At 41.1% G+C, this 113858-nt stretch overlaps 1 protein-coding gene across 2 annotated transcripts; it reads left to right on the top strand.

Moving 5' to 3' along the window:
• The first annotated feature begins 27807 nt into the window (after positions 1 to 27807).
• Positions 27808 to 105874, top strand: IKBKB (inhibitor of nuclear factor kappa B kinase subunit beta). Of its 2 annotated transcripts, XM_027865446.1 has the most exons (23): positions 27808 to 27977; positions 28212 to 28377; positions 28663 to 28783; positions 38680 to 38774; positions 39891 to 40008; positions 47378 to 47447; positions 59334 to 59422; positions 62389 to 62478; positions 65780 to 65904; positions 66927 to 67034; positions 71747 to 71876; positions 73439 to 73633; positions 74988 to 75102; positions 77533 to 77656; positions 78614 to 78765; positions 78902 to 78963; positions 81303 to 81412; positions 83202 to 83251; positions 83364 to 83463; positions 84551 to 84698; positions 90440 to 90567; positions 95830 to 95920; positions 104734 to 105874. In XM_027865446.1, the coding sequence occupies exons 3-23, from the start codon at positions 28679 to 28681 to the stop codon at positions 104800 to 104802; spliced, it is 2274 nt and encodes a 757-aa protein (XP_027721247.1). In that variant the 5' UTR covers positions 27808 to 27977; positions 28212 to 28377; positions 28663 to 28678; the 3' UTR covers positions 104803 to 105874. The 2 variants fall into 2 exon arrangements, with proteins under 2 accessions (XP_027721247.1, XP_027721248.1); XM_027865447.1 differs by lacking the exon at positions 28212 to 28377.
• Positions 105875 to 113858: the final 7984 nt, after the last annotated feature.

The following is a 113858-nucleotide window of genomic DNA, read 5'->3' as shown; positions in this document are numbered from 1 at the left end:
AGATAGATAGATAGATAGATAGATAGATAGATAGATAGATAGATAGATAGATAGATAGACAGGTAGATAGATAGACAGACAGGTAGATAGACAGATAGATGATAAATTGAAGATAATCTCAAAGGAAAGGCACTAATTTTAAGGAACAAGACTGAGGAAGGGTCTCTTCTAAAGGTATAATTTTTTTCTTCTTCAGAAACAATGGGAGCTAAGTGACTTGCTTACACAGCTAGTAAGTGTATGAGGTCAGAATTGAACTAAGGTCCTTTTGACTCCAAGGCCAATGTTTTATCCACTGTGCCACCTAGCTGCTCCTATATATTAATAGCCCCTATAATATATAGCTGCCCCTATATATTAAAAAAGTATAATTTTAACAAGACTTGAAAGAAGGCAGGGAAGATAAGGAGGAAAAGAATTCCAGGCACGAGAGACAACCAGTAAAAATACATAGTCAGGACATGGAATGTCTCGTGTAAGGAACAGCAAGGAAGTCAGCGTCACTGGATCGTGGAGGATGTGGAGGAGAGAAAAGTGTAAGAAGACTGGAAAGACAGGAAGCGACTAAGTTATGAAGGGCTTTAAAAGACAAACAGAAGATTTTTATTTGATCCTAGAGGTAATGGAGAGCCGCTGCATTTTATTGAATGAGAGCGTGACATGGCCAGATTTGCAGTTTGGTGGAAACCAGAAGTCCCACATAAACAGAGGGACTACATGCGTAATGGATTCAAAACGCATTTTAATTTACATATTCCTCTAAAATTACGCCATACAACATTGACCTACTTGTCGGCATCTTGTAGGCAGCTAGGTGGTGCAGTGGATAGAATACTAGCCCTCAAGTCAAGAAGACTTGAATGCAAATCCTGTCTCAGGCACTGCCTGGCTGTGTGACCCTGGGCAAATTACTTATATTATGTTTGCCTCGGTTTTCTCATCTGTAAAATGGGGGCTTTCCTGATAGGACCTACTTCCCAGGGTTGTTGTGAGGATAAAGTGAGATAATATTTGTAAAGTGCTTCGCACACTTTAAAGCATTATATATGCTAGCTATTATTATTCTGACTTCATCAATATGTAGAGTTAGACCTACTCCAGGATAGACTTAGAGGAAAGCTAATACTAATGGTTATTTTACCTCTCACCCATCAAACCCCCAAGGTATCTAAAAAAGGCCCACACTAGCAGATCTCTCCCTGTGACACATTTGTCCTAAGCTTGAGAAGGGTCTGGAAAAGAATGGGGAAAGAAAGAAGGAAACAAGAATTTATTAAGTGTCTACTATGTGCCAGGCACTCTACTAAGCCCACAGGAAGGAGAAAGTAAAATCCCTTGGGGTAAGAGGAAAGGTCTTATGAAGAGGGGAGGAGGATAGCATTATCTGGGAGTAGGTAAGGGCTGAGTCACCTCTGAGCAGGAGTTCAGGCAGAAGGCTGGTTCACACATCATTTGAGGAAAAGAATGTTTCTGCTGAAAGGGTTGGGAGGCAGGCAAGGCCTGGTGGAGTGCAAAGGGAGTGTCTGCAATGTTTTTCTGCCTTGTTTCATTCAGTACTGGCAGAGGTCCACCTGGAAATGGTGATGGTGGGGACAGTTCCAGCTACTCTTGGGTCTTGAGGTCATTAATTTAGGGGAATTCTAGAGATTCCAACCTGAGGATTCACTCTTCCCTCATCTCCTTTCTGTGCCTGGTTTACTGAATTGCTTAGTTACAGAGAATATTGATTCTTAAATTCTAACCTTTGGAAGCATGAATAATTCACACAAGCAGTGCACTCCATCTCTAAAAGGTCCCTAGGGGACAAAAGGAAACCTGCCACCATAGTGCTCTCAGCGTTCAGTCATGAGAGGCTCAAGTCTTGCTAGCCACATGACGGATGATTTCCCCGATTTCTGTCTAGTGTTTTCTCCATGGTTACTAATTTAGCAATCTTTCTTTGAGAGAACTGCTGTCTTTCTTCTCTCTAAACAAAGCTGGGATTTTAAGAGAATAATAATAATAATAATTATAATGATAGTGATACTGATAATGATGATAGGCAATGTGCCATAGTGGAAAGACAGCTGGCCTCAAGACCAGGAACACCTGGGTTTAAATCCCACCTCCTACATTTCCTAGCTATGTGACCCTGGGGAAGTCCCTTAACTTTACAGTACTCTAGGCAACTCTAAAGGTATAAATTACAGAGAAGGTGCTGACATGCATTAGTAGGATGATCAAAGATCTGGTCCATATTGTTGTTCAGTCATTTCAGTCTTGTCCAACCCTTTGTTTGGGATTTTCTTGGCAAAGATACTAAAGTTGTTTGCCATTTCCTTCTCCAGCTCATTTTACAGATTAGGAAACTGAGGTCAACAGGGTTAAGTGACTTACCCGGGTCACACAGCTAGTGTCTGAGGCCAAATTTAAACTCAGGTCTTCCTGACTCCAGGTTTCAGCGCTCCATCCACTGTATCACCTAGCTGCCTCAGCCATTTCCTTACATGATAATAAAAATAGTTAATAATTAATAATAACTAACATTTTCATAGAACCTTAAGGTCATCAAAGCACTTTATCTCCCCATTTGAATGGGTGAAAATGAAAAAGTATTTATTAAGCTCTTACTATGTTCTAGGCACTATTTTAAGTACTAAGAATACAAATACAGCACGAACAAGCAGATCAGTCCCTTACTTTAAAAGCTTATTTTTCACGAAGGGAAGACCACACATATAAGGGAGAAATACAAGAGGAGAGGAGAAAAAGAAGGAGAGTGACTGAAGGTGTGCTTTCAGTCATATGGTTTGGAGCTGTCTAGGAAGGGGTCTCCTTGTCTGCTGTCCTGGTTCTAGGCAAGAAGGTCAGCTAATCTTGGTGGGGAAGAGACTAACTCTTGTCTGTGCCATTAGCTCATTAACACATCCACATCATCTCAAAATTATCAGCACCATTTGGTGTTCTGTTGGTCTTACTGTGGATGTCTGGAACTTGTCTAAGGTTTACACATCATAAAACCAAAAGAATCTGGCAGCAAAACCCAGATGGCTTCCCCTGATTAAGCACATAGTCTCAGGATGTGATGTTTGGTTAATATATGAAACAATTTGCAAATTATGCTCCTTTGATATATGGGACATCTATGGAACAGTGACTTCTGGGTTCCCTTTTGCAATCCTACTTCCTCCTATTGTTACTTTATACTGGAAACCTATAAACTTAATATACTGACTAGAAGGTAAAGAGTGGTCACGAAAACTCGAACAAGATACAATTTTGATACACCATTCCACTAAACAACTTTAGCTTATTTGTTTTCACTCCACAGAAAATGCAAAAGATAGAAAGGATTCATAGGAGCCTAGAAAAAGATGATGATAACACAAAAATCACCCATAGTAGTTGACCTTAGAAAGAATTAAATTGGAGGGTGCCATCATATCAATCTTTTTATATTTAGGAGGATCCCTAGTTTCTCCCACAGGGTCCTACAGAGTGTCCCCAAAACCAATACTCTCTCCTTCAGGTTAGACTCCTCTCCAGAAGGCAAACACACTGTGGTGCTGCCAGATAGACAAGAGCTTTCTAATCAAGATATGCACTGTCCAAATAATGTAATACTGTAATAGCAGGAGAGGGGTGGTGGTGGTAGTAGCAAAGCAAGGTCTAGATCCCATGCTTTCCCAAGTCCCAGGTTCTTTCTTGGCTCTTACATGAACAGAGGCCATGTGGGTGACTTTTTTTCCCTCTATGAGCCATGAATGTTCAGGAACTCTCCTTGTCTTTCTAAAAGCCAGGATCCCAAACTCTCAAAATTGCAATTTCTCATGAGATAACCCTCTTCTTTGTCTAAAAGGATAGATTCTGGCATCACATTGATGTGGAATTCAAAATCTCTCCTCCTCCTTCTCACAGGAGGTTATAGTTCAGGAATACTGTCTGTGAATCTCCTCTTTGGACAGAATGAACAAACACATCTGTTTCTGCTACGCACTTCTGCTGGAATTCTATCATTGCCCTAGCTGCTGTCATCTCTTGGGCTGGGCTGGGAAAGTCCACTCTCAGGAATTCTCCTTTCAGGTCTTGTGGACCAGCAAGCTCATGTCTGTGTTTGCCATGTGCTTCCTCCCTAAGACACCATTAACTGCTTTTATAAAAAGGGCTATGAGCAATCTATTTCTCTCTTCTTTTGGCTCTTGCAAAAGGATTACTCCCCTCCTCAGAGCCCCTGCCATCTAATCATCTTGTTGGAAGTCATTGTCCCTAGAGACCTATCAGGAGTGGTCCCTGGTCCTTATAACAAGGTGCCAATAGGTATGCCCATACCCTATGGAGGAAGTAGCATGCTTGTGTATGTTCATACTCTGTAGGGACAGAGATACACTCATCAAATTGACCAGGGGAAAACCCTTGATCAACCCCATTTAAAACACTAAGTACTGTGAGGGAAAAAAGTATGCTATGATATCTAGTATAATTCTTTGCAAATAGTAAGTGCCAAATAAATGCTTGCTGAATGATTGAATTTCACCCCTTCCTCTATGGTATTTCACCTTTGTAAGATTATATAAATTGTAGGATCAGAAGACAATAGAGTTTAGAGCTAAAAAGGACCTAAGAGTATATGATCACCTTCTTTACAGCCAAGTGACACAGTGGATAGAGCTCTGGACATGAGGTCAGGAAAGACCTGTGTTCAAATCAGTTCTCAGACACTTATGAGCTGTGTGACCCTGAACCCCTGTTTGCCTCAGCTTCCTCGATCATAAAATTAATAGTAGTTTAATAGTAGTAGTATAATAACAATAGGGATAATAGTAGTACCTACCTCCCACGGTGGTTGTGAGGATCAAATGAAATAACATTTGTAAAGCACCTATTGTTATGCCTGGCATATAGTAGGTGTTTAATAAATGATTGAAGAAAAATAAAAACTTGCCTGAGGTCACACAGATAGTATTAAGCAAAGCCAGCACACAAACTCTAGTCCCCTAACTCCAAATCCAGTGCTCTTTCTACAACTCCAATTGTCAAATACATATGCAGTTTTTCATTGTTTATTATCAAGTATCCTGACTGTTAAGTATTGCATGTAAGACTATATTTTTGACTACAAGTATTGTCAAGGGTCAAAGAAACGGCCAGAGAGTGTTGCTGTCATGATGACTTACTACCCAGAAGGTACAATAGAGAAAAGAATGTCCTTGAAGCTGCAGTAACAAACCTATCGGTGAGGGAAGCAAAGTTGGTTCCACTCAGACCTCAGGAAATATTTGGTTTACCCCTTTTAAACATTTTTGTTGTTGTTTAGTCATATCTGACTCTTCACGATCCCGTTCTGGGATTTTCTTGCCGAAGAGACAGGAGTGGTTTGCCATTTCCTTTTCCAACTCATTTTACAGATGAGGAAACTGAGGCAAATAGGGTTAAGTGACTTGCCCAGGGTCACCCAGCTAGTAAGTATCTGAGCCCAGATTTGAACTCAGATCTTCCTGACTCTAGGCCCAGTGATCTAACCACTGTGCCACATATTTTTGCACTATGGTCATTTATGTAAGTGGTCTATCCCCTCTTATACTGAAATGCCAGGAGGTTAGGACTTTTGTCTTGCCTAAACTTTGTATTTCCACCATCATCTAACAGTATTCTCTTTTCTTTTCTTTTTTTCTTTCTTTTTTCTTTCTTTCTTTTTTTTTTTTTTTTTTTGGTGAGGCAGTTGGGGTTAAGTGATTTGCCCATGGTCACACAGCTAGTAAGTGTCAAGTGTCTGGTCTGAGACCAGATTTGAACTCAGGTCCTCCTGACTCCAGGGCAAGTGGTCTATCCACTGTGCCACCTAGCTGCCCTAACCATACTCTCAACACAGTAAATGAGTATTTTTTTTTTAAGTTGAAGGGCCTCCATGAAAGACAGCCACTGTCTTTCATTAGAACTCAAAATCCAATACAGGAGTCAAGGAACCCACAATCTAATGGAGGAAGAAAAAAAAAAACAAAATACACAAAATAAATATAAATATATTTTACATATACAAATATATACAAAATATGCTATATACAAAATAAATAGGATAATTAACAGAGGAAAAGCCCGAGAATTAAGATGGATTGGGAAAGCCTTCCTGTAGAAGGTGGGATTTTAATTGGGATTTAATGGAAACAAAGGAAACCAGTAGACAGGAGATGGGGAGGGAGAGCTTTCCAGGCATGGGGGACAGCCAGAGAGAATGCCCAGAGCGGAGAGATGGAGCATCTTGCTAGTGGAATAGCCAGGAGGCCAGTGTCGCTGCATTTAAGACCACCCAGAAGGGAAGTAAGGTGTAAGAAGACTGGAAAGGTAGGACAGGGCTAGGTTACAAAGGGCTTTAAACACCAAACAGAGAACTTTGTATCTGATCTTGGAGGCAACAGGGAGTCACAGGAATTTACTGAGTAGGGGAGTGGTGACGTGGTCAGACCTGTGCTTTAGGAAAATTACTTTTGTGGCTGAATGGAGGATGGATTAAAGTGAGGAGAGACTTGAGGCAGGCAGACCCACCAACAGGCTGTTGCTACAGTGCAGACCTGAGGTGATGAAAGCCTGCACCAGAATGGTAGCATTGTCAGAGGAGAGAAGTGGGAGTAGAGGAGATATGTTACAAAGGCAAAATGGACAGGACTTGGCAACAGTTTGGATATTGGGGATGAGACATAGTAAGGAATCCAGGATGACTCCTAGGTTGTGAGTCTCCAGGACTGGGACGATATTGAGACCCTTTATAATGATAGGGAAGGTAGGAAGAGAGTAGAGTTTAAGGGGAAAGATATAAAACAATGTATTTCTTGACTATCCCTTATATACATAGGTGCTTTATTGTTCATATAATTTTAATCAGAATATAATTTGTATCATAATAGGGAAATATGTATGCATGTATATTTTGTACTATGGTTTTGTTTTTCAAAATGCCTCAATGATTTCTGGTTCGTTAGTGATCTTGAATTCCCAAAGCTAATTGATTCCATCTGTCCTCATTGTTCTAGAGCATAGTACATGTTTAACAAATGCTTGTTGGTTATCTGATTTTCTGTAAAAACTATGACCCACTGATGACGCTTATCTGAAAAATTCCTCCTCCTTCTCTGGGCATGTGAGCAAATAAGATATCTCTTCACTGACCCGTAACCAAAGACTGTTAAAATAAAGAATTAATATAGTAATCCTTTTTAAAGCTAAATCTTAAATTTGAACCTCAAACCCATAAATCTAAGGTATTATAGCCACATAGTGGCTAGAAAGAGTAGTGGGACCTGGAGACAGGAATATCTAAGTTCAAATTTGGCCCCAGGCACTTACTTAGCTGTGTGACCTTGGGCAAGTCACTTAATCTCTGCTTACCTCAGTTTCCTCACCTGTAAAATGAATATAATAATAACACTTATTTCCCAGGGGTGTTGTGTGGATAAGATAGTATTTGTAAAGCACTTTGCAATCCTTAAAACGCTATTTAAATGTTAGCTATTATTATCTTAGAATGCTGATAAGAACCTCATAGCCCTTGTGATGACTTTCTGCGTGTAAGGAAAAACCAAGGCCCCATCTTTGGAATGTTTAAGTGTTTGTGGACCTGCTCCTAAGCAGCAAATGGGTTGATGAGAGATGAGGAGATTTGGAACAGCCACTGAAGAGAGTGGACAAAACTGATTGGTGATCTCTGATCAACATCAAGTGAAGCATAAATCAGTGAGATGATAAGTGACCAAATGTATTTGCTACTATCATGGAGAGCGCTAGGTGGCGCAGTGGACAGAACACTGGGCCTGGAGTCAGGAAGACCTGAGTTCAAATTTAGCTTAAGACAATCACTAGCTGGGTGACCCTGGGCAAGTCACTTAACCTTATTTGCCTCATTTTCCTCATTTGTAAAATGAGCTGGAGAAGGAAATGGCAAACCACTCCAGTATCTTGGCCAAGAAAACCCCAAAAGGAGTCATGAAGAGTCAGACGTGACATAAAAATGACTGAGCAATAACAACAAATCATGGAGGATTTCCAGGGTGGAGTTCAAATGGAAGAGATTCTCTATTTGTTCCTATTTGTAGATTACATTGTGCTGATTGCATCCAGCCTAAGAGCATTGGCAAATCTCCTACATGATTCCTATAATCAGTAAAAAGAGCCTAACCATTCCTGAAAAAATAAAATCAAATGAATGAAATTCTGTCTATATATACATTTGGGGGTTTTTTTAGGTTTTATTAATGTTTTGTTTTTACATTACAAACATTTATAGATTCCTACTTTGTGAGAGATCTGTGAAATGAACAAAGTAAAACAGTTCAATAAAACTAATGACACAGTGACCTCATCTGAAAGCAATGCAACATTTCACATGTGTTGTGCCCATACCAACTCTATATTTAAGGAAAAAAAGCAGAAATCTATTTCTCTTCCTCCTACCTCCCACCCAATTGAAAAAAAGGAAGACAAATTTCTTGTAACAGATATTCACAGTCAAAGAACACAAATTTCCTCAATATCTCTGTGTGTGCTTGTATATATGTATGTATGTTTCATTCTGCACCCTAAATCTACTGCTTCTCTATAATGGATAGCATTCATATAATGGATAGCAATGGATAGCATCATCAGTCCTCTGGAATCATGGATGGCCAGCGTATTGATTATAGCTATTACAGCTTTCAAAGTTTTTTTTTTTTTTACAGTATTGTTGTTATTATATAAATTGTTCTCTGGTTCTGCTCTTATCATTCTTCATCGGTTCATAAAAATCCTCAAAATTGTTCATTTTTGTAATATTGATATCATATATAAATACTCTGTATCAATTTATATGAATCTTCCCATGTCTTTATAAAATCATCAATTTCCTTATTTCTTACAGCATAATAGTACTGTATAAGTACCGAATAAGTTGTGGTATATGTATTTGATGGAGTCATATACAATTTGGATGTAGTACAGAGTTGGTTCATAAATTCATGTATCTTGGATGGACTTTGCTGATGGACCATGAACTGGACAAATTGAACAGGACAAAAAGAACAAGCACAATGATTTCAATGCCCCCATACTTCTTCTTGAAACAAAAGCCCATCTTTTTAATATTAACATCTTCTGATAATTCTAAATAGTTGCAAATATTAGAATATCATAATTTCCAAAATATTTAAATTATAGGTCACACAAAGAGCAATAGGACATCTATGGTAAGTATCAAAAGACTACATCGTATTACCCAGGAAAAATTGCAGAACAGAAGTAGTATAAAAGAAGATGTTGATGCAATGTACAATCAGAAAAAGATATGGGATAGTCAAGTAGCAAAATCAAGGAATGGATGGCCCAGTTCCATTAATCCTCTTGGGATGCCAAGAGTTCTAGAGGAAGGGCCCTAGAATACTGGGCAGATCCCCAGTGGAAGATTCATGGAAGAACATGGAGAGGAGTCAGATAGGATGAAAAGGCATAGGTAGGTTGTGACTTATACTGTTGGAGGGAGCAGAATTCACACAGATGGGATCACAGATACATCAAAGTATCAAAGTTAAATGGTGCTTCCAGTTAGTTTTGCTATTAAAATACCACACCAATTAAAAGACTGTATTTCCAGAGCGCAACTTGACATCTTTCCAAACAAGAAAGTGTGTATTATTAGTATTATTTGTTGTTGCGTCATTTCGGTCATGTCCAACTTTTCATGACCCTATTTGGGGTTTTCTTGGCAAAGATACTGGAGTAGTTTGCCATTTCCTTCTCCAGTTCATTTTACAGGTGAAGAACTGAGGCAAACAGTATTAAGTGGTCCCACAGCTAGTAAGTGTCTGAGACCAGATTTGAACTCAATTCTTTCTGACCCCTGAACTGGCACTCTATCCACTGTGCCATCTAGCTGTCCCATTGATGCCTTTCTATACAAGAATATGTGTATTAGACAGAGATATCCATGATTACCAAATATTGAGGCCTCCATGAGGTTTCTGGTCATAATTAAAACCAATAATATCTTAGTAAAATGGGTCCTTGGAACACAACTTCCTAAGCAACCTTTCCCCTAAACTGTTGACTATCTCCAGGGATGTAATTTCAGTTTTCTTGACTAATGGTGATAGCTGAATATTTTGTACAATGATGGTGCATCACCATTGAATTACTGGTTATTTTTGCTAGGCAACCGCTGGATGAAAATCAAATACTAATGAAATAAGAAGAAAGACATTCCTCAAGTCATCATTGACTTTCACCAGAAAGCCTGTCATCACTGCTTCTCTCATGTCTCTGGTTACTATAGACACCAGTATATAGTGTCTGACCAGATTCCACTTTGAACAGGTATACCTTTCCCTACCAAACTTGACACAGAAAAACCTGGACTTATACAACAGATAAAGGAAGGAGTAATTGTTCCTCTTACAAAAGAACTCAGTGAAGGCTTCCTTTAGAAAGCAATATTTCCCCCCATCTCATCTGCCAGGAATAATTCAAACCATCATTTGAGCAAAATGAGAATTGAATTTTACAGAATGTTCTATGGTTTGCAAAGTTCTTTAGCTACATCATTCCTCTCCCAACTCTATTCCAACTCCCTAAACTCCACCAAAATGCTTCAAGTTGTCTTCTCACATCGGAACACCCTCACTGCTCTTACCTCCTTCTCATATTGATGAGTTTTTCCTAGAGCCTCCAGTTTGAAGAAAGGCCCAGGCTAGCCATCCTTTGTTCATTTTCCTGGTCTACTTCTGGCTCTCTAGTCTTCATCACCCTTCCATACTTCAACTTGGATATCTCTCTTCTTTCCCCTATGCTTTTATGTGTTATCTTCCCCCTTTAGAATGTAAACTCCTGGGGCAGCTAGGCGGCTCAGTGGATAGAGCACCAGACCCTGGGCAAGTCACTTAACCCCAATTGCCTCACCAAAAGAAAAAAAAAAGAGAGTGTAAACTCCTGGAGGGCAGGGATTGTCTTTTTGCTTATATTTCTAGCATTTAATAAATGCACATTAACTTATCTTATTTTAATCTATTAACAACCCTGTAAGGTGAGTATTATTATCCCCATTTAAGAGTTGAGATAACAGAGAATAAGAGAGGCTAAATAACTCCTCATGGCCCCTTTCATAGTAATTGTCAAAGGCCAGATGTGACCCCAGTTCTTCCTAACTCCAAATATAACAATCTGTCCATTGCACTGCACTGCCTCATTGAAATACTGAGTTGTAGACTCCAAAGGGTGTCATTATTAAGAGTAGTACAGTATATTTAAATCCAATTCATGAGGGAGTCAAGATACTGATGTCACTGGTCCTCTTTGAAAATGAAGAATGAGGGGCAGCTAGGTAGTGCAGTGGAGATAGGGCCCTGGCCCTGAAGTCAGGAGAACCTGAGTTCAAATATGGCCTTAGACCAAACACTTGACACTGACTAGCTGTGGGACCCTGGGCAAGTCACTTAACCTCAATTGCCTAAAAAAAAGGAAAAAAAAAAGAAAATGAATAATGAACAACAGTATGGTATTAATTGAAAGAGCATTGGTTCTGGAGTCAGAGGATAGAGGTTCACTCCCTCGACACTACCTGTGTGATCTTCAGCAAATCACTTACCTCCCAGGTCCTCAGTTTCCTCATCTGTAAAATGGAAGTGGTGGAGGATTAGATGGCTCCGAAATCTTCTCCAACTTTAGATCCATCATCCTGTGAAGCAACTAAATAATCCTTTATAGCTCTTAATGGATCATAAAAAGCAGCAAAGACTTATTTTTTTATTTGTTTCCCTTCTTCATTATGAATTTAACAATCAACAGACACAAGCATGCAAAAACAAGGAAGATTATTTATAAAACCATGTACTTTTGTTGCATGTAATTTATTTTTTAAGTGTCTATTAAATTTAACACTAACAGAATTGCCTTGTTTATGTTCTTTCTTGAACTTTTATCTGTTTATTTTTAATTGTTTTATTGATGTTCCTTTTTTTACATCTCTATCAGTACCCACTAATTCTTCTCTAATCCCCAAAAGAAGTTCTCCATTGTGAGAAAAAAGTATAATAATTAATCAAAACAATTCATTACATCAGCTGTGTCTGAAAATAGATATCTCATCCTGTACTTCTAGATCCTGTACATCTCTCTATAAGAAGTAGGTTGAATGCTTCATCATCAGTTATGAAGTCTTTAAAAGTTGTTTTTCTTTACATTGTTGTGGTTATCACATAAATTATTTCCCTAATTCTACTCATTTTACTTGGTATCAGTTTATACAAGTCTTCCCAGGTTTTTCTGAATTTGTTACACTTGTCTCTTCTTATGACACTAATACCTCATTATTCTGCCACCCAAGACCCAGAGGATACCCATTTCTCAAGGGAGTAACTGCTCTGGATTCACTCTGGACTCACAGTGAAGTGAAGAAAATTATGTTCAGTCCTAGGACAGCCTGATCTCAAGAGGGAAATTGGACTTTTTTCTTAATCTCTGAGTCATTATGCCCCACCCTGGGTTAGAACTCTAGGGGAATCTCTCAAGTAAATTGAGGTTTGGCTTATATCTAGGACTTTAACAAGTTCCTTTCCAGAAGTTACTCAATGTACAAAGTAGTAGATGTCAGGTATAGGAAAGCTATTTATTTCATCAACCACAAAATAAATGTTTAAAGAACAAAAGACACGTAAATGCATATTAACAAATATTTAGAACTGGAAACAGCAAGTTAATCAACTAGCATTTATTAAACGCTTACTATATGCTAAGCACTGGGGATACAAAGAAAGACACAAAACAGTCCATACTCTCAAGGAGGAGCAGCTAAGTAGAACGGTAGATAGAGTGCTGGGCCTGGAGTCAGGAATGACTCCTCTTTGTGAGTTCAATCCAGCCTCAGACCTAGCTGTGCGACCTTGAGCAAGTCACTTCACCCTGTTTGCCTCAGTTTCCTCATCTGTAAAGTGAGCTGGAGAAGGAAATGGCAAACCACTTTATTATCTTTGCCAAGAACACCCCAGCTGAGACTTGAAGAAAGCCAAGAAAGCTAGGAGTCAGAGATGAGGAGGGAGATGGTTCCAGGTATAAAGGAGAGCTATCAAAAATGCTCAGAATTAGGAAATGGAGTGTCTTGCTTGAGGACTAGCACAGATCACTGCATTGTCACTGATCATGTGTCACTGCATTGCAGAGCATGTTAAAGAGAGTAAGGTATAAGACTAGAAAGGTAGGGAGGTACTAGATTATGAAGAGTTTTGAAAGTCAAACAAATATATATATATATATTTGTATGTGTACATGTATGTACATACATATACATATATGTATACATATACATACATATATATATATTTTACTGAATAGAAAAAATAGGGACAGTTAGGTGGATAGAGCACCAGCCCTGAAGTCAGGAAGACTTGAGTTCAAATATGGTCTCATTCCAGACGCTTGACACATACTAGCTGTGTGACCCTGGGGAAGTCACTTAACCCCAATTACCTCATTTAAAAAAAAAGAAAAAATAATAACAAAATTCATTTGGAAAAACAAAAAGTCAAGAAAAAAATGTAAAGGAAGGAGATTTAGCAGTACCAGATCTTAAATTTTATTTTAAGGCAGCAATTATCAAAACTATCTGGTACTTACTAAGAAATAGAAAGGCAGATCAATGGAATAGAGTAGACATACAATTTACAGTAGCACGCAAACATAATAACCTTATATTTAACAAGTGTAAAGACTTAAGACTTTGGGATAAGAATTCATTATTTGGTAAAAATTGTTGGGAAAACTGGAAAACAGTATGACAGAAACTGGGCATAGAATAATATCATATAACATTTACCAAGATAAGGTCAAAATAGATATAATGACCCAGATGTAAGAAAGATTTTATAAGAAAATTAGAAGAACACAGAACATATTACTTATCAAACTTATGGATAGGAGAATGATTTATGCATAAACAAGAGATAGAGAGCAAAGTTAGGTGTAAAATGGATAATTTCAATTACATTAAATTAAAAAGTTTTTGTACAAATAAAAGAAATGTAACAAAGATCAGAAGGAAAGCAGAAAATTGGGGGGAAATTTTATAGACAGTTTATCAGATAAAGGTCTCATAGCTAAAATATATACAGAACTTTGTCAGATCTATAAGAATATGAGTCATTCCCCAACTGATAAATGGTCAAAAGATATGGACAGGCAGTTTTCTGATGAAGAAGTCAAAACAGTTTATAGCCATACGAAAGAAATGTTCTAAATCATTACTGATTAGAGAAATGCAAATTAAAACAAACTTGAGATATCATTTTACATCTACCAGATTGGCTAAAATGATAGAAGGGGAAAGTGACAAATATTGGAAGGGATGTGGAAAAATTGGGACACTAATTCATTGTTGGTGGAATTGTGAACTGATCCAATCATTTTGGAGAGCAATCTGGAATTATGCCCAAAGAGTTATTAAATTACCTATACCCTTTGACCCAGTAATATCACTACTAGGTCTATTTCCAAAGATAATTAGGGGAAAAGGAAGAGAACCTATATGTTCTAAAATGTTTATAGCAGGTCTCTTTGTGGCAGCAAAAAACTGAAAATCGCAGGGATGCCCATCAGTGGGGGAATGGTTGAACAAGGTGAGGTATATGATTGTGATGGAATATTATTGTACAATAAGAAATGATGAATTCAGTGATTTTCTTTTCTTTTTGCTTTCTTTACTTGGAGTTAAGTGACTTGCCCAGGGCTAGGAAGTATCAAGTGATTGAGTCCAAATTTGAACTCAGGTCTCCTGACTCCAGGGCCATACTTTATCCACTGCACCACCTAGCTGCCCCTCATATTTTGTTTTTTGGGGGGTTTTCTGCAGTTTTTTGAAAAGCAATCGGGTTTAAGCTGAGTGAGTTTAGAAAAATATGGAATGACTTGCAGGAAATAATGAAGAGTAAAATGAGCAGAACCAAGAAAACGTTGTATACAGTAACAGCAATATCCTTTGAAGAACAACTTTGAATGAATAAGTTATCTTAACTATTATAAATACCCAAATTAACTAGAAAGGACATATGAAGAAAGATGCTATCTGCATCCAGAGAAAGAACTAATAAATAGAAGTATGTATAGAATAAGTTTACATATATATACCTATTTGTCTCTAATGGTAGCCCTCCCTAGGGCAGGAGCAGGGGGAAGGGAAGAAAAAAAGAAATTTACATGATTATTTTATTGTGTATTTGAAAGAAATAGCAAGTTGTGTATAGTAGATTTGCAGTTTCATGTGCAATCACTTTTTTATTGTACTATGTTACGGAAACGCTTATTTGATTACATAAATTAAAAATAAAATTTAATAACGATTCTCAAAAAAAGTCAAACAGAATTTTATATTTGATCTTGGTATTCCTGTTATGGTCTTCTAGGAGAACTCTTAGGAGATTTGTGTGACTGCATTGCATTCTATAAATCCAAATATCCCTCTCAGATGTTTTATTGGGTCACCTATGCCAAGGATGGGCAGCTAGGTGGGGCAGTAGACAGTGTTAGGCCTGGAGTCAAGAAGACTCCTCTTTGTGAGTTCAAATCCAGCCTCAGATACTTACTAGCTATGTGACCCTGGACAAGTTATTTAACCCTGTTGCCTCGGTTTCCTTATCTGTAAAATGAGCTGAAGAAGAAAATGGCAAACCACTCTATTTTCTTTGCCAAGAAAACCCCAAATGGGTTCATGAATAGTCAGATACAACTAAAATGACAACAAAAATGCTTAGGAAAAGAAACAATGCAGAAGAGACATCTAGATTCAACCTCAGGCCCATCCAAACCAATATATTATGTACTACTTCCCCGTGTGGGTAGCCATCCTAGGTGCTAGTGAGTCTGGAGAAGGGAGAGAAATCCCCTCTACCCTTGTGAGGAAGTCCAGGACAAAGCTGTTGGATTCCCAAACTACAGAGAGGAAGAGAAATTGAGAGTGCAAGTTGTTTCTCCTTTTGAACGCTTATGATCAGTTGCTAATCTCCCCTGACACAGGCGTCAGCAGTGCAGGCAACAATCTACAAGCTTCTGATGGTGTGTGTCCTTCACCAAGGGGCCTGAGCATGGGCCCAGTTGCCAGGGCTGTGGCAAAAGCCCAACTCCACAGGCAGTGCCCCAGTCCTGGGGACGAGGGGAGTTGCCCTACTGCCACCATTATACATATATCACAATTTGTTCAGCTGTACCTCAGAGGACAGACACCCCTTTTGTCTCCAATACTTTGCTATGGTCACCAACTTCTTACGGAAAGCAGTGCATTGTAGTAGACAGTGTATATACAGTATAATCAGGAGACCTAGGTCCTAGTGCCAGTTCCCAAGTCCTTTCCTGTCTCTGGGACTTAGCTTCTTCTCTTGCTAAATGAGCAGTTGCATTGGCGTGACCCAAACAATAGCTAACATTTTGAGCTCTTTAAAGTTTACACAGCAGTTGACATACGGAACTGGGACATGAAATGAATCCTCACCATTGGGGAAGGTTGCTCTTTCCTCTCTAAGTAACAGAAGACGGCACTGGAAGCAATAGTTAACACTCCCACTTTGTTCAAGAAGTCCCCTGCTACCCTAGAGGAAGAAGAGAGGCTGAAAGCTAAATGAAGAGAGAATTCAAGTGCCTTTCTGCATTCTTTTCCCCATAACCTAGAGGGATATTGACCAAATCAGGGATATACGGCCCAGGGACTTCGAGAAGGAGCATAGTTGGGAGAAGATGGTAAACAGAACAGATTTACCCTCGACCAGCAAGCAATGGGAAAGAAGAGGCTTGGTTGAGTAGGAAGACTTCCCACAACTATCCTTTTTATGTATAGAGTGGGGCTGTGGACTCCACAGGTAAAAGAAAAGAGATTTTCAAATAGCCTGGAGACATTATGCTCTACCTCAAAACCCATATAAAAGACCTGTAACATGGCCGGCTGAGGCACTAATGTAATTGTCCTACTGGCCCCATTACTTAAGAGAGCTAGATCTTGAGAGCAAGCTATGGCAGAGAATCAGGAATCCTTTATGGAAGGATAAGCTACAATGAGTCTTGGGACAGAAGCCAACTCTGATTTGATCTTCCTTACTGGAACACCACCTAATGACAATATTATGAATCATTGAAACTATACAGGTCTCTGGAAGGAAGTGTAGCTCCATAGCGTGAGGATCAGAGGAAGGAAAATGAGAGGGAAGAGTCAAAGAAGCCTGAAACTCACTATGGGCTTGAATGTGAGTTCTTTCTGTATATATTACTTGGTAATTATTTCAAAAAATCCATGATTTCATTGTGGTGGGTACTTCAGCCAAAGGTACAAATCACAGCCCATCTATCCATTCTCAATTTCCTGCGACCTGACTTATGTCAAGTCAAGTCAAGTCAAGAAGCAAGCTATTGCAATAATCTGAGCATGAGTTGATGAGGGCTTGCACCAGGGTGACAGTGTCAGAGAGAAAGAGGTACATGCAAGAAATGTTATAAAGGTCAAATTGGCAGATCTTGGGAACAAATTAGATACAGGAATCATGAAGTATTAAAGAGGCAAAGATGACAAGTAAGCCTAGGTGACTGGAAGGATGGCGGTACCCTCAACATTAATAGAGAACTTAGGAAGATGGAAAAGTTTTGAGGGGAAAAATGAGTTTAGTTTTAGACAAATTGAGTTTAAGATGTCCACAGGACATCTATGTGGAGATGTCTGAGAGGCAACTGGAGATGTGAAACTGGAGGTCAGCAGAAAAGTCAGCTAGAAAAGTACATCTGAGAATCATCTTCAAAGAGAGGATAATTTAATCCTGATGAGATCACCAAGTGAAATTATATATAAGGAGAGGCCCAGGACAGAGTCCTGTGAAATCCATAGTTAGTAGGTGTGAGCTGGATTAAGATCCAGCAAAGAACACTGAGAAGCAGCAGTCAAATAAGTAGGAGAGTTGGGATGGAGCAGTGTCCCAAAAACCCAGAGAGGAGAGAGTATCAATGAAGAGGGTGATACAGAAGTGTCAAACTCAAATGAAAAAGGATCCCTGCAGGCTGCATACTGACTTCAAAAATCACAAGTTAATATTATCTATGTTGCATTGTATTTTTCTTTATTTTGCTCAATATTCCCCAATTACATTTTAATCTAATTGGGTCTCATTCTAGAGTTTTGTTGTTGACTTGTGCTTCTTGGGCTGTGCGTTTGATACCTCTGGCTACAGTGTCAAAGACCACAGAGAGGTCTAGAGGGAGGCTGATTGAGAAAAGGCCATTAGAATTGGACAAGTAAGAGATCATTGGTAACTGGAGAGAGCTAGATTATAAAGAGTTAAGAAAAGAGTGAGAGGAAAAGGAATCGAATATTGTAGACAGCCATCTCAGAAAGTTTAGCCACAAAAGGGCAGAAAGAAATGGGATGATAGAAGGAATGAATGGACCAAGTGAGGGGTTTTTGAGGATCTAGGAGACATAGAAATATGTGTAGGGGTTAGGGAAGTAGTCAGTAGATAGGGAGGGATTGAAGATAAGTAAAAAGAGTGGGGATGATAGAAAGGCAAATTTGCTGGAGAAGAAGAGATAGAATCAGATCACCTGTGCATGTAGAGGCGCTTGCCTTGGCAAGGAGAGGGTCACCTCATCATGGGAGAGGCATTTGGGAGATACAAGTTGAGGAAGAGGGGAGAAGCAGGAGCCCTTGGCCAAAGGCCTCATTTTTTTCAGTGAAATATGAGCCAAAGTTCTCAACTGAGAGGGTGGGGGGAGGGGATCATTTAGCCTCTCATCATCTAAGGCAGCTTGAAATTCCTAATTTGTACTGTTGGAGTAAGTTTCCATGCCAAGAGTTCCCTATGTTAATGAAATAAAAGATTAGGTCAGGAAAAAAAAAAGTTGTGTGTGTATGTGTGTGTAAAATCTTATTAAACTGTGAAGACCATGAGGGCAGCCCTGTCTTAGCTACCCTCTTTATATTCCCTAGCCTCACACAATGGTCTAAATATTTTTTTCAGTTCTTCTAAGAGCTAAAATTTCTTCAGTGAGAGAGATTAACAGAATATGGCAATCCCTCTATAACTTCATAAATAGATGATAAAAAAATTCAATACTATTTTCTCCAGCCTTCTGATGAGCTCAGAATTTAGCTCAGTTGGTCCTCAGCCAATGGGGGCATGCAGCCATCACTTTGTGTATGTTTGAAGGCTTTCCGTCTTGAGCTCTGCTAGTATAGCCTTTGAGATTCCAGGGTTACATCACGATGAAACATTCAGGAAAGACTTTCAAGGAAAGTCTAAATACAGTAAGTACTTTTAAAAATGTTCGCTGAATTAAATTGAAAGAGCCATTTCTGGGTTACCTGAAGGGATGAGTAAAGGTGTACCTTTTCTCTTCCTTCTTATAGGTTGCTTCCGGTTAATTGTTTCCCACCAACACTGCTAAAAAAAGAAAATCCATTTCAACAGTATGGCAGAAACTAGGCGTAGACCAACATCTTATACTGTATAGCAAAATAAGGTCAAAATGGGTACGTAATTTAGACATAAAGGGTGAAACTATAAGCAAATTAGGAGAGCAAGGAATAGTTTACCTGTCAGATCTATGGAGAAGAGAAGAATTTATGACCAAACAAGAGATAGAGAATATTATGAAAGGCAAAATGGACAATTTTGACTATATTAAGTTAAAAAGTTTTTGCACAAAGCCAATACAACCAAGATTAGAGGGGAAGCAAAAAGCTGGGAAACAATTTTTTTTACAGCCAGTGTCTCTTATAAAGGCCTCATTTCTAAAATATAGAGAGAAAGTAGTCAAATCTATAAGAATACAAGTCATTCCCCAATTGATAAATGGTTAAAGGACATGAATAGGCAGTTTTCAGATAAAAAAATTAAAGCTATCTATAGTCATATGAAAAAATACTCTAAATCACTATTGATTAGAGAAATGAAAATTAAAATAACTCTGAGGTACCACAATCACACCTATCAGATTGCCTAACATGACAAAACAGAAAAATTATAAATGTTGGAGAACATGTGGGAAAATTGGAACACTAATGCATTGTTGGTGGAGTTGTGAACTGATCCGATCATTCTGGAGAACAATTTGGAACTATGCCCAAAGGGCTATAAAACTGTGCATACCCTTTGATCCAGCAATACCACTACTAGGTCTGTATCCCAAAGAGATCATATAAAAGGGAAAAGGGATCCACACGTACAAAAATATTTATAGCAGCTCTTTTTCTGGTGGTAAAGAATTGGAAATTAAGGGAATGCTCATCAATTGGGGAATGGCTAAACAAGTTGTGGTACATGAATGTAATGGAATACTATTGTTTCATAAGAAATAGTGAGCAGGTGGACCTCAGAAAAACCTGAAAAGATTTGCATGAATTGATGCTGAGTGAGCAGAACCAGGAGAACATTGTACACAGCCACATTGTGAGATGACCAACTTTGATAGACTTAGCTCTTCTCAGCAATGCAATGATCCAAAAACAACTCCAAAAGACTCATGATGGAAAATGGTATCCACATCCAGAGAAAAAACTATGGAGTCTGAATGCAGATCAAAGCATGCTATTTTCTCTTTCTGTTGTTTTTGTTTTTTCTTTCTCATCGTTTTTTCCTTTTGTTCTGATTCTTCTTTTACAACATAACTAATGTGGAAATATGTTTAATATGATCATACATGTATAGCCTATATCAGATTGCATGCTGACTTGGGGAGGGGGGAGGTGGGGGGGGGAAATTTAGAACTCAAAATCTTATAAAAGCGAATGATGAAAATTAAAAATAAATTTTTTTTAAAAAGAAAGTCCATTTCTTTATTCCTTCTAACCAAACAAGTTTACCTTTTCAACTTTTCTGGCTAGAGAAGATCAAATACTGAAAAGAATTTTAATTTTCACGAAGGAGCAGGTTCTGACTTGCATGTTCTCAAATCTTTGCATTCTGAAGTCCTGCACGAAGGTGGGCTGGCTGGAGCGCTTCACAAGAACATACAAAAGAATTGCTAAGAACTTGGCAGAGGACCTGAATTATACCTGGTACTCAAGGGCTATTAGATTCCTTGGGTGAGGGGGGGTGGCATTCTCCCTGAGCTGGATACTCTCAACTTTGTTTATTTTCTTGCCTTGAAACTGGCTCTTGTTACTATGACTCAGCTCTTGTGCAGCTCCAAAGACAACCTGGCTGCCTTCCCTCCCCTTTCCCCTTCTAATAAAGCTGAGGGGGAGTCCCGAAACCCTGAAGCAGAATGTTCTGGAAAGGTGATATAACAGACTCCCCCCACCCCCACAACCCCCCCACACACACACACACTGATACAAAGGGAAAATAGAATGCACTGCACTCGGGTTGGTGATAGGATGGGAATCTTTCACCAGCCCACGTGAACTGGACTTCTAAAGGAAAAAAAAAACCACCAAGAAAGTTTCCACCACTTAGTGCCTGTTCATCAATGTGGGTATTCCCCGCAATGAGGCAGCTCCCGCCTTATTCATAATGTCTCTATCCAAATTCTGTTCAGGAAGCTAGGTGGCACAGTGGATAGAGTGCAGGGCCTGGAGTCAGAAAGACTCAAATCTAGCCTCCAACACTGTCACTGTGACCCTGGGCAAGTCACTTAACCCTATTTGCCTCAGTTTCCTAATCTGTAAAATGAGTTGGAGAAGTAAATAGCAAACCACTCCAGTATCTTTGCCAAGAAAACCCCAAATAAAGTCACAAAGAGTCGAACACAGCCAAAACAACTAAGTGACAACTCCTAACATCTTCTCTCTTTTGTCAATTAGTCTAATTGTGTTCTGGGTTTCCTAGGAATCATTGAATTTTAGAAGGGATGTTGGAGATGTTCAAAATGACCCTCAGAGACTCATGTCTCTCCAGCAGGATTGTAAACTCCTCTGAGGAATGGAATTCTTTTTACATTCCTTTTGTATCTGCCCTGACTCCTCAAAGGCATTGTGACACAGTGAGTAGAGTTTTAGATTTGCAATCAGGAAACCAGTGAGTTCAGGTCCATAGCTCTTTCTCAGTTCTTATTATTCCTGAACTTTCTGTAGTATTAGACACTACTAACCATCCTTTCCTCCTGGATACTCTCTCCTCTCTGCATTTTCCCAGCACTGCTCTCTCAGGATATACCTGCCTGTCTGACAGTCTCCTTTGCTGGATAACCCAGGCCCAACCCTCTAACTGTGGGTTTAAACTTAGGCTCTGTGCTGGGCACCATCTCTCACTATACCCCTTCTCACTTGATGATCTCATCAGCTTGGTGATCTTATCATCTCTATGAAGATGATTCCCAGATCTATGTATCTCTCAGAAACTCCAGTTCTGCATCACCAACCGTTCATAGGATATTTCCAACCAAATACCCAGTAGGCATTTACCTGAGAGTCACAGGACAAACTTTAGAGAAGGCACAGAGGAGCGGTACTCGTTTGTGCTTCAGATTAAGAAAAGCGATTGCTTACTTAAACCCGCAGGCTCCAACTCATCCATTATTCCCAATAAAGAAACAATCCTCCATGATAGCATCACAAACACTACAAGTCTTAAATAGAACTCATTATCTTTTGTTGTGGTTGCTTTCCTGAAACCCATACTTCTTCCTTATTTCTTTATTTCTGGCAGGGATACCACCCTCCTTTCGTCAACCAGGGTCAGAATATTGAAGTCATTCAACTCTTCACTCTCCTGCAATCTCCATAGCAAGGGTGTCCTGTAGCCAGCTCTAACCGGCTCCAGAGATAATTAACTGTTAAATTTTCAGTGTGAACATTTGTTGTTGTTCAGTTGTTTCATATGTCCCATTCTTCCTGATCCCATTTGAGGTTTTCTTGGCAGAGCCACTGGAGTGGTTTGCCATTTCCTTTTTCAGCTCATTTTACAGATGAGGAAACTGAAGCAAAGAGGGTTAAGTGACTTGCCCGGGGTCACACAGATAGTAAGCATCTGAGCATCTACACATTAGAAACTGGCAAATATTACATATCAGGACTTGATTTATGGTTTTGTTGATTGTCTAGACTTGAGAAAGTAAAGGAGAAAATGGTAATAACGAAGATCAGCCTTAAAAGTGGGTCCCAGATTTAGAGAACTGATTGTTAAAATTAGTTACCAGCAAGCCCCTGGTCCAAACCTTATCACTTGTCAATTCTTGTTGATTCCACCTCCAAAACATCTCTCCAACCAGTCCCTTTGTCCATTCGAATATAACACATCTAGTCTAGATCCTCATAATTTTTCTACTGAATTATCTCAATGGTTAATTTTTCTCCCTGACTCCAGTTTCTCACCACTATAAGCCATCCTCCATAAAGAGGCCAAAACAACCATCCTAAAACACAGGTCAGACCACATCACTTCCCCATTTGAGAAGGAATTGCTTCTCCAACAAAATACAAATTCCTTTATTTGATATTCATAGCCCTTCACACCCTGGTTTCAGTTTACCTTTCCAGGTTTATTACATGTTATTTCCTCTCACGTACTCTTAGGTTCCAGTCAAATCGGCTGCTTCCTGTCCCCCAGCATGACATCCCATTTCCCATCTCTTCGGTCTTTTTACAGGCTGTCCCCCTCACCGCCATGCCTGGAATTTACTCTCCAAACCTCTAGTAAATAGAGATAATGTTAGAATCTCTAGCTTCTGAGAAAACCAACTCATGTTCCACCTCCTTCCTATAGGAAGACCTCCCTCCCCAAACCAACACATTTGATAGCTTTCTCTCCTGGTTCCAAATAGCTGGTATTTATTTATCTGTGTATTGCCTCAGACACATACTGGCTGTGGAACTGTGAACAGGTGCCCTAGGCACCTCTTTAAAACTGGAAATCGCAGAGAAGGGGCTAACCTTTATTGTAGAAGGAGTTTCCTTGTCCACCAGTTCTCTGTACCAATGAAATCATACATCTAGTCCCTATCTCTATGGGATTAAATATATCCCTCCCAGGGGAGTGTGAGCTCTTTGAATGAGAGGGAGGTAAAGCATTTATTAATAATAGCTAACATTTATATAGCACCTAAGATTTGCAAATTTCTTTACATACAAATTAGGCTGACAGGTGGTACAATAGCTAACACCTGAATTCAAATCTTACCTCAGACACTTACTAGCTGTGTGACCCAGATACTTCGTGTTTCTCTAAATTTCCTCATCTGTAAAATGAGTATAAGAATAGCACTTACCTTCTGGGGTTGTTGTGAGGATAAAATGGGATAATATTTGTAAAGTGCTTTGTAAACCTTAAAATTCTAGATAAAGGCTAGGTATTATTTAATTCTCACAACAACCTTGTGAGGTGGGTGCTTTCATTATCTCCATTTTTACAGATGAGAAAACTGAGTCTAAACAGTTAAGTAACTTGCCCAGTTACACAGTCCATCAGTGTCTGAAGTTGGATTTAAAACTAAGGTCTTCTGAACCCCAAGTCCTTAACTCTAGCCAGCACACCACCTAGCCTCCCTGGGAGTAGGAGGGGGGAGGTGCTGGAGGAACACTGGGAAGGAGGAGTGGGAAAAGTGTTTATCAAACACCCATTATTACTGTGCCAAGCACTTCACAAATATCATCTCATTTTATCTTCACAATAATCCTCAGAGGTAGGTGCTAATATGACCTCCATTTTACAGCTGAGGAAATTCAGGTAGGCAGAAGTTAAGTGACTTGCCCAGGGTCACACAGCTTATAAGTTGTTGTTTTTCAGTTGTATCTGACTCTTTATGATCCTATTTGGGGTCTTCTTGGCAAAGATACCGGAGTGGTTTGCCATTTCCTTCTCCAGCTCATTTTACAGATGAGGAAACTGAGGTAAACAGGGTTACATGACTTGCCCAGGGTCACACAGCTAGTAAGTGTCTGAGGCCAAATCTAAACTCAGGTCTTCCTGACCTCAGGCCTAGAACTCATCTACTGATCCACTGTACCACCCCAGTGCTTAGATTAAAAAAAAACAAAAGTAGAGATAGTCCCTGTCCTCAAGAAGCTTACATTCTAATGGGGACTAATAGGGAAAGACAACACTCTTGGGGCAGTGGTGGCCAGGAAGGAGCACTTTGGTCAGTATCATTATGGAGATGGTGGGTAGGGCCTTAGAGGACTAGATTCACATGCGCTTTCTAAGAGGTAAGGCTAAGTTGATTTGGTCATGGTTCCAGAACTGAAGAAGGGTAGAGGGGAGAAAGAAGGAAAATCCAGGGTACTCAAAGAGGAAAGTCTGTTGGGTAAGAAGATGGTCAGAGAATAGGGAATGGTGTTATGGGAGAAATATCTCCTCTCTGAGTTCATGTGGTGGGTGGCCAAATCTATATTTACCACAAGGCAGAAATTATAGAGGTAAAAACCTAGGTTTTATTATTATGCTCAAGCACAGTCAGGCCTCAGAGAAAACCTAAACAATCATTAGGATTCTGACAAGGCTTCTTATAGGCAAAATTATGTCAGAGGAACAGAGAAATAATTCATTTATAGATTGTAATCTTGTACATTCCTCTTAGGCCATAGAAGTTAAAGAGAAGATAGAGCTCATGCTTCCTTCAATGTCATAAAAGTTAAACAAACTTAGTTAAGCATTCATAATTTCATATATCTCCAGGGAAACAAACCTCATCAAACTCTATAAGTAAATTAAAGTCAGGTTACAGGTTAAACTACATTTAGAGGATTCACAAATAGGCTGATTAAAGAGGAGGATTTACACTTCCAAGGATGCAGAGAGAGTTGAGAACCTTTCTCTGCCTTCCTTTTTTAAGGAATATTTAAGGCTCTAAGCGCTAGGTGGCTAACTAGGTGTCTCAGTGGCTAGATCACCCGGCTTGGAGTCAAGATGTGAGTTCAGAACTATGGAGTTGGAATGCAGATTGAAGCATACTATTTGCTCTTTTTTTTCTTCTGTTTTGTTTTGTTTCTGCTTTCTTGTGGTCCTTCCTATTGGTTCTAATTCTTCTTTACAACATGACTAATGTGAAAATAGGTTTAATAGGAATGTATATGTAGAGCCTATGTCAGATTACATGCTGCCTTAGAGAGGGAGGTGGGGAGGGATGGGGAGAAAATTTAAAACTCAAAAGTTTATGGAAATGAATGTTGAAAACTAAAAATAAATCAATTAATTAAAAAAAGATGTGAGTTCAAATCTGGCCTCAGTTACTTACTAGCTGTGTGACCCTGGGCAAGTTACTAAATCCCTATTTTCCTCAGTTTCTTATCTATAAAATGGGCACACACTGGAGAAAGAAATGGCAAACCACTCCAATATCTTTGCCAAGAAAACTCCATTTGCAAGTCAGACATGACTGAAGAAGAAGGTTTTAATTAAATTTTTATATCCCATGGGGCAGGTTTTGGTGAGGTGAATTTAATATTAAGACAGACTTTCAGCTAACCAAAATTTGCAGGAGGAATGGTCCTGAGTTCAAAATAACAAAAGGAAACAAGAAATCCTCATAACAGAGTGCAACTTGTCTGGAGTCTGCCTAAAATAGTAGACCATTCACCAACATGGATGTTGGGGAAACTGAGGGCAGGAACTGTTTCTCATTTTGTCTTTTTATCTCTAGAACCTATCCAAGCACAATGCTTTGTATATTAAGAGCTTGCTAAATATTTATTAAATGGATGGATGGATGGATGGATGGATGGATGGATGAGTGGATGAGTGGATGGATGGATGAATGAGTGGCTGGGTGGATAGATGGATGGATGAATGAGTGGATAGGTGGATGGGTGGATGAGTAGAGGAAGGAATGGAGGGAGGGATGGATGAAATTATCTAGGCCAATGCTCTCATTGAATGGGTGAGAAAACTGAGGCTCAAGTAAGTTGTCTACGGTCATATCAGTAGTTCCAAATCCTGAAAAATGTTAGACATGAGGCTTTTCCACTATATAGCAAGCTGCTTCGCTCTTTATCAAGGATAAATTTCTTTTTGAATTTCCTCATACCCCTTGGACTCCAGACACTGGCTTTTAATGCAACATTACAAGGTTTTTGTAAGAGCAAGAATGAACTTTCTGTAAACACCTCTTAGATCCACTGCATCATTTTTTAAAAGAGATCGCTGAGCCTCAGAGAGGGAAACTGACTTGCTCAGGCCATCCAGCTAATGCAGGAGGGCGAAAGAGCCAACTCAATCCAACCTCACTCCTCTGACTCTTTTGAATCTATGTTTTCTTTCTTTCTTTTGGCACGGTGTCAGTTTCCTTTGGAATGGGTTTAGCTGTGATTTATCCTTCCAGATAAAGGGCAGGGAGCCTGCGGAAGGGAGGAATGACTGACTTCCAAGGGGGATGATGCTGTGGTAACAGCAAATTTTTGTAAATCACCAGCCAATCCATCCTAAGCAGGGACCCAAGGAAATTCCACCTCATGCAGTGTCAGAGGAAACAGAAAGAGCACTCCCAGCTGTGGGAAGGCTGAGGAAATCCCCATCGTTGCCTCAGCTCCCAGAACCTGCTCCTGGTCAGTTTCATTTGTCTGACAAAGGGCCTGGGACTTTGTTGCATTCATTCCTTGCTTGGAGGTGCTGGGATTTGGCACCAGAGTGTACTTAGAAAAGACTGTCCTCCCCCTACATCCCCCCAACACACATCCTGGGATTGTGTTTTTTGTTTTGTTTTGTTTTTTTAATTTTTAGAACAACGTACATCTTCTCGAGAAATCCTGGGAGCTAGGGTCCACCTTGGGAAGAGCCAGGTGGGTTGGAGGGATGCATAGGATGTCCAGTCTAGAACCTGAGAAGCCAGGAGCTGAAGGCCTGCTCGGTCCCTGTGGCCCCTTTAAGAGCCTGCCCGTCCCCCGCCATGTGGCCTGCTGACATCAGAGCAGGAAGTGTTTGAGGAAGTCTACAGCTGGCAGGCAGGCTGTCTAATCCAGGTCCCCGAACCCTGATGTGGGCAGGGGGGCACCCACCGACCTAGGTCCCTCCAGGTGGTCCCCACCTCCCTCCAGGGATCCCTGTTCCCTGCCCTGGCAAGTGCCGCCTCCCCCTCCCCCAACCACCCGGCAGGTGAGTTTCACCACTCCTTCAACCCCCACCCTCCTCACCCCTGGGGACCCTGAGCTGGAACAGGTGGCTTAAGGTGGAACCAGTCGTGACCTCCTTCTAGTCCCTCTCCTTGGTCACTTCTCCTGACTTCCAGGGAGATAATCAATCCTGTTCGCCCCTGCCTGGAGGCTTGGGAACAAATTTCTACTGAGTTTGGAAAGTTTGCTTTTCCCACCTACTCTGTTTTGTTTCTAGTTGGCGAGTATTAAAATTCGGGAGTTCTGTAAAGCCCAAAGAGAGAAAATCCAGCTGGTGTGGGTTCCCCCACCGATCCATTTGAAGTGGGTGGTTTGGTGTGGCGGGGAAGGATTCATTCATAGGCTTCCCATACCATATAAAGGCATACGTGATTTTCCAGGAGGTAAGAACTGACTTTAAAAATTTTTGTCCAGGGAAAGTAGGGGGAGGGAGCCTTTAAATGGCACCATAGGTGAATTTCTTTGGTGGCTGAGGGATCTCTTCGAGTGACCGAGGTAGGAGAGGTGTTGAAGAATTTGTTAGAGAAGACTTCCTTTTTTAAAAAGAAAACAAAAACCTGCTTGTCCTTTCTCACTCACACCCAAAGGCAGGAATCCTCTGTCCCGTTCCATCTCTCCAAGGGGTCTTCTTTTTCTTCCTCTGACCCTCCGCCTGTGAATTCCCACAGCAATAACGTCTTCAGAATGAGCTGGCCACCTTCTCTTCAGATGCAGACTTGTGGGCCCTGGGAAATGAAAGAACGGCTTGGAACTGGGGGATTTGGAAACGTCATCCGGTGGCACAATGAGGTAGGTAGCACCGCTCTCTAGCGTGGGAAGAAACAGTCATGGGGTGAGGGGGGTTAGTGCAAATCACACTTCAATTGGCAAGTGGCTCTGGGGAGCTCTAGGTGCTCCTATCCCACCGTGTTCCAGCTTGTCCTGGTGGTAGGGTGGTCTCATTTGGAAAAAAGAGGAAAAGAGGCAGAAAGAGCATGGATCAGAGTAGCTTCCTCAGGTCTGCGAATTTCCCCTAGCTTGCGTGTCAGAGAAACTTTGGACATGTCACCTACCTAATCAATCAACTGTCATTTATTAAACCCTTACTGTGTGCAGGGGAAACAAAAAAAAGTGAAAATCCCTGACTTCAAGGAGCTTATAGTCCAACATCCAGTGACTGGATTTCATCATAAAGAACAAACTCATGTCCTGACAAAATCCTACCAAAAAACAATTTCCTTAAGGTTGTGGCTCACCTTCCAGCCAGAAAGGTCAGCAAGTTCTTCACCATAATCCAGGAGTCTGGCTGAAATGAATGGTCACAACTGTTGGTTGTTTGCCTCTGAGGCTCTTGACTGGACTGTCATGCCCCAGGGTTATGCAACTCCAAAAGTGAAAGTATCCCAGGCTTTCTTGATTCCCGGTGGACAGGACTCCTTCTGGATATTTGCAGGTTAGAGCTTTGGAGTCAGGTTGCTTAGGAGAAAGGCTGTCATTTCTGGCAGAGGGTCAGGCATCCTAGCCAGTCCTGTACCCGAAAGGGCCCACTGGAAAAAAAAAAAGGCTAATCTCAACTCCCTCAGATCTAAAGTGGATGATCACCCACCTGAGGTTAACTTCCCTCTCCCCACTATGGTCTTGCATTAAATACAAACCCCCCCCTTAGAGTCACCAAATCATTCCTGTATTATAACATTACATTCAATAAACATTTATTAAGTGTCTGTTACAGGAAAGTCTCTGTCCTGAAGGCTGTGGATATAAAAACTAGACAGTCCCTGCCTTCAGGGAGCTCACATTCAATTTTAGGGATACACATGGACAAGCATAAGTAAATACAAAATAACCCGACGTGTTGAAAATGAGTGATAGTCTTATAAAGGGTAAATAAATAAAACGTATAGAATCTAGACTCCTTGACTGTCACAGGGACCTACAGCTCCCATTTCTGCAGTACCTTCCAGCAGACAAAGCCCTTTCATCACCACAACCCTGTGAAGTAGAAATTATAAGCATTTGGTTTTTTTTACCAAAGCTTTGATTTCATTGGTTTGTGAAACTCTTGATAAGGAAACATCCTATACCTATACAGATTTGCACATTAGAGAGTTGCCTGGGACAGGGATGAAGTGATTTGCCCAGGGTCCCATGACCCATTTGTGTAAAAGGTGGAACTTGAACCTAGATCTTTTGACTTGGAAGCCTACTCTTTGTCCATTGTGCCATGCTAACTCTCAGGTATTGTATGTGTTATTATGCCCATTATACAAATGAAGGGGGTTTAAATTTCTTGCCCAAGATCAAATGGTTACATGGGTTTTTGTTGTTGTTCAGTCATTCAATTGTGTCTGACTCTTCGTGACCCTGTGGACCATAGCACGCCAGCGCTGGCCATGGGGTTTTCTTGACAAGAATGCTGGGATGGTTTGTCATTTACTTCTCTAGTGGATTAAGGCAAATAGAGATTAAGTGACTTGTATAGGGTCACACATCTAGTAAGTCTCTGAGGCCAGATTTGAACTCAGGCCTTCTTGACTCCAGGCCCAGAGCTTTATCCACTGATCCATCTAGCTGCCTCTTTATATGGTAGCACTAGGAGCCGAATATTGTTACACAGAGTTCAGGGATCATTCTCTTTCACCACCCTTTGTAATAGGTCCCTTCTCAGCCTAGTCAAGGGCAGTTACTCTTGCTTTAAAAAAAAGGAAAGAAAGGAAGAAAAGAGGGAAAAGGAGAGGAGGGAGAGAGACAGAGATTGAGAGACAGGAGAGGAGGGAGAGAAAGAGAGAGAAAAAGAGAAAGAGAGAGGGAGGGAGAGAGAGAAGGAGAGAGGGAGAGAGATTGAGAGAGAGAGAGGAGATAATTTCCCTTTAAGTATTCCAGCTATCTGTCATATCTAGTTTGAAATGGTGTCCACCTGCTCGCTAAACACCATTGCTTCATAGCCACAAAGGCTGTTTTGGTTTTGACCTAACCATGGGCATATGGGCAAAGTCTGTGGGGTAGAGAAGTGTGTGTGTGTATGTGTATTTATATTTGGAATCTGACCTGCACATTACTATTAATTAAGTTATTTCTCTGAAATACCATTCGCCCACCACACACACCCCAGTTGACTCTGCTTTCTGGGTGTGCCCTGTTACCCTCAGCCACTTGTGTGGGTGCCGCAGCAACAAGAGAATTGAGTTTTTTTGACTAAAGGCCAGAGCTTAGGATGTGACTTCCAATGAGGGCATCTTCATTGGAAGGACTCATCCCTGAGTCACCATGAGGAAGCTTCCTTTTGGAAGAAGTTCTATCCTCTCTTTCCTAAAGATAAAGCTTTTCTCTAAAGGACAGTCATAAGGACAGGTCTAAGTCCACCTGGAAAGGAACCTGAAAAGATCTAGGCCAGCCTCCTTATTTTACAGATAGGGAAACTGAGGCCCAGAGAGACGTGTCAGAGCCAAAGTAACACAGCTAGGGAATAGCAGAACCAGGATCTAAACTCTAGGCCTCTGACTTCAAATCCTGTACTCTTTCCACTGCATTACACTTCCTGAGACATTAGAGCACTATTGAAGTCATTGTGAGGTGAGGTGAGAGGGACCAGTACTTTGTGGTCCTGGAGCAAAGCACTAGTGTAGGTGCTTCTAACTGAATCACCGGTGGTTTTGAAATAGGGGTTTAAAAGTTGTTGTTGGCTAAGCCTAAACTTGACTTAGTCCAGGAGGTTCAAGTTTTTTGGCCTTTATTTAAAATTCAGTAGGTGCTCATGAACCATAAAATCCAATTAAAACTACTTTAATCATTAAAATTTTAAAATGCATGATTCAAGAGTTAAAAAGGATATAAAGCACAATTCCCTTTCTATAGTCAGGAACTGAAGGAAGCACCCTGTAGTTCAAGCTCCAGAAAATTATTCTGGTCACTTACCTGCCCCCAGGTTAATCCTACTATATATAATTCAAACCACTAGGCCTACAATGCCAAGGAACAAAGGGGACTGAATGTGGCCACGATAGCTGCAGTAACCCCAGGAACAAGCATAAGGTCCCACTACATTCCGCTCCTTGGAGACTGGTTCCTAACAATTTTCTGGGAGACCTTTCATCATTAAAGCAATCTCAAAAACAGCTCTAAAAACTGGAGAATGAGAATAAAACAAATAAAAATACAAAACAATATAAGCAATCGTTTTTTTTTCAATTGGGAAAATGCTGTCGGTGGCAGTTCCTAAAAATCTTATGAGTTAAAGTAATAGTGATGGCCAGGAGTAGCACCAGGAACTTAAGATCCACTAAATGGATGATAAGAAGCCCAGCTTTGTCACTCCATTACTGATCTAGACCACCTGAATTAAAACAACTAAGAGGGGAAGGTAGGTGACACAGTAGATAGAGTTCCGAGCCTAGAGTCAGGAAAATCTAGCCTCAAGACACTTACTAGCTGGGTAACCTTGGGCAAGTCACTTGACCCTGTTTGTCTCAGTTTCCTCATTTGTAAAATGAGCTATAGAAGGAAATGGCAAACTACTTCACTATCTTTGCCAAGAAAACCCTGAAAAAGGATGTCAGAGTGGGTCATGACTGAAAACTGTACAACAACAAGAGGACACAGACCTTTTACATTCAGACTCCCCCAGGGCCTAAGATGAAATTGAGACTTGCCCATTCAGTGTTTCCAGGCTCCCAACCAAAACTTTGCCTCCTTGTGAGCCTCATCAGGGAATAATACCAAATTTTTGCCCCTTAGGAACATTTACCAAAGACTTATCATCTTCCATGGGGGTTGGATAAAAACACCCTTTCATCCAGGGATTTAAAATGACTACTAAACAAGTCAAAAGACTCCCTTTCCTCCAAGTTAGCAATTCTCAAAGCGTTGTTCTGACACCCTTTTAGGGGGTCAAAACTATTTTTGTAATAATAACAAGGTATTTTAATTTCTAAAATGGCAAATATTAATTGATAGAATCTATGTAATCGCAACCACTTTGGGATCCTTTCCACATTTACAATAACTTTATTAGCTAGGTAGCATGGTTGGATAGAGCTGTGGACCTGGAGTCAAGAAGACCTGAATTTAAATCTGGCCTCAGACACTTACTAACTGTGTGACTTTAGACAAGTCACTTAATTTCTGCCTGCCTCAGTTTCCTCAACTATAAAATGAGGATAGTAATAGTACCTATCTCATAGAGTTGTGAAAATCAAATGAGATAATAGTGCCTGGCACATAGTAGGTGCTTAATAAATTTTTGTTCACTTCTCCCTTCTCCTCCAGTATTTGTGACTTTGCATAGCCCTCCCTCACTTAAATCCAATTCACTTGCATGTCATGGCATCACCTCTATGATGTTATGCTCCCAGTTCTTTCAACTTCTATACCTTTTAAAATAGGGGAGAATTAAGTTTCTTTACTTTAAAAGTAGGCTTATTCCTTAGAGTTATTTTTTTTTAACATAACACTATCATTTCTTTTCTTAGTCTCCCATCCTTTCCCTCTCTGCATCTAATCTGTCATCAGGGTCTTTGAATTCTATTTCCACACTATTTCTCATATCCATCTCCTTAATCACTCCTACTCTCAGCAGCCTCATTCAGGCCCTCATGACTTCTCTTGGGATATTTTAATAGTGTTCTAATGTGTGGTCACACTGTGTGTTTCCTCTCACCTCCCACTGATTCTGGATTAATTGTTCTAATGTGCGGGGTGCTGTAATTATGAATAATCAGTACTGGCTCTTTTGACAGAAAGGGTCAATTCCTGAAGCCCCCTACCTTGATAGAGCTCCTCTTTGAGAACATCTAACTTAGGCCAGCATGGTGGTGGATGCCTGTAAACCTTGCCGCTGTAGAGGCTGAGGCTGGTGGATTGCTTGAGGAAAAAAATGGAGTTCTGAGCTGCCGTGGGCTAAGCTGATTGGGTGTCTTTACTAAGTCTAGTAAATATGGAGTGGAAAGGAGAGGCCAAAAATGACAAATAGGGCATTGAAACTCCAAATAAATGGGGAGATAGTAAGAGAATGACTTGCTGCCCTTTGTGAGTCAGGCCACCAGAGCCAAGTGATGGTCAGGAGCAGCACCAGAAGCTTCAGGTCCACCAAATGGGTGGTAAGATGTCCAGCTCTGTCGCCCCATCACAGGTCTAGATCATCTGAATTAAAATCTCTGAGAGGACACAGGCGTCTTGCATGCTTCCCATGGTGAGATTCGACAGAGGTCATTAGTGAGCTAGTATCAGTGATCTTTGAAACATCATGGAGAATGGGAGAGGTCCTGGAAGACCTTATAGATAAAGCAGGGGTTCTTAACCTCTTTTTTGTGTCATGGCCCCCTGGCAGTCTGAAGAAGCCATGGACCTCTTCTTAGAATGTTTTTAAATAATTGGAGGAAATGCTAAAATTTTCAGTTAGAGGTTAATAAAATTAAAAATGTATATTTTCCTATCCAAGGTCATGGATTACCTGAAATCTATCCTTGGACACTTTGGAGATCTGTGGACATCTGTGGACCCCAGATTAAGAATCTCTGATATAAAGACACATGTTGTCATACTTATTTTCAAAATAGGGAAGAAGGTGGAGTCTGCAGACCACAGGCCAGTAAACTTGACTTTAATTCCTGGCAAAATTTTGGAACCAGTTATTAAAAGAATGGTTAAGGAACATCTGCAAAAGGACTCAGTAATTACAGACTGCCAAGAGTCGATCATGCCTTTGGGTTATGAGACCGGCAGGTCCAGGGAAAGCTTTACAAAAAAAATTTTTGTAAAGCATTCGACAAAATCTCTCGTGTTTTTCTGTCATGTTTCTGGTCCGTCTTGAGGACTAGATGGAGAGATATGGACTGAACAAGAGTATTGTTAGGTGGTTTCAGAAGTGTTTTGAATGGCCAGACCCAAAGACGAGTCATTACTGGTTTGAAGTCAACTTAGAAGGAGCTCTTTAATGGGACCCTAGGATTTGTGCTTGGCCTTGTGTTGTTTAACATTTTTATTAATGACCTGGAAAAATAATAATAATAACTCACATTTACATAAATTTTATACTTTATAAGACCTACTTATAATTAATAGGTGCTTTAAATGTGTTGAATTGAAAAGGGTTTTTCTTACAACAACCCTGTGAGATAGGTATTCCAAGTACTTTAATCTCCATTTTACAGATGAGGAAACAAGTACAGAGATATTTGATTTGCCCAAGGTCACAGAGCTAGCAAATGTCATAGCCAAGAAAAAAACGAAATCTCTCCTGATTCCACTCCAGAACTCTTTTCTCCATACTATACTGGTTCTCTAAAGTCACAGAGGGCATACTTCTCCAGCTTAAACCTGAGAGGCATAGCTAATACCATTGTGTGGTTTTGGGTTATAATATAAATATACTTATATAATATTCATTTGTTTATACTATATTCATATAACATATACTATATCAATATTATATGATAATATAAAAATATGAAATATATAAACTAATATGTGATATGAATGTAATATAAAATATTTCCTAAATATAGCATTTAATAAATATTTTATAAATATATATTTCATGTAAAATAATATAAATGAACATACATATAAAATAAATATATAATGTATTATATTATATACATATAAAGTATAATATGTGATATATAATAATATAAACAATCTCAGCCGGTAGAAAGAATATTGTGTTCAGTTTTCTGGACCATATTTGAGAAAGTTGATAAGCTGGAGAGTATCCTGAGGTGGACAATCAGGGTGGTAAAGGGTGATGATGATGATGATGATGATGATGATGATGATGATGATGATAATAATGATAAATGATAGCAATAACAATTCATGTGATATTTATTACAATATTAATATAATACATTATTATACCCAATAATTTACTACTACTACTGCTACTACTAGTACTAGTACTATTACTACTACTACTACCACCACCACTACTACTACTGCTACTACTACTACTTAACAGCTAGCATTTATATAATACCTTAAGGTTTGCAGAGCACTTCACATATATAATCTCATTTGACCCTTACAACAATTCTGGGAGGTGGGTACTGTTATTATCCCCATTTTGCAAATGAGGAAACTTAGAGTTTTAAAGTATTGTACTCTGGGTCACACAGCCAATAAGTGTCTGAAGCTGAATTTGAACTCATATTTGCCTGCAAATATCAGTTGAAAGAAATGGGTCTATTTAGCCTGGGGAGAAAATCATACTTAGGAGAGACTGGATAGCTGCCTTCAAGTACCTGAAGGGTTGTCCTATGGAAGGGGATTAGGCTTATTCTTTTTGATTCCAGAAGGTAGGACCAGGAAGAATGGGTAGAAGTTTCAGGGGAACAAGTTTAGGCTTGACATAGGAAAAACTTTCTAATAATTAGAGGTGTTCCAGAGTGTCGTGGGCTGCTTAAGGAGCCCTTTGCTACAGTTCCTCGAGGAAAAGCTGGATGGCCACTTTTCTGATATAACAATAACAGCTGATATTTGTTGTTGTTGTCGTTATTGTGGTTGTTGTTATTGTTTGTGCTTTGTTTTTGAAGAGGACCATGACATCATGGAGGTGATGCCATGACATACAAGTGAATTGGATTTAAGTGAGGGAGGGCTGTGCAAAGTCACCAGCCTCACTTTCTCCTCCACAGCCATCTGGGGCCAGTGGTCAGATACACTGGAGATGGCTCCAGATACAGTGGGAGACCTTGGCCTTTTAAAGCCAAAGTCACTAGCAGTGTGACCCTGGGCAAGTCACTTAACCCCAATTGCCTAAAAAAAAAAAAAAGCTAAAGTCTTTAGCAGGTCTCAGTTTGACTGAGGCAACACTCATTTAGTGATTAACGCTAGGTTAAAAAAAAAAATATGAGGCCAAGAATGGCCTCTTTAACCTAGTCCAGAAAAAAAAAAAAAGAAACTCAGGGCAAGACCCTCAGGGTTTCTGGGCAAAACAGAAACAATTTCTATTTACATTTACTCTGAGTCAATCAGGGTCCAAACAATGACCAAATGGGGAGAAAGAAGGACAAACAGCAACTCTGTGAATAGTAAGAGCTATCTCCTGGGGATGCAACTGGAACTGGACAGTTGGGCAATACTGACGGGGTGCTGCTTGTGCTTGGACTAGCCCTTGGATAGCCGTAGGGCTATCTCTTTCCCCAGCCCAGAGACCCTATCTGTGGCAGTCACTCATGAATGGGCCCCAGTGAGGCAAACCGTCTCTCCCTGTTACAGGAACAAGCTGTCTTTTGTAGAGTTTCCCTTGTACGAACAGGACTATCTTGTATCAGCAGGAACTATTATGTACTGATTCCCACAGTTGCCATATACAACCCAAAGGTCAAGCTATAGATGTCAACTCCCGAAGTTATCTTGTTACGGACATAGCAGACAAAACCACATCCCTTAGAACCCCCACACACACCCCCATACCCTACTCCCTCTGCCCCACCCAGGCCAAGCCAGTAGTGACACCTGGGGCCAAGGTACAGAAACTGTAGGTTACCACCTAATTAGCATACTTGGCACACCTCTCACTGAACTTGTTCTATATAAGCTTTAGCATCACCCCCAGTAAGTTTCAAGTTCCCTCTTATCAACGCTCTTATGGCGTTACAATAAACTTTTTGCTACTTGACTGGAAGACAGCTTGAGTCCATGAATCTTTCCAGTTGACTTGCCCTGTACCTTGATATTTTGGAGTCCCTGCACCCCTAAACCATATCAATATGGCTCTTTCCTTCTTTTTCTCTTTCTTTGTTTCTTTCTTTCTTTCCCTTCTGAAATGTCGTAAGATATCTTGGTCTTTTACAGGCTGCATTTCTTTCTTAAGGATCATGCCTTAAACCCAAATCATTCTGCCTCTCACTGATTGGCCAACAGGAGGATCCAGCTGACATTTATAGAAAGATTTAAACACCTTAGGGTAGAAGGAAGCCGTGTGACTCAATAGATAGAACATTGGACCCAAAGTCAAGAAGACTTGTTCAAATCCAGCCTCAGACACTTGGGAGCTGCATGAACCTCCGCAAGTCACTTAACCTTTGTCTGTATGTTTCCTCAACTGTAAATCGGAATAATAACAGCACCTACCTCCCAAGGTTGTTGTAAGGATAAAATGAGATATTTGTAAAGTGATTTGCAGTTCTTAAGGTGCTATATAAATTCTAGCTATTATTAGTATCACTATTCCCATTTTACAAATAAGGAAATTGAGACACAGATTAAGTGAGTTGTTTATGGTAGCACAGATAATAAATGTCAAAGGCAGGATTTGAACCAGGTCTTTTTAACATTAGCTCTAGCACTTTAGCAACTATGCTATGTTAATGGGGGGCGGGGTGAGATGGTTCAGGTACTGATTGGATTTGACATTGCCTGGGACCACTTCTAGCTCTAAGATTCTGTGAATATAAAACGTGGTTTCTACCCTCAGGAAGTTAACCATGAAGCTGGATTGACAAAAACAAACACACACGTGCCAAAGAATAATTAGATGCTCAACTGTATGATACTGATTGTGACTCAATAGAAATTGGGAAAAAAGTCAAGGAAGACAGGTTGGAGGAGTAGGAGTTGGCCTTCTAGAGGGGCTGAGACTTGACCTGGTCTCTGAAGACTGAACAGGATGTAGCTAAGTATAAGGGGCGAAGGTCATTCCAGGTCAGGGAGTACTCTGCTGTCCATTCAGTACTCTCTTACCCCCTCTGCACAAACTGTTCTTGCAGGAAACGGGAGAGCAGATCGCCATCAAACAGTGTCGACAGGAGCTAAGTCTTCGGAATCGAGAGAGGTGGTGCCTAGAAATACAGATCATGAGAAGGTGAGCTTCTGGGGATCCTGCCCCATCCAAGGGGGTCTCCTGAAGCATAGGGATAATGAGGACACCAAGACTGTAAATGGAAGAAGTAACTGAGATCTAGAGTAAGAATATCCCAAGGTCTGAACCTGTGACTTAATTGGTAGGCAGGTGGGGAGGACGGGGACAGATATACATATATATATATATATGTATTCCATATGTTCCCTTCACTGGAACAGATGAGTGACTCTCTGTATCTTACAGTTTTATGATTTCAAAAGTTATTTGAAGCAAAGTTATTTTGATTGGTTAAATGACTTTGCATGGGCTATATACATATGCCAGAAGCAAGACTAAAACCCAGGTCTTCCTGACTTACAGCTGGCCATCCATCCCCTTTGCCAAAAATACTTTTAAATAGTCATTCTCGATTTAAAATCAGCGTTCTTGTAACTTCCATCTAAGACTTCCTTTACACTGCAAGTTCCTTGACAGCCAGGATGGTTTTTGCCTTTCTTTGAATCCCCAGCATTTACAGAGCGAGTAAGCATTGTCAAAATGGGGATATTAATAACGCCTACCTACCTCTTCAGGTTGTTTTGAGAATCAAATGAGATAACATTTATAAAGTGCTGTATAAGCTAGTTATTATGTCATTTTGTCTTTCTGAATCTCAGTTTCCTCATCCGTAAAATAAAGATGATAATATTTGAAACTAGGGCCTCTGGCTCCAGGGCTTAGTTCTCTGTTCCCTGTACCATTCTGTGAAGAGAGAAAAGAAAATTTATATATTTATATTTATATAAAGAGCCTATAAGCTAATGAGGCAGCTTAGTACAGTGGAAAGAGTCAAAGCACCTGGGTTTACATACCAGCTCTACTATTAACCTTGAACACTTAACATTTTGAGACTCAGCTCCCTCATCATTAAAATGAGAGAGTCGCACTAGATTGGAGGCTAAGACTCATTCGAGGTCTAAATCTGTGATCTCATGGTCCTATTTTAAAGGGCAGTCCATTGGAAGACAAAAAAAAAAATAAGATTCTATTCCGGCCCTCAAGGAACTTACAATCTAATAATTAAAATAATAAGATATTGACAGTATAGAGATAATACACTGGCTCTCCCCTTCTTAGACTGAACCATCCCAATGTCGTGGCTGCCCGGGATGTCCCTGAAGGGATGCAGAAGCTGGCGCCCAATGACCTTCCCCTGCTGGCTATGGAATATTGCCAGGGTGGAGACCTCCGAAAGGTAAAGTACCTGGATTGGGGCCTCTGATGGAGTGGGAGGAGTTTGGGACTTCTTTATTTGAGAGGATTATGAGGAGGACTTTTACAGTTTTTAAAATGAGGAAACTCAGAATAGCCAGGATGATTCCACCCTGATTTCATTAGCTTCTCAAGTGTCCCTGGCTGCTGCCCAGTTTCCAGTTTGGGGGTGATGTAAGATTGCTCTTGCATGTCTTTATCAGAAAGTTGTACAACAAGGATGGGGAAATGATTTCTATGGGTCCTGCTTCTCAGTTAAGATGAGGACAGCCTCTAGTGCTGGGTCTTGATTGGAGCCAATGAATGGAACACCAGCTTTGTAAACGTTAGGGAAAGGCCTTCTTTTGACCACTTGTTGGTACCTCTTCCTTATTTGACTTTCAGAGACACAACCTGGCCATATCAGGAGGGTTTTGGTTTTTTTTGCTTCTACAGTCCCAAAAAGACCAATAAGGAGTTTGCAAATGTGAGATAGGGCAGAGGGGAACACTGGAGCAAGAGTCCCCAAAACAGCTACACTTTCTGTTTCTGACCTCCACCATGGACTTGGTGTGTGATATCTCTCTGTGTCTTTCTTCATCTGTGAAAGAAGACGGTAGCATCTTACCAGTCTATTCACAAGGTTGTTGTAAAGATCAAATAAATATGATAGGAGACATTCTGATAAGATAAAAGCATTTGAAAAGTAAAAACTTCTATGAAAGGTAGTTATTAACAGCATTATCAGCATTTCCCTGAACGTAATTTTCCCAGTTAGTCCAAATCTCACTGAAGTCATCCTGAGTAAAGCTGGGATGGGCTTGAGGGGGACAGTGCCCTGCCCTTTATGCTATCCGTATGTCTCTATCCAAGGACACAATGTTATTCATTCATCTATCTCATCAGTCAATCCCACAGGAACTTTTTTTCCTTTTTTGAAAGAAACTTCCCTGTTTGATATTGTTTCCCCAACTCACTTAATCCACTCGTGGGCATGGGAATGGTAGTGTGTGTGTCAGAGCAGGATATGAGCACAGTCCCTGGCATGATAAGATAAGAAGAGGCCATGAGAAATCAGGGGATCTGATAGTGGTGTGTGTGCTTTTTTTTTCCTTCCTATTTTGCTAATCTTTGAAAAAGTTTTGAGTAGAGACATGCTTTTTATAAAGAGATTAAAAAAAAAACTGGTTGTTGAGGGTTGGGTTGTTTGGCTTTTTGGTGGAGTGGAGAGCATATGTTGAGGAATAGTGGGAAGTCTGTTTGGATTGAAACGATATCAGACTGTAGAAAACCCTGAAATTGAGCCAGAGAGGAGCTTAGACCTAACATGGTAGACAGTGGGGAGAAACTGAGCAAGGGAGTGACGTGGTGACAACGGCGCTTTAAGAAGGTTAGTCTTGTACTATTGTGCAGGAATGACGGAAAGGAGGAAATATGGAAATAAGGAAAAATACTGAAGAAGTAAGAGACTTGCCACTGTCATAATAATAATAGCTTGTAGGCAGCAAGGGGATAGAGTGCTAGGCCTGGCATTAGGAAGACTTGAGTTCAAATCCAGCCTCGGCCACTTACTAGCTAGGTAAGACACTTAACCCCTTTGCCTGAGTTTTCTCATCTGTAAAATGAGGATTAGCTACAGCACCTACCTCCCAGAGTTGCTGTGAGGATTAAATGAGATAATAACTATACAGTCCTTATCATAATGCTTGGCACATAGTAGGTGCTATTTAAATGCCAACTATTATTATTATGTTTATATAGTGTTTTAAGGTTTGCAAGGTACTCTGCCAACACTGTCTCATTTTATCCTCACAGAAGTCCTAGGAGGTAGATGACATTATTATCCCTTGTTTGATAGATGAAAAAACCAAGGCAAAGGTTAAGTGATTTGCCCTTGGTCACGAAATTAGTAAGTGTCTAAGGCAGGATTTGAATTCAGATCTTCCTGGCTTGAGGTCCTACATTATAGCTCCTATAACAGACTGCTGCTCTGATGGGAGCTTACCAATCAGAAGACAGTATTAAAGAGAGAGTGGGTGGCTCATAGTCAGTTTCATGGCCTACTGCCCCTGGCTGGGGTCACCCCAAGTTCTAAGTGTTGTCATCAATATTTGCAAGTTCAAAAAGTGAGTTTTATCAGTTCACCCAAGATTGATCAGGCTCTAATTACTGAATTCTTCTCACTAGACTAGAATGCCAACTGGTTAATTTACAAGGGTATGAGAACTAGTCACTCTCATTTGCCCAGGGTCCACCTTGGTGAATAAGTCCTTGAAAGAAGCCAACTTGGTCAGATGCAGTGAGGGCTATCTCTGGTAGAGGAACCCATGCCCTTTAGACTATTTCTGTCTACAGGGATAGTGTTGGTTGTTCAGAATTATGGCACCCCTTCCACTGGACATTCCCGGAGCCACGCCGACTGAGTGGTACTATATATAACTCTTTTTTTTTTTAATGTTCCTTAGTGGTACTATGTATAACTCTTTTTTTCAATTCCTTATCAGTCACCAAGAACACCACACCTCCTCATGACATACCTTGCTGTTTCCAAGATCCCAGCTTGTCTTCCATTAATCCCATTTTAAATTGATGCCTTCCCTTCAGGGAAGTACCCCAGAGTGCCTTACTGAGAATTATGAACCACTTTATGGGATCATAGATCTGGTTCTGGAAAGGAATTTAGAGGTCATCTAGTCCAACGCCCTCATTTTAAAAGTAAAGAAACTGAGGCCAGGAGGGGTAAAATGAGTGGCCATGCAAGGTCAAAAAAGGCCACCCAGGTTCTAAGTGGGTGCCAAGCTGGCATTCCAACTCTCTAGCCCTTTGCTCTACGTTCAACACTAGGAGTATAGACTTAAGACCTGGAAGGAACTTCAGAGGCCAACTGGCCTCTCATTATTAGATTGTAAATTCCTTGAGGGCAGGAATAGAATCTTACTTATTTTTACATGTCTCCCAGTGGACTGCCCTTAAAGGTATGGCTGTAGGATCACAGATTTAGACCTGCAGTGGATTTAGACCAAAGATTTAGAGTTTCAACATCCAATTTAGTCCAACCCCCTCATTTTACAGATAGAGGAACTGAGGCCCAAAGAGGTCAAGGGACTTGCCCACAGTCATACAAGTAGTAGTAGTAGCCGAACTGGGATTCAGACATCTGCCTTTTAACTCTACTACACCATACTGTCTCTGAAGGGTGAGGTGACCTCTGTAGATGGCCACTTATCCATTTATGTTGATTCTGATTAGCTTCAGTACCAGAAAATGAGCTCTTTGGACCTTCTTCTCACGTTCTGGGAGTAGCAGGGGATCCTGTTTGTTTATCAAGTGAGATCATATTTGTGAAGCACTTAGCACAGTGCCTGGTGCCTAATGGGCAATTAAGAAATGCCTCTGCCCTTCTCTTAGGCACTAACACCATCTGTGTGTGTCAGGAAGGAGGCAGAAGTCGGAGCTGTCCATTCCTCTGTGGGGAACTAGTGAGAGCTTTCCCTGATCTACATGTGATCTGTCAATCTCTTAGCAGTTTGCCAATGAGGCAACTCCTTTCATTTTCACATAATTTTCAGTCAAAACCAGAAAATCCACATTAAAAAAAAAAAACAAAACCCCAAAGCCAAGCCCTTTATCCCTGAATATAGACAAGCCTGGCTAATATGTAAACAAGTGTAAATGCCTGAATTAATCTTTACAAATATCTGTTAGCTTTCTAAGTAAATATTTGTACTAAAATACTAACAAAACAATATAATAAAAAATAACAAATCAAATGAGATAATATTTGTGAAGCACTTAGCACAGTGCCTGATGTCTAATGGGCAATTAACAAATGCCGCTGCCCTTCTCTTAAGCACTGACTAACACCATCTGTGTGTGTCAGGAAGGAGGCAGAAGCCAGCGCTGTCCATTCTCTCCTTCCTCTGTGGAGAACTAGTGAGAGCATTCCCTGATCTGTCGATCTCTAGGCACTTTGACAAAAATAATAAATCGGGGGCAGCTTAGTGGCGCAGTGGATAGAGCACTGGCCCTGGATTCAGGAAGACCTGAGTTCAAATACAGGCTCAGACACATAACACTAGCTGTGTGACCCTGGGCAAATCACTTAACCCCATTGCCTAGCAAAAATAATAATAATAATAATAAATCAGATGAGATAATATTCGTAAAGCATTTAAAATAGTATCTGGCACATAGTAGGCTCTTCATAAATGTTTGTTCCTTCCCCTTCAAACTAAACTTGCTCAGATAGTAAAAGAGATGAGGAAGCTACTGCGGCCCAGAGAGGCGATTTTGCAAAAATCACGATGGTAGTAAATGACAGGGACTGATTCTAAACCTAGAGTTCTTTCCTCAACAGCACTGCCTCTCCAAATAATGACTCACATTTACACAGCACTTTTAGATTTATTTAAAAAAAGAAAAGAAAAAGAACTATCCTCTTAATAACCTTATGTTGTTATATTTATTTAACAGATGAGGAGACTGAGGCACAGAAAAGTTAAGTGACTTGCTCAGAGTTATACAGCCAGTATGATTTGAATTCAGTTCTTCTGACCCTAAGACTGCTGCCCTCCCACATTTGTCTGCATGTAAGGAGGCCTGTACCTTTGACTCCTAGTGACTTCAGCTCCTTGATAAGTTCCTCCCATCATTTCTCCATGAGGACAGGGTGAGCATAGGTTAGTTTTCCATGGATGCTTTTCATCCCGCCCAATCTAAGAGACTCTGAGAAGAAGTGAACTGTAGCAGGAGTTAGAAACTGGCCTGCCTCCTTCAGAGTCGGGGTGGCAGGGAAAACCCAGGACTGTGATCTGTGGCTCAGGTCTGACTGCAGCTTCCAAGCCTGGGGCCCCTCAGAATCCCAGGCAGGCATGACTGAGCATGGAGAGATGGGAGCACTCCAGAGTGGGGAAGGTGACGGAAAGAAGCCATCACTTATCTGGGACCGTCCATCATCATTACACTGGGGATGTGTAATTTCCTTGGTGTGGGTCCTCTGCTCTGGGGCAGATTGTGACCTCTTTATCAGTCATAGGATGGCCTGGGAGAGGTGCTGGGCAGAAAAATTCACCCCACTGAGGCTAACTTTGTGATGAGCCTCTGAATTTAGCTAGGTCATTCCTACAGGAAGTACGGAGATCCAGTCTGTCTCCAGGTCCATACTCAGAGCCTTCCTGGCTTGCTGGGACATATGGCCTTCTTGACACCACCTCTTGTCACTCACAAAGTACTTTCCTCAGAACAACTCTGGAAGGGAGGGAGGACAACAATGCCCTCTTTTATAGATGAAACAAAACCTCGAGGCTTTTAAGTGAGGTTCCTATAGTCACATAACCAATAACAACAAAAATGATGGAAGTAGAGACTGGACTGGGGACTCCCTTGATATGAGAGAAACTCCCTTTTCCAATTCAGACTGACACAGTCTTTGAAATAGTTTAAAATAGTTTTAAAGACGTTCCTAGAGCAGGAGCCTCCAGCCAAATCAGGCCTGTCTCAGTACAGTCCTGGGCAGTTGTCTGTTGTATGCCGACCCCAGTCCTAGAGCACTGAGAGATTCTGTGGATTTGCCCAGAATCACATAGACAGAATGTGGCAGAGGTGGAGATTCTGGCAGTCAGAAAGCATTTACTAAGCACCTACTATGTGCCAGGAACTGTGCCAAGTGCTAGAGATAGAAAGAAAGGCAAAAGAGCTTCCTTGCCCTCAAGGAGCTCACTGTTTAATAGGGGGAGATAACATACACCTAAGCTATATATAAACAAGCTAAATTAGAGATTTACACACAGAGGGCCCTAGAAGGAAGAGGGATTGGGAAAGGCTTCTTGCAGAAGGTGGGATTTTATCTGGGACTTGAAGGAAGCCCTAGGTGTTACAGTGGATAGAGTGCCTGGCCAGGAGTCTGGAAGACTCATCTTCTTGGGTTCAAATCCATTCTCAGACATTTGCTAGCTTTGTGACCCTGGGCAAGTCACTTTACCCTGTTTACCTCAGTTTCCTCATCTATAAAATGAGCTGGAGAAGGAAATGGCAAACCACTCCTGGATCTTTGCCCTGAAAACCACAAATGGGGTCACAAAGAGGCAGACGTGACTGAAAAATGACTTTGTAGAATATATCACTTTATGGTTTGCAAGCCCTTTACATAATTATCTCATTTGTTCCTCACAGCTACCCTGTGAAGTAGATCTTATTATCTTGATTTTATAAATGAGGAAATTGAGGTTCAGAGAAATCAGTGATTGTCAGAGGGTCACATGGCTAGTATCTTGAGGCAGGTTTTGAACCCAAATCTTTCTGAGTCCTTATCCAGTGTTATATTCACTATAGTCCATTACCTGTCTCTGCCAGTAAACTGTTGTGTTTAGAAGTTCCAAATCCAGTGCTATCGGTGATGCAATGGATAGAAGCCTGGGCCTGCAGTTAGGAAAATCTGAGTTCAAATTCAACTTCAGCTACTTATTAGCTGTGTGACCCTGGGCAAGTCACTTAACCTTTGTTTGTTTCAGTTTCCTCATCTGTAAATGGGGATAACAATAGCATCCACCTCCCGGGGTTGTTGTGCAAGTCCAACAAGATAATAATTGTAAAGAGCTTAGTTAGCACAGTGCCTGGCACATAGTAGGTGTTATATAAATGGTTATCCTCTTCCTCCACATCCAGACTTACAGCCATGGCTTTGTTTCATTTACCTCCACCCTAGAATGTGCTGGGGGTGGGGTGGGGATGGGGAATGGTACTCACTCTCCAAAACATATCCTCTTTTGATGGAAGACATAGTAATAAGCTCTTGTATAGAAGAGTGTAGACCGAAGATGGGGCCATTCCTGGGGATATGTGAAACCTGGGCGGTTTGTGTTCTGCTCCTTAAATTAAAGACTTTATCCAGATTTAAAGTCAAATTGAAATAAATACCAACAGCAGCCCTGAAAAGGCAAGAAGAAGGATTTTACAGGCTCGTTGATTAAGAGATGGAAGGAATCTTTGAGGTCATCTAATCCAACTCCCTCATTTCAAAATTAAGGAAATGAAGGCTAGGAACTTAAGTGACCTGTCCAAGGTTACACAGATAAGTAGGATTCTATCCAGGTTCAAATCCAGCATCCTTTCGATGTACTGTGCTGCCGTCCGTGGAGCTGTTACCAAAGAGCACGTGACGTTATATTTGGATACAACCCATTTCGTAAGAAAGCAACAGTGCCCTAGGGAGTGGATGACTATAGCCGGTGCGTTGAGCCTTTAAAGTCAAGACTGTTCATCCTACACAGGGGTGGAGCCTGGTGCAAAGCTTTTGTGAGCTTTCGGGTAATTTGCTGCTACCTGTAAAAGGCTGATAGAGTCTGATGCTTTTTTTCCCTTTGAAACCCTGACAGTACCTGAACCAGTTTGAGAACTGCTGTGGCCTTCGGGAAGAAGCCGTCCTCACTCTGCTTTCTGACATTGGTAAATTGGATTCCAGGGTGCATCGGTTATTGGATGGAGGAGGGTGTTGTGTGGTCAGCACCAAGCCCTGGGGGAACTGGGGAACCATCTCAACACGTCGTCCTCTTACTGAGAGTGAGAGAGAAGGGAAGTGAGGCAGGTCAGGCAGATAAATGCCAAACTCAAGTAGATTTCTCTTCCTTCTTGTCTAAGTTATGAAGAATTATGATGTATACAGAAAAATTGATTTCCTTTCCCATTAAAATAGCTCCACTCCCTCTTTTCCTGGAAGGGCCAAAGATAGCCTAAGCTGTCATTTTAGTAAATTTTATTCCCTTGCAATAAATTCTTTCTCTTCCAAAAAAGTGAGATTAAGAAAAATGACCTTTGTATGGCCTTTTGATACTTATAACTTGTATGTAGAGCTTTTCCTCAATATAGTCCTTGGAGGTAAGTCATGAAAGGATAATTATCCCTCTTTCCCATCTAAGGAAACTAAGACTCGGAGATTAGGGGACTTGTCTAGGGTCATATAGCTATTTAGGGTCATAGTCAGGATTAGAACCAGGTCTTTCAGTCCACAAGACCCTGCTCGTATCCTCCTTGTATCAACCCATGTTGCCTGCTTCCTACAATCTTCTGCTTGTCTCAATATCTTTAGTCTCCTGGTCTTTGAAGCATTGTGTAAGGAATCCAAGTGGGCATCCGGGAAGGGGCTAAGTGTTAATGGCAACCTGTGGAGAGACTCCTCTGTCCCTCCAAACTTGGTACCTCCCACAGGTGGCATGGAGTTAGAAGGTAGTAGGAGATGAAGGAGGTAGGCTTTAGACACATTGATTCCCTAGGAAACCAGAAAGCAGTAAAGAAAGTGGGAAGCCTCACCCTGCGATGGTTGGTACAGGTGAGGAATGTAGGGCTACAGAGGGGAGGTCATGGAGCAAATTGAGGGATATCTTTGTGTTTCTGCTATCGGCTACATAGCACAAATGTACTTTTCTTAAGCGGGGTTCTCGAGCTGTGGTCTGGGGGTAATAGTGGGGAACCCTCCCCACCCTTCATTCTCCCGCCAACACTTTTCCTTTGGCATCTATTGTGTGCTCTACTCTCACCTGTACCGTTTTGGTGTCTTTGATAGTACATGGGGGGCAGCTAGGTGGTGCAGTGGATAGAGCACTGGCCTTGGAGTCAGGAGGACCCGAGTTCAAATGTGGCCTCAGACACTTATTAGCTGTGAGACCCTGGGCAAGTCACTTAGCCCCAATTGCCTCCCAAAAAATTGTTTAAGGATAGTACATGGGTAAGAAAGAAGAGAAAGAGTGACTGGCAAGATATGGCACCTTTGAGGAGAGAAGATTGACAGTCCTACAACCTTCCTTTATCTTCTCCTGGGAGGGAGAATAGTCTTTTGTCCTTCCTCTCCTACATTCCCATAAACATAATTTGATGTGATGCCTGTCTTATCTAACTCCAGCGTATTGCCTCCAGCACTGACCACCAAGTGTGGCTCATTACCATAGAGGTCTGCTGAAGGGGGATTGGGGACCAGGGAAGGAGGCATTCTGTGAGGGTGGAAGCCCACTCAACTTCTTGGTGTCTTTCCGCATGTAGTGTGATTATGTCATCAACATTCCATCCCTGACCAAATCAACAACTTCTCCTTTGGTGTTGTTCCACACCCTAAATCACTGAAGATGAAGTAGTAAGGTTGGAAGGCTCTCTTGCTCTTTTTTGGCAACTTGTTTTGTTGTCTTATAAGGTAATTTTAATTTTGTTTAGCTTACCCTAGTCACTCTCTTTATTTGGTGCTAATTTCTTTAAAAAAAATTTTTTTTTCAGTTAACAGAGGCCTACTTTCTCTCCCATCCACCCTTCCCCTTCACCCATTGAAAAAGAAAAAATAAAATAAACCCTCATAACAAATACACTTAAGAAGAAAGGAAACAAGAATTTGATAAGCACCTATTATGTGCTAAGCTCTTTACAAATGTTATTTCATTTGATCCTCACAGCCACCCTGAGAGTTAGTGCTGTTTTCATCCTCATTTTGTAGATGAGGAAATTGAGCCACCTAGGTTAAGTGACTTGCTTAGGATCATACAACTAGTAAGTGTCTGAGGCCAGATTTGAACTCGGGTCCTCTTGACTCTACGCCTGGAGCTGTATTCACTATTCCACTTACTTGCCTTTAGTCAAGCAAAACAGATTTGCATATTGGCCACGTTCAGAAAACATCTCTCGGTCTTCACCCTGAATCTAACACCTCTCTGATTATCAAGGAGTGGGTAGCATGCTTCATCTCTGGAATTGTGGTAGGTCATTGCTTTGATTAGAGTTAAGTCCTTCAAAATTTCTTGTCTTTACAGTGTTGTTATTCCCATATAAATTGTTCTCCTGGATCTGCTCACTTCACTCTGCATCAGTTCCTCCAAGTCGTCTAAGGTTTCTCTGATACCATTTCTTTTCATCATTTCTTACAGCATAGTGGTATTTCATCCCATTCATATACCATAGTTTGTTCAGCCATTCTCCAGTTGATGAGTGCCCCCTTAGTTTTCTGTTTCTTTGCCACCATAAAAATATTTTATGCTGCTATAAATATTTTTGTACAGCAGGGTCCTTTCCCTTTTTCTCTAATCTTTTTGGGTATGTCATCGTTGGGGAGAACCCAGCTTTTTTTGAAGAGTCTTTGGAGGCCTGGGAACCTCTGCAGCTATGTGTAGACTGCAACCTGAGATTGGGAACCAGTGGACCAGGACTGATCATTGTTTATTCTCTTCTTTAAGATTTCTAAGAATAAGGACTCTCTGACTTTCTCTGTTATGCATTCCCATCAAGAAATCTTAGTTCTCCTTGCAGTAAAGAAATTCTTCCTTATTTCTACCCCAAATATCTTCTAGATTAATGTAAGACTATTCCTTTTATTTAGCCCTCAGTCAATAGGGGGAGAAAAGCTGGTCAGCATCCTCTTCGTAAAAACTCGTGTGTACTTTTTATACTTGGTGAAATGCTGAGCAATATCTTTTCCTAAATGGTCCAGTGATTACAGCATTAGTGCAGACATTTTCCATGCTCTATATATTCCTAATTGCCAATCCTCTCATTATCTTAGGGTTTGTTCCTATCGGTTCACAGTGGATTGCAGAGAATTAGGATGGAGTCAACAAACCATCTTCAGCTTCTCTGCATTAGCCGGAGCAATCCCCGTGCCTGAAATGAACTCCCAAGTATCTTTATCTTTCTCCAAGGTGCAGATCAAGTGCTGCCCTCTCTCCATAGCCTTGGCTAATCCCTACAGTTGAAAATCTTCTCTGCCTCCTCCAGTGTTCTGGGAGCACTGCATCCCTTTCATTCCCTACATTGTGGTGTGCTTATATATGTTCATGAGGTATTCTCTCCTCCGCCATAAAAACGTGAGCTCTTTGAGAATGAGGACTATTTTTGTCTTTGTAACCCCAGTGGCTAGCACGTTATCTTGCCTGGTGTTGGCCATAGGCATCATTGCACTGAATGGAATTAATTAGGAGCAAATAGAATTCTATACAATTCTCATTTATTCAAATGTTGCTGACCTAATGCTTTCATCAATTAATGTAATTTGAATGATACAGTCTTCCAGAATTTTTTTGTTGTTGAGTCGTTTCAGTCACGTCCAGCGCTTTGTGAGCCCATTTAGGGTTTTCTTGGCAAAGATACTGGAGTGGTTTGCCATTGCCTTCTCCAGCTCATTTTACAGATGAGGAAACTGAGGCAAATAGGATCGAGGGACTTACCCAAGGTCGCACAGCTAGTAAGTGTCTGAGGCCAGATTGGAACTCAGGTCTTTCTGACCCTAGGCCCAGCACTTTATCCACGGATTAGGAGAAGAGAAATAAACATTTATTAAGCACCTACTTTGGGCCAAACACTGTGCTAAGCGCTTCACAAATATTATTTCATTTGATTCTCACAACAATCCTGGTGAGCTGGTGCTACTATTATCTCCATTTTGCTAATGAGGAAACTAAGGCAGACAGAGGATAAGAAACTTATTCGGGGTCACACAGCTGGTGAGTGTCTGAGGCTGGATTTGAACTCAGGGCTTGAATTTCAGGATCAGCACTTCAAGGACCATTTATTTTAGGCTCTCTCTCTCTTTTTTTTTATCTTTTCCATAGCATTTTGCTTTTTTAAGCAATCACTTACTTAGCCAGCACCAGACTCATATGTATTCCTGTGCTTTGTGGTATAAAACATGGCCTCAGTCTACAAGGAGATTATATTAAAGCACATAAAACTACTGAAAGAATGTGTCAATAATGGATAATAAATGATTGATAATAATAGCAATTCAGAAGAGGGGGACAGTTGAGGGCTAGAGAGGTCAAGGGAAGGCATTTTATTTTTTCCCCATGAGTATTTTTAAAAAATAACTTATTTTTGATATTTATTTTTTTTAAATTTGAGTTCCAAATTTTCTCCTTCTTTCTCATCCTTCTCTTCCCCATTGAGAAGTCAAGCAATATGATATCAATTATACATTGCAAAGTCATGTAAAACATTTTCATATTAGCTAGCCCTGTTGGGAAAAAAAGGTAAAAAAAATAAATAAATAAAGACAGTGAAAAAAAAATATGCTTCAACCTGCAATCAGAGTTCATCAGTTATCTCTGGAGACAGATAGTATTTTTCACCATGGCTCCTTGGAATTGTTTCAAGAAAACATAACAATTAGAGCTGTTCAAACGTGACATGGGTCACTCTTCTCCTTAGAGATCTTCAAGCGGAGCCCGAAGGATCCCTGTCTAGTATGTTATAGTGGGCTGGACTAAATGGCCACTGGGGACCTTTCCCGTTCTCTAATTCTGTGAGAAATTAACAGGTCGTAATGACTAACTGAATATGGTAGGTAAAGGAAAGGGGTCTGTAAAAAAAAATTATTCCAAGGCAGGCAGTGAATATGACTCCCACCCCCCACCTCATCTTGACCAAACCTTCCCTCTTAACAAAGAAAAACAGCAATTTTGTGGAACAGTCTGATCCCATACAACGTTCTGCCCTCTTAGGTCCTGCTAAGAGAGGGGAGGGAGAGATAGCATGAGATATATTTGTAAAGTACTTTGCAAAATCTTCAAATGCTGTGTAAATGCTAGCTTTAATTCTTTTTCTATTTCATTTTTCTATTTCATTATCTGTTCTTCCTAACCATTCCTGGCTTTTCAGTTACTCCAAGTTCAGCTTTTTTTTAGTTATACTTAAATTTACATTGATCTCATCCTTGTCATAGCCCTAGAACTGAAAGATACTTCAGAAGCATATCTAGTCCAACGACCTTATTTTACAGATGAGAAAACTGAGCCCCTCCTGGGGTTAAATGACTTGCCCAATGTTTCAGAGGTCGGATTTGAATTTAGGTCCTCTGACTCCAGTACCACGGCTTTTTTTTTCCGGTGTGCCACACCAATGCAAATTGGGAAACTCTTCTGCAACTTACAGTGTCAGAGAGTTCAGGGGGCACGGAGAAGTCAGACCTACCTTAGGATGCATCAGAGATAAGACCTGAACCCAGGTGTTCTTGTCTTCCCATGCCAGATCTCTACTCCAGTACTCTGCTTTGGTAAGCACTTAAGGTTACTTTTAATTGAATTGGACATGTGCCCAGCCTGTCCAACAACATCAGTCCAGTATCAAGGCAGCAAATAGTTAGAACATCTGTAAGGAAAGGTGTTCTTTGCTGGACTTTGAGGGGCCTGTGTGTCAGGGAGAATTATTCTGATTTTTGAGGCAATGGGAATATTACTAATTGCATTTGCTTATTTTGCTTCAATAGGGAGAAGAGCAGGGTGAAGGAGGGGGAGGGAAGAGTTCTCTAGTCAGCCCTAGCAATCTTGTCATAGTAGTAGTAATATAGGCAGATCATTAAAAGGCTATCACTCAATCAGGAGATTTCCTGTTTGGCTGAAAATGAGAAAAAGGAGGTGGGGGAAGGGAGAGGGGGAGAGGAAGGGGAGATGAATGGATCAAGCACACCCCACATCACCTGGTGCTCGTCTGGGAGAGGAAATGCCACAATAGACCTGGCAGCTCCAAAATTGCCAGGGACAAGCAGGATTTACGCGTCCTGGACCCCACGCCTGGGACTTAGGAAAACCAGGCTAGTGAAAGAGTGGCGTTTCTGTGCTGTCAGGGTGGCAGAGAAGTGGTTTTGTGATGTTTTCACAGGCACTTTCTGAGGTGAGCTGAGAGGTGCTAACTGCAGAGAAGTCAGAGGAAGTCATCTTGGCAGACCTTGATAGCATCACCTGCCCCACCTCAAGCTTCCAGCTGACCTACTACCACCGCACAGGAGTAACAGACCCTTCCCGTTGCCATGCCAAGCCAATTTTGTCCTGCCCCCCCATCTATACACATGGTCCCTCATGTCTCTGAAGCCCTCAGAATCTTCCTTTCTTTTAACTCTACAGAATTCCCCCTTCTCCAGTGTTGGTTTTTTTTTTTCCACTATCTTCCCCAAAACATCTCATAATAGTCACTCTAGGCTAATTGTATTTATTTATTTATTTGTGTATTGAGACTGGGTCTTGCTATCTGGACGGTTTGGAAGGGCAGCAGCCATTCACAGGCACACTCCCAATGCTGATTGGCACAGAAGCTTTTTTGTTGTTTAATTGTTTTTTTCAGTCGTGTCTGACTCTTTATGACCCATTTTGGGGTTTTCTTGGCAAAGATACTGGAGTGATTTGCCATTTATTTCTCCAACTCATTTTATAGCTGAGGAAACTGAAGCAAACAGGGTTAAGTGACTTACCCAGGGTCACATAGCTAGTAAGTGTCTATAGGCCATAGAGAGAAGACTCAGGTCTTCTTGATGCTAGGCCTAGCGCTCTATCCACTTTGCCACCTAGCTGCCCTTCTATGGGGCTTTAACCTGCTTCATTTTCCCAGTTAGCCCCTCCATAAGCAGCCTGGCAGCTCTCTACCTCAGGGGCTTACCAGATTGGTGGCAGACTTAGTGTGGACACCAAATTAGCCTTCAACCTAAATGCAGCTCAGGATTCCCCAACTCAAACAACCAGCCTCAGCCTCACCGGCCACAGGGACTTCAGCCTAGTTCCCCTATACCTAGCGGGATTCATTTGTATCTGTGGAGTACAGTCAAAACCCCAAACTCACTATCTGGTTCCAAACTCATCGTCTCCATGTCTGGGTTAACTGCTATAGCTAAATTCCCAGCAGGGTCAAGATCAGTTTTGTCATCTGTAAAATGAGGGGACTGATTGGACTGGATAGGTTCTGAGGACCCCTCCTCTGGGGTTAGTAATAGTAACTAGCATTTACACATGGTTTGAAAGGTTTGCTAAACGCTTTACTGGGCTTGGAATTGGGAAGACGCATCCTTATTAGTTCAAATATGGCCTCAGACACTTACTAGCCGTGTGACAGTGGGCAGGTCACTTTACCCTGTTTGCCTCAGTTTCCTTATCTGTAAAATAAACTGGAGAAGGAAATGGCAAACCATTCCAGTCTCTTTGTCAAGAAAACCTGAAAATGGGGTGATGAAAAGTCCAGACGTGTCTGAACAACAACAAAGCACTTCACAAATATTTCATTTGATCCTCATAACTACACTGTAAGGTAGGTGCTATTATTATCTCCATTTTAGAGATGAGGAAACTGAGGCTGACAGAGATGAAATGACTTGCTCAGGGCAATAGGGTTATAAGTGCCTGAGGCCCATTTTGAATTCAGGTCTTCCTGATTCCAGGCCCAGTGCTCTATCTAATTGCCTCTGGCTTCTCCTATCTTAAGATGAAAGAATTTTTTTTAGGAAATCCTTACACTACATAAGTATAAACTATGTTGTTTACCTAGCAATAAGCAATGTAAACAGAATTACATTTCTATCTATAAAATTAGTCTGTAATTCAGATTTTTCAAAAATTTAGACATTTCTTTAGATAAAGAAAGATAAGAGCTAGCCTCAGATCTGGAAGACTAGAGTTCAGAAGTCCCACAACTGAAGCAGGCTTTGTGACTTTACCTGTAGGGCACTAGGCAATTCTGCAAAGCTAAATTGCTGAATAATTACTGATCTGCATTTTGAAAGAGGGTTTGATTATTGAGAGTTCCCTATCCCCAAGAAATCACTGGTAGCTCCCCCTCCCCCTCAAAAGAAGCCAATGTCATCCAAGCCCATTTTTATCCCTTTATTACTGATGCCTGGATATGAATGGCCTTGGGGACCCTGCCCATTGTCTGGAAGGACCACCTCTCCTCTGATGTGTTAATGAGGAACTGACCAGGGTGTTTCCATAACACTTTCCTAAAATAGCTGGAGGAAGTCTTCTAAGGATTCTGTAGAAATATTTCTTGATCATTATCCTTTCTAAGAATACCCAAGTATGTTTTCTTCTGCTTGAAGAGATTCATGTTCTGAGATCTCAAGGGTGTATGATGGGGGCCCTTCCTTACTCTAAAAAAGGGCTCAGCTTCCTGAAGGCCAGTGCATGCCCTGCCAACACCATCATCTTCTGGCAGGCCTGGGACTGGCCTCTGCAATATGTGAAGTCTTATCTTTTGTCAGTATTAGCTCATCTTACTCTTCTGGCTTGGATGAGTCAGCGATGAGTAGTTTGATGGAGTAACTATTCACTCTTCTCTGAACTAATAGGAGGCTTCCCACTGCCCAGGAAATAGGAGGGTTTTGTTTTCGTAATGACAGGGTCCAAGTGTTCTCTATTGAACTGGTCTTTGCTTTAAGAGTCATTTGGGGGGAGGTTGGGGAAAGGAGAAGTTTGAGATGGGGAGAGGCATAGGTTATTTCCTATTAAGAAACAAGAAGTGCTATAGTAGAGAATATACTACGAGTCTGGAAGACCTGAGTTCAAATCTCTCCTTTACTAACTGGGTGGCCATAGGCAAATCATGTAATCTTCTTGAGCCTCAGTTTCTTCATTTGTAAAATAATACTTGCACTTCCTACCTCACAGGGTTCTTTTAAAGGTCAAACAAAAGCCCTTTGCAAACTTTAAAGTGCTATGAATATCAGTTGTTTTTTAATATCAGATACCAGAAAACATAGCTTTTAGTCCCTAGTTCTTCTATGTGATCTCAGACAAGTTACTTGGTAGTAACCTCTTTGGGCGCTGGTGTCTTCATCTGTTCAACAACTATCTGGGGGCAGCTAGGTAGCACAGTGGATAGAGCACCGGCCCTAAAATCAGGAGGACCAAGTTCAAATGTGGCCTCAGACCAAGCACTTGACACTTACTAGCTGTGTGACCCTAGACAAGTCACTTAACCCCAATTACCTAAAAATTAAAAAAAAAAAACTGTGAATCAGATGAGATTATGTAGCTCTTGAAAACTATGAACTCTTATGCAAATACAAGGTGTTATTATCATTGAAGGTATTTTCATGAACTCTACTAAAACAAATAGTATAGTGGAAATAACACTGGACAAGAAGTCAAAAGACCTGGGTTCTAAGCCAACCTCTGCCCTAGAGTCTTTGATGTGAGATAATATTTGAAAAAAAAAATGTCACAGTGCCTGGCATATAGTAGGTGCAAAATAAATGCTTATTCCCTTCTTTATCCCTTTGTGCCTCAGTTTCTTCATCTATAAAATGAGACTATTGAAGTAAGTGCTCTATATGGGCCTCATATTGACTTAGAAAACCCCAAATTAACATTATCTATGTCGTTTTATATTTTTATTTATTTTGTTAAGCATTTCCCAGTTACATTTTTAGCCTGGTCCTTTGATTTTCTAAACTACGAAGTGGCATTCAAAGCCCTTTATAAACCATCCCCCTCCTTCCTTTCCAATCTTCTTGCGCCTTCCCCTCCCCCACACACTCTGCTATCCAGTGACACTGGTCTCCTGGCTATTCCTCCAACCAGACACTCCATCTCCCAACTCTGGGCATTTTCATCGACTGTACCTCTCTCCTGGTTGCTCTTCCTCCTCATCTCTACCTCCTGGTTTCCTTCAAGTCTCAGCTAAAATCCCACTACCACAAGATGCTTTTCCCAATCCCTTTTAATCCTCGCTCTTTGCCTCTTTTGATTATCTCCGTTTTATCCAATATCCATTTTATGCTACTTGTTTGTATATAGTAGTTTGCCTAATGTCTCCTTCATTGGACTGAGTTCCCAAGAGCAGGGACCTCCTGAACTTTGCCTTCCTTTGTTTCCCCAGCTTTTAATACTGAGAGAGAAATCTCATATTAACAACCAATTATTGAATTAGCGTTTCCCATTTCTCTTTCCTCATTCAGAAATCAGTCCCTGTACGTTATTCAGCTAGTCTTTGAACTGCAGGGCTGATAATGAAATGAAATCTTGGGCAAAACTTACACAACTGGGAAAATAAGTATGATCAAAAAATCAAAAGACATTCTAGTCTAGGTGAATTGGTGGATTTGTACCTATTGTGTTTTAGTCCGATAGGTCTGGGTGGAAATGGATTCCCTCTTTTATCTAGATCGCCCTAGACTGGGGTGGTCTGAGTATAGATAAGTCTCTCTGTCCAAGACTAAGTGATCAGAGTCATTTCTCCAGCCCCTGCTTAGAATAAACCCACATCTCATTATACTCTCCATTCTCTCATTACTTGTTAACCAATCAGAGTTGATTTCCACCTCAGGTGCACCCCTTTTTCCAAAGGTTTTGTAAGTATTCAAGGCACTCCATGTTAGGTCTCTTTGATTACCAAGAGAAACAACTGAGCTTGATTACTTACTAGCCATAATTAATAAAAATCGATTATAATTTACCCAGAAACTCTGTCTCTTGAAAATTTTCACTTGCTACAATGCAGTGTGTGGCACATAGTAGGAGCTTAATAAATGCTTAAGGACTGACTGATTAAACTTCTGGAATAATAATAACACAGTGCTTTCAGGCTTACAAAGCACCCTCCTCACAACAATCCTTTGAGATAGGAAATACAAGTATTATTGTCATCATTCCATATAAGAAAAAAAAAAAGTGAGACTTACAGGGGTCAAGTAACCTGTACAAAGTCACACACTTAGTATACATCAAAGTATACAATTTAACCCAGGTCTTTTCTCCTGACTCTCAAGTCTAGTACCTTTCTACTAAACTGTCCTGGTGTAAAGGTTTTTGTCATCATTTTCAATAAAATACTCTGCTGTGTCCCCAACTTAATTTTACCTTACAGTATCCTCCTCAACTTAATCTGTTCCTTTGGTCAAGTGCCTTCCTTGTTTGGTCTCTTGTTTTGTCATCATTAAGCCTTGCCTGGAGCACTTCCACGATGGGGAAATCTCCTTCTCATGAGGCAGCTCATTCCATTCTGGGACAGCTTTGATTGTTAGAAAATTGTATGACGTTGTGCCTCACTAGCTTCATCTGTAAAATGAGAATTTACACTACCTACCTCATGAGATTATTGTGAGCAAAGCAATTTGTAAAAATTGAAGCATTTTCTAGAGAGTGGCAGCCTAGCTTATTAGAGAGATGCCAAGCCTCAGAATAAGAAAGGATCTGGATTCAGGTCCTGCCTCTCACACACCCTGGCTATGTGATCTTTGGGAATTCTTTTAACCTCTCAGTGCAGGGCACCCAGGCAGCTCTCCAAATTATAAATTGCAGAACAGTCTTTAGTCTGCATCTTTGAAGGAGCTTTTTCCCCAGGAGTTCCCAATGCTAATGACATCAAAAGTACAACCAAAAATCACTATATAAACGTCAGGAGTTCTTGTCATTAATTAAAAAATTTTAATTAAAAACATTACACCAAACAAAAGTGAGAACTTCAGCACTCCTCTAGAGACCCTCATCTTTTCCTTCTTAATGAGCAATGGGAAAGAGTTCAGGATTGAGCTATAGAGTAATGGGGAAAATCCTAAAATGTGAGCTGTTCTTTAGACTTAACAACTGCTCCCTTTCCAAACCACAGCCTCAGCACTTAGATACCTTCATGAAAACCGAATCATCCATCGGGACCTGAAGCCTGAGAATATTGTCCTGCAACAAGGAGAGAAAAGGGTGAGTGGAAACCAGAGTCTGGTGACTGATGGTTTTGTGTGTGGCATTCATCCCAGGGAACCCATTCTTGGTGGGAAGAGGAAATGTTTTTCTGTCTCTCTGTTTGTATTTTCATTTCCTTGTGTGAAGCTTTGATTTTCTCTGGGACCACTTTTAATAGCTTGAAAGACGCAGCTCAGTATGAAACTTCTTGCAGATCAGAGCGCATTTGAATGGCTAGCATTATGAAGAGCCCAGGTGGCACAGGTCTGATAAGGAAAATATTATTTACCCCTGATCCTTGAGGGCCCTACAATTCTTGGAATGAGACCTCTATTCCCATTGGTGTTGAGAGCCCCCACTTTGGTTGCTATACGGGACACCAGTTGAAAGCCAGTTCTAGGTCTTGATGCCAATACTGAGACTTTTAGGCATGAGAACTTGTGTATGTTTGGGCAGAAGAAAGATATGGGTGGCAGGGGATATTTGGAGGAAGTGTCTCCCCACCCATCCAGCTATCTGGGTGTTTCATGGGAACATAGGAAACATATGGTGCTGGGTCAGACTCACGATCCAGCCTTCCTGGTATTTATTCTGTTGTTTGTAGCAGCCTCATGGTGGTCCTCTCTAGTCATGGTGGCCAGGGGAGGGGTATTTTGCTTGGAACTTAAAGGGTTGGTGAGTAGAGGCCACTGCTGGTGGGGACTAGGTCAGGGGTGGGGAACCCGAGGCCTCGAGACCACATGTGCCCTCTAGGTCCTCAAGTGTGGCCCTTTAACTGAATCCAAACTTCACTTAATGAAAGGATTTATTCTGTGAAGTTTGGATTCAGTCAAAGGCTGCAGGTTCCCCACCCACCAGTGGACTAGGTTTTTTGGTAGCTAGGTGATGTGGTGGACAGAGTGCTGGGCCTGGAGTCAGGAAGACCTAAGTTCAAATCCAGCCTCAGACACTTACTGGATGTGTGACCCTGGGCAAGTCACTTAACCTCTGTCTGCCTCAGTTTCTTCGCCTATAAAATGGGGATAATAATAGCACCTACCTTCCAGGGTTGTTGTAAAGCTCAAATGAGATAATGTTTGTAAAGTCCTTTGCAAAACTTCAGTGTAGATAAGGGACCAGAAGCAAGATGCAGGTTATACTGAGCATAGGGGTTCAGTTACCAGAGTAGAGAGCAACGAATAGAACATAAATAGGGCATTGAGGTGGAGCAGCAGATAAAGTGCTGGTCCTGTTGTCAGGAAGACCTGAGTTCTAATGTGGCTTCAGATACATACTAACCGTGTGACCATGGGCAGATCACTAAACCTCTGTTTGCCTCAGTTTCTTCATCTATAAAATGCGGGAAATGATAGCACCAACTTCCCAGGAGTGTTTTGAGGATGAAATGAAATCATCATCATCATCATCATCATCACAGGCCTGGCACATAGTTTGTTGTTGTTCAGTTGTTTTTCAGTCATGTCTAACTCTCTGTGACCCCATTTGGGGTTTTCTTGGCAGAGATGCTGGAATGGTTTGCCATTTCCTTCTCCAGCTCATTTTACAGCTGAGGAAACTGAGGTAAAAAGGGTTAAGTGACTTGTCCAGGGTAAGTGTCTGAGGCCAGATTTGAACTTAGGAAGATGAGTCTTCCTGATTCCAAGCCCAGAGCTCTATGCACCATGGCGCCACCTAGCTGCCTATTATTATTGTTGTTATTGTTGTTGTCATTATCATGGGAGCCTAAATCAAGCCTGGTGTGTCCAGGCACCAAAATGAGAGGTTTCATCAATAAAGCCCAACTCTGGCCCGGGGGCCTCCCTCTCCTATCAGTGGTTGCCTCAATCACACATTACATCTGGGTCCACCTCACTCCTCAGCCGTTATTCTGCCAGCCCCACGACTGTAGGGAAGTCTGTGACCCATAATCAAATTAGCTCTGTCAACGCTTTTGTAAAAGGTATGTCAATCTATACCCCTTTCCTCCTTCTAGCCCCACCACCTCCCCTCATCTTCCCTTTAACTTTCCAAACCCGAGTAGCCTCCCTGGTCCTCACTGTCCCCCTATTAGAATACAAACTCCTTTAGGGCAGGGACTGTCTTTGCTTTTGTATTTGTATTCTCAGGGCTGAGCCCAGTGCTCAGCACTTAATAAATTCATCCATTCATTCATCTAAAATAGCTGGTGTCAGATTCAAATAAAAATGGGCTGCCCTGAGGGTTTCATGTTGACTTAGAAAACCCACAAATTAAAGTTGGCTATGTGTTTTATTTATTTTGTTAAACCTTTCCCAATTATAATTTAATCTGGTTCCACCTGGCAACTGCAACCTTGAGTTTGACACCGCTGATCTAAAGGCCAAACTTGAGATCAAAAGAGTGGGGTGGAGATAAAGGGAATGGGGTGGGGGTTGGGGGAAGGCCTAAGGAAATCTACCCTTGGGCCGGGAGAGTTAGTTCATAGCCAAGATTGCTCTTGGTTCACATTGAACAAGGTGAGTCTATGTCCTACAAAGCCCGATCTGGCTACATGATGCTGATGCCATCTTCCCTGGTCTTCAGCCTCTCCCGGAAGTTCCTGCCTGAGAAACATCTGTGTGTGAGTAGCAGTGGACAGGCAGCTTTGTTCTTTTCAGGTGGGAAGATGAACAGTAGCCTTGGTCATACTGGGACTCCACAGCTGGTATCTTAGGATTGCAATGACAGAACTCTCAGGCCTCCTAAAGTCTCCTAGGTTAAACTCAGTTTGGGAAACCAGGATATATGGTCAGGCTGCCAAAAGGAGTCAGTCACCTGTGTCCCAGTGTACTGTTCTGTACACTCATTGTTGCTAATTGTTCTGACATCAGAGCTCCCTATATCAGACAAAGGGTGTTCACACCGTCTACCATTAAGATGCCATACCGTAACTGTCTCTTCTTTCCAGCACAAAGATGTTTATTCTAGAATAGAGTCACAGCATGTTGTTTTCATAAACCTTGAGTGTTTGTTCATTTTTTTTTCAGTTAATACACAAGATCATTGACCTAGGGTATGCTAAAGAGCTGGATCAAGGCAGTCTTTGCACTTCTTTTGTGGGGACGCTGCAGTATCTGGTAAGAGGTGGGATTGGCACATATACCCGTTCCTTTTCCTTGTGATACACCCACAGGCACCTTGTTTTCCAGGATTCCAGAAATGCTCAGTTTTGTTCCCACCGCAGCCATCCCCGTGGATGTTTCACGGGAAGGTGGGAAGGATGGGAAAGGTATCTTGCTGGATCAACCCCATGAACCAGCCATCCTAATATTCTATTTGTAGCAGTCCCAAGTGATGGGTCATGGTGGTCCTTCTGTGAGTCATACCCCAGCTTCTCTTAGAAGCCATTTATGACTTTGTCTCTGCCTTCAATTCCCAGTATGGCTGGGAAAGCCATGGCCCTCTCTGGGCCTGAATTTCCTCATCTATAGCCTGAGGAAGTTGGATTGAGTCAGATGACTAAACATCTTTTCCATCTTTAAAAAAAAAGTTTGGCTTTTTCAGATCCATTTACTGTTACTATAATCATTTGTTTATTGCCTGCTCTATGAAGTAGTTTCCTTTTATTTGTCCTAATTGTACCTCACCCATTTTTCAATCTCATGATTAGATTTGGGGATCTGATAACTCCGTGAACACCATAATTTTGTAGATTCTGTAGCACCTCTTTTGCGGGGGATCCACCCACCATCAGTTTATCTTCTGCTGGCTATGGGAACACCTCTAAGAGATTTTATTTTCTTTTTAATTTTTTTATATCTTTTCTTTCTGCATCACCTCCATTTTTAAATATCTCCCTTTTCCCTTTCTCCCCAGTGAGCCATCTCTTGTGACAAAGAATTTTTTAAAAAGAAAAAAAATACAGTTTTAACAAAACCAACGAATACATCAGCAGAGTCTGACAGTGCACACAACATACCATGGCTAGAGTTCCCCACCTGTGTTCATTTGTTCTTAAGGACCGGGATTCTTGGTCATTGTTATTACATAGCTTTCAGATTCAGATTTTGGGTCTTTGCTGTAGTCATTATGTATGTTGCTTTCCTATTTATGTTTATTTTACTCTGCATCAGTACATAAGTCTTCTTGTGTTTCTCCAAATTATTCCTATTCATCCAAAGATATGCCATCACATTCAGGTACAATTTATTTAACCATTTCCTAGTCTATAGGCATTTCCCCAGCAATTTGTTCTTAGGCCCCTACTCTTTATCCTACGTGGAAGGATGCTCAGGCCATGTCAAAAATTCAACCAGCATCTGGATGCCTTTTAATTATTGCTGTCTGTCTCTGTACCATTGCCCTCAAGCCAGACATACCAAATACTCTTTCTTCCGGCCATGTCCAACTTGATGTGATATGTCATCACTAGTTCTAATCAATATAGTGATAAGACTGCTTATCTTTCCAACACTCCCTTCCTTATGGGTGGATTCCCCTTCCTGTTGAATCACAGAATCAGAGAATCTTGACATTTCAGAGTTGGAAGCAACTTTAGAGACCCACCTGTACTTAAGTAAGAATCACTTCTATACCCTACCTAACAAGAAGTCCTTGGGCCTTCCTCTTCTTCCCACCTTTCAGATCTAGGTCTTCTGATGCCAAAGGAGAGAAGTAAGATGTGGAAAATTTAAGCAACTTACTTTTGACTGGTCATGTAACTAGCAAGAATGACTCCCAAGTTCAGCAGCATTCTTTCCACTAAGCCATGTGGCCTGTCTTATATATTTTCAAATATAAAATCATTATCGTGCTCCTCATTTACATAGGCTAGGGACCGGGCCTGTGATTTCACTGGTATGGGCCAGGGAATTCCTAATGAGAAAACTCCTACCAATGCTATTGGACAAATTGAGAAGTTAACTGACTTGCCTAGGGTCACACCCCAAATATATGTCAGAGGTAGGGCCTGAATCCAGGTGTTCCTGGTTTTGAGACCCCTTCTCTACCCACTGTGCTATACCTTCTATCATCTCATTTATATAGCACCTTTTAAAATTCAGTTTTCTTTTATTTTCAGTTCCAAATTTTCTCCCTCTCCTTATCCCTCACTTATTGAGAAGACAAAAAACTAAAACCCATTACAAATATGTATAGTTCCTACATTATCCATGTCCAAAAATAATATTTTTAAAAGAAAAAGAAGAAAATATGCTTCAGTCTGTGGCCTAACTTCATCAGCTCTCTATCTGGAGATGAATTTATATAGCACTTTAAAAAGCACTTTTCTTTTTAATGCTGTTTGACTTTCTTATTTATTTATTTATTTTTATTTTTAGGCAATTGGGGTTAAGTGACTTTGCCCAGGGTCACACAGCTAGTAAATGTTATGTGTCTGAGGCTGTATTTGAACTCAGGTCCTCCTGACTTCAGGGCCGGTGCTCTATCCACTGTGCCACCTAGCTGCCCCTAAAAAAGCACTTTCCTCACAACATTTATCCTGCCCCCTTAGAGTAGAAGCTTCCTGAGGTCAGGAATCCTGTCTTGTACTTCTTAACACCAGAGGCAAAACAAGCCATTTGTGTCCTCTGGGAAACATAGTTTTTTTTTTTAGGCAATTGGGGTTAAGTGACTTGCCCAAAGTCACACAGCTAGTGTCAAGTGTTTAGTCTGAGGCTAGATTTGAACTCAGGTCCTCCTGACTTCAGCTCCAGTGCTGTATCCACTGTGCCACCTCGCTGCCCCTCTCTGAGAAACATTTAAAGGTACTGCCTCCCCCCAATCCCCTCAGCCCCTCCACATTGTTGCTTAAACCCCAAAGGCACTGTATGTCATGGAGATCAAACTTTTCTGGCATTTAAAAATATGTGCATTTCTCAGAAGTCATATTTTTAGAATATCCCCCACCCCATTTAAAAAAGTTTTTCCCTATATAGGGTTGTTCCCCACACAATAACATTCTTGGTATCTTCCTTATCTAACCCATTTCCCAGGTATGGCAAGCACTCAGTCAACCTTTGTTGATGATGGTGATGACAGTGATGCTGGCTTCATTTAAAGAGGGGGGACACTGAAGCATGGGAAAACTGTATCCAATACCTCCCCTTCTCTGCTGTCCCATTCCTCCCCATCCCCCCAAGGCAGAGTAAGGATCAAAACAAAATCCAGGAGTCCTTCTCCCTGGTCCTTCCCTCTGGTTTAATGAGTTGAACCAGGAGAACAAGATGGAGCCTCTGGAATTGGAGCCTAGGAACTAAATAAGGAAGTTTCTTCCTTTACCCTCTTCTGTGCAGATCAGGCATGGTGTGGCTCCACCTAATACCCACCGAGGCACATTGGAGGAGAATGAAAGTGGGGGTAGTTTGAATGTCTTGCCTTTCCCCATGGGGCTTGGCGGACGGAAGAACTCAGGTTCAGCTCAACAATGTGTCTTCACAGGCTCCGGAGCTGTTAGAACAACAGAAGTACACGGTCACAGTGGACTACTGGAGCTTTGGGACCCTGGCCTTTGAGTGCATCACGGGGTTTAGGCCATTCCTTCCCAACTGGCAGCCAGTACAATGGTGAGTGGGTGTTTGTGGGCGACCCATGGACCTGGGGGCTGCTTTTTCCTTTATCTACCATCTCTACTCAATTTGCAGGTACATAGTTGACCTTAAGCCTAGGCTATACCAATTTTATAAAGCTCTCTGAAATTACTTTTTTCAGTAGTCCCAGTAGTAAGCCTGCCATATACCTTTTTATTTTGATAATTTCTCACAATCAATTTTATTTTGAATACAGAGGTTAGATACTATTGTGGAAGGAGCCTTGGGGTCAAAAGCCCTGGGGTCAAGTCCTGACCCATCTTGTCTCTAGTCTCTAGCTGTGTGACTCTGGTCAGTCCACTTAACCTAGGTCTGATTCTTCATTTGAAAAATTTTTACTTTTAAAACAATACTTTTACTACCTGCTTCATGGGGTTGTTATGATATAAGTACCTTTTAAACCTTAAAATACCATATAAATGTGAATTGTTGTTAATTGTAGTGTTAATAATAATAGCTGATATTTTACATAGTGCTTTGAAGGTTTGGAAAGGATTTTACATATATTATCTTATTTGAGCCTCATGAAAATTGTATGAGGCAGGAGATACAGATATCTATTGCCATTTTACAGATAAAGAAATGGAGTCTCAGGGAAGTGATTTGTCCATGTTATGGGTAACTACTGGAGGTAGCATCAGGGGACTTCAGGGGACAGACACACATTCTGTTTCTGGACCACTCTTCAAAGCCCTCTCTAGTCTTAAGAAGGCACACTAGGGCTTGTGTTCCAATGGCATAACTTTAAAGAATCCAGGGTTACCCCCAGCACATGGTGAGTGCTATAATGAAAATGTATTTCCTATATAGCTTTAAAGCAAAATATTTAAAAAGTGATTGGTTATCCCCTGAGAAGCAGTTAAAGTTATCAACAGGAAAGGCTAATGTGCTTAGCATAGAAACTGGCACGTAGTAGGTGCTTAATAAATGTTGGTTGATTGACCGATTGTACAGAGAATCATTGGATAGTCAGTCACTCTGGGAAATCTTCTTTTTAGGCATTCAAAAGTCCGACAGAAGAGTGAACTAGACATCGTTGTTAGTGAAGACTTGGCTGGAGGAGTGAAGTTCTCAAGCAGTTTACCCTACCCTAATAACCTTAACAGGTGAGATATAATACCATAGATCATGTTTAGATCAACCCTATGGTAGACCAACACTATAGCACATCTCTCAGATACTGAGCATCCAAAATGAGCATCTAGATGACCATCTTGTAATGGTCCAGAATATAAGTTCCTTAGGGGCAAGGATTATTTCACTTTTTGTATTTATATCTAGTGCCTACTATAGTGTCTGGTTCCTAGATGCTTAATATATGCTTGCTGAGTCATTGATTGATTGAATGTTTTATTCTCTTTCCACTGGGTACTTGAGCAGTCAATCTCAAGCTGAGTGTGTGTGTCACAGAAAACTCCCATTCATTCTGAAAAATACTGACTAAACACTTACTATGTTCTTTGCCCTGTCCTGGGTGAGTAAGGGAGCAGAAGAATTATTAGATATATGGTTCCTGCCATTATGGAGTTTAAAATCTAATTGGGAATAATCGGTCAAAAAATATGAACAATTTTCAAAATAAAAATTTCAAACTGTAAGTGACCACACGAAAATATGCTCTAAATCAGGGCTTCTTAAACTTTTTCCACTCACGTTCCTCTAATTCACTAATAGCGAAAAAAAATGTAAATAAAAATAACTCTAAGGTGTCACCTCATACTATGCAGATGGTAAAGTCTATAAAAGATGGACTAGTCAGAGTTGGAGGGGCCGTGGGAAGACTGGCACATGGATGTCCTGTTCATGTAACTAGTAAGTGGTCCAGTCATCTTGGAAAACAATTTGGAATTGTATGAGAAAAGTCCATACCCTTAGACTCAGTGATCCCACTACTAGACACATACTCCAAGGAAGTCAAAGACAGAAACAAAGGTCCAGTATATACCAAAGTATTCATAGCATGACTCTTTGTGATATTAAAGAACGGGAAACAAAGTGGTTATCTATTGATTGGGGAATGACTGAAAAATGACAGTATTATGACAATAATGGTGTAATACTGTACGGTAAGAAATGATAACTGTATCAGGAATTCAGAGAAACAAGGGAAGATTTATATGAAATAATTCACAATGAAATAAGCAAGAACCACCAAAATGACTAATATACATATATGTAAATGAACAAGATCACTAAAAGAAAATTGAACTCTGGGTAACTGAAAAGCCATTGAAAATTCTGAAGATCATATAATAGAACATATCTCCCACCACCTCACAGTGGAGAGGTGGAGAACTGCTGAGACAGACTAGGTGTACATTGGCAGATATGGTCACCATATTATGTTTTTGTTTAATTGTTTCTCTTTGTTGTCAGGGAAATTTCAGTCTGGAAAGGGTTGGAAGTGACTGTGATGTTAGATAAAGGACATCAGTAAAATGTATTTTTAAGAAATCTAATTGAGAGAAAGCACAGGAAATGATTAATAACAACAGAAGAGTTAACATAGGAGATGTCAATGTGATTGATAAATCAATAACTTAGGATGTAAGTGTGATGAGATCAGCAGTGGAGAACTCACTATGGGTTAGAGATATCTGGGAAAGCATTTTTAAAAATTTTTTTTACATCTTTTGTTTATATATCACCTGAGTTCCCTAATATATCCCCTTCCGTTCAGAGAGCCATTCCATTTTGACAAAGAATTTTTTTTAAATGAGAGAGGAAGAGAGAGGGAGGGAGGAAGAGAGAGAGAGAGAGAGAGACAGAGAGAGAGACAGAGAGAGAATGAACAGTTTAACAAAATTAACCAATAAATAGCATCATAGATTTTGAGCTGAAAACCTCCATAGGGACCATCTACTCCAAACTTCTCATTTTACAGATGAGGAAAACTGAGGCTCAGAAAGGTTATTTGCCCATACCATAGTCCCAGAGCTAGTAAGCATCCAAAGCAGGCTTTGAAGAGATCATGTGCTGCTGACTCCAAATCCATCCCTCTGTCCCCAATGCCACCATCTTGTCTCACCAATCAAACCAGAAAATATATACATTATTCCACACCTGTAATCGCCCACCTTTGCAAAGAAGAGAAGGAAATATATGTTACATTTCTTTTTTGAGACCAGGCTTAGTCATTATAATTGCACAATGTTCAGTTTTTGTTCCTTCCATTTCCCATTTTTGTCATATTTGTGTATGTTGTTTTATCGCCTCAACTTATTTCTCTTGGCATTGGTTCCTAAAGCCATTCTTTGTTTCTCTGTATTCTTTATAGTGATTGTTTCTTATAGTGCAGTAAATTTTCCATTACTGTGATGGGTGAAACCTGAGATAACTGAGGAAATAAAGGTTCAAGCTTTTGAGTATACCAATTTATTAAGCAATACATACCAACTGCATAACAAATCGGGACCGGGGCTCCTCAGCTTGGCATTGGACCCCGAATACAAGGGGAAACAGATTTTTATGCATTAAAAGAAAACAATTAACAGGGTATAAACTAGGATGAAAAATTAGGTAATCTGATTTCTAATTGGTGGAAACATTAGGAACTTTCTGAGTTGGGAGGGGGAGAGCGAACAGGTACAATTCCCTGAAATCAGAAAAAGAGATGTCCCACTCACCTCCACATGTCTACACTCAAGCAAAAAAACAGGGAAACAGTAACTGACCAGCACAGGGCCAGTTCTCAGATAAGACACATGCGTTGCTTGAGATTCATAATTGTGGGAAAACTCCTTGCATTGATCTTTGGATCTGACTGGGTTTCTGGTTGGCATAACTTTGGGTCCTTAGTTAAAAGTCTCTAAGAAGCAGGTAGAGGTGATCCAGTTTCCCGGTCATACAAGGCTAGGTTCAAACAATTGAATAATTTTTTCACAATTCCTATGATTGAATAAAGTTTTCTCACAAAACAGAAATTGGACTAGACCCATAATTGAATAGAAGGGGGACCAAGCTAGATCCAGAATTGAGTCACAAGATGAAGTCAGTTTGGTTCACACAATTCCCATAATTCTCTCAATCCCTTCATGTACCATAGTTTTTTTTGCAACCATTTCCCAACTGATGGGCATCTCCTTTGTTTCCAAGTCTCTGCTCTAAGTAGTTTAGTATATATGTAATCTTTCACTCTATCTTTGATATACGTAACTAGCATTGGGAGCTCTACGTCAAAGGGTATAGACATTTTAGTTACTTATTAGCACAGTTCCAGATTGCTTTCTGGAATGGCTAGACCAATTCATAATTCCACTAACAGCATATTTCATGTGCCTGTTTTAGAAAGCATTTTCTAAAAGAAATTTATTGATACATTTCATTTTTTTAAAAAGTGTTATTTTAAAAACATGTTAAAAATGTTTTAAAAAGTGTTATTTCACTAAATATTTCCCAATTACATATAAAAATTTTTAACATTCATTTTTTTTAAATTTGAGTTCCAAATTCTCTGCCTTCCTCCCAACCCTCCCCCACCCTTTGAAAAGGTAAGCAATATGATATTGATCATGCAGATACATTTCATTTTGACAAAACAGATGCTTCTCGGCAAATACCCAAACAAACCCACCTATGAGGTATACTGTAGGATAGCATTATGGGAGTTGAGAAGAAACTCAAGGTGACCCTTCAGAGATGGATGGGATTTGGATATGTAGAGACAATCTAGATAGGAAGAAAAGTGGGACAATATATACAATAAAAAGGATAAGCAGAATGAGAAAGGGTTTGAGTCATGTCAAGAAATCAAGTACAGTATTGCGTTCGGTTCAGGACACACATTTTAGAAAGGACACTGATATGGTGGAGAACATCCACATCAGGGATTTTTAACCTGGGGCTCTCCTCCTTGAGTATCCATAGATAGATTCTGGGGAGCCAACGAACTTGGATGGGAATAATAAACATATCTTTGTCTTCACTAACCTCTAACTGAAATTTAGCATTTCCTTCAATTATTTAAAAATATTGTTCTGAGAAGGGGTCCATAGCTTTCACTCTATTGCCAAAGTGGTCCATGTCACAAAAAAGGTTAAGAACCCCTGAGCTGGAGAACCGTAACCTGGATGGTCAAAGGTCTAAAATTGATATCGTAAGAATTGAAGTTGAAGGAACTGAGAATATTCAGGCTCTACAGAAGAGAATACTTCATGGGGGAGATAATAGAGTCCACAAGTATTTGAAGGGATGACTTGGGGAAAATGAATTAGACTTGACTCCATCGGTGAGAATTAGAGCAATGGATGGTAGCTTCAATGAGGCAGATTTGGGCTGGATGTAAGGAAAACTTCAGGTCCAAGAGAGGAATGGGCTGTGAAGTGAGAGATAATGTTAGAATGGTGGTACAGAATAAAGGTAAATATTGGTGGGCATTGGAATGCGAAGATAAGTAGTTTGAATTTGCTCCTATAGGCAGTGGGAACCACTGAAGATTTTTGAGCCAGGGAGTCACTTAATAAAAGTGGTGTTTTGGGGTGATTAGCCTCAGGGTAGTGTGTAAGATGGAATAGAGGTAGGGAAAGATTGGAAGCTGGGAGACCTGTTACGGGGTTATTGTAACAGATATTTAGGGATAAAGGCTTAGACTATTCAGTTGGTAAGGAGTGATAACATCCTTTCCTAGATTTATCTATTAATCTGTCCAACAAGTATTTATTGAAATGCCAACTATGAACATGATGCTGCATTGCACCAATAAGTTGGAGGGGCCTGTGAGGCCTGAACTTCTTACCCTTTTCCATGAAGGCAAGATGAGATTGGTGTCCAAGATGTGTCTTCTCCTCCTGTCTACTTCTTGTCTTTTTCTATCTCTCAGTATTCTAGTACAGCGACTAGAAAAGTGGCTGCAATTAATGTTAATGTGGCAGCCCCGACAGAGGGGCACGGACCCCTCTTACGGCCCGAATGGCTGCTTCAAAGCGCTGGATGACATCTTGAACCTAAAGGTGAGTGTAAAAGCTCAGTTACCTCGCAGTGAAAAATGTCTGCTTCCTCTGCAATCAGGAGATGAAGCTATATGACATTACTGGGACCAATCTATGGAAAGCAAGTATGGGGAAAAAATCAGAAATCGCACAGGACTAGGTAACCAATGAGGAAACATGTTTCCTCCATGTGTCTGATTTGAGTTGGTAAGGCTGATGAGAGCTGAGGAGGAGGAGGAGGAGTGGTTGGGCAACCCTAGGGCCAAAGCTCAGGACAAGATGGAATACACATAACAACATGAAATAACATGGCACCCAGACTTTACTTCTGTCTACCTGATCACAAGAGGAGGGTGATCAATATGGTGAGGAGACTGCACACTATGCCATAGCAGGAATGGTCGAATAACCTAGGGATAGGAGAAGCCTTCAATCTGGGGAAAACTAGATCCTTATCTTCAAATATCTGAAGGATTGTCATGTCTAAAAAGAGGCAAATAATTATATTATAATTATTTGTTTATAATTTATTTGTAATAATTTATTATTAATTTATTTAATAATAATATTTAACGAATAATTTATAATAATAGTGAACATTTAAATAGGGCTTACAATGTGTCCTGGAAGGTAGGTGCTATTATTATCTCCATTTTGTAGATGGGGAAACTGAGGCAAATAGAGTGAAAGTATCTCTGAGGCTGGATTTGAACTCAGGTCTTCCTGACTCTAGGCCTAGTGTTCTTATCCACTGAATTAATATTTGAATGGCATAGAGAGGCAGGTTTCAGATCAGGGGAAACAACTCTGTAACAATTGCTATTATTATTGTTCAGTCGTGGCCCACTCTGAGTGAACCCATGGACGTTTGTCCTTGGGGTTTTCTGGGCAAAGTTATTCAGGTGGTTTGCCACTTCCTTCTTTGGTGTGTCCTCATTTTACAGATGAGGAACAGAGGCAAATTAGAGCAAATGGACTGTCTTGGGAAATCATAGGAACACAGACTTAGATCATCTAGTCTAATTTCCTTACACTGGGGGGATTAAGGGGGAAAGGGATGGTAGGGGAAATGAGCATTTGTGTAGCACCTACTATGTGCCAGGCACTGTGCTAAGTGCTTTTTACAAATATTTCATTTGATTCTCACACCAACCCTGTGAGGTAGATGTTATTATTCCCTTTTTATAGATGAGGGAACTAAAGCAAATTGAATCAAAGTGACTTGCCCAGAGACACGCAGCTAGTAAATGTCTGACACCAGATTTGAACCCAGGTCCTTTGACTTCAAATTTAGGACTTGTTCTTCTATACCAGACTGTCTCCTCTTACTGGAGGATGTCATCAAATGGGCATGTTGTAGGGAAGGTCTCACGTAAGGAGTTAAGTTAGATGACTTCTGAGATCATTCCAAACTCCAAAATTCTACATTCTTAAGTCACATCATGGTTTTAGCAACGTGTGAAAGGCAGGTGAAAATTTGAGTACTGGGGAAGGGTTTGAGCTGATAAATCAGCAGTGTTAGAAAACAGAGGATGACACTGTCCTGTGGCTCTTTTCCATGACCTGTTAACTTCTTGTTGTAGCTAGTTCACATCTTGAATATGGTAACTGGCACCATGCATACCTATCCCATCCTGGAGAAGGAAAGTTTGCAGAGCTTGAAGGTGAGGATCCAGGCCGACACGGGCATCCCAGAGGAGGACCAGGAGCTGTTGCAGGAGGCCGGCCTGGCTTTGTTCTCTGACAAACCAGCCACGCAGTGTATTGTGGATGGCAAGGTAAGCGAGCGCTGGGGGCTTTAAAAAATAGCACTTCTCATCATCATCATCATCATCATCATTAGGACTATTTTTACCAGGGGATCTAGAGACGCCTTCACATTTGTCACCAATTTGGCAGGCACCCCACTATTCTGTGCTATTTATACCTCTCCTCTTCTCTTTTGGGATAAGACACCTCGCACGTCAGGATTTCCTTGAGACACAAGTACTTTGTTTTGATTTCCAACCCGGGTCATATCACCTTTCAGCCGTGCCCTTCCAGCAATTATTCTTACCAACTTGGCTTTATTCTTCTAAAGTAATTGGTCAATTAAAAATGTCTCGTTACGTACTTATTATGTGTTCTGTACAGTTATATTGTAAATAAAAACATCTAAAATAAGAGCCCTACCCACAAAGACCTTACAGTGACCTGGGGAAACAAACTAAATACATATTAAGTAGTGAGTTTTTTAAAATTATTTTTAACATTTTAAAAAATTTTGAATTCCAAATTCTTTCCCTCCCTCTAGCCCTTCCCCACTCATTGAGAAGGCAAGCAATATGATATGAGTTATACATGTGAAGTCATGCAAAACATATTTCCATATAAGCCATGTTGCCAAAAAAAAAAAAAAGCAAGAAAAATAAAGTGAAAAACGTATACTTCAGTCTGCACTCACAGTGTGTCCGTTCTCTCTCTAGAGGTGTATAGCATTATTCATCATGGGTCCTTTGGAATTGTCTTAGATCATTGTATTGTTCAGAGTAGCCAAGTCCGAGGTGATCGATATTGCTGTTAGTTTGTACAGTGATCTCTTGGTTCTGTTCACTTCACTCTGCATTTAAGCAGTGATTAAACACAATATGTATAAATTAAGTGCTAAACTCTAAAGATAATTAGAGACTGAGATAATAGTAGTAATAACAGTTCACTCTTGTGGGTCATTTTAAGACTTGTAAAATACATTAATCTTAGGAGACAGGTGGTACAATTTTTTTTTTAAAGATGAAGTTACTTGTCCAAGGTGTCATAGTTGATTAGGGGTGTAAGCAGGACTCAAGCCCAAATCTCCTTACTCCTAGATTTTCCATGGGATCTCTATATTATGATATAAATAAGGCATATGGTATAGACAATAAAAGCCGAAAGATCTGGAACAGAGCTGAATCGTTTTAGGCCAGAGTTATCAAGAAAAGGCTTCATGAAAGATAAACAGATTCTATATGTTGGATAAAGATTATAGTTTCAGAAGTGCCCAGAGGCCACATAGGTGGTCATTAGAAAACTTACTGCCATGTAAGCCTTATTACATGAAGGTAAGGGGTATTTCATTCAAGAATATCTCATCTTGTTCTTGTCCCTTTGCAGCTAAATGATGACCGAATATTGGACATGGATCTCATTTTTCTCTTTGACAACAGAAAAATCACCTATGAGACTCAGATCTCCCCAAGGCCCCCACCAGAAAGCGTCAGCTGTATCCGTAAGAACAGTTTCTTAATCTAAACCATTAGTTATTTTCCTTAAAACAGGACAATTAGTTTGTGTTATTCTCAGGGTCAGCCACTAGCTCTTGGATGGGAAGAGGGTGGTCTTTAAGTAAAACAGTAAGGAGATTGCCATCTCAGAAAAAGGACTTGAAAGAAGCTGCTGAATTAATACTCATAGGGTTCTTCCAAAAGCGTGTGGTGACCTGGTCAGAGCATTTTGTCCGGGCTCTTGGCAACGGAGAGGTCTCTGACCAAGCCATTGCTACCATAAGAGAATGCACAGACTTTGTTTGAAATAAATTGTCATCTACAGCACCTTTGGGGTGCCTTACTGTGTGAGGAGACCCTCTGTTGCTCTAGACCCAGGACACCATCTCATAACAGGCTCATTACTGGTCATCTCTGACCTCTTTCGTTTTGACCTTTCAGTGTTGAAGTTTTATAATCAGGGCTTAAACCACAGATCCCCTGAACTCCATGCATGTTCCCTCCCTCCTGGATGGTTCATCAGCATCCTGACCTTCCTCCCCAGAGGCATGGGATCCATCCCAAATACCCAGAGAGCTTTGAAGTACACAAGTACTCCAAATCCCCACCTCCTCCTGTTTTTGGGTACTTGCAGACTCATTTAATCATCTCCTATAAGCAGGCAAAAACTTTATATTTATAGGGCCTATAGTTTCAGATAAGCTTAAAAATTGGGGGGAGAGAGAGACAGTGTGTGTGTGTGTGTGTGTATGTGTGTGTGTGTGTACACTTATAGTTTTCTCTGAAAACAGCGTCAAATCAACAAATATTGAGGGCCTGTGACAATATCTGTGTGCTCTCTTTGGTGATTGATTAGTCAATCAACAAGCATTTGTTAAGTGCCTGCTTTGTGCTCTTTGTGTCTCTGTGATAAAAAGACCAAAAAAAAAAAAAAAAAAAACCCACTAAACCATCCCTGCCCCCAGGGAGCTTAAATTCCATCTTGTGTCAGTCAGTCAACAAGTATATATTATTCAAAGAAAGGCAAACAGGGTCCCTCCCCTTGAGGAGCTCAATGTCTAATTGGGAAGACAACATGAAGATAACTACAGTTATCCTTTCCACATCTCAAGAGTTAGAGGTGAGCCACGTGATCTGGGAAATCTGTATAAATTTTTTTGGCCCTCCATTTGTACTAGAGAAGTCTCATTTTTTTTTTCTTTTATGAAGTATTTACAGTATCTTATTGTCATCTGTGGCTTCAGCAAAACTCCCCTAAAATTCCCACTGAATTTCTTGTGCTGACCCATGACATGTTGAAACCACGATGAGCAAAGTAGCAGTGTGGAAGGGGTAACTGGATGTATTCAAGATAGATAAAGAGAGGGTAGAAGATTCTCTGAGAGAGGGAAAGGCAGTGGCAGCTGGAGTGGGGAGAGGAGGGAGGAAGGAATCGGGAGAGGTCTTCTGAAGAAGGTGGAATTGATCTGACTCTTGGGGAAGTCAGGGAAGTTAGTCAGAGGTGAAAAAAGAGCATTCTAGGCATAAGGCACAGCCAGTGCAAAAGCATGGCAGTGGTAGATGGGTTATCATGTTCAAGAAACTGCAAATGGTTAATGTGTCAAGTTAGTGAAATGTATGGAGAAGAATAGTGTAAGGAGATTGGAAGGGTAGAAGGGGCCAGGTTGTGAAGAGCTTTAAATGCCTAACAGGGGATTCTATATAATAGCTAGCATTTATGTAATTATTTATATTTATATAGTTATCATAAAGGTTTGCAAATTACTTTACATGTGTTATCTTGTTTGAATTTTAACAACCCTGTGAGATAGGTGCTATCATTATCCTCATTTTACAGATGGGGAAACTGAGACAGGGAGTACTTAAGTGTTTATATAGCTAAGTAAGTGCCTGAGGCAGGATTTGAACCTGGATCTTCTCATCTCCAGGTTCAAACACTCTTATCTACCATGCTACCTCGCTGCCTCTGTATTGGTCCTTTTGGTGACAAGGAAGAATACTGTTTCCAATTACAGCCTTAACCATATGCCCTCTTTTCCATGCATGCTCCCTCTTTTAATCTTTTAATTGCCCCTAATCATTGGCATTCTGCTCCCCCTCCTCCCCAGGGGTCTGGATAGACCCACCATAAATACCTATAGAGGTCAAATAGACACACTCCAAATTCCTTTTTTTTTTTTTTAAATAAAGACATATATGATGCAAATAAGTATATGACACCATCCCTACCCTCAAGGAGTGTGCAGTCTCGTTGAGAAAATGAGGACAAAGCAGGTGGCCTGCTAACTGACAATACCAAAGCTGAACATCGGTTACCCCCAAAACATCAAAAAGCGTTTGATTGCTTGCCTCATGTATGGTGTAGAGAGCCAGTGGGGACCGGGAGTCCAGAGGAGGGTTTGCTATTAGACCACTGTTTGTGTCTCTGTTTCCAGTTCAAGAGCCCAAGAGGAATCTCCCTTTTTTCCAGCTGAGGAAAGTGTGGGGTCAGGTGTGGCACACGATCCGGACCCTGAAGGAAGACTGTAGCCAGCTGCAGCAAGGCCAGAGAGCTGCTATGTGAGCCCCTCCCCTCCCCTCCTCTCTTCCCACACTTAGGAGATCCTGGTGCCCCCTACCAGAGGACAGACGGGAGCCAGGAGGGGGACAGTGGCTTGGATATATGAGGAAAGGATGGTGTCAGGGTCAGAATGAGGAAAGTCCCTGCAGAATGGATGAGAAGAGGGTGGTCAGCGTACAAAAGAGGGTGGAACAGTCAGGGCAGAATGTGGAGTGTGAGAAGGACCCAAGGGATCATCAGCACTTGGGGGCGATGCTGCTGATAACTGACATTTCTCTGACAAAAGACTCCCCACATCCACCCTGTGGGGTAGACCTCACAGTAGGTGAAGTGACTTGCCTTGGGTCGTGCAGTTAGTGAAAGAGTCAGAACTAGAACCCAGGACTTTTGACTCCAAAACCAGTGCTATTTAGTACACCAAATCCTATGGTATACTGTGGCAGAGGAACCCCTTCGATCTGTTCTTTCACTGGTTATGTCCTGTGGGTAAATTTTTTTAATGTATTGTTATCTTTTGTTTCTATGCTTCATTTCCAAATAAATCCCTCTCTGACCCCTAGAGATCCATCCTTTGTAACAAGGAATAAAAAAAAAAGAGTTTATAAAACTAACCTGCACATCAGTCAGGTCTGACAATATATGCAGCGTCCACACCCATAGCCCCCTACCTGTACCAAGAGGTGGAGGGAGGCAGTTTTCTCTGCCTCTCCATCCCATCCTTATCTTAATGTGGCTAATTTAAATGATTAACCCTTGGGGCAAAAGACCTTGCTCCGTCCCATCTGCATGCCAGGTCTGCCCCACTCATTGCTGAGGTTCAGGAAAAAGAAATTTCCTGGTTGTTCTTGGTAAGAAATGATGATCTATCTAAACACCTGAAATGATGGGCTTGGGTTTGGCACCCGGGATGCCTGGCAGGTGGGATGCTGATATCCTTTTCTTCCTGGCTGCTGCAGGATGAACCTCCTTCGAAATAACAGCAGCCTCTCCAAGATGAAGAACTTAATGGCATCCATGTCTCAGCAGCTGAAGGCTAAGCTGGATTTCTTTAAAACCAGCATCCAGATTGACCTGGAGAAATACAGCGAGCAGACTGAGTTTGGGATCAGTGAGTGTCGCTCTTTGCCCTGAGCCAACCAGAGAGATCATCCTTGCTCCTCTCTCTCTTCCATTTTTTTTTTTAACCCATCCTCATTTCTCAACTGAAAACTGAGTTTGTTGTCTCTCTCCAATTCTTTTTCCAGCGTCAGATAAACTGCTGCTGGCCTGGCGAGAGATGGAGCAGGCCGTGGAGCTCTGCGGGCGGGTAGGAACACTAATTTTAGGCTTAATTGCTTACCCAGAGGGAGGAGGCTTCTCAAGGCCACTTTCCACTTTCTCATCAGATGTGTGGGCAGGCATTGTCCGGGGAATGTCAAGTTTTCATTGCCATGCCGTTTGACCTTGGCTGGGAAGTGCTGGGGAGGATGTGGATACCCAGGCCTTGGGGGCCCCACTGTGGCCAGATGTAGCATTTACACTGCACTTGGATGTCTGGGTTGGAAATAGCAGAAGTACAGTTTATGATTTCCCTTTGGGGAAGCTAATAAACCAGAACTACAGACAGACCTTTTGCTTAATAATAATAATGATAATAGTTAACACCTACTAATATTCCATCTGCTGTGTGCCAAGCACAAATATTATCTCCTTTGCTCTTCACAACAACCCAGTGGGATAGGTGCTATTACTGCAACCATTTTGATAATAAGAATAATAGCTAACATTTATAAAGGACCTACTATGTGCCAGACACTCTGCTTACCACTTTATAATTATTCTCTCATTTAATCTTTACAACAACCCTGGGAGGTATGTGCTATTATTATTCCCATTTTAACAACAATAATAATAATAGCTAACATTTATATAGTGCCTACTATGTACCAGACACTCTGCTTAGCGCTTTACAATTATTCTCTCATTTAATCCTCACAGCAACCCTGGGAGGGAGGTGCTATTATTATCAACCCCATTTTACAGTGGAGGAAACAGAAGCAGACAAAGCTTAAGTGACTTTTCTAGGGTCACACAGCTAGTAAGTGCCTGAGGTTGGATTTGAACTCAGATCTTCCTGACTCCAGGTCCAGCACTCTACCCACTGTACCACCTAGCTGCCCAATTCCCATGGGAAGATAAAACCAAAACAAAGGGAGTGAGTGGCACAAGGACTCAATTCAGTTCACTTCAGCAGTCATTTATGTCACTAACAAAGGTAAATTTTGAAGGCAAAGAGAGATTGAACAGGAAACCATGCCACTATAGCAGTGTCTATTTCTAAAACACTTTACACTTTATAAAACACTTTTTCAGTTCAGATTAATTGCAAGGATTGATCTTGGTTCTGGAATATAAAGGATATAATAATGCACATCCCTTCTCTCAAGAAAGAGGTGGGGAACCAGGGATGTGAAATGCAGCATACGTTGTTGAACATGGTTGCTTTGTCGGTCAGTTATACTTAGCTCTTTTTCATTTTTTACAAATCAGGGTTTAATGAGAGGGTAGTTTATCTCTGCAAATGACTGTTGTTTTTTTAATAGGTATTGATTAAAGTAAAAATTAAATCATGACCCACACCCCAAAAATGCTCTTTTACAACAGCCCTGTGAGATACACAATACATTTATCATTCACTTTTTTTCTTTTGTTTCATTTTGGTTTTTTTGGCTAGGTAATGGGGTTAAGTGACTTGCCCGGGTCACGCAGCTAGTAAGTGTTATGTGTCTGAGGCTGGATTTGAACTCAGGTCCTCCCAAATTCAAGGCCGGTGCTCTTTCCACTGTGCCACCTCGCTGCCCCTATCATCCCCATTTGATAGATGAGGGCCCAGAAAAGCACTTTGTCCAACATGGGATACCTACGCCTCAGAAACTCAGGCTTCTGACTCCTTTGCTCTCTTCCCTCTACCCCTGCTTCTACCTATGAATGAAAACTCAGGGTTGTGATTTCTTTTCCAAGCTTTTCTATTGACTTTCTATGTGACCCTGGCCAAGTAAGTTCAGACCTCCCTGCCTCAATCACCTTATCTGCAGAATGACAATGATAGGATGTAGCAGGGCCTGGGTACCACTATGGCAGCTTCAGAGGCGGGCGAATACTCTGCCTCGACTCTGAGGGCATCTACCTACATATATAATTCATGGTTATAGGAGTCAGTGCCTCCTAAGAGGTCATGTTGTTGTTGACTTGTTTCAGCTGTGTCCAACTCTTCATGACAAAGATACTGGTTTACCATTTTCTTCTCCAGATGAGGAAACTGAGGCAAGTAGGGTTAAGTGACTTGCCTAGGGTCGCACAGCTAGTAAGTGCCTGAGGTCACATTTGAACTCACATCTTCCTGACTCTGGGCCCAAAGCTCTATCTACTGCACCACCTAGCTGCCCTAAGAAGTCATCGTATCTTGAAATAGATTTCTGGGACCTAAAATGATTAAGAAAACTTAAGAATTATTCCTATCCTGAGACTCCAGCCAGTCACTCAGTATCACTCAGTTCAAGGATATAATCAGTTTCATTTTTTTTGCTCAGTTTTGATGGTTTCAGTGCTGTACCTCAGGTTGCCCCTCATGCTCCTATTCACCTTAGCACTCACTATTTTTATCAGGAGACAGATGTGAAACATCTGGTGGAACAGATGATGGCTCTGCAGACGGACATTGTGGACCTACAGAGGAGCCCAATGAGTCGGAAACAAGGGGGAACTTTGGATGATCTGTAAGTATTGGCCTGTCAACTGTGAAGAGCAATTTTGTCCAGCTGGAGATGGGAGGGAGGGTCATAACAATAATAGGTAGCATTTAGGTAGAGCTTTAAGGTTTATTAAGTGCTTTGCAAATAGTATCTCATTTAATCTGGTTCAGGCCACCCTCAGTGCTGGCCTCCACGTTTGACATCCCTTCACTAGGCCCCATTGCTTTACCTTAGGAAGGTCATTGTACCAGTGCTGGGGAGGTCAGATTGGAGAAAGAAAGGAGAGACCAGTTATGAAGCCACAACAGTACCTTAGGTGGGAGGCAACAAGGGTCCAAAGTAGGGTAGTGGCCCTTTGATTAGAAAAAGGTATTTGGACAAAAAAAAATGACAAAAAAGGGGTTAGTGTCTTTTTAGCTGTATTAGAGGAAAGAAGGGACCAGAGAAGAGACAGGACTCTCTGCTTGGGGTAGGGGGAAGAATAATAATAACCAGTGATGATGAAAAAACAGAATTACTCAAGTCTTTTGTTTCTGTTTTCTCAGCTAAGCAGAATGATCTTTGGACTAGACAGGGTAAAGCAAAAGAGGAGAGGTGATAACCATAATTCATTCAAATAATAGGGAGATAATAGCCACAATTCATTCAGATAATAGGGAGGTGATAAACAAAACTCATAGAGAGTTTAAGTCACCAGGCCCAAAGAACTACATCCTAGAGCAATTAAGAGAATGGATACATGTGATTGCCACCATAAATGATCTCTGAATGATCCCAGAGAATGAGAGAGGAGCTCTAGGAATGGAGAAACACTAAGGTTGTCCTGATTTTCCAGAATAGGAAGAGAGTGGATTAAAGTAGTTTAACTTCAATTCCTGGTAAGGTTCTAGAATGTATTATTAAAGGGATGGTGCATGAACATTTAGAAAGGGAAGAAGCAAGACTCCATCAAGAACAGGTCGTGCCAGGCTAAGCTAGCAGGGCAGGGGAGTTTTAGCTGGATTTTAGCAAAGCATTTGATGAAGCCTCTCATGCCTTTCTTGTGGAAAAGATGGACACAGGTGGGTGACAGGTGGATTCAGAATTGGTTGATTGGCTAGATCCAAAGAGTAGTCACTCATTAATAATTTGATGTCAGCCTAGCAGGAGGGCTCTGGTGGAGTGCTCCAGGGATCTATGCTTGGCTGTGATACTGTTTAACATTTTTATTAGTGACTTAGATAAAGGCATAGATAGCTTACTAATCAAAAATTTTCCAGTGACACAAAGCTAAAAGAGGGATAGTTAACCCACTGAATAACAGAGTCAGGAAGGAAGGAAGCAAGCATTTATAAAGTGCCTACTGTGTGCCAGACACTGTGCTGAGTGCTTTACAAATATCTCATTTGATCCTCAAGAAGAAACTAGGTTGAAGAAACTAAGGCAGAGACAAGTTATTGACTTGCCCAAAGTCACACAATTAGGAAGTGTCTGAGACTGAATTTGAACTAGGTCTTCGTGACTCCAGGCCCAGTGCTCAGACTTGAAAAAGATGTTGACAAGGCAGAGCATTCAGCCCACAAATGAAGTTTAATAGGAATAGATGTAAATTCTTATACTGCAATATAAAAATCTAGTGTCACAAGTACAAGATGAAACAAGCATATCTAGACAACAGTTCAGAAAAAGATCTGAAGATTTTAGTAGAGCTTAATGTAAGTCAATAAAATAGGGAAGTTTGGAGGAAGTTTAATCAGCAAGTATGAATTGTGTTTTTCTTTCAAACGATTTGAAATTTGGATCAAGAGCAGAATTTTTTGTTCTTATATTTCAGAGAAGAACAAGCAAGAGAGCTTTATCGGCGATTACGGGAAAAACCAAGAGGTAAAAAGTGCTTTAAAGATTCATTTGGGTTCCATTCCAGCTAACGATGTGAGATCCTAGGATGTCTTGTTTTGCCACATTGGAAGAATGTCTCATTCTCTCCTCTTTCTAGACCAGCGAACTGATGGCGACAGTCAGGAAATGGTACGGCTACTCCTTCAGGCCATCCAGAGCTTCGAGAAGAAAGTACGAGCCATTTATATGCAGCTCAGGTATTAATAACCTTGTGCCACTTTGAATGGGGCAGAGGGTGGGATGGCCAGGAAGCAGGGCCAACGAGGAGGGAACATGGGGTTGCCCATCGGAGTACAATACAGCATGCCAGGAGGACTCAGCTAACTGAAACTCAATAGGGATAGATAAGTAGATGGATAGAGAGGGAGGGAGAGAGAGATGGATGGACAGACAATAGAAAGGCAGGAAAGGATAAATAGATATGTAGAAAGATAGATAGATGATGGATGGATAGATAATAGAAAAGCAGAAAGGTATAGATAGATGACAGATAACATGAAGCACAGATAGATGGATGGATAGATAATAGGAAGGCAAGATAGAAAGAGATAATAGATAGGAAGGCAGGAAGAGATAAAGGATAGACAGATAATATATAGCTAAAAGATAGAAAGACACATAAATAATAGGAAGGCAAGAAGGAAAAGGTATAGATAGATAGATAACACAAAGGACAGATAGATACATAGATGGAAGGATAGATATTAGCTAGATAGGCAGACAAACAGAAAGACAGAATGAGTAAGTGAATAAGTGAGTGAGTTCAATCAAGCTTATGTTAAGCACTTCTGTGCCAGGCACTGTGCTAAGTGCTGGAGACACAAACACAAGCCAGCCACGCTCTATCCTGGAGGACGCATTCCTCTGCAGGAAAACAACACAAACTGGAGAGCTTGAAATTCAGGGGGGAAAGGAAACACCCACTCGGGGCAGTGTGGGGGTCAGGAGAAGCAGAAGTCCAGGAAGGCATCCCGGTTTGATTGAAGTGAGGCATGGCTTGTTCCTTCCTAATATGAAGGTCCCAGGAACGAAGTCACCAATCAGGAAAGGAGGGCACAGGGTGGAGGTTTCTCAGCCTAGCAATACAGGAGGCAAAGAGAAGGAATCAGGAGAGAATCCAGGAGGAAGTGAGGTGAGGTACTTTAAAGACACTTCAGTTGCTGATTAGACGTCCAATTGGCCACCCCTAAATAACTAGTGGTTTTCCCTTTACCTTCTTTTCTGTAATCCCAAAATAATTATACTAATGAAGCCGTTAGCATTGTTCTTTCATTTTCCTTGCAGTAAGACTATGGTTTGCAAGCAGAAGGCCCTGGAATTGTTACCTCAAGTGGAAGAAGTGGTAAACTTAATGAATGAAGATGAGAAGACAGTCGTGCAGCTTCAGGAGAAAAGACAAAAGGAACTGTGGAATCTGCTGAAGATAGCTTGTGTGAGTGAGGTTAATTAGCCACCTTGGTACTGACCCTGGAATCAAACCCTGCTTCTGTCTCTTACTGGCTGTGTGACCTTGGACAAATCACTCAGCCTCTCTAGGTCTCGGTTTCCTCATGTATAAAATGGAGGCATTGAACTACATGGCTTCTGAGGTTCCTTCCAGCCCTAAATTTCTAAATTCCACCTCCCAGGGTTGTTGTGGGGATCAAATGAGATGATATTTGTAAAGCACTTCGCATAATGCCTGGCATATAGTAGGGGTTTAATAAATGCTCATTGCATCCATCCATCCTATGATCCTCGGCCCTCTCTGCACGAAGTGATACATACTGCTGCTTACTTGTTGCAGACATGGTCAAATCCTTTCCATCCCCGGGCTATTATTCTCCCTCTGTGGGGAAGAGCAGAAGGAGCTTTTTTTGTTAATGTATATCAGCTTGATTCCTATCATTCTCCTCACTGGCCTTCCTCTCAGTTTTATGACCAGATGCCTTCGTATGGGCTCTAATTGTGATGGCGCTAACAGTAGCAGTAGGAAGTGCTGTCTGGACCCACATCAGAACATCAGAACAATGAAGCTGACAAGGAGGTCACACAACTGTCCCATTGCTACCAGAAGAGGCCCTTAGCTCAGTTGAAAAACCCTCATTCAGTCAATCGTTTAATAAGTATTTATTAAGCGTCAGTTATGGGCCAGGCATGTTCTCTCTTTCTCCAGACCTGTTCATTGCTCTTTAATTACCTACATCTATCAGCCTCGTCCCAATTTTCTACCATGCCAAAAAAAAAAAACCCAAAACCCTGAAATATTATCCTTCCTCATTGTCCTGACTCAGATAATTGCAGAGCTGCTGATTTCTCTTCAAACCATCAGTTCCACAACCCTTAGTTTTTTCACTTCCTTCCTTCCTTCCCTACTTTCCTTCTTTTCTTTTCTCTTTAAAAGACTAAGTCTTCCTATCTCACCTAGCCTGGAAGTTCAGGGACTCTCCCTTGGCCCATTCCCATTCTGATCAGCACAGCTTTGCACTCTTCCATTTTCTGACATAGGCCAGTTAGCACCTCTTTTGGAGTTCACCATATTAATGCCAAACAGTGCACACACTTGATTGACTTAACCCCCTACAGCTCAGTACCCTCTAGCTCAAGAAATCCACCAGCCTCACCTTCCCCAGAAGCAGAGGTTGCAGGTATGCTTCAACATGCCTGGCTTAATTTTCAAGGCCAGGTTGGAAGCAAATGAATGGTGCTGGGAGCTCCCTAAAACATAATCACTTTTGTAGAGGTCTACTCCAGCTGTTACTTCTAAAAACAGATGGTAGGGTTAGGTGGCACAGTGGATAGAGCGCTGACCCTAGATTCAGGAGGACCTGAGTTCAAATCCGGCCTCAGACACATAACACTTACTAGCTGCGTGACCCTGGGCAAGTCACTTAACCCCATTGCCTAACCAAGAAACAAAAAAAAACAAAAACAAAAAAACATAAAAGCAGGTGGTATCAAGCACCCCTGCTAAACTATTTTTTTTTTCATTTCTCATAAGTTTGCTGTGAGGAAATTGTTTTTTAAACCTTAATGCACTATATTCATGATAATGGTGTTGATGATGGTAATGCTGAACCTCTTTTCCTGAGGAATTCCAGCCTGGGGCCATATCACCTTTGCCGTTCCCAGTTGGCAGGCCTCGGTTTCCTGCTGGCTTACTACCTCCCTCACATGAAACAGACTCATACAGGATAATTCCCTCCAGGAATACAAGGAGATTTTTGACACTCCATCTGATGAAAATTGCCATCCCGGATTTGCCAACTCAGGCAAGGACAAAGAAATGAACCATAAGTACTGGATCTTGAGTCAGGAAGACCTGAGTTCAAATCCTGCCTCAGATACTTCCTAGCTATGGAATCCTGAGCAAATTACTTAACCTCTGTCTGCCTCAGTTTTCTCATCTGCAAAATGGAGATAATAATAGCACCTACCTTATAGTGTTGTTGTGAGGATTGAATGAGCTTATATGTAAAGCACTCTACAAACCTTAAAAAGCCATACATGTGCTAACTGTTGATAGAATATGGCAGCTCCTAAGCCAGAATTTGTAGAATTCCCCTGCCCTGGTCGATCAGATTTCAGAAGGTTTAGCTAGCTGGAAGTATCTACCAGTCTACCCTTGCTCTAAGTCAGTTCTGCCTTGTAATTGTTGGGCATCCCCTATGCTGGATTTATGGGAGCACACAATTACAAGTTGCACAGAATATGAGGGTGTGGATGGACTGAAATCTTTATTGTTGGAAGGAATACACCATAGGTGGATGAGATCATAGATCCGGCAAAGCACAGATCCCTGGGGGGACACACAGTCTGATCTGGATCTAGTTAAGTGATGCATGGAACACCATTCTGCTATAGTGGGAAATCCCTACATTAGCAGAAGATTTGAAGAGTCTCCCTGGCTTTGTAGAATTTTACTACTGCTTTATCCACAGGTTCCTACACTCGCAGACCTGACAAAATGTCCCAAGACATTCCATGGGGCACCAGAGGCAGAAGGTACATTCATCTCCTTCAGACAGTGGCTTGCCTCAACTCCTACCTTGGTCTAGTGGAAGCTCATAAATAATTTCATTGTAGACACCCACGTGTCTGTACTTGTAGTGGGAGCCCTTCTCTCCCATGTCCCGACCTTGTGTATCCTTCTCTCACAAGTCCACCACAGGTCAGGGGCAGTGGGGAGAGGAACTTTACCATATGAGAGAAAGAACTTTGTTGCTCAGTTATTTTTGAGTCGTGTCTGACTAAAACCCCATTTGGGGTTTTCTTGGCAAAGACCACTGGAATGGCTTGCCATTTCCTTCTCTAGGTCATTTTACAAATGAGGAAACTGAGGCAAACAGGGTTAACAGACTTGCCTAGGGTCACATAGCTAGTAAGTGTCTAAGGCTGGATTTGAACTCAAGAAGATGAGTCTTCCTGACTTCAGGTCCAGCACTTTCTCTACCTAACTGCCCAGGAAAAGGAAGTACTCACAGTTAAAGCCATATTTGAGTTATGGAATCACCATCTTGAGGAGTTTGGTACATCATCATTGTCCACACCCCGAATCCTTTTCAGATTACTTATTAACTAAGCAAATGTCATAAGTGCTGGACATTATTTTTAATAGACTTAACTTCCTCATCACCATTGTCCTGTACTATCAAACCCAGGAAGCATATGGACCATCAGAAAAATCAGAATCTGGGTACATAGTGGATCAGCCATACTAACAGGCCCTCCTGTAGACCACGACCTTGCTGCTACTCATTCTTGACTGGACTGACTATATCTGATATACCAGCATCAGACACAAGATGCTTCTATCCAGGTTCAGCTATCTATGCTCTTTAGTTGACGCGATCCCTGTGCCCAAAGGAAAGTCAGTCTCAGCTGGTCTTTTGTACTTCTGTTCATGCCTATACATTCCCCTGGCTCCTCATGTGAAATTAGATGGGCAAGTCTCTGCTGCTGCTATGACATCCTAGTGCCAGGCCACATGGGCCTGTTCAAAACCTTGCATAATGTTGCCCGTGGTATGAGATCTACCGATATGACCAGCCCTGTGTGGGAGGTGACCAGGCCAAGAAGTCTTTGGGGAAGCTAGCAGAATTGCTACAGCCCTTGCTAACTCCCTTCTGTCCCTGAAGGACAATAACACTAGTCTCTGTCATAGACCTGCCCCCATCTCAGAGTTACAACCCCATTATGGTGGAATATACCTCGATTAAGGCGGCGCAGTGTCCTCTCTGCTGGAACCTCTGCCACTGCCAAGTCTGTCCACTTGTTCCTGAAAGACATTTTCCACATTCATGGCCTCTTCTTTCCATGACCTCTATTGGGATCTCCTGACTACCTGTCTTTGCTGGACTACTCTATTAATGGCTCCCCAAGGAAAAGCTCACCTTTCCATGACACATCACCCCATGATGAGATGAATACAAAGACTGTAGGATTGGACCCTTGAACAGTATGTCAGATGATATATTTCTCAGGCTACTTTTGTAGAAAAGACATGTTCAGACATGATGGTAATATGGTGAGTTGAATTCAGACCTGGTTCAATGACTGGAACCCAAACAGTAGTCACTGATGGATTGATGTCAACTTGACAGTTCCCCAGTAGAATGCCCCAGGGATCTGTGCTGGACTTCATGCCATTTAACATTACTATCATTATTATCATTATTGTTATTGTTATTAACTTAGATTAAAGGCATAGGTAGAATGTTTATCAGATTTGAAGATGACACAGCCATTCATGATTGCGGATAGACAGGAAGTATACATACCTGAAGGTGATAGGATTGCCTCTGGTACCTAATAAACTGGCAGGATCCTGGACCCAGGGAGGGCTGAAAGAGGCCTTCCTTCAGTACTGTGCTACTAAGTTAAAGCCTTAAGTTCCAGGGAAATACTCTAGATATCGTGTCTGAGCCTACGTAATACAGACCCAACTGAATGAGGAGGGGAAATAAATAACACCCCATTTCTATTAAAGGATGCTCTCTCAGCTGGAGACTTATGTGGGACAGCCTGTTGTTTGGCAGTGCCTGGTACCGTTCTCTCTGTACCCTGTGTGGACTCTTCCCGACGTGACCCACTCCCATCCCTGGCTTTGGGCCGCTCTTCTGGGCTCTGTTTTATGACTCTGGCCTAATGCTATGGATTTATTTACTCTGGAGAGCTTAGACTTGATTCCTGCATACCACTCTAGTTACCCTTTGGATCATGTAACCTTGGTTCACTTGAATTGTCCCTCATCACCAGAATCCTTCTCCTTTAGGGGTTAGGAACCATCAGATGTAAGAGCTCCTGATGAGTCTCATAGACGTGTTTTCTAAGCAAGAAAATGGAATGGAGTAGACCTTGAGGCCAATCCTTTAGTCAACAAGTATCTGACATAGTGCTATGAATAACAGCATACATCAATAATTCCTCGATGACAGTAACTCCTAACTAATTAAGAGACTGAATGGGGGAGTGTAATGGAAGGAGAAATACACATTTAGAGGGGGAATCTGGGAAGCGTGTATATCTGATTACCCTAACACAAGCAGACTTTAGGGTTAGAATTCCAAGACAAAATAAGACAGTACTCAAGAATGTCAGCTACATGTAATATATATGTGGTCCTGCAAATATTTTTTACCATTATTCCAAAAGTGGGTCTGAATATTCAATTCTAATTCAAAGAAACAGCTGGAAGGTGATCTTAATTATATGAGTGTGTGTGTGTGTGTGTATTTTTTAGATCTGAAAGTAGTTGTTAGTTCAGAACTTGAGGATGGGAGGTTGTGTGACCATGGCCCTTTCTCTGAGAATGAATATTTTACTTTCCCTGCTCTACCACTCGGGCAAATCGCTCCTCTTTGTTCCTCAAGATTCCCCTTTGGCAAGTGGAAAAACACCTACCCTTTCTTACCTTGCATTGATAAGATAAGGATTAGGATTGATGAAATAATGCCCAGGAGAAAGTTGCAAAAGATTTGATGTCTTTGGAACCCAATCTTTGAAATTTTGTCACATAAACGCTGTCTGGGCAGAAATCCAAACTGGTGTGGTGAAGAATCAACACGTCTGACATCTTTTCCAAAAGAATAATTAGTGACTTTTCTTCTGGGATGGGGGAAAGGTGATCATTTCATTCTGCTCTTTACCCCAACGTTTTCTGTTAATTTTTTTGTTGTTCATGTTGATCTTCAGAGTAAGGTACGAGGTCCGGTGAGTGGGAGTCCAGATAGCATGAATGCATCTCGTCTTAGCAATCCTTCCCAGTTGTTATCTCAGCCTCCCGCAGCTCCCTACAGCTTACCTGAGTCAATCAAGAAAAGGTAAGTTGGCCACCTAGGACAGCCCATGCTGGGGACACTAAGGGGGATTCTTGTTCAGGTATGGGTTGCATTAGACAGCCTCTGGGCTTCCTTCCAACTCTGAGATTCTGTGCTACCACGTGTTGCATCCAGGTGGGCTCGGGGAAGCCTTGAGAGTAGGAACTTAGGCTTATTATTGATATAATATCAGTTTTGTATCTCTCAACTTGAGTGCAAGTTACTTGAAGTCACAAACCCCATCTTGGCTTCCATCTCTTTCCTCCATAGCACGGACGCATGGATGGCTCTCAATAAATACTCATTGATTGAATGATTAATAATCAGTCATCTTCCTTCCCACTTCCCCTAAAACTAGCTCCCTACAACTTCTCTCAGTACTACTGATATCCTCAGCTCACTTGGGAATAACATATGGGAGTCTTCTTTGAATTCCCTCTTTCCCTGCGTCCCATCAGTCACCGTAATGTCTCTTGCTTTCACACCTTCCTTTTTTATCCTCACTGTCACCATCTCAGTCGAGATCCTTACCACTTCATATCCAGAGTACTGTAATAACCTCCTGCATGGTTCTAGAGTCAGTTAGGTGGCATATTGGGTAGTGTTCAATTTGGAATCAGGAAGTCCTAAGTTCAAACCCTGCCTTAGATTCTAACTAGCTGAGTAACCCTGGGGAAGTTACTTAACATCTCTCAGCCCCAGTTTCTCATCTGTAAAATGAGGATAATGATAGCATCTAGCTAGCTCCCAGGGTTATTGTGAAGATCAAATGAAATAATAATGCCAAACTGCTTAGTAAACCTTAAAGAGCCACATAAATGTTAACTGTTGTTACTGGGGCTATTGCCTTTCCTATTGATTCTGCATACCAGTCTCAAAATAATCTTTTTGTAAAAATAGTATTTTATTTTTTTCCAATATCATGAAAAGACAATTTTTAACCTTCATTTTTTTCTAAAATTTTGTGTTCCAAATTTTCTCCCTTCCTCCTTCCTTTCCCCCTTTCCTAAGATGGTAAGCAATTTGATAATAGGTTATATATGTGCAACCACAGAATAATCTTTCTCAAAGGCCCCTTTGATGCAGGGCAAAGTTCTGACATTCAAAGCATTCTATAATCTGGCTCCAGCCTCCCTCTCTTCCCAACTCCACCTTCTATTAACATTTTCATGGAATCATAGTTATTTAGAGTTGGAAGGAACTTTAGGGACCCATCTGGTCCATCTCTCTTATTTTATAGGTGAGGAAACCAAGTCCAAGGGATTTGCCTAACATCACTGAAGGAGTTCCTGTGACAGCCCAAATTCAACCTTAGGTGGCCGGCTCCAAGCCCTGGGCCCTTTCCACTATATTCTGTTGCTTTCGTGTTTATTTATGCTACCCATTGCCCCAAAATGTGCAGAAGGCATTCTACCTCTGAAACTTTGTTTCACCTCCCCACCTGGTATGCTGGTATCCTCCCCACCTGGAAATGCCTACTCTGTCTTTTCTGAATGCTATGCAACCTTCCAAACTCAGGGCACTAAGTCCCACTTCCTCCGTGACACCTTTCCAGACATCATCCTAACCCAGAATGCGCTCTCTCTCTCTCTCTCTCTCTCTCAGGACCTATACCTTTTCTCATTTAACACTTATCACATGCGGCTTGATTCTTGTTATTTTTAAATTTACACGGTATATCCCCAGCTAAATTTAAACTCCATGAAGTCAGTGATGACAATTATGTCATCATCATCATGGTTATGGAAAGAGTATATTCTTGGGGCAGCTAGGTGGTGCAGTGGATAAAGCTCTGGCCTTGGAGTCAGGAGAACCTGAGTTCAAATTTGCCCTCAGACACTTCACAATTACTAGCTGTGTGACCTTGGACAAGTCACTTACCCCAGATTGCCTCACAAAAACAAAACAAAATACATCAATTAAAAAAAGTATCCAGGGGGCAGGTAGATGGTACAGTGGGTAGAGCGCTGGCCTTGGAGTCAGGAAGACCTGAGTTCAAATCTGGCCTCAGATACATAACACTCACTAGCTATATGACCCTGGGCAAGTCACTTAACCCCATTGCCTAGCCCCCCAAAAACATGTTCAAAAGAGTATATTCTTGGTGGAATGTGGAGGGAACTGGTTTGAGGCAAGATGATTACTGATTATTAATAAAAACAACCATCATCATCATAACTTGCATTCATATAGTACTTTGCAATTACAAAGCACTTACATATGATTCTCCGTGTGTTCTGTTTTCTAATCAAACTCATCTATTTGCTGTTTTGGGAATTTGGTATCCCATTTCTCACCTGCCTGCCTTTGTAAAGATTGTTGTTGCAGTGAATAGATCACTGGACCTGGAGTCTGGAAAACCTGAATTCAAATCCAGCCTCAGACAACTTACTAGCTGTGTGACCCTGGCAAGCACTTAACCTCTGTCTGCCTCAGTTTCCTCATGTGTAAAATGGGGATACCTCCCTGTATTGTTGTGAGGATAAGATGAGATAACTTATGTAACGTGCTTTGCAAACTTTAAAACCCTGTGCAGGATGTTCCAAAAATCTCGGTGTAGTTTTAAGTTTTAATGGATTTAAGTTTTAGTAGCTTAAAATGATTTTTTGGGGATACCTTGTGTAAATGCTTGCTATTAGCAGGTGCTTAATATACATTTGTTAAATTGAATTTCACCTGTATTTTCTCATTTGATCCTCACAGCCACCCTTTGGAGATGGCAGAGTAAAAGCAGTGACTTGCTTGAGCTCTCCCCGCAAACCCCTCCAAATACCTGTAAAAAATGACTCTAAACAACCGCCCTATAAAATAGGGCATGTTTACACATAATACTTACTAGCTGTGTGACCCTGGGCAAGTCACTTAACCCCATTGCTTAGCCAAAAAAAAAATAGGGCATGTTTCATAATTTCCATTCTATAGATGAAGAAGCTGAGGATCATGTTTGAGTGATTTGTCCAAGATTACACAACCAATAAGTGATGAAGCTGGGACTCTCTATTTTGACCTCGGCCTCAAGGCCAAGGCTCTTTCATGGCTGCCACAAGATCCAGGTCAATGAGCATTATATTATCACATTATTTACCTTAAAAACTAATGCTATTTTAGGGAGAGCAAAAAAGGTTTTATTGTACTGATAATAAATTTTTTTTAAAAATTAAGTGAATCGTGTGCAAGATGTTACACTTTACCTCTTTCTGTCCCCTATAGTACCCACCACAGGACATACATGTGTTAGGGACTTAAAAGTTTATTGACTAATGGATACAAATAAATTATTAAGCAAGTCATGTAAAGCTTTGGTTAAGTTGGAAAAATCTCTTTGACTATTAGACATTATTTGTCTGTTCCATCAGACTGTGAATTTTTCAACAGGTGATGATTTTAACTTAATGTCATTTATCTGACCAGGTCTAACTCCCTAGTGTGTCCCTTATTGCCTGTATGACCTTAGGCAAGTCACTTAACATCTGATTTGTAAAGTAAGGAAGTAGGAATAGATGCACCTGACATAAAATAATAAATGCTTGACAGTTGGTTAATCAAAGGCCCCTTGTAGCTTTAAATCTGTTATACTATGACCATCTTTCAAAATCCCAGAAAAGTGACTCTGGACAACAATGTGTACATCTGGGGCCAGCTGGGAGGAAGTTTGGCATTATTTTGTTCTTTCCTTTCTCTTTGTGGCACTTCTCCAATAGAATCTTGTGTCCCTTTATAACACAAAGACTGAACTCAAGGACACAGTATGGTATACTGTCCTGGAAGTCGAAAGACCCAGATTCAAGTTCATTCACTAGGCAGCCATGATCCCTGAATAATTCACTTAACTTCATGGGATGTCAATTTCCCTATCTGAAAATAGGGTTGGACTAGGTCAGAGGTGGGGAACCTGCGGCCGTAAGGCCACATGTGGCCCCCTAGGTCCTCAAGTGAGGCCCTTTGACTGAAAAGGGCCACACTTGAGGACCTAGAGGGTTCCCCATCCCTGGACCAGATAAACACCTAATGTCTCTGTCATATTTGACATTCTAAGGCAAATAGAATCTAATAGAAATAATTTTTCCAAAATTTGCTTTCCACTAAATCACAAGCAATTATCAAAACCTGGAATAGTTGACTTATGTCCTCTTTTGAAACATATAGATTAGACAGAAAGTTTTTTTTTTATAATTCTCCTTAAATTTTGGCAAGTATGGGACTAAATTTCATTGATTAACTGTAATACTTAAAAGATCTTTGATTTAACCAATGTGGGTTCCCCTGTAACCAACCTAACTTGTCCACACCGGGTAGATAACTTCATGAATTGGTTTGATCATCTTAATTCAATAGGCATATATTAGATGTATACTATATGCAAGGAACTTGGCTTACTGCTAGGGATACAAAAGAAAAATAGATTAAGAGTTGGAAAGGATTCTAGAGGTCTTGATTTTCCACTTTTTGGTATGAAAAAAAAGGTGCAGTTATAAATATTTTTGTATATATAGTACCTTCCTGTCTGTCTATAACCTTCTTTGGGTATATACCAGTAGTAGTATCACTGAGCCAAAAGGTATAAACAATTTAGTCAATTTTCTGGCATAATTCCAAATTGTTTTCCATAATGGTAGGACCAACTCACAGGTGTATTAGTGTGCTTGTATTTATAGAAACCCTATCCAACATTGACTATTTTTGTATTTTGTCATATTTGCCAATTTGATGAGTACCAAGTGAAATCTCAGTTGTTTTCATTTGCATTTTCTCTTATTATTAGTGATTTGCAGCATTTTTTTCATATTATTATCGTTCATTTAAATTTCTTCAACCCTTCAACCACTTATCTATTGGGCCAGTGTGGGCTTTTATGCCCCTTTCCCCTACCCCTAGCATATCTTAAAATAGAGATTTAAAGTTTCAACTGATAACCCATTATTGCTATGGAAACTGAACTTTAGCAAAAGTTTTGCTAGTTAAATGTCAAAAAGATTCTTTTAACTTTTAAATTAGCTAGGGATCTAGCTCCTTATCTTTTAAAATATTTAACATGTCTGAATTTTTACTTTGTGGATATTTAACAAGTAGAATAAAGGTACCTGTCAGTTATGTCCTAGCAATGCATTTTGGGTTCACGTTAAATGCTCTCATCTGTCTCTGGTGAAAGACTGTTCTAGCACATTTTTAGACAGGGTCGAACATTTCAGTATGTTTTGAACAGTAAATTCTGTTATTAATGTTTTAATTCGGTCAGTTTTCTAACAACCTCTTTATTTTATTTAGTGAAGAATTGGTAATGGAAACACAGGCCCTCTGCACCCAGTTACAAAGTGTAATGGAGGACACCATGAAAAAGCAGGATCAGAGTTTTATGGTAACAGTGTTTTCGAATTTTATTGCTTCTGCTTTCTTCTCCCCCCCCCCTAAAAAAGGAGGAAAAAAATCTAGCAGTACTCAGACACTTAAAAGCTTTATGACCCTAGGCAAATCATTTAATAACCTCTTTGAACCTCACTTCCTTTAACTGTAAAACTAGGATAACAGTATTTACCTTACAGGGTCCTTATGTGGAACAAGTGAGATAATGTACATCCTGTGCTTTTTGAATGTTAAAATGCTGTATGTTGTTTATGTTTACATAAATGTTATAATTATATGTTATGTTATGTTTCAGTTGTGTCCAACTCTTCATGATCTCATCTGGGGTTTTCTTGGCAAAGATACTGGAGTGGCTTGCTATTTCCTTCTCAAGCTCATTTTATAGACAAGAAAACTGAGACAAATAAGGTTAAGTGACTTGCCCAGGGTAACACAGCTAGTGAGTGTCTGAGGTCAGATTTGAACTCGGGTCTTCCTGACTCCAGGTCTCCTGTCCTGTTGGGCTCTTATTATTACTATTTTTTTCTTTTGGAGCAGACCTATGATATAAAAATAATAATAATAATAATAAATATTTATATAGTACTTTTGGTTTGGGGAATTCCCAGTGAGGGAACTCCTTTTACCAACGCAGATCAATACTTGCTCTGTAGCTTAGACAGCTGCCTTGGGCCCTAAAAATATAAATGACTTGCCCGGGGTCACACAGCTAGTAAGTAGCCATCTGTGTTAGAGACAAGTCTTCTTTGCTGCAAGGCCAGATCTTTATCCATTATACTACACCAGTCAACAAGTCAGCCCCCCAGAAACATTGGTAGAAAAGGGGAAGTGTGGTTTTTTTCTATCCCTGACAGTAAAACTCCAATTTGGGGAGTCTGAGGAAAAAATTGCTTTTTGAGCAGGTTTGATAAAACTGTGCCTACCTAGCCACAAGCAAGACTGCAAGCAATGATGGTAAGGTCAGTCCTTTGGGATAAATCATAGGAACCTGGTTACAAACCGACCCAAAGACCCAGGTGTCACCCAGCCCGTGCTGCTGGGTTTCACTCCATAGCCTCAGTCCAAAGTTGGAAGCCTAGAGTGTGCTGCAGAAGAACTGACGGAATGGGCAGCCCTGGTTGGAGTCCATATCCACAGGTCAGAGTTTCTGTTGTCCCTGCAGAAATGTCTCTAAAGGAGGAGGACCTGTGAACCCCCATTTTCATTGGTGGGTTTAAACTTGGAAAATTGCCCTTGGATGTATGAAAGGATTCATGGTACATTGCTCATCCCCCAAATAATAATAGTAACAATGATGATGATGGCGGTGGTGGACATTTACATAGTGCTACAAAGTTTGTAGAGCTCTTTGTATATATTATCTCACTTGAGCCTCACAGCAATTCTCCATGGGAGGTATTATAGGTATTATTATTATCCCCATCTTATAAGTAAGGGAACTGAGTTTCAGAGAGGGTAAATGTCTTGCTCTTGATCACACAGCTAGTTAAGTATGGCAGAAGCAGGATTAGAAGCCAGACCTTGCTGACTCCAGCTCCAATACAGTGGACTTGTGAGAATATTAGCAGTCCATACTGGGGAAGGGGATTCAGATCCTCCTAGAGGATCTTCAGAGACCTTGATATTGCTTAGTCATTTTCAGTCGTGTCTGACTCTTTGTGACACCTTTTTGGGGTTTTCTTTGGCAGATACTGGAGTGGTTTACCATTTCCTTCTCCAGGTCATTTTACAGATGAGGAAACTGAGGCAAACAGGGTTAAGTGATTGTCCAGGGGCGCACAGCTAGTAAGTGTCTGAGGCCAGATTTGAATTCAGGAAGATGAGCTTTCCTGATTTCAGATCTGGCATTCTATCCACTGCATCATCCAACTGCCCCATAGACATTGGTACTCCCTGACAAAAACAACTGAATTCTTAAAATTCCCAGGTACTCAAGAGTTCCCTTTTATACTGTTGTAAATGTTATGGTGACATAAGCTGCTGGTGCTAGTGGTAATATCAGTAACCATAGCAATAATGATAATAACAATGACAACAATAATAATAATATGCATTTACATAGCACTTTGACAATTATAAAGCATTTTATCTACTTTATTTCAGCAGTTCTCAAAGTGTAGTGGGAGTGCCTAAAGCCATTTCAGGGATTTGTAAGGTCAAAATAATTTTCTTAATAATACATAATGAAAACATTAAAACATAATGGTGTTTTAATTTCTAATCTAGTAACCATTGATAAATATAACCAGGGGTATGATAGCACCAGCTCATAGTGGTCCACAAGAGCTGAGTGTTAAATTTTCAGTGTTAGCAATTACATCTTAGAAATTGGCAGATGCTACAGATCAAGGTTTTAATTATTGATTTGTTGATTATCTAGATTTAGGAAAGTGATGTAAAAAATGTTAATAATTCAAATTAAAGGTTAAAAGGTGTCATGGATATATGGGGGGCTGAGGGCAGTGGAGAGCTGTTGTTAAAACATTTACCAGCACACCACTGGATATGTAAACAAATATATAAACCCATATAAACAAAAACTTGTTGGGTCCTCTATAATTTTTAAAAGTTTAAAGGAATCCTAAGACCCTAAAGTTTAGGAACCACTGCTGTATTTCATTTGATCCTCACAATGATATGAAATAGGCACAGCAGGTATTATCTCCATATTACAGATGAGGAAACTGAGAATCATGGAGTTTAAGTGACTTGCCTATGGCTACATAGGCAATGTGAGGGTAGGATTTGAACCCAGGACTTTGCTCTCTCTAGCTTTACCTCTCTTTCCCCAACACTACAAACAACATATTATTTATTGTTCTATTTTCATATTTGACTGAATAGGATATTGTGTAGTAGTAAGAGCTCTGATTGGGTTTGAAGTCAGAATCACTGGGTTTGAATTCTGGCTCTTCTACTTCTTAGCTGTGTGACCTTGAGTAAATTGCATTACCTTTCTGAGCCTCAGTTTTCTCATCTGTAAAATGAAAACGTTGGGCTTGATGGTCACCAGTACCTGTAGGTGATAATAATGCCTGTAAAGCACTTACTTCTTAGGATTATTGTGATAATCAAATGAGATAATTTATTTAAAACACTTTGCAATCCTTAAAATGCTCTGTAAATGTCAGTTATTAATATTCTTGGGGCAGTTTGCTGAAGTAGCCAAAGCCAGAAAGTCCTGGGTTCAAATCCCACCCCTGACATTGGCCATGTGACCACAGACAAACTGCTGAACTTCTCAATGCTTTTGGCAACTCTGGAGGACCATGACATTGCAGAGAGAAGGCACTGACTCGCATTGGCTTCATTTCCTTATCCCAGAGTTTTCCCATCAACAGAACCCTCAGCCCAGTCTGTATTACTGTCCCTCTTATTACTCAAGTCCCTTCCAGCTCTCAATTCTATAATACATTGTCATTATTTTAAAGGGAAATTATTGAATCCACAAGAAAGATGGTAATAGAACATATGTTCATCATACAAAAGCAATGAGGAAAATTTTTTTGTTTTTTCTTTCTTTTTTCTTTTTTTCCTGAAAGCAGATGAGACATTTGTTTCTGCTGTAATAAGAACCCAATGGCTATAATTAGGTTTGTTGAGCTGTGCAGATTTCAGTTTTGTGGGGTTTTTTAACCATGTAGAAAAAAAATAGTGAATCTCTGTCACTAGACCGGAAAAATAGACATAGCATTAAAAAGCCCACATGTAATTATGAACAGTATTTTGGGCAAAGATGTCCATTTTTTTGCCCCTAGACAACCTAGCACTGCAGAGCAAAGGGGTCCCTTTGGAGAGACCTGGACAGATTATAAATATTTGTATTTATATTTTGAAAGACCACATAGCAGAGAGAGAAATCAAACAGCATCTTGGAAGGGCAAAGTAGACGTGCCAAGAGGATTGCTCAGGAATTGATGTTAGGATTGGGGTTTGCTAAAAGGAAAACGTACAGTTAGAGGATCATATAGTTAAGAGTTACCTCTGTACTTGCATTTCAAAGTTTTCTACACTGACGTGCCTAACTAACCCGTTGGGGGTCTTTTCCAAATGCAGTGTGGAGATTCTGACCGTGCTAAATGCGTCGTGTCCATGATCAGACTTATTTCTAGAAGGAAAGGCAATTATTGAATGTTTCCAAAGTACAAGGAAATCACACTCAGGAGAAGGTCTGCCTTAATACTCAGCAGTGCCTTGTTGATGATGGAGAACAATATTCCAAATGCCCATATATGCAGAAACTTACTCTCAAATTCCTACCAAGTGCTAGACTCATCTACAGTATCATGTCTCATAGGCACACACTTTATCACCATGCAAGTGACTAGTCCATAGAGCAACAACAGGTTAAAGTGTTGTGTCCTGTTTTCTTTCTTTTTTTTTTAAAGGGAAATTAATCAAGGAATTGATGATACATGACCCTATTTTTTTTTTTTTTTTTTTTTTTTTTTTGAGGCTGAGCCTCCCTCCCTTGCCCAGACTAGAAGTACAGCGACCACTCCTGATAGGCATCAGAAAGCTTCAACCTTACTCTGTTTTTCTGAACTGACCTAGCTTGGCCCTCCTTAGGCAGCCTGGTGGCCCGTCCCTCTTAGGGGCTGACCATATTGTTGCTAGACTGTGTGGACAGCCAATCAGCTTTAGCTCTACTGGAATTCAGAACTCCCAAGTTTCAAGTGATCGGTCCACCTTGTCTTCCTCAGCAGGGGGGACAATAGCCATGTGCCTCCACACCTAGGAAATGCATTCCTTTAAAAATCATCGTTACCATCATCATCATGCAAAGTGGCTTTGGAGAGAATTATTCCTTTGATAGACATGGTGTAAGCGCTTTTTTTTTCTTTGCAGCCTCTCTCTGGGCACCGGTGTTTTTTTTCCCCACAGTTCCATAAGTATCACAGTGTCTTAGAGAACTCAAAGCCCCCACCCCACCCCACCCCTACCTTGTTTTCTTTTCTTTTAAAATAATATCTTAACTTAAAAACTTAACACTGAACATCAGTACAACCACATAAATTTGCTTAGTAATTACTTGCATTTAAATTAATTTCAGTACATAACATATGACAGTTTTTCAGTTACTCCCTCTGGGCCCCCATCCAAATTGAAGCCCCTTTTGCTAGGGGTTAATGTTGTGGAGGACACTTTCCTGAGGCAGAGAGCATATATTGTGGCAGTAAGAGCCTTTTCCACTCTGTTTTCCAATTCCTTGTGTCAATCATTAAACATTTATTAACCACTTACTAAGTGCCAAGCACAGTGAAAAGCGCTGGGAATACAAAAAGACTCCAAGGACAGCCCTTGCCCATGAGGAGAGTACAATTTAACAGATCCTAACTGATAACTCTGTCACTTACGCCTCATGTGAGTTGTAACAAGTCATTTGAGCTCTCTTGGCCTCAGTTTCCTCATCTCTAAAATTATCGGATTGTTCTAGGCAGCCTCTGAGGTCCCTCTGAACTCTGAAGCCATTATCCTCGTGGTCATGGCTGCTGCTTTGCTTCTTACGTCACGTTTCATCAAGCATCTTTTTTCTTTCCATGACAAGTACAGATTGTTTAGTCTCAGAGCAGTGGACCATCCTAGCTGTCTCCCTTTTTTTTTTTTAATTTTTCATTACAAAGACTTTATTAGAAAATATAGGGAGAAGTTAGTAGTCTCTAAATATTTGAGACCTTGATAATGTAAGAAATGTCTGTCAAATAATGACACTTTAGGGGAAAAAAGCATACCACAAGTGTAAGTATCCCCAGCTGTCCCTCATGGCTCCCCTGTCCCCAGACATTTGGAATTCTCAGGATGCAGTGGTTGGCGCGGAAAGTTTCCTTCATACAGATCACCCTTTTAGGGTTAGAGATTGTTGCTAAGTAGGGATTCTGGACCCTACTTAGACACATGTGAAGACTTGGCTTGAGGTCAGCTTGGCTGGGATTACTCATGAGTGTTTCTCCATTCTGTTGTCTCCCTTTTTAATTTAAACATGGGTGTCTACAGACCAGCTAGCTAACTGTTCCTCATTCTTGTGGCTACAAAGTATTTACACAGACATGCATGACTACCTAGATTTGAAGGACTCGAATGGTTTTCCAAACGCAGCGCGTGAAGATTTAGCCCATTCTAAATGCAGTGTTTCCACGTTTGGATTAACTTCTGACCTTTGAAAAACTTTTCATTAGACGTCATGTACACTAATCATTCAGAGAATCATTGGAGTTTAAGGGAAGGAAGCTTTTGGATTTTTTTTATTTTACATTGCCATCATTTCCAAAAAGTCTCCTCCCCCTACTCACCCAACCTCACCCCCATGAGTCTTCCCATGTAACAAATTAAAAACAATTAAGCAAAACTGACATAGTGACTAAGCACGAGAGTAAATGAAATATTTCAGGTGCCTTTTTACAACCTTTGGGGGACTTCCTTTTCATTTCATTCAAGAATTATTTCAGCATCTTTAGAAAATCTTCTCAAAGAACTTTAGACAGAGTAGCCACCTCCGCCGCCACCACCACCACCACCACTGTTTTTGGTTTTTTTGTTTATTTGTTTTTTGTTGTTTTGTTTTGTTTTTTTGGTGAGGCAATTGGGGTTAAGTGACTTGCCCAGGGTCACACAGCTTCACTCAAGTGTCTGTCAAATTTGAACTCAGATCCTGACTCCAGTGCGCCACGTAGCTGCCTCTACTATGTTTTTTTTAATGTGTATTCATGCCTTTTGTTTAAATATCACCTAAATATCCCTCTGTATCTTTTCCTCTCCCCCCTCCCAGAGAGCCATCCCATATAAGAATTTTTTTTTTAAAGAAAAAGAGAAAGGAGGAGGGTAAAATCAACAAAATAAAGCAATACATGAAAAAAAAAATCTGACAACATGTGTGGTATTCCACCCCCATAGATCTCCCTTCCCTTCCCCACTTTTTTTAAAAATTTTTTTTAACCCTTCCCCACTTCTGCAAAGAACTCAGGGGAGGTGTCCTCTTATACTTTTTCTTTAGGCCACACCTTATTCTTTATAATTTTGTAATTCATTTTCCTTTTTTTTTGTAAATTTTTTATTCATTTTAAGTGTAAATACAAAACAAGAAAAAAAAAAGAACATCTCCATGTACACAGCAGAACATAAGAGAGGATTCAATGTAAAAAAATAAATTTGAGAGAAAACCTATATAATAAATACTACATTGTTTTTTGTAATTCATTTTTGATGATTCTGTAATAGTTGATCTTTCTATTAACATTGTTGTAATTGTATATGTTGTTTTCTTGGCTCTGCTTACTTTACTTGAACTTTTTTTTTTACATGAACTTTATTTATGTAAGTCTTTCCAGAGTTCTCTGTAGTAATAATAATTATAGCAAACATTTATGTTGTGTTCACTATGTGCCAGGTGCTTTACAATTACTATTTCATTCAATCTTCACAACATCTCTGGGAGGTAGGTGCTACATTATCCACATTTTACAGATGAGAAAACTGAGGCAAATAGAAGTTAAGTGACTTGCCCAGGGTCACACAGCTACTAAGTCTTTAGGGCTGCATTTGAACTCAGGTCTTTGTGACTCCAGGCCAGGTACTCTATCCCCTGTACCACCAGCTGCTTACTTCTCTATATTCATGATATTTATACTACTGTTGTTATTATTAGAATTAATAATAATAACAATATTGTGGAGAATATTGTTCTCCAACAATGGAGAATGGATTGATTAATGGGTGTGGGGCACCATACCAGTGACTTTTGTGCCTTCTGAAGACAAGTTTTCCAGAGTTTGGCAATTATGGAGGAAGGGGAACAGACCTCAGTGTCCATACACACATTCAACTCTAGAATTAGCCCATTTGTCAAGAAAACATTGACATGCCAGTCCTCTAAGTCAGATCCCACATTTCGGAAGAGCAGAAACAAAGGAGACCATAAAACGTAGAGCCTTGTCACCTTCACGATGAGTAACAAGTGTGAATTTAAAGTGGGGGGCACATGTGCAGGACACACGGGGTCATAGGATTGCAGATGCAGAGCTGGACGGGGACCTTGGAGAGCTTCTCATCCAGCCCCCCTCATTTTACAGGCAAGGAAACTGAGGCCCAGAGAGGTAGGTGACTTTGTGGCAGAGACAGGCCTGGAACCGGGGTCCTGTGACTCCAGAACTGCCACTCAAACATTTTCTTCAGGACACACGCATTTTTAGGCTTCTCTTATAACTATTTCCAAGGCTTCACATAGCCAATGGTACCCTAAGTAGCACTTTCTTTTCTCCAGTAAGCATAGATAAGTGCTCTGTGCTAAAAACAGTAACACTAAAATTGACCCTCCAGCTTTCATCATAATCAAATCTTAAGATTACTGAAGACCTCTTCCCTAATACAGGGGCAGCGAGGTGGGTCCGTAGTGCACAGAGCTCCAGGACCTGCAGTCAGGAAGACTCATCTTCCTGAGTTCGAATCCTGCCTCAGATACTCACTACCTGCGTGACCCTGGGCACTTGACCCTATTTGCCTCAGTTTCTTCATCTGTAAAATGAGCTAGAGAAGGAAATGGCAAATCACTCAAGTATCTTTGCCAACACAACTCCAAATGGGGTCACAGTCAGTCACAACCAAAATGAATGAACCACAAATTGGCTAATTCAAAATGAAGAAGTTAGGTAAGGTTTTTAATTTGGAGATACAGCATCCAAAGCATATAACCAGAATATATATAATAATAAGATGACTTACTTTTACTGCTGAAATTGAACTGTTTTCCTGCTAGAGGAAAATTAGGTCTGTTGCTGGTTGCTGTCTTGGTAACACGCCTGTGTTGGCTTCCAGACCCTGGACTGGACGTGGTTACATTCTGAGGATGAAGACCCCAGCAGCGGGGAGCAGACACAGATCTGAACGTCTGGTGCCGCTTGGATGGACTTAGCCAAGTGATCTGCTGAGGGGTGCCTCTCTCCAGGGCTTTTCCGATCCCTGGTGTGAGGGTGATCGCCTGAGCCAAGAGTGCCATCTGGACAGGGAGCTCACATCCCCCTGCCGTCGTGGGCCCCGGCGGTTACACTTTGGGCCTGGGCAGGAGAGCTGAAACACCCTCGTGACAGAGGCCATGCCAAGCAGAACTTCCCCGGTGCCAGGCCACAAGTTTTCGAGCTGATCCTGTCTGTGCCCTGGGAAAGTACTCCCAAGGATGAGCGCCTCCACAGTGGGAGAGGCTTGGCTGCCTTCTGGGTTAGCGCAGCCTCTTGGGGGATCCTAAGTGAGCGTTCATCTTTTCTGGGTGTCTTGGGGATTGCCTGTCACGGCTCTACCTGTTCCACACACACATATCCAGGAATATGTTGGAGCCAGCTCTAACCAGCTTGTGAGAGATTGTTAAATTTTCAGCGTGAGAATTTATGCCCGGAGATTGGCATTCGCTCCAGTCAGGGCTTAATTATTGTTTTGTTGATTGTCTAGACTTAAGAAAGTGTTAATAATGCGGATTAAAAGTGTGAGTGTCTACACCTCTCCACACGCTACCCCCAGCCCTGTTGTTAAACATTTACCAGCAGGCCCCTGGCCTTGAGTCCCTTTCCAAGTACTGTTCTGCGGTCTAAAAGCTAAGTACGTGATCTGGACTCACACAGGTCTTTGTACTTTTGAACAAAACCTCCTTCATTTCCTCCTTCTCTCCCTCTGAGTTACTGGTATTAATTTATGCCTGACTTACTATTTTGTCCATCCCTAACAAAACCTGAGGGCCTAAGCATACCAAAGTGATGCTCTTATGATCATCTTTTCAGCTTAGCCTTAGTTTACTATAGTTGGAAACTTAGAAGTAGCCACTGCTGGAAATTCTTTTGCCTGGAGGCCAGTGCCATGAACCTGAAGGAGGCAGGCATAGAACTAGGGTGGGTTGGGGCAGCTAGGTGGTGCAGTGGATAAAGCACCAGCCCCGAAGTCAAGATGAACCTGAGTTCAAATCCGGCCTCAGACCAAACACTTGATACTTACTAGCTGTATGACCCTGGGCAAGTCACTTAACCCTAGTTGCCTTAAAAAAAAAGGGGGGGGAGAACATTCAGAACTTCAGGGCAATCACTGAATTTAGAGGAATTACGCACAGCACTTAACACTCATTGTTAGAAAAACTACAGAAGTAAGCAAACTCACTGGCAGGAATAGAAATAGTTCAAACAGAAACCTACCAATTAGTGGGGTGGGGTGAGCTCTCCAACTACCCCCTTCCCTGCTCAAAAGAGGGCACACTTTGCCCCAGGTGCAAAAACTACTAGTTATAGTTCTGCAGAGAAGTAAAAGTTGCATATGTCAAGCTAGGCTGCCAGCCATCCCTCCCTATTCCATTCACCTTTGTTTATTGAATCTGTATTTGTGCATGTCTGCCTTTGTATCTTTCACCGAATCTGGAAATGTGATTAAATTGATTGATTTTTTAAAATTCTGTATTTTGTTTGTCACTCAGGGGAATATTTAATTGCACTGTTTTTTACAGTTATTGTAAAGTTGAGATCTCTAAACTTAGCAAGGCTCCATATGTAAAGTAATATAAGAATTAATTGAGTCCTGCATCCTTCATCAGGCCCAGGAGCACTGCTTGCTCCTTAACCTTTCTTGTCTTCTCTGTAATGATGGGAAATTAATCATATTGGCTTCAACACCAAATTCATATAATACTCCTCATGCTCCTCCTCATCGTCACCATTAATAAGAATTTACTGTTGGTGCTACAGTGTGCCAGGCACTGAGCTAAAAACATGGTACGATGGAGGAAGCAAAAAGGTGTCAGGCCCGGTGCCTGATCTGCAGGAATTTAGCGTCTAGCTGGGAGAATTACACATATGCACAATAAAAAAATAACAATGATGTAAATCTCAAATAAGTGGTAGTCAGTCGCTAAAGGAGCCCCTGATAGCTGTGGATATCAGCAAAGGCTTCATGAAGGAGATGGTATTGGGGCTGGCTCTGGTAGGGCTGAACAGATGATGCATAAACATAGAGAACTGGGCCTGGAGTCAGGAAGACTTGAGTTCAAATCTAGCCTCAGACACTAGCTCTGTGACCCTGGGCAAGTCACTTAACCCTGTTTGCCTCAGTTTCCTCATCTGTAAAATCAACTAGAGAAGGAAACGGCAAATCACCCCAGTATCTTTGCCTAGAAAACCCCAAAGGGGGTCATGAAGAATCAGACACAATTGAAAATAACTGAACAACAACTGAAGAGCAAGTGGACCAGTTTTACTGGAGATGGAAAGGTAAGTTGGGGCCATACCGGGCATAGCCTTGAATGCCAGAAGGAATCTGGATTTGATGCTGTAAGCAATGTCATAGAGTTAAAAATTTTCGAGTAGGAGAGTGACCTGATGAAAGTGCTATTTCAGGAAGATAATTGTTATGTGTAGGATGGAAGGAAGAGCCTAGTTAAGAGGCTATTACAATAATCCAAGTATGAGCTAATGAAGTCCTGGTTTAGGATGCAGTTAGTGGGAAAGGGATGATGAAAGACACGTGAGCATCTGAGTAATAAAATTTAATGGATGATCAATAAAAAATGGAAGCAATCCATTCCTTTTGTTCTGATGAGATCAAGTTAACAATCATCCCAATTTGTTCCTTCCTTTTCTATATCCGCGCCTTTTTTTGCTTGAAAGTTTTCTACTTTCCAAAACTCATGCCAGAGACTGACTGTCTTTTCTCAAAAGTCATCCTATTATAAGGAAGGAATAAGATGGGCTCGTCACAACATTTCAAGCCTTTTCCCTTTACCATTGGCAAAATTCCTAATTTCTTTTTAATGGAGAGCCATTATTAGGCAATTTATCTTGGTTTTCATCAGGAGGTAAGTTAATAAAGGACAAGGATTGTATTTCACTGCATTGGGGGGAGAAGGGGAGAGTTGAGGCCTGAGATGTTCTGTCAGCTGGGTAACCGTGAACTCAGTTCGACCTTGAGACTGCTGAGCAACCTCTCCGTGACCTTTCCTCTCCTCCCCTCTTGAGGCAGAGTGTAGCAGAAGATAAAGTACTCCTGACACTGAGCCTCCCAGTCGGCTGGGCCCCAGCGTCTCATTCTCATGCAGCCCATGAGCTAGTCTGCATTCAACTCCGCTATACACACATACAACTGGTAGGTCATCACAGTTCTCAGAATGCCTTGTGCTTGTCCCATCCTCCTTTCTTCCTCATTCCTGTGCAAAGGTCTAGGGCCCCGCCAGTGTGCCATTCCTGGTTAACTTAGGTCAACTTAATATTCAGTTATTTTACAATGCTACCGTTACTGCTTTTTGGACGGGTTTGGAATAAGAGGAGAAGAGAGGCCTCCTGTTCTTTCAAGTTTCCTTCTCTGTAAAGGGAGGCTAATAACATTTGCACCGCTTGCATTACAAGGTTCTCTTCATAATGAAGACAAAGCTATACAAATGTGAGTTATTATTTCCAGTTTGGTAGGCCAGGTGAAAGTTGTCACTTGTCTGACAGAGCCAATAGTGTCAATGATGGGGAAGAGGGAGGATACAAGAGATGAGACGTATCAGGAAGTGACTATGGCATGAAAACAAAAGTCATCAATAAACCTTTTTTTAAAAAACCAAATGTCACCTTGGTGCCATGAATTGAAGTAAGCTTTTAATGAAAGATTGTCAATCAGTGGCCTGGAGAAGACAGCAAAAAAAAAAAAAAAAAAAAAAGAAATTGCTTTAGCTTATATAATTTTATTTTGGCTTACTGGTTTGGCTTTTTAATTTTTAATTTCAATTTTGCTTTTTAATTTAAGCAAGGAGGCTTTTTAAAAGTTACTTCTTTGAGGTGTGACAACAATTCTGTAATATAGGCACTACTATCCCCATTTTACTGAGGAGGGAATTAAGACCCAGTTATTCAGGGTCTCAGAAGCAGGATTCGAACCCAGGCTTCCATGAGTCCAGTCTGGCACTCTCTAGTATATTATGTCAAATCAAGTCCATGATGAATTAGGAAACACTTAATTAATAAAAATGACCTATTCTGGAGGACAGGTTTGGGTTTTTTTTTTTCTCAAGTATTTATTAAAGTAGAGATGGCCATTGTCTGAGCAGAATGGTACTAGTATGTCACACAAATAGAGATGGGACGTCAGATATGCTGGCAAATCATGCCCTTCCCAATTTAGCAGGCATCGCTGGCAGCCTTTTTTCTATAGCTTTAGAATTTCCTACATTAATGACGGTGTTTTGCAAATGCTTGTTTATCATGGACCTGACTGTCATGAAGAAGTAAAGAAGAGTGACAAAGTTGAACTCAGGCCTCTGACAACACTTACTAGCTACGTGGACCCCTCTCCCCACCCCTCACCTTTCCACCCTGGTAACTTAACCTCTTAATCTCAGTTTCCTCATCTATAAAATGGGAATAATAGTATATACCTCACAGGATTGCGGTAAGGTTAAAATAAGGTAATATACATAGAGTGTATTGCAAACTTTAAAGTCTTATAAAGTTGTCATCTATTATTATTATTATTATTGAATGGGCAGCAAAACTTAACAGTGAAAGAAACTGTATTTGGCCAGATGGCACAGTGGGTAGAGTTCAGGCTGTGTGATCCTGGGCAAGTCACTTAACTTCTGTTTGCCTCAGTTTACTTAGCTATAAAATAGGTATAACAACAGTGCCCACCTCCCAGGATTGTTGTGAGGATTAAATGAGATAATTGTAAAGTATTACCATAGTGCCTGGCACATAGTAGGCACTTGGTTATTGTTCTGTTGTGTCTAACTCTTTGTCACCCTATTTGGGGTTTTCTTGGCAAAGATACTGAAGTGGTTTGCTATTTCTGTCTCCAGACCATTTGATAGTGTAGGAAACTGAGGCAAAGGGGGTAAAGTGACTTGCCCAGGGTCACACAGCTAGTATATATCTGAGGCTGAATTTGAACTCAGGTCTTCCTGACTCCAGGCCCACTATCCACTGTGCCACCTAGCTGCCCTAGTAGGCACTTAATAAATGCTTATTTTCTTCCTTCCTCAGCTGTGTAGATTGTGGGGAGGGGGGAGAAAGGGGAACGTGTGAATAAAGTAAGAAAAAATCCTAGTCAGAAGGGGCTGGAGGAGGAACATTATTGGGGAAGTGAAGGGAGAGAGTCTGCTAAAAATCGCAGAGGGCTGCACACGGCTCTGGGGTCCACGTGGTGGACACCCAGGGACTCCATGGGGTTCAAGATTCCTTCCTCCTGCTCTCCCCTTCAATGAATTCGTGAGATATGTTACACAGTGATAATATTCAACTCAACAATAATAACAACCCTCCCCCAAAAAAAACAACTGCCCAGGAACAGTCATTAAGCAATTAAACATGCATGGTACTGTTGGAAACAGAAACAGTCCCTGTCCTCCTCTGTCTTTTATACCTTTACATCTATGTGATATTATTGGACCGCTGAGCAATGAGGATGTCAGGCAGACCGGGGTTCAAATCCTGCCTTAGACCCATACTGGCTGTAGGACCCTGGGCAAGTGACTTAACCTCTTTGGGATTCCATTCTTCATCTGGGAAATGCAGGGTTTGAACCAGGTAAACTCCAAAGTGCATTCCTGCTCTGAATCCAACATCCTTTTATGCATATAATGAGAAAGTTTGAGGAAGAAACCAGCTTTGGGAATTCCAGGGGTGGTTGGTTCTTCCATCAATGCCTGAGGTGATTCAATATGCAACTGCCTGGGGCAGCTAGGTGTAGTGGATGGTAGAGCCAGGACAGAGGAGTTCAAATTATGTCTCAGACACTGACTAGCTGTCGGTGAGTCACTTAGCCTTTCTCAGTTTCTGTTGTCCCATCTATGAAATGGGGATAATAATGTTGTTCAGTCGTTTTTCAGTAGTGTATGACTCCATGACCCCATTTGGGGTTTGGGGTTGTTTTGTTTTGTTTTTTGGCAAAGATACTGGAGTGGTTTGCCATTTCCTTTTCTGGCTCATTTTACAGATAAGGAAACTGAGGCAAACAGGGTAAAGTGACTTGCTCAGGGTCACACAGCTAGGAAGTGTTTGAAGTAGGATCTGAACTCAAGAAGATGAATCTTCCTGCCTCCAGGCCTGGCCTTCAATCCACGGCACCATCTAGCGGTCTGTAAATAAAAAGACAATGGTAAATATAGTCCCTCCCCTCAGGAAATTACTCTCTGTTGGCAAAACTTAGCTTAGAGGAGGATCAGATACAAATCCAGAGAATAATAATACATTATATTATATGAAGGCAGTAGGTCGTAAGTGGGTAGAGGGCCAGGCCTGGAGTTAGGAAGACTCATCTTCATGAGTTCAAATCCAGACTCAGACACTCAAGAGCTGTGTGACCCTAAGCAAGTCACTTAACCCTATTTGCCTCACTTTCCTCATCTGTAAAATGAGCCCGAGAAGAAATGGCAAACCGCTCCAGTATCTTTGCCAAGAAAACCCTAAATGGGGTCATGAAGAGTCAGACTCGACTGAAATGACTGAACAACAACAACAATATGACAGAAAAGGAAAACAACAATGGGTCAGAAAGGGTAGTGCATGGCTGAAATATTACAGGAAAGGTGCAAGCACGGTGCTATGGCGAGATCTTAGGGGGACGGTCATTATCAAGGGGCAGAAATTGGCGAAGGCTTCTTAGAACTGTTAGCCTTTGAGCCGGGCTTTGAAGGGTGGATAGAAATTCAGCCAGTGAAAAGGGGAAGGGAAGCAGTCCCGGAGTGGGGCAGGCTAAGCAGTTTCAGGGTATGTGTAGGAGCAAAGAGCAGTCCTGTTTGTCCAGAGGACAGATCACTTGGAAGAGAGCCACGTGGGATAAACCCGAAACACAGAATAGCATGCTATTTCAGAGGCATCTGAATGCTAGGCCAAAGTGTGAACTTTACTTGATAGAAAATGAGAAGCCAAAGAAGATTTTTAAGCAAAGAAGAGACCACGAACAGATTTATGAGCAAGAAAAAATATTTCGACCGTGTTCTGAGAGGTTTTTTGGAAGAGTGGAAAGGGTGCTGGATTTTGAGTCAGAGGACCAGATTCAAATCCAAATCATGTTTTTGTTACTTGCTCTGGGACTTGTTGAAATTCTCTGGGCCTCAGTTTTGGAGCAGACGACTTCTAAAGTCCTTTCCAGCTGTGATGCTATAAAGGATGAATTGGAAGGGAGAGAGAATGGAGACAGGAGCAAGTGTTAGGTGTCTATTGAAATGGTAGGAGGTGGGTGTTAGTGAGGACCTTTAACAGTTTCGTGGCCGTGGGGAGTTGGGGGAGGGGCGGTGTGGACGGGGAAGAGATGGTTGTGAACATGAGCTAGACACACAAACCTGTAATCCCAGCTCCGTAGGAGACCAAACCTGGCACATCTCTTGAACTTCGGAGTTCTGAGCTCCAATGGGTTATGTGAGAGGGTGTTTGCACCATGGTGAGCCCTAGGAGCTTGGGGGAAGGTGCAGGGGAGAGGCAGCAGGCTGTCTAAAGAAGGGCAAAGCAATCCTGGTCAGAAATGGAGCCGGTCAAAGCTCCTGCACCGTGTCGATCAGTAGTGGAATCAGGCCCATGGGCAGCTGCTCCACTTCCAGCCTGGGTGAGAAGGCGAGACCCAGTCTCTAAAAAAAATTAAAAAAAAATGTTATTGAGATAGAATTGATAGGACTTGGTAAACTGATGGACCTGAGAGCTTAGTGTCAGGGAATAAAGCATAAACTCATGGTTTCAAACATAGGAATCTAGATGAACATTGGTGGCACCGAGAAGTCAGAAGAAACAATTTTCAGGGGAAAGATGATAAGCTTGCTTTGGGGAATGTTGAACTTGAAGTATTTGAGAGACATCCAGAGATTGATGGCCTTCCGGACAATTGGTAAAGTGGTTCCAAAGTTAAGAGGAGAGGGCATAAAGATTTTCAAGTTACTTGCACAGAAGTAAGGAGACAGTGCAGAAAGAAACAACGCATGATATCTACATTTAAGGATGATAATAGTAAGAAGACCTGGCCAAAGAAGGAGAGGAGGAAGAGGTAGAGAAATAGGAGAAAAACCAAGATAACATGGTGTCTTTAAAGCCAAAGGGAATATCTATACAGCACAGTCTTAACTTGGTTGTAGGTGAAAGCAGTATACCCTGGGCAAACCTGAATAGCGCGTCAAACCACTTTGTAATTCGTGTTGTGCTAATGATTTAAGTAATTAAGATAAATTCCTAGCAGCTGGAGAGTGAATTAATTAGTTACTATATTGACTCACAGATGGATATTATTAACAGTGAATCCATCTAATAGCTTCCTATTTTTAACTAATTATCCTTGTTAACTGGGTGCTAAAGTCAATTGTTTCTAGGCTGTTGAAGGAAGCGAAATTTTTACACCTAGATTTCAGTGCTCTGGGGAAAAGCCCCAAACACCTCCACCTTAGTTGTGGAATGGCCCAAAATATCAAATACAGTGAATTTCCATCTTCAATTAAGACTTGGATTCTTCAGTGGCCACAATTATCTACATCTTCCTCTTCATACCTGTTTCTGAGATTGTGATTAAAAGGTGCAAAGAGTCCTACTGTGAGGTCGTTTTACTTTGAATAGATATTGTCTCTAATCGCCATACATGTGAAGAATTTGTGATATTATAAAATCGCAAGAGAGGATTTTGGAAGACCACTTACCCAGAGGCATCTGAGGATTATTATTGTTGTTGTTGTTCAGTTGTTTTCAGTTGTGTGTGACTCATCCTGACCTCATTAGGGGTTTTCTTGGCAAAGATACTGGAATGGTTTGCCATTTCCTTCTCCAGCTCATTTTACAGATAAAGAAACTGAGACAAACAGGGTTAAGTGACTTGCCCAAGGTCACACAGTTAGTAAGTATCTGAGGCCAGATTTGAACTCAGAAAGATAAGTCTTCCTGACTCCAGGCCCAGCACCATAACCACTGCACCCACATAATTTTTGATCAAATAATTAACAATGATAATAATAATAATAATAA

The sequence above is a fragment of the Vombatus ursinus genome, unplaced genomic scaffold (genome assembly GCF_900497805.2).
Source record: "Vombatus ursinus unplaced genomic scaffold, bare-nosed wombat genome assembly UNPS02014778.1, whole genome shotgun sequence".
Lineage (NCBI taxonomy): Eukaryota > Metazoa > Chordata > Mammalia > Diprotodontia > Vombatidae > Vombatus > Vombatus ursinus.
This window is presented reverse-complemented; position numbering and strand designations above follow the sequence as displayed.

Coding starts and splice junctions, on each gene's coding strand:
- IKBKB (XM_027865447.1), top strand. CDS start 28,679: ATGAGCTGGCCACCTTCTCTTCAGATGCAGACTTGTGGGCCCTGGGAA. Junction 38,775..39,890: donor GAAATACAGATCATGAGAAG/GTGAGCTTCTGG, acceptor TCCCCTTCTTAG/ACTGAACCATCCCAATGTCG. Junction 90,568..95,829: donor CCTGAGTCAATCAAGAAAAG/GTAAGTTGGCCA, acceptor TATTTTATTTAG/TGAAGAATTGGTAATGGAAA.